General features: G+C 39.9%; 1 protein-coding gene and 1 long non-coding RNA gene across 3 annotated transcripts; one reads left to right on the top strand and one right to left on the bottom strand.

Moving 5' to 3' along the window:
- Positions 1 to 26,386: 26,386 nt before the first annotated feature.
- Positions 26,387 to 41,292, bottom strand: LOC103184277. Of its 2 annotated transcripts, none has more exons than XR_488504.2 (3): positions 41,264 to 41,292; positions 31,672 to 31,744; positions 26,387 to 26,476 (listed from the first exon to the last, which is right to left on the bottom strand). It is a non-coding gene; the product is annotated as an uncharacterized LOC103184277 (long non-coding RNA). The 2 variants fall into 2 exon arrangements; XR_488506.2 differs by lacking the exon at positions 26,387 to 26,476 and adding an exon at positions 29,031 to 29,128.
- A 2,225-nt stretch (positions 41,293 to 43,517) lies between these two features.
- slc36a4 (solute carrier family 36 member 4) lies at positions 43,518 to 114,231 on the top strand. Its single transcript, XM_007902183.2, has 10 exons — positions 43,518 to 43,784; positions 48,452 to 48,575; positions 49,691 to 49,781; positions 52,518 to 52,606; positions 57,336 to 57,431; positions 63,154 to 63,238; positions 73,337 to 73,564; positions 75,388 to 75,486; positions 86,247 to 86,416; positions 113,912 to 114,231. Exons 1-10 carry the CDS (start codon positions 43,763 to 43,765, stop codon positions 114,087 to 114,089), a joined length of 1,182 nt encoding a protein of 393 aa, XP_007900374.1. The 5' UTR covers positions 43,518 to 43,762; the 3' UTR covers positions 114,090 to 114,231.
- The last annotated feature ends 29,948 nt before the right edge of the window (positions 114,232 to 144,179 follow it).

Raw genomic sequence — 144,179 nt, forward strand, 5'->3', positions numbered from 1 at the left:
AAGATTATATTTAATGCAGTGAGACGACAGACAGGAAAGAGGAGAAAATGCATAGCCTCGCCCACAATAAGCTTTGAATTTATTTCTGATACGTTATAGAATTCCTTTATCTATTTTTTTTCTTTTGTTGATGAAAACTGCTCAGATGTCACCAATTCCATTACATTAGTTGAGTAAATTTCACTAGTCTGCAGTGAATTGTCTTCTGTTCGTCACCACTATGCACCCTTGATGAATGTTTACAGTTCAATTTAAGAAAGGTAAAATGGGATTCCTTAAAGGGCCCATTGAGTAGTTATACAGTTCAAGGTCCCAGAACCAATTCCTGTTCTCTGCTGAGTTTCTGTAATGGACTTCACAGCCATGGAGAAGGAGAAAAACAGAGTTTCCCTCCTCATTGCCTCGACTGGAAATGCACGCACATAGATATTGGATGAGGTCCTGATCAGGCTCAGTTGTCATGGCCCTGGGGTAAAATCGCCTCAAAGCTTACACATGAATAATGGCAACTTACACATTTGGATTTTTAATTAACATTGAAGGCAGGGATTCTTCCCATTCAGCTCCTTCAAGCCAAATCCCTAGCGGTATGGGTGATCCTTGCTGGACAAAACAGCAGGAAGCTTGGCAGACTAGCTATGCGGTTTTAGCTGGCTAACCCCCCAACTCACACTTGGGGGTCACCAAGCCTTGGCTCCTTCAACCTACAACTAATACTCTCTGAAATTAGGTAAGCAGGATACATCTCACTGGGGAGTACATTTTCTATTCCAGATAGAGGAATTTTCATGTGCAGGTAGCATGCCTTGAACTCTCACTCTGGTTTAGATATTCTTAAACAAGATTCAATGACCAACTTGCGGCCTACGCATGTATTACGCATGCATAGAATAGTCACATGGGCCACGAGTTGGCTATTTCTGCTCTTAAGCATGGGGATGGGTTTCTGCACGTGTCAGACACCTGGCTAACCAAAAATAAGTTTAATGGCGTCAGGTCATCCAAATAGTGATCGATTTTTCACTGTTTCTAACAGTTACAAACTGAACATGACATTCTCTAAATATTTTTCTACTGATATGTAGATGAAGATATCTTTACAACACCCCAGCTTGCATTTATACCATATGAAAAAAATAATTCCTTGTGTCATGGGGGTACCTTTTTAGAATTGTAATTGTTTTTCAACACTGCACATAGCTTGGGGAAAAAGAAATTGAACTGCAAATTACCTTACAAATCAATTTCAAGATCCTTGCACCCGCCTACAAATCACTTAATGTCCTGGAACCTCCCTGCCTGGCAAATTCCTGCCTGAAAACCTTCCTCTTCGACCGTGCTTACGGCCACCTCCCCCTGGCTCGGAGTCAAGCTCTGCCACTGTTCAGCGCTCTGAGACGCTACCCTGCGTGGAGGGGGCTATATAAGTGCAAGTTGTTGTTCTTGTTGTTGTTACCTCTCCAACATTACACCCCACTCCTATACCCCCTCCCTTCAGTCAGCTGGCTCAGGCCTTCTGCACATCCCTTGTCCCCTCCGCTCCTCCATTGGCAGCTGTGCTCCTAGCCACTATTCTCCGACCCTCTGGAATGTCCTACCACAATCCCACTTGCCCCCTCTTTGTCCATTTTCAGATATTTTTGTCCATTTTCAGATTGCAGAGTCCTGTAGCTCAGTGGTTAGAGTACTCACCTTGCAAGCAAGACACCTGGGTTCAATTCCAGTCAGGGCGAAACCTTGGGCAAGTTTCCTTACTCCATACGCCTAATAATAATCCCTCCAAAGCAAAACAATAATAAATTGGTCATTTTCAATCCACAACTGTTTGTGGGACACTGCTGTGCGCAATTGGCTGCTGCGTTTCGCCCGCAAATATACAGTCAAATTCACTTTACAGTATATTCTGTGAAGCGCTTTGAGACGTCTAGAAGACATGAAAAGTGCTATATCAAATGCAAGGATTATTATTATATTATTATTATCGCACCTGAAGACTATTCTTTAGCCTGCCCCTAATACTCTCCTAATATGTTGCAATTAACTTCATTTGATTTAGACAGCAAATCTGCATTCTTCTTGTAATATTCTCTGATTTCTGAAATAGGACTGGATGTAGCAGGAGATTAATAGCATATATTTACTCACCTTGAGCTACACTTATTGTATCAGCTAATAAAAAAGGGGGCAATTTTCATACTGTAGCAGCTGTGTTCTGCATTACCTGAATCGTGATGCAGCAGATTTCAAATAGGAGTTGTGTAAGTAAACTAGAGTTGTAATATTTACTTGTAAAGAAAGCTTTGGCCTAATGAGAGAACCCATGTGAAACTGGTTGGCCTGTACATCACAGACAAGGGCTTGTTCCAACATAGTGTAAAAAGCAAAGTTAGGGAACAGGAAGCATGTCTTCACTATAAATATGTTGTACTTGACATTACCACAGAGAGGCAGTAGAACCACATTTTATACTAGATATTTTTATAAAAGTTGTTAAATACGCTTTCAATAAGACACTGACTCAATGAAACACTGGTTTCTCTACAATGTACAATCAACTGAGATGAGGTTCCAAGAAGTAATATTCAAGCTGTAGTACATACAGTTCTGGTTACCTTAAAATAAGGGGATCCAGGCAGTCAAGAGATCAATGAGGATGGAAGGATATGGCTCAGAGAGAACTTTATGGAGATACGTATATAAGATTTTAAATGGAATTGATGAAGTAATCTCAAAACAATACTTCTGGGTGCACCCAGTCAGCAGAACAGGTTTAGAGTTGCAAAGGGCAAATTTTAAAACAGACACCAGGAAATATTTATTTTCTCCATACAGCTTACCAAAAAGGATGGTTGAGATCAGGAAGCTACACTCATTCTGGAAGGATAAGATGAAATGGGCTGAAGGGTCTTCTTCATCCAAATATCTCTTGCAATTTTGTGATTTTGTAAGGATGATCTATCTTATTTTATAAAAGCATCAACAACTGATCAGAGTTTAGTACCCCTGGTTTTGGTCAATCTTTCTTCAACACCTCACACTGTCTTTTAACTATGTTCATAGTGGCAGCAAAGTAATTTACTACAACAAAGTGAAACAGACAATAAACTTTAAAGAATAAAAAAGTGATTTTATGAACCACAAGTACAAAATAGCTATTTTGTTCTTTAGTGCAACATCAACTGGATGTGATGCTGTATCAATTTAGCAACTTGGACCCTTCACCGGTGATAGCCTCTTGGACCCTTCACAGGTGATAGCATCTCAGAGCACTTAAATTTAATTACCTCATTTTGATATTAAGTTCAAGTTATTAGTTATACTTTTTTAACCTAAATCCTTCATTATATAAATTGGAAATGAATGGGAACAGAGACTCATTACACCTATTGTTTTGCGACGCTCACCAGTTTAATGTTCTTCTCATTGGTCTCACATTCTGCTCATACATAGACGAACACAAATTGAAAATTTCAAGTGACACACAAAACAGATAAATCCTCCTTTGATTATATGTATCCTATCAATTTTAGCTTTATTGCTAGTTTTCAAGAAGGATCTTCCCTGCCACTAATACCACAGCTTCATTGCATCCTAGTATATTATATCTTACAAGAACTAATTTTTACTATAAATGCAAAGATTTAATTATGATGGTCTAATTGTCTATAACCCCATATTGCAGTTTCAGCTTCTTTGAATCGGGAACTATTGTGTTTACCTATTTTCACGTCAGTTCCCATTGATTTTTATGTCACCTATCTCTTCGACTGAGCCAGTTCAGCAATAAGGAGACCCACTTACCTCATTAGTCACTAGTTGGTCATAGTGCTTATGACATGAAACTAGCCTTAGTGCTATCATCATTTTGTGTCAGCATCTGTTAGAAGGATTTGGAACTCATATAGTCTAAGTTGACACCAATGGGATGCTGGGGGGTGTGCGGCATTGTCGGAGGTTCTCCTTTGGATGAGACATTAAACCGAGGCCGCAACTGCCTGTTGACATGGACTTTTCCACGACACTATTCAAAAAGAAAAGGGACTTTCTCCTGGTGTCCTAGCCAACAATCCCAAAATACTACTGGTCACTCATGTCTTGGTTGTTTGTGGAACATTACTATGCACAAATTCGCTGTTGTGTTCACCCATAAAATACAGTTCCCGATACAATATATCCTGTGAAGTGCTTTGGGACATTCTCCCGACTTGAAATGTGCTAAGCCAAATTTAAGTATTATTATTAGATCAGATCATGTTTTCTGCACTAGCAATGTCAAACACTTTAGCAATGGAAGGCATCAAAGCCAATAAAGACAAGTGATCCTGATCCTCAGCATGTAAGTGTATCCAGACTAACCCATAAGTTCTTAAAACATAGAACTGCTTGCTTTCTGAATCCAAATTATATGTTTTCAACATTCACAAATGAAAATAGTTTGAATTATATTGTTGTGATTTTCTCTAAATGCAATTACAATCAACACTATCCTTATTCTGTTTTATTAGTAATGGGTATGGGCTGAAAAGGCAACTATGCATGGGCTGGTAATAGCCTTTCTGCCTATTTAAGCAAAGCTTATATAACTGACATTAAAACAGGAGTTACTCAGGAAAATATATTTGTTCAAAGTGCTTTATTGGAATAAAAATTCTTTGAAACAAAACTTTTATAATTGGCTGGACAAGTTAATTTACCTTTTCAAGAATGTTGGTTATATATCAGGTAATCTGAACAGATAAAATAACCTGCATGCTCTGAACTATTATGAAGAAAAACATTTTTTTTAATATTATTATACTCAATCAGTTACTGAACTGATTTTATTAGTGTTATGTTTTCTGATCTTTTTATTAGTACACTAAAACCCCAGCTATCCAAAATAATGGGGGGATGGGGGGATTCCAATCCTGGCTGCGTTATCACTACCGAAAATGCACTTACCATCATTTTGAGGCTTTGTTTTTCTTTTGTACGTTAAAAATTGTTATTTTCGGCTCATTCACCAAAGCAGACCTATGCGTGGAAGGCTGGCCACCATGATGGGTAGTAGGGATAATGAGGTGGGAGACTGTGAGTATCATGTGGGCTTCTCAGTGTGATGTTGGCACACGCTAGGAGAGTGGACTGGCAGGAGTCTACACGTGGGCCTGCGGAAATGTGAGAGTTCACGGATATTTTAAAATGATTTCAGTTTCAGATCTGGTCCGGGGAGGTTAAAATTTGGGACACCTGGAATCCGGTAAGCTGATGGTTTACTGTACTGTTTCTATCCAGCAGTCTTCACAGGTGATCCTGTAAGTGGACTTTCCTGTTCCATAAACACTGGCCACAGTGTGCATTTACACTCTGACTTCATGGATAGATAATGGCCAAAGCAAACAATAAACCTGTGGTTTATACTGAAAGAGCATATTCTTTCTACACATCACAAAGTTTTTCCGAAGATGAACATTAAAGCACAGACAGCAGCTTGGTTGTTCAAATAAATAGTAGTTTATTCAAGAAAAAAAGATAGAAATAGTTTTATTTTAGCACCTTATTGAAACATCTCAAACACTCCCCAGGTAATTACTGTCAAGTCTATTGAATATTTTTGAATGCAAATGTGGCAGCAATTTTGCACCTTTCATATTGGTAGCTTATCTTAAAGTGGTTGACATTGTTGTCTGGGCACCCGAACTGAAGGATGGGAATTGAAGGGGGTGGGGAGAGGAAAAGATGCCCAAAAGCATGGTCAAGCAGGTACATCTTGACTCTTCTGATCCAGAAGCAAGAGTGTTACTAACTGAGCCAGACTGAGCTCAGTGGTTAGAGCACTCGCTTTGCAAGCGAGAGACCTGAGTTCAATTCCAGGCAGGGCGAAACCTTGGGCAAGTTTCCTTACTCCACACGCCTAATAATAATCTCTCCAAAAACCAAAAACAATAATAAATTGGTCATTTTCAATCTATGACTGTTTGTGGGACATTGCTGTGCGCAATTGGCTGCCGCGTTCGCCCACAAATATACAGTCAATTCACTTTACAGTGTGTTCTGTGAAGCGCTTTGGGACGTCCTCCCGATGTGAAAAGCGCTACATCAAATGCAAGGATTATTATTATTATTAATACATGTAACGGTCCATAAAATTTAACTCGAGGCACTAGTTATTAGCTCTTAGCTTCAAATCTAAAATTGATCAGATAACCTAATCCATATTCAGCTGGCCTTGTAGAACATAAGTTATTCAAAAACCTTTAGAAAACCCATTTTTTTTACAACTTACTATTTTGCTATGTCCAATAATGTACACCTAAAAATGTGGAACACTTGTTCTGTTAAGCCTAATAAGGCAACTATGACTAATCCAATGCTGAGAGAATGGAACATTGGTGTGCAAATTGCCTGCTGCAGTCACCTACAAAACACACAGTCACTACACTTTACAGTATGTCCAGTGAAGTATTTTGAGATATCCTCCTGAAATAAAAGGTGCTGTATCAAATGTAAGGATCACTATTAGAAGCACTTATCTTGGAACTCTGACTGCTTTTCTATTACCAATAATAAGTCAGTCAAAAAGAGAATCTTTGGTCACATGCTGCGCATCCAAGAATAAACCAAAAAGTGTTCTGTCATTAGTTCAGCTACTGAAACCTTATGTTTCTTATGCTCATGATCCGTTTTTATTCTAATAAGGTTGTTAGGGCAGAATGCAACAACATAGATTATTAATTTCTGATGAAAACAGCCTCAAGCTTTGAAGAAGGTATTGTTTAAAGAAGGTCAGCAAGCTTCACTACCCACACTGAAGAGGGTGATTGAAAAATATTATAAAAGAAACGTGTTTAGGCTTTCTTTATACTTTACAATTTCTCATATGATTTATTTTTCGATGACAAAAAAACAAGGACAAGGCATGAATGAGATTTGAGACATTGGCCTGCATTCAAAAGTAATGAAAGAGAAGTTGGCACAGTGCCACAGCTTGTTGCAGCTTCAGAAGCTGCAGATCATCCAGGACTCTGCAGCTCATGTCTTTTCCTACACCAAGCTCCGAGACCCTATCACCCCCACCCTCTCCCAGCTCCACTGGCTCCCCATTCCCAAGAGCATAGAGTTCAAAATCCTCGTACTCGCCTTCAAAACCCTCCATGGTTTGTGGTTGAGTGATATAAACATTGGAAGCCATGGAGCGAAAAATAACAGTTGATCTGCCGAGTCTCTTAATTCCACAGACTATATACAATCTATGTTATCATTGGCGTTATGTAACTGTTTATTTTCTGAGAATAGAGTCAGCAAAATTGTCTCCCTGCTATCCAACAAATTAGACAAACAAAACTCCAGAATAACTATCCAACATTACATCCTGCATTGTTTATCGTTTACTGGTAACTTTCAGTGGCACAACATGTGAGTTCTGTAGCTCAGTGGTAAGAGCACTTGCTTCACAAATGAGAGACTGGGATTAATTCCCAGCAGGGTGAAATGTTGTGCAAGTTTCCTTACTCCACACACCTTTGTTTACCTAGCAGTAAGTAGGAACCTGGTTGTTCCTACCAGTGGAGTCCTGTAGCTCAGTGGTTAGAGCACTCACCTTGCAAGCGAGACACCTGGGTTCAGTTCCAGGCACGGAGAAACCTTGGGCAAGTTTCCTTACTCCACACGTCTAATAATAATCCCTCCAAAAAACAAAACAATAATAAATTAGTCATTTTCAATCCACGACTGTTTGTGGGACACTGCTGTGCGCAATTGGCTGCTGTGTTTCGCAGCCAATTCACTTTACAGTATATTCTGTGATTCGCTTTGTGATGCCTCGAAGATGTATTAACGCACTATATCAAATGCAATGATTTTTATTATTCCCATGTTCGCTAAAGCTCAGGAACAATTACCTTCCACATAACACTCTTAACTCACAAGATTATACAAGATTACATGTGAAGAAGCAACAAGATATTTGATCTCCCCTTCCAGTAAAGCAGCCCTACCATCTCCCCATCAAACTGTTTCTTAAATGAATCTATCTTCCTGGCCTTAACCACCCTTCCTGGGTGTTCCAGTTATGAATTACTTCCTGGGTAAAGAAATAATTTGTGTTGTCTATCCTGAATCTTTGCCCTCTTTATCAGTTTTATAAGTTCCCTGCTGAGATGCTTCTTTTCAAAGTTGAAGATCCCTAGCTTACCTAATCATTGCTCGCAGCTCATTCCTCTAATACTAGGGACTAGGCTTGTTGCTCTCCTCTGTACTGTCTCTTGTGCCTGGGCAGCCTCGTAATGTCTTGACAACAGAACTGTACTCCAGGTTTGGCCTGACAAGAGCACCGAACATCTTTAACACGTGAGATCTGAACTCAACTGATTTATCAACATAGCCCAGCATCATGTTATCCCAAGTTGTGCTGATTACACTTTATAATTCTGATGCTAACTTGATTTTGTAGTTATTTTACTGCGTTAGGGTTAATATTACTGTAATAATATAGCTATTCCAGAATTCCAGATGTTTGAGTACACTTATTTCTTTTAGTGTAAATACTAAACCTAGTGTTCTTAAGGGTTAAACTTTACAGTGAAGAGTGGACCCACATTGAAGCACATAAAATATTTAATAGTATTACTTCAAAGTAAACCAAAAAATTAGGACCAGAGGACCTTAATGGAAATTATTGACTATCAGAAAAAATACTTTTATTTTCTGATTTACCAAGCAAAGTAACAGAGGCAAAATACCAAGATTCTTCTTGAAAATTTAATCTCTTGTGCATTGTTCATATCCTGATATGCAATTCATTAGGTTAACAACTCAAGCTGTTGATGATATATTTTTAACAACAACAAAATGACATTTATATTGTGCCTTTCACATCGGAAGGACATCCCAAGGTACTAGATACTTAAAGGTTAGCACCCGAGCTGGGTGTTGGAATCAAGAAGGGTGGTGGGTAAGGGGGTGGGGGAAACGATGGCTGAAGGTACGGTCAAAATAAACTCTTTTGTGTAAATTGATTCTCCCAACAAAAGGTTAGGGGAATTCAGGTTTTATTTTCTCATTCTCAAATTTTAATTTTGTAACAGTTTATTTTAGTAATCGCATTATACCATGATCTTACTATGAAGAAAGACCAACAGTAAAAAAGTGAAAGATTTTTGTATACTGTATTATTCTGTGAATTTAATATTTTTCTGAGCATGAGTTTGATTAATGCAACACCAGCAATTTAGATTTCCATTGCTCAGTCTAACAATTAATGGTGTAAAGCCCCATTCACTGTGGAAGATAGAGATCGATTAACCTTTTTCCCAATGGCAACCTTGCAATATCCGTTATTTTGGATGGGGTCAGTTTTGCTGAAAAGGAACATTAGCTTTGTAACCATCCAGATAATCTTAATGAAAAATCATTACTAGAAAGAACAAAAAAGATATGAATTTTTATTCATATAAATGGAATGCAATTATGGAATCGCTGTGGAAGCAAGCAAAACCTAATAAAAATAATCTGTTGGTAAATTAAATATTGTATTGTTGGTCAGAATTCATCATTCACAACAAAGTATTGAGTGTACATTATCCGGCTAAGTTGAAATGAAAAGATTTTCATGTACTTTCTGCTGATTTTCAGAGATGATTGGAAATGAAATTGTGCACTAGAGTTACATTATCTAATGAAACTGTTGGGAAAGGGGATAGATTGAGAGGCAAAATAATACAGACTGTGCAAGTTTTTCTTATAAGATGCAGATTGCAAATGTGTTTCACAGTCGTATAAATTACCTTTTGTAAGCAGGAGTTCACTGGTGAAACATCTGTGGATTCAGATCACTTTTTATCAGGTTGAATGATGAGGGCACAGCAAAATAGTTCTGCTATAATCTCGTAGAACATTTCTGCTCTTACCCTGCTTAAATAAAAGGCCGTTTTAAACATGCCTACCCTCTCCCCTGTTCAGCCCCCCCAACTCCATCTTTATCAAATTCTCTGTAATTAACAACTGGAACAGGTCTCCAGAAAGGGTATGTGAAGCCAACGATACTGAGAGAATGGTAAGAAGGGCCTTCTTCTTCCAAACTGATTTTGTGAAGAAGAGTGTTATATAAATGTAAGTTGGATATTCTAGAAGAATGAGATCAAATGATCAAATCAGGTATCCAAAATATGTGATTTAGTCATTTCTGGCTGATGCTTGTGCTCAAAGTATTTTCTTTCTCTTCGCCTTTCACGCAGGGTTGAGTCTCAGAGCGCTTAACAGAAGCAGAGCCTGGCGCCGAGCTGGTGGGAGGTTTTGAAGAGGAAGATCTTCAGATGTGATCTGAAAATGGGGAAGGAGGGAGCAAGACGGAGAGATTGAGAGAAATGATGACATCACCAAGAGGGAGCATGGAATTAAGGAAAATAAAGGGGCAAAGGATGGAGCCTTGGGGTATGCTGCAGGTCACCAGGCGGGGGCAGAAGAAAAAAAACAGTTGCAGAGATGAAGCAACGGTGGCTGGTTAAGCAGGGCTTGAACCAGGTGAGTGCAGTCCTACTAAGGTGGATGAGGGGGGAGAGGTGATGGAGGATGACAGCTTGATGGACTGTGTCACAGGCATCTCTTAACTTTCCTTTAAAATCTTTAAGAGCTTCGAAATATGTGCCGATGCATCAGACGGGCTGGTCTGCCAGCAGCAGTGCCCTAGAGTGCTGTGGACACGTCTGGTGTAGAAACTGGAGTACCAAGATCATCATAGAGTTTTAACTTAATTCCAACATTCTGTTACCAAGCATGTCACCGTGGAGGCAGCTCAGCTCAAAGAGATTGCATTTACTGCTCCGCAACATTGCCTGGCTCCGCCACTGTCTCACACCGCAGGCCGCTGAGAACCTCATACACGCATTCATAACATCCAAGCTCGATTATGAAAACTCCCTGCTTGTCGGCCTCCTCAACTCCTTCCTCTATAGGCTGCAGATCATCCAGAGCTCTGCAGCCCATGTCCTCTCCCGCACCAGGCTCCGCAACCCTATCATCCCCATCCTCACCTGACTCAACTGGCTTCCCATCATACAGAGGATACAGTTCAAGATCCTGGTCCTCACCTTCAAAGCCCCCCATGGCCTTGCTTCCCCCTACCTCTGCGACCCCCTACCCCTCTACCAACCTGCCCACTCCCTCCGCTCAGTGGGCTCCGGTCTGCTTCATGTCCCCCCACCTCACCCAACCCACCATTGGTGGGTGGACCTTCTGCCACTCTGCCCTCACCCTCTGGAACTCCATCCTACAGTCCCTCCACCTTGCCCCCTTCCTTGTCTCCTTCAAGACCCGTCCCAAGACCCTTCTCTTCAACCGTCCCTTTTGTCACCCTTCTTCCCTCCCTGTTCTCCACCCTCCCCGATCACAACTCCCAGCTTGGGTCCGAAACATTAATTGTCCAGCACCTTGGGACGTCCTCCCGACGTGAAAGGCACTATACAAATGTAATTTTGTTGTTGTTGTTGTTGAATCAGGTAAAAAGAGTCATTCAGTAATATTAACTCTTCTGATGCATTGGTTTGCTGTTAATCTAAATTCTGGAGTGTTGGAAATAACTTCACTATGAGCGTCCAGTGTTGCTTTATATTTAATCATTGAGTTGCTCTCAAAACATAACTAATTTACGACCTAAATTAACAAAAAAAACTAGCTAAAAGTTCATTCCATCAAACCTAGCCAAAATCTGCAAAAGGAAAAAATCCTTCTGATTTGGAATCTTGACCTAGGCTTGTTAATTTTATACTCGTATCTGTAATAAGTACTCACAAAGTACGAGTGTGTTACTCAGTTTATTTAAGTCTTGATCACAATTCGACACACTCCCCATGTCCTTTTATACTTCCTAACCAGTCCACAGTGGTTGTTAACTGATTGTCATTATCCTTAAAGAGATCTCTCCACAGTATCCTAATTCTGTGCTTATTACATTCACTAATGTATGTAATGTATTCCTCTTGACTTATCACAAACCTGGATTGTATCTTATCACTGTCTTTTTGTAATTGAGAGGAAGTACACTTTTGTGAGTCTATCCTCACAACTCATAGCACAGAGTCTTAAAAGTGCTATAGTTTCTGTGTTCTTAAGGTATATTGCTCAAAACAACACGTACAGTACTATTCCAAATTGTGTGTGTGTGGGTGTGTGTGGGTGGGGGGTGGTGGGGTTATACAAGGTCTTGTTCTCAAATACCCTTGTTAACTGCTTCAGATAGACTTGAAACATTCAGTGAATAATAATAATCTTTGCATCTGGTATACTGCCCTGTCACATTGTTGAGAAGTTTCAAAGCGCTTCACAGAATATATTGTGAAGTGGACTGTGTATTTTGTGGGTGAAACGCAGCATCCAAAATGGTTTATAATCATACTCAAATCTTTCTAATTTTACCCTGTATTAATGGAGATGACTTTATCAAGTGGCTATGTCTTATTTTCTACTCTAATGAGCAGCATTTTACATTAAGAACATAAGAACATAAGAATTTGCTAGGTGAAAGAAGGCCAAGTTCCATCTAGGTTGCCTTCCACCATCCTGGCAGTTGCTTGAAATGTTGCTTTCCTAACTATATATTGTACCGTGAGATATTATTTTCGAGCGGAAATATATCTAATTTGTTCTTGAAACAAACAACATTTTCAGATTCCACTGTCTCCCTAGTGAGCCTGTTCCATAAGTTTATAACTCGCTCACTGAAGTAGTGTTTCCGCAGATTTGTTCTGAATTTACCCCCCTTCAATTGCAGGCTGTGTCTGCTTTTATCTGCTTTAAAATCCATCTACCATTCCTTAGTGTTCAGATTCTAATGAATACTAACAGTCTCCCTTACACATCTCGGCTGGCCGCAAGTCGTGAGCAAATGTTATGGTAAGATTCATCTTCTCACTGTTAACAGAATGGATAGAGTGAGCATTAGTAGACTCAGAACAGATCTTAGTGGAATTCCTGTTGTTACTGCACGCAATCATTTTCTACATATTATCAATTAATTTTTTTTACTATGACAATATTCAGTAGGTTTATCTGATGGGTAATTTGCCATTAGTTATTATAGGCTGAATTTTAGTTGATTTTTTGTGTGTGACCTCCTCACTTCAAAGATCCCATGGCATTCTTTCAAATATGAGAAGGAAGTTTTCTGGATATCCTGACAAATTCCTTCTCAACCAGATTTTCCAAAAGCAAATATATTTGGCCATTCTTCATCATTGCTGTTAGTCGGACTTTGGATCACTTCTGATATGCTGCCATGTTTACCTACATACATCCTCTTTACTTAAAATGTGCTATATATATATGTACATTTGTATTGTTGTATTGCATAGAACTTACACTCATTATACTTCATATGGTTTGATGTGATGAGATAGTGTAGTATATCAACTGTAAGCATTATTAATCTCCCAGTTCCTGTACCCAGCATTCAAAATCATAAATAAGTAAAATTAAAATTGTAAAATCAGGTAGTGGAAACACTGCGAGTGGAATTAAGGAACAGCAAAGGTGGTAACACTCTGTTGGGAGTAATCTACAGACCTCCAGAGAGTTGTGATGTAGTGGGGAAATGTATAATACGGAGATCAAGGAAGCATGTAGCAAAAGCAATGTGGTTATAATGGGAGATTTTAATTTTCACATAGACTGGGAGAAGCAGGACACCTTAGGTAGTAAAGGCAATGAATTTCTAGAATGTATTTAGGACAGTGTTTTGGAACAATGTGTTTTAGAACCAACAAGGGAACAAGCCATACTGGATTTGGTGATGAGTAATGAGCCAGAACTAGTTAACAAGCACAAGCACACAACCAAACTCTAGTACAAAACTTTAGTCAGGCAAACCTCAGGGGTATGCTGGCTGAGGTAAGCAATAATAATGTTTACATTTAATATTTTGCCTTTCCGAATGGAGGGACATCTCAAAATGTTTCACAGGATATATGGTAAAGTATATTGACCATACATTATTCTGTGCAAATGTGGCAGGCAATTTGCACATAGCAATGTACCAGGACACTGGGAGAAACTCCCTTCTGTTTTATAGTAGTGCCATGGAATCTTTAACGTCCACCTGAACAGATAGACAGTACTTGGATTTAACATCTCATGTGAAGGACAGCACCTGTAATAATAAAACACCCCTGCCCCTTAACACTGCACTGGAGTGTCGGCATAGACTATATGACATACCCAAGAGCAACAGGTGCAAAATATACAAAAATACTCCAAAATGGATAAACAGTAAAGTAAAAAAAATTAAGAAAATAAGATTTAAAAACTTGTGCTGAGGAAAAAAAGGGCAACCACTGGTACGAATACAAGACTGCACAGAAAGATGTGTGTGTGTAAAAAAAAGCAGTCAAGCAAGACCTGGAGAGGAAAATAGCATGAAATAAAAAATATACCCCCTCCCAAACTCTTTTAATATTATAACATTAAGGGAGTAGTCAGGAAAGAAATTGAAACTCTAGAAGATTAAAAGGGAGTTGTAAAAGAGAATGAAGAGAAGTTAGTGAACATGTGAGGTTTAAACAGAGAGGAGGCAAGCAAATGTGGTTCCCATATTCAAGAAAGGTGACTGAACTATACCTAATAACTACAGACCCATTAGATTGATTTCAGTAATTGGAAAACTGATGGAATCCATCATCAGAAAGAAAATGGAATATTAATTGTATAAAAATAACCCGGTAAATGTCAGCCAGCATGAATTCAGAAGAGATAAATGTTATCTTACCAACCTCATAGCCATTTCTAGAGTAGGTGATATCTCAAATTGACCGTGGAAAGCCAAATGATGTAGTACAGCTCGACTTCCAAAGAACATCTGACAAAGTAGCCCATGAAAGGCTCCTTTACAAACTGTGGTCAATAGGTATCAAAGGTAGGACATGGTCACAAATTCAAATTTGGCTGAAAGAAAGAATGCAAAGGGTAATTGTTAGGGGAGCTTAAGTCAAAATGGGGACAGGATTTCTCAGGGGTTTGTACTGGGATCCCTCTTGTTCCTTGTAATATTAATAACCTGAATTCACAGATCCAGTGTAAGATGATTAAATTTGCAGAATGTACCAAGGTAGGGGAACCTTGGAGTCAGAGTGGGCAGCAGGGAGAGCATGGTAGGATGCCCACACGGGCTATTAATGGGCAAATTAAGTTTGTAACAGACATAGTGGGCTGAATGGCTGGTTTCCATAGCATATCATTCTATGAAACTATGTAAATGCATGTACATAAGAATTGCTAAACAAAAGAAGACCAAGATCCATCCAGTTTGCCTTCACCATCCTGACAGTTGAATATCTCAGGGTACATGTCATGTCCCAAACTATATGCTGTATCCGGAGATATTATTTCCTAACAGAAATATATCTAATTTGTTCTTAAAAGAATTGACACTTTCTGCTTCCACCGTTTCCTGAGGGAGCCTGTTCCATACATTTACTACTCACTCACTGAAGTAGCAGATTTCTTTTGAATTTACCCCCCTTCATTTGCAGGCCATGTCCTCTGCTTCGGTTTAGTACAAGATGAAACATCTTATCGTGGTTTACAGTATCTAGTCCCTTTAGAATCTTAAAGACTGCAATCATATCCCCCCTCAGCCTTCTCTTCTCCAGCGTGAACATGCCTAGTTTAACTAATCGCTCCTCATAGTGCAGTCCCTCCATCCCCTCAATCATTCTGGTTGCCCTCCACTGTATCATCTCAATTGCTGCAATTTCCTTTTTGTATTGCAGTGACCAGAACTGCATATAGTATTCTACATGCGGTCACACCAGTGATTTATAAAGTGGCATGATTGCTCCACTATTTTGGCTCAATATTTCCCTTTTAATGCAGCCCAACATCTGGTTTGCCTAACTCACTGCTACCGACCACTGACGTACTACATATATTTATCATTTCTGAATAAAGAAATATTCCAATCGTAGACCATCCTAGCCAGCCAGGTCAGGAGTCTCAAGATGTATCAATCATTGCAACAAAAAAGTTATAAGTAAAAACAAATTATATTGTTTGAGTTACTGTGTGCTTCTGTATATCTTTTCATGCAATATTCACAATGAAGCTAACATTTGAGGATTACTAGTGAAATAGGTTTGACATTTGTAATGTCAAATCTCTACAAAATGAAATTTCTCATGAATAATAAGAATAAGAATAACTTGTCAGCTCAAATTATTTTACAATAAAGTGATTCTTCTCGTATTTCCAAAAGTCATAGGTTCTGAAAAGAGCTTAACCAACTGAACAGGATTAGCGTTGTTACTTGTCCTTGTACTAACTCTGTGTATAATAGTAACTGAAGATATTTTTCCAGATTCAATTGTTATCTCACGAAAAAAANTCTTAAACATTGCTGTGTAAAAATTGGCTGCTGTGTTCACTAGCAAATTCAGTTACTATAGTCCTGTCTTCCTGTCCAGATGGACATTAAAGACTCCATAGCAGTATTCGCAAAGAGAAGGGAGTTTCTGGCCAAGAATCCCTCAAAATAAAACCGGTCATTCCCTTTATGGCTATGTATGGTACACTTTACAGTTAACTATGTGGAGTGCTTTGAGATGTGTTTATATGATAAGGCACTATATTAAGTGTAAGGATTTATTATTAATAATAATATCAAAAATAATGATCACGTCGTTTAGACATCTTAAAGCGCTTCACATGATATAGTGTACTACTGAGATTATTGCTTATTACTACTTAGATCATTTTCAAATATTTATCTCTCTTACTCTCTTAATAAAAGACAAGGTCCTGCAGATGCTGGAAATCTGGTATAAACACAGAAGTTACTGGGAACACGCAGCAGGTCCAGCAGCATCCATGGAGAGAGGTCTGATGAAAGGTCATAGACCTTAAACGTTAACTCATTTTTATCTCTACATGGATGCTGTCTGACCTGCTGTATGTTCCCAGCGACTTCTGGTGTTTATATCCCTCTTAATATGTCAACATGACCTGATAAATAATAAAATGAGCAGTGCTTTTTGTGCTATTATTGTGTAATCATGTAATTGCCTAGATGTATGGAAATATGGTTATAGTTTATTCTTCTTCGTATTTCAGACCTATTTGGAGTGGTCCAGGCTGGCTCATCATTTTTTTCTTTTGTTAATTTTTTTTCCCCATTGAAAAGAATTCACTATTACTCAGCATGTCCCTGAATAGATGTGATTAAAATTGCACAAATGCTGCACAAGAAATCATATCCATTTTGTTTTTTTACATTGCTTATTTTAATGAAAAACTTGAAAACCTTTTATTTTGACAGCTTCTTGTTCTTCCAAGTTGTTAAATCTGCTGTTATGCAAGATGCATACATCTTGGGTGGAAAGAAAATTGATAAGCTTCACAAGTGAAAGACTAAGAAACTCACAGGAAATAAAAAGAACAGCAGAAATAATTAAATATTAAAATAATGTTGCTCAATTGGAATTTTAGGATGTATGAATGACCTGAAATATAATGGCAAGTGGTTATAGAAAATGGAAAAATCTGTGGAGGGTACACATAATTTACCTTTGTTGCTAGGCATCTGCTTCTGGGCACAGAAAGCAGGATTTTTAAAGACAAATTACAATTACTTCTCACAATCAGTACTGAGCAGACTGAAATCTGAAGTTACAATTGGCTTGATTCATGATTTTAAAATTGCTGAACAGCTGCATTGAGCTTTGGGATGGTTGCTCACCAGTTTCTTTTAAATGATAAAACTACATAAACGGTGCGTAATCTCTCTGCTTTCGGGTCCTGCTGTCAGATGAAACAATAAAGCAGTCTAATGCTAATTACACTGATTAGCATCTATTTGAGAACATCAACAGAGTGGAAATGTTTCACTTGGCATCAACAATTTAATCCAGTGTGTGGCAGCCTTTCAGCAACTCTTTTATTATATATAGATGCATAACTTAGTTTTGTGAAACTGCAAAGTAAACACGACTCGGCGTACAATATGTTTCAGTTTTTCAAACTGAACTATTCACCAAACCTTCTGCCATTAAACATCATGATCACTGAACATATTGCTGGTATCATATAACAATGATCATCTAACATCTGCTGCAGGGTGCATGTGACATTTATTTACTATTCCATAACAATAATAATCCTGACATTTGATACAGTGCCTTTCACGTCAGGACAACATTTTACAACACAGGATATGCTGTAAATCATAGAGACTGTGTATTTTGTAGACAAACGTACTGCAGTTTATAAGTTAAAACCATTCTTTCTTGCTTCTTAATAATAATAATAATTATTCTAAATCCTCACCATACAGGTCTAAAATTATCCTTACACATGCAACCATGTATTGAAACCAAATGCTGCAATCATCAGACTTATGGAGAATACATTTTTGGATTGTTATTTGATATAAAATATTGCAAGTGTGCAGCCGCACACTGTTATCTAACATTAACAAGGTGTGAGCTCCACATACTTTGCTCTTCTCCCCTTTTAACTGATGCAGTGTGCTATCTGACAGTGATCAAGGCAGAAGAACAAGAGAATACTGACTCAGGGTTATAAAGAGCAATTTCAAGGTAAGCAATGGGAAGTATTTATTTACATGTAGGGTAATGGATGAGTGGAACGGGTTCCAGGAAAAATAGTTGAGGCCAGAATCCTGGACTCATTTATAAAACAGCTTGATAGTGGGAAGACAGTGGAGCAGATATTCTAAAGAATGGGATCAAATGGGCCAAAGGATATTCTTTGTCCATTTTTTCCTTGTGATTTTGATTCGTATGTAATTCGACGTAAGACAGAACCTAATATGCAATTTATGAGTACTGTAGTAAGAAAGCCCATGTTGATTCCACATCAACATGATCAGGAAATACCTTTCCTCTACCCTACTCAACGTATTTGGTATCAGCCTGGCTGAATTAGTACTGGTCTCACTTCTCTATCAAAAGAGGTTAAAAACATTCTTTCGGTATGAATGATAATAAACATTTGACAGAATGACTTTCGCATTAGGAGGACATCTCAAAGCACTTCACAGGCCATACTGTAAAGTGTAGTGACTGTTATTTTGGAGCAAACATAGCAGTTAATTTTATGCAGAGCAATGATCGTTCGATTATCTGATTCAGATGGGAACTAGCCATATAATCCAATGCAAACCCATAGCCTGTGCACACTTCTCATTCTCACGAAAGGAGATCAGGTAAGTAAATAAACTGTGTTTATCTTGTTACAGGTTCAACAATTATCCTACTTCAGGCAAATTCTAGTATCAACAAAGTTAACTGAATAGAAGGTTCCATCTTCAGACCCTTTAACTATATCTTGAAAGCTGCTTTTCTATTCTTATCTGGATGATTCATGAGCCACATTTGAAATATTGAATACAGTTTTGAGCCTCTTCTCTTCAAAATCACATTTAATAACTGGAGAGGGTTCAGCCAGTAAGGACCATTATAATAATCTTTTGATTTGTGCATTATAACGATATCAGAACATCTCAAAGAGCTTCATATGATTTTACTGTAAAGTGCCGTTTTTGGGGCAAGTAAACTTCAAGTTTAGTGACGAGACTTTCAGAACTGAATTTGATTCCTAAGAGAAAAGATTCAGGTGATATGATCCAGATCTTTTAAAATGACGAGCGATGTAAGTTGATGCAGATCTGGGCAGGCATTTTAATTTAGACAGAGTGAGCCAAGGTTTTAAAATTAAAAACTTCAAGAGAGTCTGAAGATTGGAATTGTTTACCTCACAGAGCAATGGATATGTGCAATCAACTGCCTCAATCTTTCCAGCTCTCCCCCTCCTTATCTTTAAATCCCACCAGGAGACCTGAATCTTCGATTGTGCTGATGGCCACTTTCTGGAGTCCTGTAGCTCAGTGGTTAGAGCACTCACCTTGCAAGCGAGACACCTGGGTTCAATTCCAGGCAGGGCGAAACCTTGGGCAAATTTCCTCCCTCCACATGCCTAATAATAATCCCTCCAAAAAACAAAACAGTAATAAGTTGGTCATTTTCAATCCACGACTGTTTGTGGGACATTGCTGTGCGCAATTGGCTGCCGCGTTTCGCCCACAAATATACGGTCAATTCACTTTACAGTGTGTTCTGTGAAGCGCTTTGAGACGTCGAGAAGACATGAAAAGTGCTATATCAAATGCAAGGATTATTATTATTATTATTGTTAGTAGATTGATGGATCGCTTTTTCTGGGGTAATAATTCCTTAAAAAAATAATAAATTGGTCACCTCAATCCACGACTGATTGTGGAACACTGCTGTGTGCAATTGGCGACTGCTTTTTGCCCACAAATATACAGTCAATTCACTTTACAGTATATTCTGTGAAGCGCTTTGTAACGTCTCGAAGATCTGATAACGCAGATGCAATGATTTTTATTGTTCCCATGTTCGCTAAAGCTCAGGAACAATTACCTTCCACGTAACACTCTTAACTCACAAGATTATACAAGATTACATGTGAATAAGCAACAAGATATTTGATCTCTCCTTCCAGTAAAGCAGCCCTACCATCTCCCCATTACAGTATCAAACTGTTTCTTAAATTAATCTATCTTCCTGGCCTTAACCACCCTTCCTGTTTGACCTGATTACCTTAGTGGGTCAGGGAGTATCCATTGCAGAACATTTCTCCAGCAGATAATCAATGTTTTCTTATATTCCTATAAACGTTTGATACTGTATTCAAGGACTTCAAAAAAAAGGATCACCTTTTCAGTTAACTTCCAATACTGTATTGAACATCTAGCCCCAACTTGTGCTTTTTATCCCATGGCCTTGGAGATAAAATACTTAACTGTACATGTATACTGTGTGTTCAATCAGATACCTGTATCTATTTCAGGAAAGAATAAATACTCAAACAACAGATTATTGAATATGAATTTATTGAAAAGTTGAACAAAAGATTTAACTGGGTAATTGTACAATGCAGAATCATTTTTTCTGGATTTTAAGACTATTTTAGTGATAACTTTTATAATTGTCATGGGGAGTTACTAGTAACCAGTAACTGGACAGTAGCCAAATAGTGATTAATCACTGATAGTAAATCATTGCCGTGTTTAGAATGCAGACTAATTGAGAACCAATAAAAATTGAAAACTTTTTCAAATTGATGTGGTGGAAGGTCTCAAGGTTTGACCCTGTTTATATTGTGCAATGGAATTTAAGGCGCAGGAAACTCATTCATCTCGTTCAGTGGGAAGGGTTAGTAAACCTATGCTTATCAACCCTGCTAAACCTACATCCATCAACCCTGCTAAACAACAACTGTCTTTATGTAGAGGTGAATGTTAAAGATCCTATGGAGTTATTAAAAATGAGAAGGAAGATTTTCCAGGGTTCTGGCAAACAATTCCCAATAAAGTTGGTCATTCACTTTATGACTCAGGCGCTGACAGCATCAGCATCCAAGGCTGCACTCTCCACCTCTCAAAGCCAGTCAGGAACCTCGGTGTCCTTTTCGACCCTGAGCTGTCCTTTCTTCCCCACATCAGCACCACAACTGGCACCGCCTTCCACCACCTCCGGAACGTCGCCAGACTACGGCACTACCTCACCCCTCACGCTGCTGAAACTCTGGTCCACGCCTTTATCACCTCAAGGCTGGACTATGGGAACTCTCTCCTCGCCGGCGTTCCCGGCACCTCCCTCCACAAGCTGCAGGTCATTCAGAACTCTGCAGCTCGTGTGCTGTCCCGCACCAGGCTTCGCGACCACATCACTCCCACCCTCGCTCGCCTCCACTGGCTCCCATCCCCCAGAGGATCGAATTCAAGATCCTCATCCTCACCTACAAGGCCATTCATGGTCTTGCTCCCTCCTACCTCTCCGACCTACTATTCCCCTACGTACCTGCCCATACCCTCCGTTTCTCTGGCTCCGGTCTGCTCCACAGCCCCCGCCCCAACCGCCCTACCATCGGTGGCCGGACCTTCAGCCTCTCAGCCCCAAGGCTCTGGAACTCCATCCCCCAGTGCCTTCGCCGCCTCCTCCCTTTCCTCCTTCAAGGCCGGTCTCAAGACCTTTCTGTTCAGCCGTGCCTTCAGCTCTCCTCTCGACTCTCTACCCCCTCCTCGCTCCCTCCCTTCCCTCCCCTCACACTGACCATTTCCCCCCTTCTCGGGTCCCGACCCAACTGTCCAGCGCCTTGGGACGTCCTCCCGATGTGAAAGGTGCTCTATAAATGCAATCTTGTTGTTGTTGTATGACTGTTTGTGGGATATTGCTGTGTGCAAATTGGCCGCAGTGTTTGCCTACAAATTCACATTAACTACAATTCATAGTAAAAATCCTGTCGATGCCCTTTGAGATATCTTGATGATGTGATAGGCACTATATCAAATGCGAAGATTATATTACCCTTTTTTATCTAAATTCCAGCAACTTAGGGATCACAGATTATATTAGTAAATGCCTTAAACAATAATCTTTAAAACTGCCTCCTTTTTTTACGAGTTAATCAATGCAGGATTGTAAAAGACTGTAACATTCCATTTGCAAATAAAAGTAATATTACACTATTACTCTAATACCGGTCAACTAAAATCTTTGCCAACTGGTTATCTAACTTCCTCTTGAATTTGTGGATAAAATCCTTTTCCACTATGTCCCTAAACTGTCTATTCTACATATTCACTAGCTGTTCCCTTTGTACCTGCTCTTCTGTGATGAAGAACAATTCGATCACCAGCCTTGTCTTTCAGCTTATTAAATTTGATTGCTTGCCCAATGGTCCCATATCTATATTTAAAATGAAATAACCTTCTTACATTTAAATTCCATGTATTTTCCAACATTTTTGAAACAGAGATCATGCCTCACTTTACTCCAGTGAGAAGAAAAATTCAGTTACCTAATTTTAAGATGATGTTTTATTCAATATTTTGTAGATGGAATTTCTGTCAACCTGATCCATTTAAATATCTGACTTCCTCGTTAAATAGTTCAGTTGCACATTAAAGCTGCTGAAGATCAACTTTAAATAAAATAATCTATACTAGCATTTTTAAACTGTTTGTACATGTTCTACAACTGTCATTCAATGTCATTATCACTGCACATGGAGTAATGTATATTTCTCAGTTCATTCTTTTCAAAATCATTTGATCTTCAGAACATTTCAGTAGTATCAAAATTTCAAATCGCACTGTATACCAAACCAAGAGCAACATAATATGCATATAATTTGCTTTTCATGACTCTTTCCTTTTTTTAGACATTTAATTGTGGAATATATGCAATTTTATACAAAGGAAAGCATAGCAAATTGCCCAAGATCAAACAGAAGATCTAAACATTTTCTAAATAGAACTTTGCTGTCCCCATAAACGAAGAGGCAGAATTTTTTTGGAGTGCTTATTTCTTTCATTCTTACCAATGAATGAGGTCCAATATAATTTGTGGCAATAAATAAACGGAGAGTAGAATCGATTGCACCAAAGGCAATTGACTTAAGTCTGTCATATTGTTACAAATGGTATTTGCAAGCATGGGATTTGTAACAATAAATGACTTGGCATAATCATGGCATTTCAGTCCTTTTTCAAATCTGTGGCTAAACTGCATTAAACGTTAGCAACCTTAACCTCATTAGCTTCATCAGACAGTTTAACCCTTTGATTGCTTCTTTTTACAATAATTATTCTTGATGGTGCAAATAAAGAACAAACGTGAAGTGTATTTTGAAATGCCTGAATTTGAACCATATTGATGTAGAAAAGTGTTTAAAACACCATTCTTCTATGTGTTCATTTCTTTTATTTCTAAAGAGGGTTAAATGAAACATTTTAAATTTGTTTTTAAAGAACATTCTAGTTGGTATTTGTTTTAATGTGATGATGTGTACTTCTTCCTACTTCCAAGCTGTGAAATCCTCTTATGTGCTTTTATACACATTCCACTTGCTGACACTGAAGGCCAGAGAAAATGAATTAATTGAATTCTGGGGGTACCAGACACCAGGAAGTGATTGTTTTGCACTTGGACTTGCCCTGGGTCTGCAATGGAATGTGTACTCTCTCCCTGGAGGGATGTACCCTGCTTACCTAATGCATTAATAATATAATAATCCTTGCTTTTATTATAGTGCCTTTCACAACAGGAGGATGTCCCAAAATATTTCACAGGATATATTGTAATCTGTAGCAAATGTGGTTTTGTGGTTGAACATAACATCCAAGTTTAAATAACAACAACAAGATTACATTTGTATAGCACCTTTCACATTGGGAGGATGTCCCAAGGTGCAGGACAGTGTACAGCATTTCAGACCCGAGCTGGGGTTGGGGGGGGGACAAGGAGGGGAGGGGAAGGGGGGATGGCCAATGGCATGGTTGAAGAGGAGGGTCTTGAGGTGGGACCTGGGAGGCTAAGGAGGGGGCGAAACGGAGTGATTGGAGGATGGAATTCCAGAAGTTGGGGGCAGAGTGCTGAAGGCTCTCCCGCCAATGGTGGGGCGGGTGGGTTGGGGGACGTGGAGCAGGCCAGAGCTGGCTGAGTGGAGGGAGCGGTGGGTTGGCAGGGGTTTAGGAGGTTGCAGAGGTAGGGTGGGGCGAGGCCATGGAGGGCTTTATATGTGAGGACCAGGATTTGAACTGGATCCTCTGAAGGATAGGGAGCCAATGGAGTCGGGCGAGAATGGGGGAGATGGGGTCACAGAGTTTGGTGCGGGAGAGGACACGGGCTGCAGAGTTCTGGATTATGTGCAGCCTGTGCAGGGAGAAATTGGGAAGGCCGACAAGCAGGGCATTTGCATAGTCGAGCCTGGAGGTGATGAAGGCACGAACAAGAGTTTCAGTGGCCTGAGGGGTGAGGTAGTGGTGGAGTCGGGCAATGTTACGGAGGTGAGGGAAGGCAGAGCGGGTCATGGCTTGAATGTGGGGAAGAAAAGACAGTTGAGGGTCGAACAAGACACCTAGGTTCCTGACTGGCTTGGTGAGTGTAGTGTGCAACCATGGAGGTTGATGCTGCCAGAGCCTGAGGTGCTGAGGCGCTGGCGTGAGCCAATCAGGAGGGCCTCAGTCTTGTTCACATTCAACTGTAGGAAATTTGCCCTCATCCAGGACTTGATGTCTGACAGGCAGTCTGTCAGGACAGCAGTGGTCCTGGAGTTGAGGGTGGAGGCAGAAATATAGAGTTGGGTGTTACCTGCATATATATGGAAGTTGACCCCATGTCTGTGGATGATGTCACCAAGGGGGAGCATGTAGATATTAAAGAGGAGAGGGCCAAGGACAGAGCCCTGGGGGACACCAGACGTGACAGTGCGGGGGCTGGAGGAGAAACCGTTAGAGGCAACAAAGTGGAGACGGTGAGAGAGATAGGAATTGAACCAGGCAAGGGCAGATCTGTGAAGATTGAGTAAAGAGGAGAGGCGGTGTATGAGGATAGAATGGTCGACAGTGTCGAAGCCGGCAGAGAGGTTGAGGAGGACAAGGAGTCAGAGGGAGCCCTGATCACAGATGTTCAGAATATCATTAGTGACTTTGACCAGGGCTGTTTCCGTGCTATGGACAGTGCAGAAGCCGGATTGGAGGGGTTCAAAGAGTGAATGGCGAGAAAGAAAGAAGTGGAGCTGGGACGCGATGACTCGTTCCAGGACCTTCGAGAGGAATGGGAGGTTAGAGATGGGGCGGTAGCTGGAGAGAAGGGATGGGTCCAGGGAAGGTTTTTTCAAGATTTCACACAGCAATGTCCCAGCCATGGAGTGAATGACCAATTTGTTTAGCGCCAAAGTTTGGGGATCTCCGAGTATGTGTTGGAGTATAGCTAGAGCTTAACCAGATAAAACCACATAGCTTGCTATTGAGAGCACTGTCTGGCAGGCTTCCCGTTGCTTCTGCAGACATCCGGCTGACCAGCTGGGACCACCCTACGGATTGGGGCGTTGGCTTGCAGGGTTAACGGGAGCTGAATGGGAAAATCCGTACCCTAAGTGACATCACTCTAAAATGGTAGTGCCCAGAACTCTTTAGCCAGTTGAGCATTACCACTATTCAGAAATCAGGTAGTATTTCAAAACTCATCTTAACAATATTCCTTAATTAAGAAATAGACTGTGTTTAGGAATTTGATCCCTTTGTTTATTGTTATATCATTAAACGTCCCCTTAGAAAATTAAAATTTTGGTTTGATTGAACGAGTAGGGGAAATGTTTGTTTTTGAAAAAAGCAAAAGAATATTGACCAGGGTAAAAAATGATTTACTTTAATTTTTGAAAATAGAGTAAATTTCACTGGAATACGTGCAAAAAACTTTTCAAAACTTCAGTACCACAAAACGGTTTCTATCTGAAAATGGTCATCACTAAAGAAGCTTATATAGATAGAAGGAAAAACACATTTTAGATGTAATTTATTTTGTTGGTACTTTCTTTGAGTAATCATGATTGAGATCAGGTAGCATGAGGCTTTGATTATTGACCTCTGTTCTTCACTTTGGTTACTGTCAATCACAGAGCCAAGCTGTTAGGGGAAAAGAAAAGAGGTCAGATCGAGAGCTGCACAAATAGCCCACTGTTCAATTCACTGTCCAACCTCTGATAAGGAACGACCGAATCTGAACAGTTTCAGAAATATTTTTCAAAATGTTTATTTACTTTCGACCCAGATCTTTAATTGTTTTTTGGTAGCTCCATATATAATTCCTGACTGAGAATGGAGACATGTAACCTGCAGCTTGTAATTAAATAGGAAATGTTAAAAGGGCATTTCGTATTAAATTTAATACACACAATGCTGATGAAAATTATACACAGCCCTTCTCCCTCCTGAACATATTTCTTTGAGTAAAAGAAATTCAACGTCATTATACAACAAAAATGTTGAGATTTCAAGATATAATGTATTTCAACTGATCAGCAAGTATTTCATACTTATTCCATAGAATCAGGACATTTGTTTTCTTTACTCAGGGGGTAATTACCGAACAGTCAGAATCACTATGGAACAGATTGCCAGGAAGGGTGGTTGAGACAAGGACAATTAACTCATTTAAAAAGTAGCTCACTTAAAAGATGCTGCAATGGGAGAACAGTGGAGTGGGTGACCTGGCCAACGATGACCCAAATAAAATTGGTAATTCACTTCATTACTGTTTTGTTGGACATTGGTTTGTGTAAATTGTCTGCAGGTATCCCTATAAATACACAGCCACTACACTTTACACTAAATCTGCTCCGCCAGCGCTGCATTGGAGTGTCAGGCAAGACCATGAGCTCCAGGTCCCGAACATGGGGCTTGAACCCACAACATTTTAACTCAGAAGTGGGATTGCTACAAACTGAGCCAAGCGGACACCTCAATGTATTTTAAGATATTAATGCTGGATTAAGGATAAAAATATTTTCTCTTCTGATTTATGTGTGTTGAAGCAATAATAAGATACGGAATGCAAAGTTTGTTTAAACTAGTTGTAATGATAAATAGCATTAAAACTGTTTGCGCTCATAATTCAGCCAACTAACAGAATGATTTACAGATTTCTGTGTTGTAATCAATCCTCTAAATATGAAGTGCAACAGTTATCTTTGGAATGAATTAACAGCGGCCTTGGAAAATAGGATATTTAACATTTTCTAAAAATCACAAATTTAGAAATAATTACACATTACTTTTTATCAATATTAAACAAAATGTTTAACAAGACTCTTCCCTTATGATTTATGCCAAATCCAACCAGCTAATTCCCTTTGTTTTTTTAAAAAAGAAACTTTCTAAAACATATTTGTAAAAATTAATTTTGAACTATATTTCAGTAACACGAAGAGTGAAAGAATTAAAGTAATTATTCATCATTATCAGTGCGGGAAACTGTCTCTGTATTTTCAATAAGTATATTTTTAAATTTGTCCAACTATCAATGCTTTTCAGTTAATTATTATTCACTTTTTTCTTTTCTCTCTCCATTTTAAACAATTTTCCTCATCTCCCAAGATTCCCTACATCATATTATTATCGGACTGAAGTGGTAGACAAGCACATAGCTCACAGGACTTCACTAACCATGGGGATCTCATATGAAGTAAATTTTGGGGCATCTCATGTTTAATTCAGCCATTTTGTAATAGCATCCATTTCTTGGCATCACTTAGCTCGGAAAGAAAAGGGAATTTCTTCCAAAGTCCTGGCCAACAATCCCCCAAATAAAATTGGTCATTTACTTCATTAGCTGTTTGCGGGACACTGTGTGCAATTGGGCTGTCACATGCACCTACAAACATGCAGTCACTACACTTTACAGTACATCCTGTGTAGTGTTTTGAAAGGCTCTTCCTGGTGTGAAAGGCGCTGTTTAAAATGCAATTATTATTATTATAAGCTTGTACCAATACATTATGGGAAAAATACTTTAGCCAATAGAGTTTCATTTCAATCTTATGTTTAGTGTTGCATCAAACAGGATGCTGGGCTATATTGCCAGGTGCCCTGAAAACATACTCAAACTGTATAGGGCTCAGGTCAGACCGCTACATACAATTTTGATTGCTATGAGATAAAGGGTTATCCAGGGCCCAGATCAGAAATTTGTAGTCCATCATCTGAAATTGCTTGTTCTGGTAATTTATAAGGTATAAATATTGACTGCACGTGTTTTGCAATATCATACAATTCAATAGAAATGTGCATTTATTTGGCACCTTTCACATCGGAAGGAAATCCCAAGGTGCTTAACAATACTGACTTGGGAACCAGTGCAAGTCAGCTCTGTTACCGTTGACATAGAGAAGTAGTTCACAATCAAATTAAATTTTAAAAAATCCATTCCAATTAAAGTTACTTAATTTGTTTTTCACAACTCTCTCCTCTCATTGTTGCCTAAGTAAATTTCGGCAAGTTGTTTATCCATGGTGGGCATTACAGGAAATCTAATACTGCAAGATCTGGAGTCCATGTAAAGTGACCATGTTGTCATGCTGATGAGAGCATCTCTTTGAATCTAACAAATAGTCTTTAGGTAAAGAGTTTCCAAAGTCATTTTTTGAGAATTTGACTATTGTATTTCTTTCTTTCTATTGATTTATCACTTAAAACAAAGACTGAGATATTACAGCTATTCATCTTTAATAAAATAGATACAAACACTGGATTACTGAACGTAATGTTGTTCCTCCTTTCCTGCAAAACAAATGGATAAGAATAAATTAAATAACTCTTCTTCACAATTAAGTATAATACGACTGAGGATCAAGTTGCTACAATTTCTATAAATTGTTAAATTCTCATTTACTGAGTCTTTGAGATACATGTGTCATATCATAGATGTATCCTTGAATTCTCATATTGATTGACAATTTAATCCCATCAGTTGATAAATATGATGACTTTCATTGTAAGACAGGCCAGTATAAAATATAAACAAGCAATGTTATAGAGCCCTTTCATAACAAAGCACTTCAGTATTTACTATCAAGCACAGTGACTGCTTTTCTTATTTGGCTTGGATGAAGAAGGCCCTTCACCTCATGATCTCACCTTTCCAAACCACTCACTACACCATCTTTCCATTATAGTACCAAGCTATTTTTAAAATGGGTCCAGTGCACTTACTTTTGCCTTTCTTCCTGCAAGCCATTTGTGCCAGCAAGACCCCGTAAACAGCCATGAGATGAATAATCAAGTAATCTTGAAGATTGTTGGCAAGAGTAACTCCTTTCTCTTTTTGATTAGTGTGACCATAAGAGCAGGCTATGGGACCTCATATTTAAAGTATTGTTATTTGTTCTCCCCTTCTTCTATCCCAAAGGCACCAGATCTCTTTTTCCTCCTCAGGAGTACAGTTCTGCAAGAGCTAGTCACTCTCCAAAAATGAATCCATGGAGCTATTATTCATGGATGAACTTTGGCAATGAATCACGGGATGCTAAAAATTTGGAAGCCTAATCCTTGTCCTCATCTGTGTAGTTGGACCAGGGGTACCGATAGCTCAAAAGGGGAAGCCACGGCTAATTATTTTCACCTTCCTAAAGCACTGAGGCCGATTATAGCATCCCTGCTACCTCTCTGGTTGAGAACATTTAACTTATAGGTAAATAAATTGGGATCAAAACTAGAATCGTTCTAGTCATATGACTCAGCTGTTTGCTGGATCATTGAGAACAAAATTAAAACAATTACATTTGGCCTTTTTTGTTGCCCAAGTTAGCACCAGCAGTGTTTGCATGCTTAACAATAATGGACAAATTCATTCTTAAATATGTTTTTTTCGTACCAAGACCCAACTCCAAAGAAAGTGCTGATATGAAAGAGAGTTTTCATTGAGTGGCTTTACAGACTTGCTGTAGTATCAGTTTCCTCATGAACTGAAGAACTGCCAAAATTGCCTGTCTAAACTTTGCAAAGTTGTTGTAGGACCACTCTCTTAGATTTATATTTTGGTACTGTTATTTGCCCCAATGTCTAATACTGGTATTTGGTATCATAACATTTCCCTACGTCACAATGCTGACTCACTCCCTTGGAATAGCTTCACCTTTTATTCTAAAAGCTATCAATTTTCATCATCATTTTCTTAGGTGAGGTCAGAATGATCAATAGTTGGAAGTTAATTCAGGAAATCTGTCAAGGTAAATCTGTGGAACTGAGATACCAGAGTCTGTCTCCAAAATAACTTTAATCTGCTCTGCGCTGTCAGTTCCAACAAATGACCTTCCCTGGAGTCTGGCAAGGTTTTTCCACACTTATACTTTTTAAAAGAGATTAATAAGAGAGTATGGCTTTACGTTTGAAATGATGTACAAGCAATTAAATGACATTGTCAAATTTAAAAGCATGTCAAATCCTGTAAACTGTTTTAATCTGTTGCTGCTCCACTAAGGCACCATTACAAGTTTGCCATTATTAGCTGTCAGGCAAGAATGAGAATAAAATGAATTCTGATAAATTGATCCCCAAATTGCTAAAATTAAAGCTAACTTCTTAAGCTTTTATTTGAATGATGACACATTACTTTAACTTATAAGTATCATGTTAAAAGACTAAAAGGGCACAAAACAGAGATTGTAGAAATATTAATAATAATTATTGCATTTTATATTGTGCATTTCTTGTCCGTTGAACATCTCAAAGTACTTGATAGGATTTGTGTGAAAAACAGTGAGTGTGCACTTGTGACTGCACAATTTGGGTGGAAAATCCAACTAAAATGCAATTGTAAAAATCTTTGCATTTGATATAGTACTTTGTCATATTGTTGAAATGTAGTATACAATCACTACACTTCACAAGATTTACTGTGAAGTGTAGTGATTGTATTTGCAGGCGGAAACAGCAAATAATTTGCACACAGCAATGTCTCATAAACAGATACGAAGTGAATGACCAATTTTATTTGTGGGATTTTTGGCCTGGGCACCAGGAGAAACTCTTTCCTCTTTTTGAATAATGCTGTGGGGAATTATCAGATTAATGAGAAATCACACCGGCTAGCTGCTTCCTGATGATTTTCAAGTTATTAATGAAAAAAGTAATGTGAACAATAATTTTGTTTGTACAGTTGGCAACGTGAACAGAAACTTTATTTAAAAGTAAGGATGATAAATGAATCATGACAGAGAATATACTTTATGATAGAAACACATAGATTTAATATACAGAATTCTTTAAGCTTTTCTGATATGAAATCTGTAATAGAACAATGGCATAGTGAAATATATATTTACCTCATTTACTGTATGTAGAAACGCAACTTTCTTTAACGTAAAATGATCCATGCGTTGATTGAGTACACAGATGCTTTGGCAATGGAATCAATAAAAACACTGTGTTAAAGGCTTCTTTTGTAAGAAGATTTTCATTTATAGAACAAAATAAAACTAAAATGCACTATGCAAGCAAAGACATTTGAAGTGGGTAATTTACATTTTCAAAATACAATAAAAGGCAACAATAAGTTACAGCATCTAGGACGACAATCAAAATAAATTTTGCCTCATGTTAAGCCTCTTTTAGAATGCATTAAAACAATGTAAATAAATTACCACTTTCAAGTGACGTGTTCAAAATGTGTTTATAACAGTTACTTAGAAAAAATTGATGAAAAATTAATGAAAGTGTATGTTAAAAATATAACCTTTGCATTTGATATAATAATAATAATAATCCTTGCATTTGATATAGCGCTTTTCACGTCGGGAGGACGTCCCAAAGCGCTTCACAGAACACACTGCAAAGTAAACTGACTGCATACTTGTGGGCGAACGCGGCAGCCAATTGCGCACAGCAATGTCCCACAAACAGTCGTATATTGAAAATGACCAATTTATTATTGTTTTTGGTTTTGGAGGGATTATTATTAGGCTCTGTGTGGAGTAAGGAAACTTGCCCAAGGGGATTGAACTCAGGTCTCTCACTTGCAAAGCGAGTGCTCTAACCACTGAGCTACAGGACTCCAAATCCTCGTGAAGCCCTTTGAGACGCCTCAGTGACTTATATAACACCTTATCACATCACTGAAATGTCTCAAAGCGCTTCAGAGGATTTTACTGTAAAATGTAATGACTGTTTATTCGTGAGTGAATACAGCAATCAATTTGCAAATAGCCATGAAACAAGTGACCAGTTTTATCAGGAAGAATGTTTGCCAAGGCACTGGGAGAAACACTTTCACTTGTAAATCAGAACAGTGTGTCATTTCAAACCTAGTTAGCAGACCACCTATCCATTATTTTTGTCAAGGAAGACATTCACCTACAAATGTGTTACTTATAATATATTTACTATATATTATAATTGTTATATTATAATCATATTTTTATAACATATATTTCAAAATATATTTAAAATAGTATTCAACTACAAATGCAATGGTTCAGTAGAAGTTAGACACAGGAAACTAAAAAAAATACACTTTACATGAAAAGGATTAATCAATATTACTTTAAATACAGTTTACGACATGTCTTCAGTGACAAATTACTTTACTCTGACAGACTTGCTCCCCATGTGAAATGCGCTATATAAATGTAGGATTGTATTACATTGTATGTGAACTTTAGGTTAATAATAATAAATAATAAATAATCCCTACATTTGGTGGAGCCCGTTTCATGGCAGGAGCACATCCCAAAGTGCTTCACAGGATATACTGTAAAGTGCAGTGACTGTGTGTTTTGTGGGTGAATGTTTAGTCTAACATCTCAATCAAAGGACAGCACCTCTAATAATTCAGCATTTCATTAAAGCTTAACCTAGACTATAGGACTTCAAAATCCCAAAGTGGGGCTTGAACCCAAAACCTTCTGACCCAGAGGCAAGAGTGCTACCAACTGAGCCAAGCTGACACCTAATTAACTTCTGAAAAAGATAAACTAAATGAAATTTCATCCAGGCAAGCCAAATTCGTCATAAAATAATGATTTTACAAACATTATTCGTAAGTGGAAATGTCCTGGCCTCAAACATCCTTCATGGTAACCCATCCAACTATTAAAGTATAGAAATACTTCCTATTGGGGAAGTCCTCCTTACTTGAAAGGCGCTATACAAATGTAATTTGTTGTTATGTCTGTTCTGTACCTTTCTGCCTGCAACTTTGGTATAACTGAAACTATTGTTCAGGGATCACTTTCATTATTCCACTTGGTATCTTATCTAACTTTATAAAGAGTTCTCTGTGTTGTCTCTTTTTGAAGCTGATCTACTGGCTATATAAATCCAAGTTGTTGTTGTTGGTTTCTTGGAGTTCATTCCTCTAACTTTGACAGAGAGCCTCTTTACACTGTTTCTGGAGGCTGGATTGTGGCAAAGAGAATTGTTTGCAGTATTTCAGGTGCATCTTAACAAGAACCTGTACAACTTGAGCGTGACTTCTGAACTCAACTCAACTGTTATAGTCATGTAGTCCAGTATCCTGTTTGCCATGTTGTTTGCCTGTGTTTGCACATGGTGAGCTACTATTCAACTAACACTCCTGGGTCTCTTTCAACTAAAATTTCTCATTCATTTCATGACTTGTGTGATATTACTGTGCGGAAATTGGCTGCTGCATTCATCTACAAAATACAATAAAAAATCACAATTTATACAATGAATCTGACATGTCATTCCAAAGTAAAAGGCATAATATGAAATATAAGGAAGATTTTATTATTTTAATACAATGCTAGCCAATCTTTCTTTCTCTCCTCCACAGTGCCTGCTCTCTCTCTCCTCCCTAACCCTCACAAACATATAGCCAACTCTGTCTCTCCAACCATGTACTGTACTTGTATCTTAACAACCAAACTCAAAACATTCTATTGCTGTGGTATCCGCTTGCTGTCCATGGAATATGTTTAACTTCTCTTGTTAATTCCTACATGCAGGATTTTACATTTACCTGTATTGAACTTCAAAGATCAGCCCATGTACGTATAACGTCAAACTCTCTTTATAAGATCTTGGCTGTTTTTACTGATTCTACAATTTCTCCATACAGCTGTTGCCATCTGTACATTGAAGTACAGTGCCTTGCACTGAATCAGAAAATCCAGGGGACGTAGGTATTATAATAATAATAATAATCCTTGCATTTGATATTGCGCTTTTCACGTCGGGAGGACGTCCCAAAGCGCTTCACAGAACACACTGTAAAGTGAATTGACTATATATTTGTGGGCGAACGCGGCAGCCAATTGCGCACAGCAATGTCGCAGAAACAGTCGTAGATTGAAAATGACCAATTTATTATTGTTTTTGGTTTTGGAGGGATTATTATTATTATGGGAACAGGAGGGGATCTTGCCGTGAATGTCTGGTACCCGATTACTGACCTACCCACCAAATGAATTAGATTGATATCAGATTATAGGCCAGATTGTACTTGAAGATCTGAGGACTGGAATATTCAGTAAAAACAAATGTTCTGGCAAATTGCATCTATGACCATGAAGTGCTCAGATGAGTTGCTACAAAAAAAAGGAAAATTTGTAGTTGTGATGAATTCTTTAGAATATAATGCTGTAGATTTGTATAAAGAGTCAATATGCTCCTTATTCAAATATAAATGGTTATTTTTAAATGAAATCTATACAAAGTCTTGGGAACACTCAGCAGGTCAGGCAGCATCTATGGAGAAAGGAAAGTGAGTCAACGTTTCGGTCCACGACCCTTTGTCAGAACTGGGGCATGTTGGGAGGGAGAGGCTTTTAAGGGCTAAAAGAGATGGTGGAGGCAGGGCAAGGTAGACACAGGAGAAAATGGGGTAGAGGACAGGGGATGATGGGTCCCCTATTTACAATGGACGTTCAGTCCCTCTACACCTCTATCCCCCACAAGGACGGCCTGCTTCCACCGGGCCAACCGTCTCCATCCACCACCACCCTCCTTCATCTGGCTGAACTTGTTCTGTCATTGGACAACTTCACCTTCAACTCCAATCACTTCCTCCAAGTAAAAGGTGTCACTATGGGAACCTGCATGGGTCCCAGCTACGCCTGCCTGTTTGTTGGCCACCTGGAACACTCTGTTCTGGGCTTACTCAGGTCTGCTCCCTGACCTATTCCTCAGATACATTGACGACTGTGTTGGAGCTGCTTCCTGCTCTCACCAATTCACCAATTTCGCTTCCACCTCTCCATAACATTCATATGGTCCATCTCCGACTCTTCCCTTCTCTTCCTCAACTTCACCATTTCTATCTCGGGTCATAGATTATCAGCAGATATTTTTTACAAGCTCACAAACTCCCACAGTTAGCTGCTTTATATCTCCTCCCACTCCACCTCCTGTAAAGACTCCATTCCCTTTTCCCAGTTCCTCTGCCTCTGCCACATCTGCTCTGATGATGCCACCTTTCACACCTGAGCAGCTGAAATGTCTTCCTTTTTCCTTGACTGAAGATTCCCATCCACTGTGGTAGGCAGGGCCCTTGACCGTGTCTACCTTATTTTCCGCAACTCTGCCCTCACCCTTTCCCACTCGTCCAGAACCATGATAGGATCCCCCTAGACCTCACCTTCCACCCCACCAGACTCAACATCCAACAAATAATTCTCTGCCATTTCCGACACCTCCAGCGTGATCCAACGACTGAGCATATCTTTCCCTCCCCTCCCCACTCAGCATTCCGAAGGGACTGTTCCCTCCGTGACTCCCTGGTTCATTCCTCATCACCATCGACAATTGCTCTCCTCCCCCGGCACCTTCCCATGCCAGTACAGGAGATGCAATACCTGCCTTTTCACCTCCTCTCATACCACTGTCCAGGGTCCCAAACACAGACTTCAAGTGAGACAGTGATTTACGTGTACTACCGCCAGTGTAGTTTACTGCATTCGCTGCTCACGATGTGATCTCCTCCTCATTGGGGAGACGAAACACAGATTGGGTGATCGATTTGCCGAACACCTCCATTCCTTCCGCAAGCACAACCCTGAGCTTTCGGTTTCTTGCCACTTCAACTCCCACTCGAACTCTGACCTCTCCATCCATGGCCTCCTACCCTGTTCCAATGAGCCGCAGCGCAAGCTCAAGAATATCTGCTAGCAACCTTACAGCCCTCTGGCCTCAATATTGATTTCAAATGCAAATGGTTATTCACAGATACACCTTTTCTCTCTCTGGTCTGTCTATTTTGTTGGAATTTCCCGCTCCCTTCCCACACCTTTGTTTTGCATCATTGACATCTCTTTAACCCATTATCCCCTTTCCTCTACCCCATTTTCTCCTTTGTCTTCCTTGCCCTGCTCCCCCCTCTCTGTTAGCCCTTAAAAGCCTCTCCGTCCCAACATGCCCCAGTTCTGATGAAGGGTCGTGGACCCGAAACATTGACTCAATTTCCTTTCTCCATAGATGTTGCCTGACCTGCTGAGTGTTCCCAGCGACTTCTGTTTTTGTTTCAGATTTCCAGCATTTGCAGTATTTTGCATTTTGTCTATACAAAATCTTGTTTAAACATGAAAGGTCTTTCAGGCTGAACCATGCACAATAGTTCTTTTGTCAAGAAACAGAAGTAAATGTGTATTCAAGATTTGAAAAAACATCTTTGATCTAAGAACAGCTGTATCTATTGATGAATTACTGTCTTTCACATTTTCTTCTACATGACACCCATTCAAGTTTATATTCAGGTAGCTCACTCAAAATAACATGTCTCTTTTGTACAGTGCATGTATTAATGTAGCAATTAACCTTTTTGAAACAAGTGAGGCAGTTTTTCATATTCAACTTGAAATTATTTTATAATTTTTTTAATGAACGTTGCTGGCTGAATTGTAAATTGTGAAAAAACTCTGAAGCATTAAAGTTATCTTTTGTATCAGGCTCAAAAGGTGGTGGGCATCAGAGAATGAGGGCAGCTTACTCATGGTAGTGTTTTTTTTAGATGAAAGGGAAGCCTTTATGTACAACTGTACCTGAGATCATTATTTTAGTAAAAGTTGACTTATAAATATATGATACATATTAGAAATACTAAAAAAGTGAATCAACAACATGAGTGGCAGGAAAAATAAGAAACTAGGGCAAAAACAACAACCTAACATACACCATAACAAACTGATGGCGTAAGAAATGCTACACAATGCTTACCATACAATACAAATTTATATTTATATAATGACTTTCACATTGGGAGGACATCTCAAGGAATTGGCCTATAATTATAACTTGCTAACATTTACATTCTGTATGCTCTCATCATTTTAAAGTATCTGATCATATTCCTCCTCAATTTTCCCCTATCACTATAGGGTGATAAACTAGAGCTGGAACATTCTAAATGAATATTTCCATACGACCAAGAAAGATGGATTGCAAGCTTTTTGATCATGATATTTACTTGCTTTCTAATTTTGTGATAGAGTAACCTTGGACAAAGCATTTGTCTGGATTGTTGCAACACTGCACTACCACACAACTGCATATGAATAACAGAAGCAGAAATGACACAATGGCAATAGTATTTTATCCTAAACCCTGGTCCAAGGTAACTTGCGGCATGATGTTCCAGGATGGCATACATCTGGTTACCAGGGCGAATCCCCATTTGTGACTTGGAGTTGTTCGTAAAGAATCCCATTATGAATCATAGTGTTTTTGACCCCAGAATGCTGTAGAACTATGAACAGTTTAGTACTGTTATTATACTGTAAATGACAAGCCATGACTATTAAGCACCTTGGGACATACTCCCCACATGAACAGAGCTATATCAAAGTAAATTTGTATTGTTGACCCCTGATGTGGAGTCCTGTAGCTCAGTGGTTAGAGCACTCGCCTTGCAAGCAAGACACATGGGTTCAATTCCAGGCAGGGCGAAACCTTGGGCAAGTTTCCTTACTCCACACGCCTAATAATAATCCCTCCAAAACAAAACAATAATAAATTGGTCATTTTCAATCCATGTCTATCTGTGGGACACTGCTGTGCGCAATTGACTGCCGCGTTTCGCTTTACAGTCTATTCTGTGAAGCGCTTTGAGACGTCAAGAAGACATGAAAAGCGCTATATCAAATGCAAGGATTATTATTATTATTATTATTATGATGCTCACTTGGAATAAACTGCCCAAACTCATTCCGCAGGTTATCCACAAAGTCCTCTTATTCCTTGTTAGAAAACAGTGATACAAGCCTACGGAAGAGCTGAAACATGCTTTCAGAGATGCATTTCACCTTGTCACTCCATCATGTTATGGAAGATTATCTGCAATGAAAATGATGGCCCTCACACTGATTACTCTGGACAACTAGACTGTTGCAAAATAATTCTTCAGGAGCTGTTAATTATTTATTAATTAGCTAGGAGTTATTAATATATTAGTTGTATAATCAATGTTTTTTCTCTTCAGTTTCTTTGTAATATTTCTAAAAGTTCTGTTGGACACAACCTTTGAATCTGTCTTTTTGTCTCTTGTTCATTGTCAACAGAACTGTAATTTAGTAAAATTCCCATCTGTTTTTCACAAAAGACTCTTATTTCATTGAATAAAAAAATAATGTGCAGTGTTTTAAAGTTGCTGTCTCTGCCATTTTTTCTTATTGTAAGATGCACATCAGGTGAAAGTTCAATAGTGTGAATGGTCTTCTTTCATTTAAAATGATTGGAGTCTGTGCAGAATACCAATTAATACTGCATCCTGTGAATGGTTATATAACCTATACAAGTCTGTCACATACAAACTTCACTACAACACAGAATTCTTTCAAGTTGTTCCAAACGGTCATTAATTTCGGTTCTAGTAAGATAAAAGCATGTAAAATATACATGAATATGAAACACTCAGTTTGGTTTGGGTACACTTAAGTATGGTGCTGTGTTTCTGCATGTGTCAGATACCCAGCTGACCAAAATAATTGAAAGCTTCACAAGATCAAAGAGAGGTCTGGATGGAGACCTTTCAACCCATGTTATCTCATCCTTCCATGATATCAACCCTATGGTCTTTTTATTGAGGCAACGAGTAGTTTGTTAAATGAGTCAGTGCTAGGTAAACAGAGGCATATGGAGTAAGGAAACTTGCCCAACATTTTTCCCTGCCGGGAATCGAACCCAGGTTTCTTGCTTGCCTAACCAATGAGCTACAGAACTCCAAAATCTGAGATCATGAAGTGGAAATGTGAAAACACAAGGTTGAGCTCTGCAAATCCAAGGTGGACATGTGTAAACACAAACTGAAGATGTATAAACACAAGGCAGAGGAAAGCAAACACAAAATGAAGAGTCCATACACAAAATGGAGATCATAGAATGTGATAACACAGAAATGTAGCATTTGGCCTATTATATGTGTGCTGGCATTTTGCTTGACGTGAGCCACCTAACTTAATTCCATTCTCATGCTCACTTTTCACATCCTTTAATATTCTTTTTCTAAGTCTCTATTCTCTTTTAAAATAATTTAGAGATTCTACTTCAATAGAGATGTGAGACAGTGAACAAAAGTTCAATATCACCTCCTTGCCTTGCTATTCTCATGTTCAAACATAAGACTGAGATGTGCAAATACAAGAAGCCATGTAAACACGTGGCAGAGATGTGTAAATGCAAAACTGAGATGTGCAAATAAGGTGAAAATATTTATGTACAAGGTGGCAAGACATCTCCTCCTTCATCTACCTCAGTGGCACAACATTCGCCTGGTTCGAATCCTACTTAACAAATTGCCTTAATTTTGTCTCTGCAAATGGTTTCTCCTCCCACCACTGTCTGTGGTGTACCCCAGAGTTCCATCCTCTTCATCTACATGCTCCCTCTGAGCGATGTCATCTGTAGACACGGGGTAAACGTCCATATGTATGCGGATGACACACAAATCTACTTCTCCTCCAACTGGGACTCCAGAGAGGCTGATGTTATGTAAGCAGAAACTCGGCTGCCAGTTGACTGGCGGATTACCAAGATGGAAGTCATACTCCTTGGCTCCATCAATGTCTCCTCACCTGCTGCTCTGACCTCCTCAACCTATTCTCCCTAGCTCCACTATCCAAAAAATCCAGTTAATCCAAAACTCTGCTGCCCACATATTCACCCCTAAACTCCATACCCCCATCTGGCTCCGTCACCAAACGGATTGCTTTCAAGATCCTCATACTCGTCTTCAAATCCCTTCATGCTCTGGCACCTCCCTATCCCTCCGACCTGCTTACTCCCCAAACCACATTCCATTGCCTATGCTCAACTGCCTCTGGACTCCTGCTTGTCATCCGTGCCCTCTATTCCACCATCGGTGGCTGCACTTTAACAGCAGTATCTCAGATACAGATGCGTAAACACAAGACTGGGATGTACAACCATGGTGGAAATGTATAAATACAAGACTAAGGTGTGTAAACACATGGTGGAGATATGTAAAGACAACAACAACAATTGGATTTATATAGCGCCCTCCACACCGGACGGTGTCTCAGAGCGCTTAAAAGACACGGTGGAGTTGTGTAAATACACCTGTGGGATGTACAAACACAACAACAACAACAAGATTCCATTTATAGAGCGCCTTTCACGTTGGGAGGACGTCCCAAGGCGCTGGACAGTTGGGTCAGGACCCAAGCAGGGGGGAAATGGTCAGGGTGAGGGGAGGGAAGGGAGGGAGCGAAGAGGGGGTAGAGAGTCGAGAGGGGAGCCGAAGGCTCGGTCAAAGAGAAAGGTCTTGAGACCGGCCTTAAAGGAGGAAAGGGAGGAGGCAAGGCGAAGGCACTGGGGGATAGAGGTGGAAATGTATTAACAAGACTGAGATGTGTAAATGCAAGACTGAGGTATGAACACAGAAGGCAGGTATTTCAATACTGGACAATTCTGACAAAAGATCATCGACCTGAAATGTTAACTCACTTTCCTCTCTCCATGAATGCTGCCTGACCTGCTGAGTGTTCTCAGCGACTTCTGCTTTTATTTCAAAACTGGAGTTGGATATAAAAGAACTTCAACACCAACATCTGCAAGAAAGAGAATCAACAAGAAAATACTGGAAGGGAAAGTGGATTTTGCAAAACATTTGCCAGCAGCAAATCATCTTTCACTATTTATTCAGCCCTACTGTATTATCTGTTAACCTTCTCCATTTCAGTTAAAAACAAAGGTGATTTTTGTCCCTGTACTCATAACTACAACCCTTTTTCCCTGGTATCAACCATGTGAACCTATCCTGCATTGTTTCTATGGCACTGATGTTCTTTGTGTTACGTATGCCCAGAACTACACACAATATTCCAACTGCAGCCTAAACAATGTCTTTGCATAAATTTAACATCAACTTCCCAAGTATTAAATTCAGTGCCTCCAAGTGGAAAAGCAAACATCTCAGCTCCCTCTTTATTCCCCATCTGCTGCTTTGTGCATTTTTAACACAACTAAACAAAATGAAGCAGTACATATGCTACAAAATAATAGCATCTCGTCTCACATTGGAACATCTCAATTACTTATACCGTATTACAATAACGTTGTATTTGATAGAATATAGGCCTTCTTACACCGTCAATACCTTTGAAAGTGCTTCATGGGATTCACTGTAACATGTAGTGAATGTATTTGTAGGTGAACGTGGCAGCCAATTTGTGCATAGCAATATCCAATGAACAGCTTGGAGGAGAATGACCATTTTCTATCTGAGGAATTGTTGGTCAGGAAACTTGGATAAACTCCCTTCTTACTGAGTAAAGCCTCATGTGCAGCCATGAGGCGAACAACCAACTTATTTGATCATGACTATCCTACGACTTTTACCTTGGGTCTTTTCATCCCACCATGATTCAGGCTCTCCCAAGTTCACCATAGTTGACATGTGATGAAGCTCCCTTTGCGACTATTTGCTACAATATCTAATTAAATAATAATCTTTGCATTTCAAAGCAATCATTTCATTCGATGGCATATTTATTCAGCCATTATCCGCAGTCAACTGTGAGGCAATAAGTCTAACATGAACATTTTAATTCATAAACTGTTGGGTGTCAAAATTGGAATATGGGCATTTGCAATAATTTAGGGGGTGACATTTCTTTAACACACACATTCCAAAGTTCACGTGGAGTCACCACAATAAGCAAAACCAATCCAGGTTGGGAGCTGGCGAGAAAAAACATTAACGGTAAGTGTCTTCACTCTTAAAACGAAACCGCACATTCCTTTTATTTAAACCACTATTTCCTGCAAATGAAGTAACAACTTCTGCATTTCACCAGAACTCGTGTTGAAACATTGCACACACGTACACAAACATTGCACACACGTGTACAGACATTGCACACACGTGTACAGACATTGCACACACGTGTAGACATTGCACACGTGCAGACATTGCACACACGTGTAGACATTTTACACACGTGTACAGACATTGCACACACCTAGACATTGCACACACGTGTACAGACATTTTACACACGTGTACAGACATTGCACACACCTAGACATTGCACACACGTGTACAGACATTGCACACACGTGTACAGACATTGCACACACGTACACAGACATTGCACACACGTACACAGACATTGCACACACACCCCACCAGGCCAGAGAGCTGCTGGGGGAGCCCTGCCCGGTGACAGCAGGTGGGGACCATCCTGTGTGACAGCGGGAGGCGGGCGGTGGATGAGCCTCTGTGCGCATGTCTCGGCGGTCAGGCCGGACTGCGCATGTACCCCTTGTCCTTTGGGTGCCGTTCCCTGGCAGCGCGGCGCCCTCCTGCCGTGCAGTCCGCCGCCGTGTGTCGGGGCCTCCAATGCCGACAGGCCAGGTCCGTGCCGGGCAACCGCAGCCCTGCGCACAGGGCCACAGTGTAGCGGACAGTGTAGCGGATAGGGCGACAATATAGCGCTCAGGGCCACAGTGTAGCGAATGGGGCGACAGTGTAGCGGCGGCGGCGCTTTGTGCGATCCCCGAACACAGCGGCTACACACACACAGACAGACGGGGACACGGGGCGGACACGGACACGGGGCGGACACGGGGACAGGACGGGGCGGACACGGGGACAGGACGGGGCGGACACGGGGAGTCCGCACTGCCGGGAAGTTGCCTCTCACGGGGGGGGTTCACGTGTCGCGGTGTGTAACCTTACGGCGCGTTTCTCCCTCTCCTCTCTCTGCCGGGACTTTGCGAGAGGCCGCGTTTCCATTTGGGAGGAGGCGGCGGCGGTTTGGTGGGTGAGTGGGTGGGTGGACGGACACGGATGGTGTTGGTGTTTAAACGTGCGTTGTTGTTGTTGTTGTTGTGTTCCCCAGAGATGTTTTGAGGAGAAGCTGCTGTGTCTGTCGGGAGGTGTGTGTGTGTGTGTGTGTAGGAGGAGGAGGAGGAGGAGACGGCCTCTGACGTGGCGCTGACATGGAGCCGAACGAGGAAATAGGTAACTGACCGCAGGAGCTGCGAGAGGCGCTTTCACCGCTGCGGCCCCTCTCCCCCGTGTGGGCACAGCTGTAATGGCGCCAACGCACAAAACCCGCACCACCGACAGAGACATCTGTCCACCTCAGCCTCAGCCTCAGTCCCAGATCCCCAGACCGGTCCTCAAGACGATTGACCCGCGGCTCACTTCCCAGGGATGACCATCCCTTCTCCGCCCCCACCCCCCACCTCAAGAAACGGAACGAAACAGATGATAATGCGGTCGCCCGAGAGCCACGGCTGACCCCCCGCGGACGCCGCGGCGGGCGACCGGCCGCCGCGTCTCGCACCGCGACAATCCGCGCTCCCCCCCGCCCCGCCCCGCGCGGGGGAGCGTCTCGGAGCGCTTCCCGCTGGCGGAGCCCGACTCCGAGCCGGTGGGGAGGGAGGTGGCCTCAAGCGCGGTCGAAGTGGGAAGGTTTTCAGGCGGGACTTGAAAAAGGGGAGAGAGGGGGCACAATCTTTACAGTGTATTCTGTGATGTGCTTTGAGACGTCTCAACAATGTGATAAGGCGTTATGTCAAATGCAAGGATCATTATTATTATCCCCGAGGAAAACTGAACCGCTGCATCGATATAAGCCGTGGTTCAAGTGTGGCCCATGTTAGTAAATGCTGACTGATTGGTTTGCTTAGAAACGAAACAAATAACTTGATTTGGTACTGTACGTAAGATCTGGTTCAAGTGTTGCTCAGGTTTGTTAACTCATGGCTGGTTATTTTGCTTTTTTTAAAAAAAAATCTGTCTTGGTTCGTTGCTGTACACAAGTTGCAGTGACATGCTTTGAAATCATATAATGTAGTGGGTAAAAAAACTTTACTCAATCTCTTTTAAATGTTAAATTGCAAGGGCGGTGGGGGGTGTTTGGCGGTGCTTACATCGTTTAACAGTGTTACCCAGAGTGACATCCGAATTTCATTTTCTTACATATATTCCAAAACATAAGATACCTTTTTTTCTTAAAACACATCTCACCCTTTTTTTCATTTTTTTTGGGGTATGACAAATTAAGTATCCAAAATAATTTTGCCTCCCATTCAGCATTCAATACCTTAAGAGTTTTGTTATACAAGCTGTGATGTTAGTTCAAGTTTGGGGACCTAGATAGAAGCACCTGGTAATAAAGTAAATGCTATAAATATTGTGTGTTGAAACTCCACGTGTGAGGTCACGGACTAATGGAGGCAGAATGAGTACTGCTTTTCTGCTGAACATTATTATAATAATGATATAATAATATAATAATTCTTGGATTTTATATAATAATAATAATCCTTGTATTTGACATAGCACTTTTCATGTCTTCGAGACGTCTCAAAGCGCTTCGCAGAATATACTGTAAAGTGAATTGACTACATTTGTGGGCGAAACGCATTATTGAGACGTCTCAAAGCGCTTTAGAGAATATACTGTAAAGTGGATCATCTGTATTTTGTGGGTGAAGTATTTCATATTACTGGTATTATGACATGAAGAATTATATAATACCCACAGTTCATCAGGGCTGTGACATCCTCTGCAATGGAGTGATGGGATGAGGGATTTTCTTTCTCTCTTCACCCCATTACCAGTGAATTTTCAAAACTTCATGTGGGTTCTAAATGGAGATCAGGTGCTTTCAGAAAGAAGGGCCCAATCTTCCTCGTCCTTTGCCAGGATCCATTGGCTCTCTGTCACAGAACAGATTGAGTTCAAGATTCTCACATTCACTGAGAAATTACTTTGTGCCCAAGCGCCTCCCTGCCTTTTCAACCTGCTCACACACCACTTCTCTAGTCGTTCCCTTGGCTTGGCTGTCTTGGGCCTTCTGTGTATCCCTTGTCCCCTCCACTCAACTGTCGGTGGCATTGCCTTCAGCCATTATTGCCTGAACCTCTGAATTTTCTTGCTTCAGTCAACCGGCTTTGCCCACTCTTTGTCCATCTTGTTCTGTGAAGTGCTTTGAGACGTCTAGAAAGTGTGAAAAGCCCTGTATCAAATGCAAGGATTATTATTATTATCTTCAGACCTTCATCTTCGACCATGCCTATGGTCACCTCCCCTTTCTCCCCAGCTCGGTGTCAAATTATGCTGTTTTAAAGCACTCTTGAGACGCTACCTCAAGTGAAATGCACTATATAAATGCAACCTATTTTTCTAATTCTGCAAATATTTTAATTCTATAGCTTGACTTCTAATTTTAAGGTTTAACATGAATGCATGTGGTTTGCGGTTCATTGCATGATTGAACTGAGTATTCATGTGTATTTCCTGTTTAAACACTGACAAAAAAAAGTGCAGAATTTGAGGTTGAAAAGTCAGTTTAACACTCCAATTCCTAACTCTAAAATTTCAGAGTTAGTAGTTTTGTACAATGATGGTTTAGAAGCCTTGTTCTGTGAATTGGGAAAATTAATTTGTTCCCCGTGGACTTGTTCATTTTTGAACAACAATTATAGAAATATACACACATTTATATATGTGGTAACAAACAATTGTAGAATGCCTATATATTATATGTTCATGTGCCACTTATCTATTGAACCTTAATGTGCATTTGTAGAGGTGGCATCCTGATGCCAGTCACTAATGTATCCAGGTCTCAGAATGGGATTTTGTACTTCAGGATATGCCCAAATTCACCCCTGTGATATATCTTATTAACTTTAACAATGAATGACAACTGAGTAAAGTAACTTTCCTACTGGGAGCCTCTTTTATAATGTCATTAAAATGTTTTGGCTCAACCCAGTACAGCCAACGTTATATATTGTTGCTTTGGTTATATATTGTTCTGTGATTACTTGTGTTATCAATATTGATATTGATCCCTGACTGTCCAGCGCCTTAGGTTGTCCTCCTGACTTCAAAGGCGCTATACAAATGTAATTTGTTGTTGTTGTTGATGCTCTTTAAATTGCCCAAGTGAGCTTTAGATTCACCTTTAGACTTAGTCTGTTCGTGGGACAATGCTGTGTGCAAATTGGCAGTACCTGGGCAGTATTTTCTTTCACTGCCGACCTTTGGCAGAGGCATGGTGAAGTCTCAAAAGAATTTATGCTGAGAAACATATGTTTGGGTGGGTGAAAAAAAATGTTTCCTTCTGAGTTAGAAGGTTGTGGATTCAAGCCCCACGTTGAGACTTGGAACGCATATAGTTTAAGCTGATGCTCCAAAGCAATGCTGGAGGTGTGCTCATTGTTGAAGGTGCTATTGCTTGGATGAGGTGTTACACCTGTTCTGAATGTGTTTTTACTGCTTTTCTCTCTTAACATAAGAATTTGCTTGGCGAAAGAAGATCATGTAGTTCGCCTTCCACCATTTCGGCAGTCGCTTGACATGTCGTGTCCCAAACTATATACAGTATCCCGAGATACTATTTTCTAGCAGAAATCTATTTAATTGTTCTTGAAACAAACAACATTTTCTGCTTCCACTGAATCCATAGGGAGCTGTTCCATAAGTTTACTACTCACTCACAGAAGTGTTGCCGCAGATTTGTTCTAAGTTTACTCCTTTCAATCCGTGTCCAGGCTGTGTCCTCTGGTTCTTCTGTTCAGTACAAGATAAAACAGCTTATCTTGGTCTACATTATCTATATCCTTCAGATTCTTAAAGACCGTAATCATATCTCTCTTCAATTTTCTCTTCTCCAGTGTGAACATGCCCAATTTATCTAATCGATCCTCGTAGTCCATTCCCTCCATCCCCTTAATCATTTTGGTTGCCCTCCTTTGCATTCTCTCAATTATGCAATATCCTTTTTTATATTGGAGTGACTGGAACTGCACACAGTATTCCAAGTGCAATCCCATCAGTGATTTATAAAGTGGCAAGACTACCCCATTATTTCTGCATTGCCTTTTTAATCTCTTCTCTGTGTTCATTATTTTCTTACTGATACTGTTCTACCCCTCTTTAGGTGATTAGAGATTTGGTAGTAAATACTTACAATGTTTGAAGTTGATTATAGTATCTTTAATGTTGAACCATCTCTAAGTGTTTCACAGTTAATTTTGGGGGGCAAATGTGGCAGCTAATTTGCGCTCAGCAATGTACCACAAACAGTCTTGAAGTGAGACCATTTTATCTGGGGAATTGTTCACCAGGACACTGGGAGAAACTCCCTTCTCTTTTCAAACAATGTCATGGTATCTTTAACTCCTAAGTAAATAGACAGGCAGAACTTTGGTTTAGCATATCCGCCAATGTTAAATTGAGTTTGAATCCACAACCTTTTGCCCCAGTGTGGAAATTATAAATCCCAAGGCACATTGAGTGCCCAACTGAGCTAAAATGATTCCTGATGATTTCAATGTCGATTGAGCCAACTTAATGTCAGCCTACTTAGCATTTTCAATGCAGTGGAGCACACGAAGAATATCTTCTGAGAGGTGGTGAAACTAACCTTGTGGTAAAATGGCAATGTAATGGCAATCCAAATCAATCACAATGAAATGGGAGAAAATTTTTAATTTGTTTTAACCTCTCAACCTGAAGACAGTATGTGCAACAATGCAGCAAATGAACTTTGCCTGAGTGTCAGCCTAGACTATGCTAGTTCCATAGGGCTTGAATCCACAAAACTCATGCTTGGAGGTGAGGGTGCTACCAATTGAGCCAGGCTGACTCTTATTTTGGTTTTGCAGATATGGAAGTTATGAAACCTCTTATAGAAGCAACGCATAGTTCCGAAGAAATATCAGATGAAGAACATGAGCCTGATTTAACAGGGATGCATTCACAAGAGTTTGGTGATCAACAGGGCATAACGTAAGTACATGTTATGACCATAAAACTCAATTAGATAAAACTTTCAATGTTAGTTCTTTCTCTTAAACCCAGTGACCTGTGGTGAAATAATTATCCCACTCGCCCTTTTGTACCTTTTCCAAGTGGCAGTTGTTCATCTGTGAGTGTTTGGGAGGGGAGGGTGAGCAGCACAACTGAGCTCGGCTTGATTGCATCTAACATTTTATGCACACAGATTAGGGATTGCGCACTTTCACACGATAATGCTCATGAAGAATTTCTGGCCAATCTTTCCCTATTTAATCAAGGTAGTGCTTCAGGTGTCCTGAGCTGAGATCCATCTGGCACTTCAGTGATCGAGCTTGGGAACATTGTAGGCTGTATAACTCTCAACCACACTATGGTGTATTTTCCCACTAAATCATAGAGAGAATTTTAGAATAGAATTGCATTTATCAGTTTGGATCCCTTACATTTTTAATTTCAGCAGAATTTGTTGTTGACACGATGATCACACTTTATGCTGTCTAAAGTTTGTCTTTCATTGATTTAATTTTTTTTATATATCAGAATGCCACTCTGACTGTTGTTACCGGAAGAAACTAGATTTCTTCTACAAGTTGAGACTGTGGGATGGAATGAAGCACGAGCTGATCTTCGTAGAATTGTGTAAACTGCTCAAGGGAATAATAGAAAGCAAATCCAATATTATTATGTCAAGAGAGCAAGAAATGGCGCTGGGAAGGAAAAGTATACAAAAAAGCCAGAATGTTTATTCTTTATACAGAATAAATAGCATGTGGCTACCAGGAAGGATGTTTGCTGCCAAGTGTTGCACTCAGTTAAACTTGATATTGTAATTAGAACTCAGTAGGTTTGGTGTTCCACGAGGTTGAAATTAAATGGACCAAAGGGCCTGCTTAATCCAAACCTTATGTGATCTCTATTTAGCGACCAATGCTAATTTGTTGTTCCTAGACTTTTTGAGCAATTCATTTCATTTTTCTTAACGAAATCATCTGCAAGAAGGTCATGGATCTTTGATTCAAGTCTGGGAATTTGTACATTGAAAGCAATGCAAAAGTTACTGTTTGAAGCAATTTGCCATGTTGATGTATCCTTTTTATTTATTGCAGGTTTACTCAAACACTTGTTCATTTGTTGAAAGGAAACATTGGCACAGGATTGCTAGGTTTGCCTCTCGCAATCAAAAATGCAGGTCTTGTGGTAAGAACATGTATTTTCTTATTTAAAGGGGCAATGTCAGAGAAAGTGAGCACCAAACGTTTGCTGGGAAAGGGAGAAGAATCCCCAGTGATTTTAGATCCTAGGGTATCTGACACTGCAGAATCATCACAGTTCTTGAGTCTCCAAATCAAACGGAGAGTTCCACATATGTATGATTTGTATTTGTTTGATATGAGGGTGCACTTTCTCCTCGGAGGGACACACATTGCTTATCTAGTGTTGAAGACTTTAGGCATAGGTTGGCAAGAATCAATGTTTGAAGACCCCAGATTAATGTGCACTTGAAATTTCAGCTCACTGTTATTGACATTTACTGATTTATTTCGGCACCAGCTTTTCTCAGTGCTGAAAATTACCTGTAAATGTGATTACTGGCATTGTAATTGCTTGAATCCTGTGAGTAGAAAATAGCGAAGAAGCAATCATCTGCTAGTGGGATTCAAACTGAGTCAAACGTCGATATCCCTGGTCGCTGAAAGCCACCAAACATGGGGAGGTGGGGTGAACAATAGAAGTGGGACTGATGCGAGTCTACACACACCAGTGGATTTGTTTTTTAATTTTGCTGTTTCAAGCCTAGTCTGGCTTGGTCTGAATTCTGGATCCCTGGATCTGGTAAGATATGGGTTTACTGTATTGGGATACTGCTGAAGTTTAATAACAATAATAAACCTTACATTTGATATAGCGCCTTATCACATCTTCAAGATGTCTCAAAGCCCTTCACAGGATATATTGTAAAGTACAGTAACTGTCAATTTTGTGGGCGAAATGTGGCAGCAGTGTTTTTATTCCATCCTTTATTAACAAGGCTACCCCACACCTTGTTTTCCACATTGTCTATCCTTCCTATAAGCTGAAAACCCTGAAATATTTAACTCCTACCCTAGATCTCCCTGGAAACATGTCTCAGTAATGGCTACTAGATCATACCTGTCTGTATCTATCTGTGCCTTTAATTCATCTATTTTATTCCGAACGCTTCGTGCATTCAGATACAGCGATTTTAATTTCTTACCACTTCCCCTACTCTCTTTACTGAGCTTCTTACCCCTCTTTGACCTATTCTGTTTATCTCTCTCACTATTCTGTTCTGCCACCTTTAGTTTTCTTAATATTGCTGGTCTGCGATTACTTCTAATTGTATCTCTCTCCCCCCCCCACCCCCTTTACTAGTTTAAAGCTTTATTTACCTCCCTATGTATTCGGTTTACTAGGACATTTGTCCCAGCCCGATTTAAGTGGAGCCCATTTTTTTAAAATAGACCCCTTTTTCCCCAATACTGGTGCCAGTGGTGTATAAAATGAAACCACTGCGTTCCGCACCACTCCCTCAGCCAAGCACTTAACTCTCTGATTTGCTTATTCCTGTACCAATTTGCACGTCAAAGGCAGCAATGCTGATATCACTACCTTTGATGTTTTTATTTTAATTTAGTTCCCAGCTCCTTGAACTCCCTCCTCAGATCATCACAACTAACCCTACCTATGTCATTGGTACCTATGTGAAGTACCATCAAGTACTCACCCTCATATTTTAGATTCTCCTCCAGCCACGCTGAGACGTCCTTCACCCCGGCCCCAGGAAGGCAACAAAGCCTTCGGGTCTCCTGGTTGCAGCTGCAGATAAGTGTATCTGTCCGCCTGATAGTCTTGTCCCCAATTACTGCAACTTTCTGTTTGTTTCCTCTAATATTGGAATCACGTTTTCCTTCCTCCTCACAGGCTTCCTTGTTCACACAGGTTGCAACGATCTCGAACCTGTTGGCCAAGGTTAAAGCCTGAGGCTTCACAACCACTCTCTCTGGTGTTCCCTCAACCTCCTGCCTGTCAGACACCCTATCCTGTCCTTGACTGATACTATTATCTATACTTTCCCTGAGCCTCAGGTGAGTGACTGGCTCCAGTTGCAGACATTTGCTGCAGGTGTGGTTGCCCGGGCTCAGACTGCCCTCCAGCAACTCCCACATGTTACAGTCCTCACACAACACCTGCCCCGCCATTGTCACCTCTCCCACTCCCACTGTGAATTAAAGCTTTATTTAATTAATTATTATTTTTTAAAAGTTAAATTCTTAATTAATTTTTTTAAATTTATTTTATTTTTAGTGTTGTTAGTTAGTAGTTAGTGTTAGTTTACTGTTAGTTAGTAGTTAGTGTGAGCTGTTAGTTTACTCTTTCAGAATGTTTTGATTGTGACGTCTGTCTGACGTCACTTTTTAACTTTCCCGCTGGTCGCTTGGTTTTTTATCTCTCTCCTGCCTCTGCTCCTGACTGGCTGACTGCTCTCCTCGCTGTGGCTTTTATCCCCATTCCTAGGTCCCGCTCCTGCCTCTGCTCCTGACTGAAACAATGGAAACCTTTCCTCAGTTTGTCCATTCTACCCAATAGGACTTTGGCTTGCAGGGTTAACTGGAGCAAGTGGGAAGAATCCCAGCCTTCAGTGACTGGTTTGCTAAGTTATAATAATGAACCAGGCTACCTGATTTGTCATTAACTGTCTTTTAAGTACTGGATCACTGTCTAGTTCAGGAACCAGACTACTGTCTAATAGGATCAACTTCTATTGCCTGGAGGTGCTATATCAAATGTACAGATTTTTATTAGTATTGTTGATCGTAGACATTCTATTCAAAAGATGAAATTTCTGCTAGCTTACTGAACTTGTGAAAATATATTTTTTTTTAAAATACATTGCATTTGTTTTTGTTACAGCTTGGACCAGTCAGTCTTGTGTTGATGGGCATTGTGGCAGTTCACTGTATGCACATTGTAGTACGCTGTAGTCATCATTTCTGCCAAAGGTAAAATCTTGCCTCTTTCTTTAATCTTCAAGCTATTAACACTAAAGGCAAAGCTCAAGTGATTATCAGTTCCATCTCAACCCAGGGACTTGTTGCAGCCTTGTCAAACAGTCCAGAATATGGTACTCTACATCTCTTGTTGAATTTTTAAAAATCTTTATTAATTTATTTGGAGGAAATGAGTTTTGTTTTATATAGTGTGGTTGTCATGGTGTAAATGTTAATCAGTTGGTAATATTTATTTACATTGGTACCAAATATTTGTGGGTTTAAGCTTCAAAAGATTGTGGATTAAAGTTAGTACCCAACAACAACAACCTGCTCTTGTATAGCACCCTCCACACAGGAGAGCACTTAACAGTGGCAGAGTAGGGGGTGGGGGAGGTAAGCACGGTTGAAAAGGAGATTTTTCAGGCGGGACTTGAAAAAGGGGAGAGAGGGGGCAAGGTGGAGAGATTGAAGGAGAGTTTTCCAGAGTTTCATAGTGGTGCAGCTGAATGCGTGACCTCCAATGATCAAAGGTACTGTATGAATTGAAAGGATTTATTTATAATTGCATGCATGATTCAATTGTAAGGTCAAATTAAAGTGAAATCACATAAGATTTAATGATCTGACCATTGTGCTGCAATATAGTGACCTTTCCACTGAAAGATGACCATTGCACTGCAATATAAATTAAGGTTGTAATGAACAAGAACTATTTATATTACGTGTATCACTTTGGAAGGTTGTCTGATAGCACTTCAGACAGGCTGGCTGGGTAGGAGGAGGTGGACATCTCATCCCTGTAACACTAAAGTGTCGGCCTGGATTATGAGCTCAAGTAATGACTTGAAACTTGAATCCATGAATTAATGTTGCGTGCGCTCAAAATAAATATCCTTTTTAGGTATTTTTTATTTCCCTTTTAAAAGCTAATATGGATTTTTATTAGGATAATAGAATATGTCTCAATGTCCTTCACATAATTCATTGTAAATTGCATTTGCTGTGTATTTTGTTAGACAAATGTAGCAGCCAATTTGTTCACCGCAGAACATAAGAACATAAGAATTAGGAGCAGGAATAGGCCATTCGGCCCCTCGAGCCTGCCCCACCATTCAAAAAGATCATGGCTGATCTTCAGACCTAACTAATTACCTGCCCTATCCCCATATCCCCTAATCCCTCTATTTTTAAAAAATCTATCAGTCTCAGCCTTGAAGATGTTCAAGGACTGAGCATCTACAGCCTTCTGGAATTCACTACCCTCTGCATGAAGAAATGTTTCCTCAACTCTGTTCTAAAAGGCTGACCCTTAATTTTAAAACTGTGACTTCTGGTTATAGGTTCTCCTACCAGGGGAAACAGTCCCTCTGTGTCTACTTTATCCAGCCCTTTAAGAATCTTATATGTTTCAATAAGATCTCCCCTAATTCTTCTGTACTCTAGAGAACATAGCCCTAGTTTATTCAGCCTATCCTCATAGGTCAGTCCCCTCATCCCAGGAACTAACCTAATGAATCTACGCTGCACCCCCTCTAGGGCAAGTATACCCTTTATTAAATAAGGAGACCAAAACTGCACACAATACTCTAGGTGCGGTCTCACCAAGGCCCTATACAGTTGCAGCAAGACTTCCCTACTCTTGTACTCTAAACCTTTTGCAATGAACGCTAACGTGCCGTTCGCCTTCTTAGTTGCTTGCTGCACCTGCCCAAACTAACTTTTTGAGACTTGTGTACGAGGACACCCAAATCCCTCTGAACACTAACACTATCTAATCTCTCCCCCTCCAGAAAATAGTCTGTTTTTCTATTTTTTCTACCTAGGTGAATAACTTCACACTTCCCCACATTAAATTCCACCTGTCACCTACTCGCCCACTCCCCCAGCCTATCTATATCCCGTTGCAATTTTTTTTCATCATCCTCAGAGCTTACTCTCACACCTAGTTTAGTGTCATCCGCGAATTTAGATACATTACATTCAATGTCCTCGTCTAGATCATTGATGTAAATTGTAAATAGCTGAGGCCCAAGCACTGATCCTTGTGGCACTCCACTAGTCACATCCTGCCAATTCGAGAATGACCCGTTTATCCCTACTCTCTGTTTTCTACCCGTTAGCCTCTCTTCAATCCATGCTAATATGTTCCCATTAATCCCGTGGGACTTAACCTTGTGCAATAGCCTTTTGTGTGGCACTTTGTCAAATGCCTTTTTAAAATCTAAATTTACTACATCTACTGGCTCCCCCCTATCTAACCTGCTAGATACATCTTCAAAAAACTCTAAAAGATTAGTTAAGCATGACTTCCCTTTTGTAAAGCTATGTTGACTCTGCCTAATCTTGTTATGGTCTTCCAGGATCCCATAACGACATCTTTAATTAAGGACTCAAGAATTTTCCCTACCACTGATGTCAGACTAACTGGTCTATAGTTCCCCATCTTTTCTCTCCCACCCTTCTTAAATAGTGGTGTTACGTTTGCAATCTTCCAATCAATGGGAACCGTTCCAGAATCCAGAGAATTTTGGAAGATCAAAGACAAGCCATCCACTATCTCAGTAGCCACCTCTTTTAAAACCCTAGGATGTAGGCCATCAGGTCCAGGAGATTTATCAGTTTTAAGACCTGACAATTTACCTAAAACCATTTATTTACTAATATTAATTCCGCCAAGTTGCTCGCTAACATTGTCTTCTTGGTTCCCCTCTATTCTTGGTAGGTTAATACCTTACCAAACAGTCATGAAATAGCAAAGGAGGGAGAGGGAACTGAATTGGGAAGGAGGGGTTAAGAAAATCCCAAGTATTACTGTCAGATGGTAAGACATGAACAGCAATATGGATTATAATTTAAGAAATTGACCATGTATATAATTTGTGAAAGAGCATGAATGAGGATTGGGATTTATTTAGAAGTATGTGTTGACTCATTCCTTTCAGAGAAGCCCATGGTGATGGCTTGGGCTCACAATCTTCTGCCCTAGAGGCTATAAAGTTGACATTTATACTAGAACTGTAAAAAAGATTGATAATGTTGAGCTGCTGCTAGCTTCCAAAATTTTAGAAAGTATTGATTAAAGGGCACGGGTGGGAATTTGAATAAAACATATTTTGAAGGAGAGGGAAAGGTTGCATAGAAACTGAAGGTATTGATTGACAATAAAAGGATAGGGCGCAAGCTTAGAAAACACTTGTCGAGATCAAATGCCTTATTTGAGTTCACAGATCGGTCTATTATACCATCATTGTGGGGGAAAACTGATGTAATTAATTGGTAGAATATAAATGAATTCGCAAAAATCTGTAAATAAGTTTTCTTTAAAAAAATTCTTGCTTTTGATATTGTGCCTTATTGCAATGTCAAATGTCTGGAAGCGTTTTGCAGTATTTACTGTGTGTGTTTTGTAGCCAATTTGAACAGACTAGTGCAGCCATGAATTAAAGTCTGTAAGATTGTTTGCCAAAGCACCTGAAGAAACTGCTTCCTCATTTTGAATAGAGTCATGGGGTCTTTAGCAATAGGGTGGGTGGGGGGAGGTGAAAACAGTTCAATCTCAGATTTTAAAAAAAATGAATAAAAGAGGGAGATGGAATTGGATGGGAGGAAAATAAATACCAGTGGGCTTTATTGCGATCCAGAACTAAATTGGCAGCATTGCTGGGTCATGTTGCAATTTGATTGTGAAGGACAAATTTAAATTACAAAAGTTTTTTTTCTAAAAAAAAGTTTCTTAAATCTTATACATCCTGGGCTCTCCCTCAGACTCACCGAACCAGTTCACAATCTAGGCGTCCGGTTTAACTCCCAGCTGTCCTTCCTCCCTCATATCCAGTTCCTGCTCAGTACCACCTTCTTCCACCTCTACCACATTGCCCGCCTCCGACTGTACCTTATCCCGAATACAGCTGAAATACTTGTGCGTGTGTTTGTCATGAGTTTGTAATCTGCCTGGATATTCAAATGCATTCCTCAATGGTCTCCGCAGCCGCAGCTCCACTATTCAAAAGATCCAGCTCATTCAGAACTCTGCTGCACGCATACTGACCCCGACCAAACTCTGTACCCACTTCTCACCAGTTCTGGCCAGGCTCCACTGGCTCCCCATCACAGAACGGATCGACTTCAAGATCCTCACACTCGTGTTCAAATCCTCCCTACCTCTCCGACCTTCTCACTCCCCAATCCACTAACTGGCGCCCCCGCTCGACTGGCACTGGCCTCCTGCTTGTCCCTCGCACCCTCCATTCCACTGTTGGAGGCTGTGCTTTCAGTCACTACGCCCCCAAACTCTGGAACACTCTCCCTCAATCCCTCGGCCTTGCCCCCTCTCTCCTCTTTTTCAAGTACCACCTGAAAACCTTCCTTTATAACCGTGCTTATGGTCACCTTCCTTGCCCCATCCACTCTGGCTCGGAGTCAGGCTCCGTCACTGTTAAGTGCTCTGAGATGCTCCCTGCATGGAGGGCACTAAATAAGTGCAAGTTGTTGTTGTACACAGCACTGAACTGACTCGGGTGGGAGTGAGAAAAGATGGAATTTGAACAGTGAAACTGGTTGCTTTTATAATTGGGCCATTTCAGCAATCGGAAATCTTATTTTTCCAGTCCTGTCTTTGAAATAAAATGAAAGATTTAAAGTTATAATGTGTAGCAAAATCATGTTGTTGGAAATTCTTTTTAATCTCATTATGCATCACTGTTTGTAAATCTACATTAAACGTGAACTTGTTTTATAGGCTTAAAAAACCAAGCCTGAGTTATGGTGACACAGTGACTTGTGCCATGGAACATGCACCATTCCACACCCTTCGAACCAAGGCTTCATGGGGAAGGTAAGCTGGTGCATTGCACTTCTGGTTTGATTTTCGCTGCTCTGAAGGACTTCCCAGCTCTGCTTCAACACAAATGAGGCATTATTATTCACTAGTTTTTGGAGGAATTGGTGGATAAACACACTTTGGTCATGTATTACTCAGTTGAATTCTGGTCTGTGCTAAGTTTGATCTCAACTTGTCACGATGAACCATTTTTAGTTCCGTCACACAAGTAAGAATATTGCATGGGGGAGGGAATGACGAGTGGAAATTCCAAATTGTCTAGAATGGAATGCGCACTCTCTTCCTGGAGAGAGACATCTTATTTACCTAATTCCAGAAAGTAGTGGGCACAGACAGGTTGGTGAGAGCCCAGACCTGGGTGACCCCAGAGTGTGCATTGGGGTACTCATGGAGTTTAACCAGCTAAAACCACACAGCTTGCAGTTAGCAAACTATTCTTTCAAATTTATGCTGTTAATTTAAATCCAGACCAGAATGATGTTGAAAGCTTTGATTTCTCCTCTCCTGGCTGTATAGTTTCAGCGCTCTGGGACATCCTCCCGACGTGAAAGACACTCTATAAATGTAATTTTGTTGTAGTTGTAGTTCCATCTTGAAATTAGTTCTGGCAATCTTAATCCTAATCATGATTCCACAGTACAACACAGCCCTTAAATTATTGTTTGATTTGCGATCTTATCAGAAAGCAGAGGATGGTGGGTGTAACCACACCCGTGCGATTGGGTTGGTTTATTTTGAGAGTGGCATTAGGGTATAAATACATGGAATTTTATGGTACATTGATTGGACCTATACCAAGGGGCTGCACGATATCGACATTGGGGTGGCAAAAGAAGTAAGTGTTCCATTTTTACAGACCTTGAACACAATTTAAGAAATAACTCACACGTTTTTATTTGTTACCCAATCTGATTCATGTTGTCGATTGTTACCTGAAATTAACATGGTTGACATTCATTTTTTTNAATGTTCATTCAAGGCGAGACCTGAGTTCCTCATTCCCAGGAACACGTGGAGTCCTGTAGCTCAGTGGTTAGAGCACTCGCTTTGCAAGCGAGAGACCTGAGTTCAATTCCAGGCAGAGGGCGAAACCTTGGGCAAGTTTCCTTACTCCACACGCCTAATAATAATCCCTCCAAAAAAAAAACAACAATAATAAATTGGTCATTTTCAATCTACGACTATTTGTGGGACATTGCTGTGCGCAATTGGCTGCTGCGTTCGCCCACAAATATGCAGTCAATTTACTTTACAGTATATTCTGTGAAGCGCTTTGGGAGTCTAGAAGACGTGAAAAGCGCTATATTAAATGCAAGGATTATTAAGGGGATATGTCCCATTGCTATAGTTATTGTTACAACATAGATTCTTTGGGCAAAGAAGATCAAGTGAGTTGAGTGCTAGTGAAAGGAGCCCAAGGAAGAATTGGGAACTAAAATTTTTCGGGTGTTTAAGGAAATTTACACTGCATATCCTACAGTTGATGAATTCAAAAGTGCATAGTTAGTTCATTGAGTGACTACTGAGTCTGTGTATCGACAGTCCACTGAAGTGTATAAAAATACACTGGGGACCAGTGGTTTCTGAGGTTTGGAAGGGTGGGGGAGAACGTAGGCCCACTGTGTGATAGCAGCTGTGACAGCTTAGGTGTGACTCATGGGAATACATAAGATTTGTAATCTGTGGTAAGTGGAACTTTGTATCTCAGTCATTGAGGGAAGTATTTTTCAGGCATTTTGGACTCTAAATCACCCAACCCTATCCACCTGATGCTTCTAAAGTGCCCGTCCCTATCAAAGTCAATGAAACCACCTCCTGATGTGTCCAGTAATGCAGAAGGCAGGCATACTTTTCAAATGCACTCCTTGTTGGACTCCCTTGCTACACCATCCAGAAGCTCCAGCTGATTCAAAACACCATTACCTATACCCTCAACTGCACTAAGCTCTATCTCTGTGTCTATGATCACCTCCCATTCCTTTGCTCAGTGTCTGACCCTGTCATTGTGACCCCCTCTGAGATATTATCCCTCGTGAAAGACACTATACCAATGCAAATTATTTTCTCTGATATTGTGTTGAAGTACAAAAGGTTGCTCATTATACCGAAGTACTATTTTATTAAAAATGGCTGTACTTAAAAAGTACTTTCTGAACATTATCGTTATTTTTTATTTTTATTATGTTACATTAGAATTTTGCCATCCCCAAACAGTCAATTGTGGAGTTCCTCCACCTATGATTTGATTGCCTGTCTGATTGCCTTCAGACATTAAGTCCTGGATCCTATCAGTGCCTTTTTACTTCTGGTGCACGGATGCACACTCCACCTTACTACGCCAGCACAGAACCTCTGTGTCTTGTTTGCTTCCCTAATTGTCTTTTAAACCACATATCCTTGCCTTGATCCAGTCAACTTTTCACCACCGTCACAACATTTCCTGTCTCTGTCACCACCATTCCCCTTTATCTATACTTTTATCACCTCCAGGTTGGACTATGCTAATTCTGCCTGCTGGTCTTCCCAGCTCTTCTCTCCACAAGCTGCGTGCTATTCTGAGTTCTGAAGCTTGTGTCGTCTGCTCACCAGGCTCCGCGAACCTGTCATCCCCATCCTTTCCAACTACATTGGTTCCTCATCCCCCAAAGGATCGAGTTCAAGAACTTTGTCCTTACTTTTAAAGCCTTCCATGGTCTTGCCTCGCCCGATCTTTTTGACCTTCTTAAAAACCTTACTAACCAATACTTTCCCTCCACTCTGCAGGCATTGGCCTGATTCAGGTCCCCTGCCAGTACCACTATTGATGGTTGTGCTTTTAGCCTTTTTGCCCCCACTGTCTGGAATTCCATCCCTGAATCCCTTTGCCTTGCCGCTTCTCTAACTTCCTTCAAGGTCCTTCTCAAGACCTTCCTCTTTGACTGCACTTATGGTCATCTTCCCTTGGACCCCACCATTCTTGAATCCAACCCCTATCTTAAATGCAAACCTTTGATTGTCCAGTGTTTTGGGATGTCCTTATGATGTGAAAGGTGCTACATAAATATGCAATTGGTTGTTTATTTCCCCTTCAGAAAAAATGGTTTAAAATGTTGAATCTTAAGATGTTACACTTGGGAGAATTAAGTGAATCCCACAAAGATAAGTGCTTGGAGCCTTGTTATAATCTGATTAAATAATTGGGATAACAAAACCAACTGTGGAGTCCTGTATCTTAGTGGTTAGAGTGCATTGAGACGTCTCGAAGACGTGATAAGGCAATGTATCAAATGTAAGGATTATTATTATTATTATTCGTACTACCTGGTCAAGTGCAAGGATTATTTATTATGTCCTGATGACTCTAAGGAGCAGTGGAACCCATTGATTTGGGAAAGGATTTAGGTAATTTTAAGGAATTGATCAGACACACAACGAATAAAGTGGGAAAATGACAAATATAGGATATTACATATGGATTGAAAACAATGTAGAATTTAATTTAACAGTGAATTAAATTTAATTTGAACAGGGAGACTTGGAAAAGAACTTGGGAGTAATACTCAGCCGACTGTGCCAAATTTACTTGTAACACCATATTGAGCAGAGGTGCTCAAGCAGGACAAACTGGATGGCAAACCACATTGACTGCTGCTGTGTATTGCAAATTAGAGCTTCAGACCAGATTGCAAGTCATCTCAGGGGTATCTTCTAGACATTTCCTGGGGTTCACTTGAACTGTATCTAATCTTGAAATAACTGGGATGGGAGGAGGATGTTAGCATATAGATTAATTCTTTGTCATACTAACCTTTAACATGAGTTCTGCTATCAAAGAAGTGATTGCTATTTCTGCTTTCTGTATCTAATGATCCATTTTGTCTTTGACATTTTTAATAGCACAATATCTTCAATGCTGGTAGTCGTGCAACATCTTAAATTGATTGCACATTATTGTGGAGCCTTGGTCAAATAGAGCGATAGAGCGGTCAACAGTATCAGCCCTGATACCGTTGACCTTTTATCCTCCTCCATCGGCTCTCCTCTCACCTCACCCTTCATGGTTCCGTTCTTAAGTGGTTCATATATTACCTTTCACACCATCTCCACTTTGTCTTCACAAACTGCTTCACCTCCAGCCCCCACACTGTCTTGTACAGCTTTCCTCAGGGCTTTACCCTTGGTCCTCTCCTCTTTAACTTGTACATGCTCCCTCTTGGTGACATCATCTGCAGACATGGAGTCAAGATCCACATGTATGCGGATGACACCCAACTCTATCTCTCTGCCTCGACCTTCAACTCCAGGACCACTGCTATCCTGACAGAATGTCTGTCAGACACCAAGTTCTGGATGAGAGCTAACTTTCTACAGTTAAACGTCAACAAGACCAAGGCTCTCGTGATTGGCTCCCATTAGCACCTCCACACCTCGGGCACTGACAGCATCACCATCCGTGGATGCACACTCCACCTCACTGAGTCAGTCCAGAACCTTGGTGTCTTGTTTGATCCTCAACTATCGTTTGTACTCCACATTCGTGCCATGACCCTACATCCACAATATTGCCCGGCTCCGCCACTACCTCACCTATCAGGCTGCTGAAACCCTCATCCACACATTTATGACATCTAGGCTCGAATATGCCAACTTCCTGCTTGTCGGCCTTCCCAATTCTTCCCTCCACAAGCTGCAGATCATCCAGAACTCTGCAGCTTGTGTCCTCTCCCGCACCAGGCTCCATAATCCCATCTTCCCCACCCTTTCCCGGCTCCACTGGCTCCCCATCCCCCAGAGTATAGAGTTAAAAATCCTCCTCCTCCTCCTTCAAGGCCCTCCTACCCCTTCCTATCTCTGTGACCTGCTAACTCCATATCAACCTGTCTGCTTAGCAGGCTATAGCCTGCTCCACGTTCACGCGCCCGCCCCACCATCGGCGGTCGGGCATTCAGCCTCTCTGTCCCCACCCTCTGGAACTCCATTTCACACTAATAATAATAATCCTTGCATTTGATATAGTGCTTTTCACGTCTTCTAGATGTTTCAAAGCGCTTCACAGAATAGACTGTAAAGCGAATTGACTGTATATTTGTGGGTGAAATGCGGCAGCCAATTGCGCACAGCAGTATCCCACAAACACAATCCCTTCACCTTGCTCCTTTCCTTGCTTCCCTTCAAGGCACGTCTCAAGACCCTCCTCTTTGACCGCGCCTTTGGCCACCCTCCCTATTCTCCACCCTCTCTGATCTAAACTCCCCTGCCCCCTCCCCTGCTCGGGTCCAAATCCCTGACTGTCCTCCTGATGTGAAAGGCACTATACAAATGTAATTTTGTATTGTACTGGAGCAGTGAAAATTTTATGTGAAATATTTTACCACAGCAAAAATCTTGCATCAAACCTCCTTTGTGATATTGTAACACATTGGGATTGTGTAAAAGGGAGGCAGGCTGGCTGAGGTTGAGAGTGGCCTGAATAAAATATTTTGCAATATTTTATTGTCAGCTGTTCTGAAAGAAGACTGCTGCTTTTTAAGAATCTTCCCCAATGTTTTTGTATTTCAGTGCTTGTCAGTCAAAGTGTGGAGGATACAATCAATTTTAAAAAAAAGGTGGAATTTCAATATTCTTTGCAGTTGAGAAAGTCTAAAAGTACTGGAAAATGTAGCAAAGGTGAATACATTAGTTTTGGTTATTGTTGGATTGAAGTGAGTGCAACTAACATTTTTTTTATTTGCTGCAGGGCAACTGTCGACTTCTTCCTCATTGTTACGCAGCTGGGATTTTGCTCGGTTTATTTTGTGTTTCTCGCTGTTAATATGAAACAGGTAGGTGGTACTTTAGTGGGTTCTCCACAGATTATCTTGCTCATTCGGTATAAACTATTCAGAAAAGAGACTAGTGAGTTTACTCCCTGTGGCCGGTTGATTTTTCATTAACCGCCCACCAACTCCCCCGCTCTGTGTCCAATCCCACCTAAGTGCAGCGCTCGGAGACTGCTGAGTCAAGGGCGCTATCTAAATGCAAGATCTTGTAGGTGAACATGGCATCCAGCTTGTGAATGACCAATTTTATTTGGAGTATTGTTGGTCAAGGCTCCAGGGGAAACCCCTTTCAGGTTAAAGTTTACTGGTTGAAGCTTCAATCACCTCATTTAAGAAGCAAAAATACTACAATGGGAATTCTGGGCATTCAGTGCCTGGCTCAGTTGATAGCACTCTTGTTTATTGTGGGTTCAAGCCCCACATTGGGACTTTGAACTCAAAGTGTAAGCTGACACTCCTCGCAGTTCTCGATGTGTGCTTTAATGTTGTTAAAGGTGTCATCCTTCAGGTGACCAGTTAAACCGAGGTCCTATCTGCTCATCAGGGGGGACGTCATTCACTGGCAGCATCACCATCCATGGATGCGCACCAACTTGCATTGATGTAGCGCTCCTCATACATGGTAGCTTCTGGATGAATAGCCCGCCAATGGGGGAAGGAAGGCACGAGGCAACTCAGGAGGCTGGAGCCTGTCAACCAGAGGCACTGGGGTAGTGGGTTGGGTAGTAAGTAGTCGGAGAGGTAAGGACAGATAGGGGGAGGAAGGACAGTTGGAGGTCAAACCTGATGTCTAGGTTGCGCACCGCTTCGGTGAGTCTGAGGGATAGGCTGGGGAGGTTTTAAGTCAGATCAGCAGGAGAGAAGATATTGATGGGGGTCAACGAGTATGGCTTCTGTCTTGCCTGCCCACCATCGACACAATGACTGCTAATGATGGGGCCTTCAGGGTGGGGGGATGTGAGGAGTTCAGTGCCTGCCGAGTGGAGGGAGCAGGTGGGTTGAATACACTCCAGTGAACTAGAATTTTTCCAAATAGTCCAGACATTAATCCATGTTCTATCTGTCAGAAAGTTTGGTTTGACTTAGCCTCGGATGCCTCTTGGGTGGACACAGAGAAACACAGATTTTAGTGATGCCAAGGATAAAAGTCTGAGTGAAGCTCATGAGAAAAGAACATTGATTTCATTTGAAGATCTTTCTGCATTTTATATGTTCGCAGTCTGGACATTTTATATGTGAGTGATCTGTAATTGTAGTGTAGGCATAGACTGAAGATTTTAGAGGTTTAGAGTTTAAAGGAAAGCTGTGTAATATTCTGGGGAAGGGTTTTGGTTGATTGTGTGTATACAATAGTATTAAAATATTACACAGGGATGAATTACTACTGTAGATTTAATGGGTTGCATCTCTGCATTTAATATAGAGTCCTACCACTTCACAATGTCTGATAGAGCATCAGAGTATTCTGCAAAGTGCAACACTCATCCTCAAATAGTTTCATTCTGGCCATTTCAAAAGAAGCACTTGCCTGTTTCCCATTGAATGGGAAGATCCCTTGCCATTGTTTGCAGAGCAGTGTGTTCTTGCAGCAAACTTGCTAACATTTCCCCTTCATCCAGATTCACTAAAACTGATTTAAGCTATAGCCAGTCCCATTCCCTGAAGTCTGAGGCCTGTGTTGCTTGCAACGTATGTGAATCAAATCTGGCCTCGCGGTCCAGTGCCAGATCTGGTTGGACCACAGCAAACTAGATTTGCTAAATCCACCAGGATCTACTCCCATCATCAACAAACTTCTTCGCCCACCCTCCCACGCTCCTTCCATTCTCACTTTCAACTCCAAATGCAATGTTGGTGGTTTTTCTCAGATCTAAAATAGAGTAGATTTGGTCAGCTGCCTCCACCTCCCCAAACCCTGTCTCCCCTCACCCCACTTTCCACACCTTTGACCCTACCCTGTCTCTCCCTCATCCTCCTTTCTGATCTCCTGCATGTACGTACTTGCTCTCTTGAACCCATTGCCTCCTGACCATCCAGCTTCCCCTCCTCACTCTAACCCTCACCCCCTCCGCCCCTTCCACCCACCCCAGCTCAAGCTCCATGCCAGATGTGCAAAGCTCTTTGAGACGTTCTCTGGATGTGAAAGGTGCTATATAAGTTGTAATTAATGATTATTGCTATTTATTGGATATTGGAGAATGTTGCACTGTTATTCATTTGTATGTGGATTTTATTATGTATTTGGTGAACGAATGCAGAATACAAATGGTTATAAAATAATAATTTAAATGCTTTTTAAATGTAAAACAAATTATATTTGTGTAACTAATGAAAAATGCGTAAGAGTATCTTAGATTATAGTGTCCCCCTGGGGTTGGTATTAGGTCCACTGTTCTTTTTTATGTACATAAATGGCTTGGACTTGGGAATAGAGAGCAACATTTTAAAGTTTGCGGATGACACAAAACTTGGAAACGTAGTAAACTATAAGGAGGTTAGTAGCAGACTGCGGGAGGACATAATCAACAGACTGGTGAAATGGGCAGACATAAGGCAGATGAAGTTTAATGCAGAGAAGTATGAGGTGATAAATTTGGGGAGGAAGAACGAGGAGAGGCAATATACAATAAATGTTAAGTTTGAAAGGGGGTTCAGAAGCAGAGACCTGGGGTGATATTTAATAGAGGTGTTCAAAATTAGATAGGGAGCAACTATTTCCACTGACAGGTGGGTCGGTAACCAGAGGACATATATTCAAGGTAACTGGCAAAAGAACCAGAGGGGAGATGAAGAGAATATTTTTTTACACAGTTGTTGCGGTCTGGAAAGCACTGCCTAAAAAGGTGGTGGAAACAGATTCAATAATAACTTTCAAAAGGGAATTGGATAGGTACTTTAAAAAAAAACCAAGGAAATGGGGAAGGAGAGTGGGACTGATTGGGTAGATCCTCCATAGAGTTGGCACAGGCACGATGGGCTGAATGGCCTCCTTCTGTGCTGTAATATTCTATGATTCTATAACCCAAACAGGATACCATTATTCACCTCATGGCTCTTTGTGGATTTTGCTGCATGCAAAAAATGTTTGCCTCCAAAAAAGACCCTTGACCTAAATTACTGTAACGTGTTTTGAGATGTTTTGATTTGATGAGGCACTATACAGATGCAACTTTTGTTGCAAAAATTGCAAAGTGCATCAACCTGGCTCTCAGCTTAAGGAAGCAAATCAACATTCAACAATTTCAAAATAAGGAACCAAAATGTTTATTTTTGCCTTAAGAAACCATTTTTTATATGGTGAATTACTTAAGTTATCAGTTCAATTGTAAAAAAAATACAATTCTGTGATTCTGAAAATTGTTATCATCTAATAATTCAGTTTGTTACAGGCAGCTGCTTCAGGGATTACTGCTTTACTGCTGATTATACATGAAATTCCTAAAGAAGTTTAGTAATTCCTGGAGTTAAAGTTTGTGTAAATGTCAATTCAGAAATTTACATAATTATTTTTCTTCATGAGATCATAAACCTTAGTTCAGAATTAACATATTCAAGAACCAAAGCTGGGGAGAATGGGAGGAGGAGAAAAAAGTCCAAAGGGCAAAGAATTCAACTGTCTTACTGCAGATGACAAGATGCTGCATTTTACCTGGAGTCTGTATTAAAAATCTACCAGGGATTGTCGATGCCTGGTTTGTGAGATGGAGTTAATAGGGAAATTAGTATAGATGCCGGGCAGTCCAACTTGGAAACATTTGCTAAGTTTGTTGGATGAGTTGCCACCATTGCTAGAAAAGTCAGTTGTACCTTGATGTGAAAATTGGTGTTCAAATAAGTCCTACCTTTATCCCATCACTAATTATTGTCAAGTAACTTTAAGAAATTTTCTTGCATTGAATACAATAATCAGTCACATTTTATTTTAAACTTATTACATTAATAATAATCCTTACATTTGGTAGAGCGCCTTATCAGGTTGGAAGGATGTCTCAAAGTGCTTGACAACATTTGCTGTGAAGTGGAGTGACAGTGTATATGTAGGTAAACGCGGCAACACAATTGCACACACATAAACAAAACAGTGTTTGTTCCAGTGGGGAAATATTATTGGAAGTGCTGTTGGACTACAGATCTAAAAACATTCTACTAGTGCTGCCTGGAATTTAACGTTACTTTTGCTGTCATCTGTTGAGCATTTTATATTCATTGGGCCTTCACTAAAGTCCTCATTCATCCTCAGGTTGTGGGAGAAGATGCTCTGAGAAAATATCCCAGCCACTTTGACATTAATATTGGGCTTGCTGGATTTGTTGGCATTTCAGCATCTGTAAGGAGCTGGTGAAATATCAATGGACAGAACAAGTTGATACTATGCTTCATTGTTTCCTATATACATTTAGGCTAATTATCTCATGGGCGTAAAAGTAGAGTAAACATTTATCTAGTTTTGATCAAGTTACACTGAGTTGCCAATGCTGCTTATTGTGATACACGAAAATGGCTGACTTCTGGGTTACCACAAGCAGTGCACATATGAACTGTGTGCTAGAAATGCTGTTGAAAAGATTGAAAGAGTAAAAATTGGGGGAATCTTTTTTGTAAAAGTATAAATAAAAAGTCAAAAGTAAAATAGATTTTGTCAGTGAAAAATAAGAAACAATACAATATTTTCACCAACCTCAAACATAATGTACGTTTGGATATGTTTCCAACAAAAAAATTATTTCAAGAATCTTGACAAAGTTTCCTTATAATTTCCGAATTCAGTGGAGTACTTGTGATCTTGTTTTTAACATGTCAATCAGGAGGAAACTTATTGACATTTATATAGCTTTGCATGTAAGGAATCTAGATGAACCCTTTTGGTCCCTTTGTTTTATGAAGATGGCATAATAAAAGGTTGAAGCTGAATCCTAGCAGTAGATAAGGTGGATGGTCGAAGGGAAAGATTTTCAGGCAGGACTTGAAAAAGGGGAGAGAGGGGGCAAGACGATGGGATTGAGGGAGAGTGTTCCACAGTTTCGGGGCATAGTGGCTGAAAGCACAACCTCCAATGGTGGAGCGGAGGGAGCGAGGGCTGTGCAGGAGGCCGGTGCCAGACGAGTGGAGGCATCGGGTGGTGGGTTGGGAGTGAAGAGGTTGGAGAGTTGGGGAGGTGCCAGAGAGTGAATGGATTTGAACATGAGTGCGAGGATCTTGGAAGTCAATCCATTCGGTGATGGGGAACCAATGGAGCCTGGACCAGAACTGGTGAGATGTGGGTAGAGAGATTGGTCCGGGTCAGTATGCGGGCGGCAGATTTCTGAATGAGCTGGATCTTTTGAATAGTGGAGCTGAGAAGACCGGCGAGGAGTGCGTTTGAGTAATCCAGGTGGGAGGTGACAAACGCGTGTGCGAGAGTTTCGGCTGCATTTGGGGTAAGGTACGGTCGGAGGCGGGCACTGTGACAGAGGTGGAAAAAGGAGGTCCTGGTCAGGGACCGGATGTGGGGGAGGAAGAACAGCTAGGGGTCAAACAGAACACCTAGACTGTGCACAGAGTGTGAGGGGGAGCCCAGGGAGGTTGAGGAGTTTAGATCCTCAGGGGTAAAGATGTTGACAGGAGCCGAAGGGTATGGCTTCTATCTTGTGCACCTACAGCTGCAGGAAGTTTGTACTTATCCAGGCCTTGATGTCATACATGTGGAAGTTTACCCTGTGTCTGCAGATGACATCGCCTAGAGGGAGCATACAGATAAGGAAAAGAAGAGGGCCAAAGGATGGACCCCTGGGTTACCCCGCAGGTGACGGGGCAGGAGGAGAAACCATTTGCCGAGATGAAATGGAGGTGGTTAGTTGAGTAGGACTGGAACCATGCGAGTGCGGTCCCACTAAGGTGGATGAGGGAGGAAAGGTCGAGGAGGAGGATGGCGTGGTCGATTGTGTTGAATGCAGTAGAGTGATCTGGGAGAACGAGGAGGCAGAGGGAGCCCTGATCACAAATAGAAAGGGTGTCATTTGTTACTTTGAAAAGTACTGTCTCTGTGCTGTGGGCAGGGCAAAAACCAGACTGCAGGGGCTTGAGGAGGGAGTGGAGGGAGAGATGTGACCAAAGTCGACTTGAAACAATGTATTCCATGACTTTGGGGATGGGATGGTAGTGTGAGAGATTCGAGGGATCAAGGGTTTTTTCAGGAGGGGTGTGATAACAATGGGTTTCAGGGGGTGTGGAACAGAGCCTGAGGAGAGAGCCTGGGTTGACTGTCGAGAAGGGGGAGTTGAGATGAAATGCTGAGCAAATATCTGCTGCATAAGGGAAATTAAACCCCGAATTGTGTTGCTTCATCTTTGAGCATCAGATCGTGCATCTTTAAGCATTATGCCTTCTTGAATGAAAAAATGGGAACTTTGAAAGGGAGAGGAATTCTAATTATATAGTATAATGTGAACCTGGGTACTCGCTGAATATATGGACAGGACAAACTGCAATTTCTCTGGATAAACTGCCCTGACTCATGTAGTCAGTACTAAATACACTACATCAGTGGATGCAGTGTATTTGATTTCCAAAAGGCATTCGATAAGATGCCGCATAAAAGGTTGATCCACAAGATTAGGGCCCATGGAGTTAAGGGGAATATATTAGCATGGATTGAAGAATGGCTAATGGGAAGAAAACAAAGAGTAGGGATAAATAGGTCCTTCTCACGTTGGTGGGATGTGACTAGTGGAGTGCCACAAGGATCAGTGCTTGGGCCTCAACTATTTACAATCTACATCAATGATCTAGATGAGGACATCGAACTTAATATATCCAAATTCGCGGATGACACTAAACTAGGAGGGAGAGTAAACACCGAAGATAACATTAAAAAAAAATGCAACGTGATATAGATAAGCTAGATGAGTGGGCAAATAGGTGGCAGATGAAGTATATTGTAGGGAAGTGTGAAGTCATCCACCTAGGTGGCAAAAACAGTAGAGCAGATTATTTTTTAGAAGGGGGGAGACTAGATAGTGTTAGCGTTCAGAGGGACTTGGGTATCCTTGTACACCAGTCACAAAAAGTAAGTTTGCAGGTACAGCAAGCAATTAGGAAGGCTAACGGTATGTTGGCATTTGTTACAAAAGGGTTCAAATATAAGAGTAGGGAAGTCTTGGTGCAACTGTGTAGGGCCCTGGTGAGACCACACCTCGAGTATTGTATGCAGTTTTGGTCTCCTTATTTAAGAAAGGATGTACTCACCTTGGAGGGGGTACAACGTAGATTCACTAGGTTGGTACTTGGGATGAGGGGGATGAATTATGAGGATAGGTTGAGCAATTTAGGCCTATATTCTCTAGAATATAGAAGAATGAGAGGTGATCTTATAGAAACCTATAAGATTATAAAGGGACACGACGGAATAGATAGTGGGAGGCTTTTCCCCCTGGTTGGAGAAACTAAACCCAGGGGTCACAGTCTTAAAATTAGGGGTAAGCCCTTTCACACTTAGCTGAGGAAAAACTTCTTCACTCAGAGGGTAGTGAATTTATGGAATTCTCTACCCCAAAAGGCCGCAGATGCTCAGTCCGTGAACATATTCAAGACTGAGATTCATAGATTTCTTGTGGATTAAGAGATATGGGGATAAGGCGGGTAGGTGGAGTTAGAAAAGATCAGCCATAATCGTATTGAATGGTGGGGTAGGCTCAAGGGGCCGAATGGCCTACTGCTCCTAATTCTTATGCTCTAGTGTGGAGGATAAATGTATAAAGGGTAATTGTTGCTCAATCAAAGTGAGTTAGTTTTTTTGTGTTTGAGAAAAATGAATCTACTGAATAGTTAAAAATGTATCTTAGTAACCAATTAAGACATTTATTATGCGTTTTCCCTGTGTTACCTTCATTGGAGGTTATTTGTGGAAAACATATTCAATCTTAGTTAATAGCAACAAGAATCAATATTGAAATGTATATTCTGTGAAGTGTTTTGAGGCATCTCGAAGACGTGATAAGCCGCTATATCAAATGCTATTATTCTATCCTATTCAGTATTCCTACATCAAGTAGAACTCAGCCACACACAGAGCAAGCCTCTCTACTCTCGGGCAATAAGGTTTCTTAACCTTATTGATGTATAACAAGCACCCTTATCACAACTTTTGGACTTGCTTATTTTTCAACATAGTCATCCTTTTATCAATGTACCTGTGCGGTCGCCAATGTATGGCCAAGATGTGTCCAATTACAAACACTTTTGTCTATGAACTTGGTTGAAACTGTTTCAAAGCTATTTCAGGTAGAAAAAAAATCCTGCAGAGGAGGAAAGAACATTTACTTGTTATCCAAGCATAACAAAAATAGTAATCTTTGCCTTTGATGTAGCGCCTTATCACATTGTCGAAATGTCTCAAAATGTTTCACAGAATATACTATAAAGTGGATTGACTGTTTTGTGGGTGAAATGGTTGTATTCAACAACAACCTGCGTTTATATAATGGGCCTCAGTCAGGGTCGCATACCACAGCACCTGGCAGTGGTGGAGTACGACACCAAACTGGTGGGAGGTGATACAGTCAAAAAGGAAGGTCTTCAGACATGACATAAAGATGATGAAGGATCTCAAAATTGATCAATTTATTGACATGGTGCAAAGGATGTGCTTTCAGGCACATTGAATAATTTAACGTTAATTTACATTCCGTGTAGCATTACGCACGTATGCAGTCTGAATGAAATAGTGGAAAAAATTACAATAGTTTACTATTTTATTTTTGTCCGGAGGCTATGATATGCATTGGGATATCATTTCACAGCAGTGTCATCCCTCTTGTATGTTGTCCTTGTGCTCATTCATGTGAGTATCATTTACAGGTTAGATATTAACTACAGTATTTATAATTTGATGGTTTCAAAACCTGAAAACTTTGTATTTAAAAGTTTCAGTTGCTGCATGTTTACATGAGCTTTTTGAGAGGCATTTTTTTAAAATCAAAAAACTTTCTTTTTAGAGGGCACTGCGGATTTATTTGGTTCCTTACTGAATTCTTAGTAATGTATTGCATATGAACTGAGAATGGTAATACCCAATTTATTCTGTCATGTTTATACTGAATCAATGTGAAAAATTCCATTATTACTGAAGCATGATCATTAAGCAATGTGCATTGGTACCCATCTGTTGACTCACATGTGATCAATTTGGCTGGACTGTAAATGTAGCTGGTGTGATTTGGCCCTTGTTAAAGTTTGGCTCCTTAACCACTGTAGACTTTTAAGAAACTTAATATTCTCGAGTCAGTTGTGCAGTATGTGGAATTACTTTGCATTTTAAGTATATCTTTTTTTAAAGTGCATCAGTCTGGCTCATTTGGTGGAACCTTTTGCTCTAAGTCATTCTCTTCATGGCTGTTTATCTGTGGAGATCACTGACAAATCCACACTCCATCTTATAGTAAAATCGCATGAAGCCCTATAACAGAGTGATAAGGCACTGTATCAAATGCAAGGAGCAATAACACTTTGAGATGTCATCTGAATGTGGAATATGATTAAATTTTATTGTAATATGTCCATAAGCAACAATAGAGCAAACAGGGCTTCATTCTCCATATGATACTTTCCTGTACTTGACCTGTAAATTCTTGATTCTGAAATGGAAGTCCAAAATAGTCACTGGGCACTTCTTTACTTAATAATAATCCTATGGTAAACCTTGCATTTGATATAGCGCCTTATCACGTTGTTGAGACATCTCAAAGTGCTTCACTAAATATACTATAAAGTGATTTGACTATATTTTGTGGGAGAAACGCGTCAGCCAATTGCGGACAGCAGTCTTCCACAAATAGTCATTGATTGAGTGACCAAATTATTCTCTTTTTTTATATCATTTATTGTTGTCTAAATTCTGGTTTGTGATGGCTGAAATTATTTTATTGAATGTTTGATGTTTTATGTGAATATACAAGAAAATAGTATTCACTCACATCTCAGAATCACTATCCTGTTTTATATTAGTTGATCATGTGGACAGTTTACATGTTCTGAGAATATCTAGATGTTTTGATGGTTGACGGATTTGTCTGGTACCCAGAATAAGTTATTTTTAAAAAATAATGTTTATATTTTCTTCCTCAGGTGGTAGAAGGATTTCTGAGGAATCATACGGAGTACAATAACCTCAACAGCACTGAAAATAGACCTGAAGACTGGAATTTTGACTCGAGGATCTATATGCTGTTTTTACTTCCCTTTCTGATCTGCTTTGTGTTCATCCGTGATCTGAAATACCTTGCAGTGTTCTCCTTCCTGGCTAATCTTGCTATGGCAGCCAGCCTCGTCATTATCTATCAATATATTATGTGGGTAAGTTTTGCTTTCATTACATACAAACAAATGGTGAGATGAATTAGTTCTTCATAGCATGGCAGCTCACTGCCTTGCAAACAATTGAACAGTTCTACATTACCAGGATTCAATCTCTTATTTTGCTAATGGTCTGTTCAAATTGGCCCCGAGTGTGTCTGCCCAATATGTTATTTTGAATCTGTCTCTGCCCAATAAGTTTTTTGAATCTCGTGTGATTTTATATCAGAATTTTGGATTTTTAATTGCTTTCCCACTGGACTAAGCTTACCTTTGCTTTGGGGTGTAAGAATAACACTTTTTTTCAGTGCCTGATAGGAAATATGCATATTGCAATCTAAAACTGATTGCAAGTTTCACTTGTAGAAGCATGCTGTGATTAAAAAAAAATAAAGCTTGGATGAAGATAATAGTAGTTAGATTTTAATGCAAAGGGGTTATTTTTAAATCAAAGGCATTGCAGATATCCTAATGTTATATATTTTGAGAATATAGAGACAGGTCCCATCATACAGGATGTTCTGGTGTACTCATCTGGTTATAATGCGGGTGTATTGTGGACCAGCAGTATACCAGAAATGTGGTACACATCTAGCTTCTAGCATTGCATGGCTTGGTTTCTATGCTAAGCACACAGGTGCAGAAAGCTTCCACATATCAGTGTCTGTTGTTACCTTTTGTGAAGTGATATTCAGCAGTTTTGAGAGTAGTGTTTGACTTTATTTCAGATGTGCAGGAGTGTGAGTTCAGTGGCATGGATCAGTTGTGCTATAGTGGCATTTATTGTCAAAACATCTGTTTAACGTGCCACACTTGCAGTAGGTGCATAAATCACACATTTGTAAAAATGAGTGGTTTGTCAAATATCTGCCCAAGCAGAAAAATAGGCTCAGTGCAAAATTGTCAGCATTGGATGAAATTCCAGAAAGGGAACTTTAATGAGAATTTTGTGAATTATAAAATAAATGAGTAAAAATTTTCTTTATTATTTTCCATTTTTTACTGCTTTTTCTTCATCACTTTTTCAAAAGGTTCAATAGATACAATAAAAATTTACATTTATACAACACATTTACGTCAGGAGAACATTCCATGGCCTTAACTGTGTATCTTGTACATTTTCGTGTCTCAAATCCTTTTCAATGCTGAATTGGAAGGAAAATGTGGCTTGAAAATTAAATAATAATCCTTCCATTTGACATGGCGCTTTTCACGTCTTCAGAACGCACTTCACAGAATATACTGTAAAGTGAATTGACTGTATATTTTGTGGGCAAAATGCAGCAGCCAATTGCGCACAGAGTGTCCCACAAACAGTAACTTGTCCAAGGTTTCGCTCTGCTGGGAACTGAATCCAGGTCTCTCTCTTGTGAGGCGAGTTCTCTAGCCACTGAGCTATAGGACTCCAGGCTTTAATCGTTTACGTGCCCTACAATTTTGTTTTGTTTCTGAAATTGTCTGTATCTGTGGCAAGAATATTTTGTTGTTGAATGTAATGGCTTGTGGGTGGTTAAAATTGCAGATTTAAAATGTAACAAAGAAAAATAATAGTTAAGGTTTTGCAAGGAATATTTTGTAAACCTTATGTGCACTGTCATTGTTCTTCTGATGAAGTGGTGAGATGCAACTATAACAGTTTGAAACTGATTTTGGTAGAAACATATGCTACTGAGGTCTGAGGTAAATCTAAGTCCATCACATTTATTGTTGCTAAAGATATGCATTATTGTCAAATTGATTAGTCACTCCAGAGGCTTAAAAAGAGGCTATAACTTGTTTGCTTTTTCTTTTCTCTCCTACTTCCTACCTACTCATCCATTTAGGACATAACTCATTCAGGGAAACTCCCTCTGGTTGCCAGCTGGAAAAAGTACCCACTTTTTTTTGGGTCTGCAATATTTGCTTTTGAAGGAATTGGTTTGGTAAGTGCACTTTTTTTTCTCATATACAGTAATCTTGCTGACTCAGTGTACCAGAATAAATGTCTTGAGCTATATAATGCGTTTTGGATGAGTTACATTGTTTTTACGTTCAAGTTTGTTGAAAACAGTAGTAAAATGCTGACCATAGTATGATTCCAATCTTTGATTTGCTTGCTATCAAAGAAGCGTTCTGACAGTGGAGATATTGCACTGCCAAACAATTAATGCATCTCCCATCGGGCCGTCTTATGAATGGTTTCATCCCGTCCAGGCTAGACTACACCAATTCTCTACTAACCAGGCTTCCCATTCTTCGCTTCACAGACTGCAAACCATTTAGAACTCTGCAGCTTTTGTCCTTTCCTGCTCCCAAGCTACGCAAGCCCATCACCTAGCTTCACAAGGTCCCCATCCCCCAGAGGATCAAGCTCAAGGACGAAGATCTTGAACTTAATCCTCTTCTTCGTCCTCACTTTTAAAGCCCAACATGGTCTTGCTCCACTGTCTTGCCCCGTGACCTACTAAAACTCTATCAATCTGCCTGCTCCCTCTGCTCGGCAGGCACTGGCCTGCTTCATGTCCTCTGCCTTGCCCACCCCACCATTGTTGGCTGGGCTTTCTGCTTCACTTTCTGTAAATCCTGCCTGAAGTCCCTATGCCTCACCCTTTCCCGTGCCTCCTTCAGTGTCTGTCTCAAGACTTTTCTGTTTGACCGCGACATTGGACATCTTCCCCCCCTTCCATGCCAATTGGCCCCCACCTCTCTCGAATCCAATCCCCAAATGGCTGCAAATCCTTGACTGTTCAGCACCTTGGAATATCCTCCTAATGTCAAAGGCGCTACATAAGTGCAATTTGTTGTTGTTAAGAGGCTCAATGTCCTCAAGGAATAATCAGATGGGGTTCTTGTTCTCCAGCACTATTCAACAACTTGCAATACAGAACCCTTCATATCGGGTAATGTCTGAGTGCTTGGTTATTGTTGATCCCAGCTGGAAAAGTCACATCTGCAATTATCAATGCTGACATGATGAGGCTCTTTTGTGATGCCCCTACATCGGAGCAAGCTTTTACCTCTTGCATCTGAAATATGGCCACTTACAGTTACAATATATCACAGGATGCAATTGTATAATTGTATTGTGAATCGTACCTTTAGAAGGCGAACAAAATACAAATTATGAATGTTTCAGTCGATAACCTGTGAAATTTTGAGTTTAAAAATTTACCACACCTCTAGGTTGCAGTTATACTGGGATGGATGTGATACCAGATGAGGGGGGGAGACTATACTGTGAGAGTTGACTCCATAAAACATAGATTTACGTTTCTGACATCTGTATTCTGCCCCAAATGTTGAGAAGGATGTTCTATAAAAGTTATTGTTGATCTAAGCTCTATAGTATTTTGTTGGAAAATATAAAAGAGAGAGGGAAGTAGAAAAGGCTTCAGAGGGAGAGATGGAAGAGAAGTTCTGGGAGGGAGGAGTGGAGAGAAGCTCTCGGGCAAGTTAAAGAGAAGCTCTCAGAAGGAGAGAGGGTTTTAGGGGAGGGAACTTGGGATAGATTAAAAGGTTAGTGTAAGAGAAAGAGATAGTTGGAGAGAAATTGGCAGTGAGAAGGCCTGGTCTAGTGTTGTACTTTAGTGACTGTAGAATTCCTGAATAATGTTCAATGTGCACAATTGTTCTGAAGCCAAATTTGTATTATATGTAATGTCCAATTATCGCAATGTTTGCGTATGGAGCCGATTCCAATTCTGTAGATAATTAGCTCTCTATTGTAGCTTGGTTCAAGCATGGTAGCACAAAATGAGTCTACCTCAGAAGCGTCTTGTTCAATCAGTAAATTGTTATAGAACTTGGTCATGTGGAAGTTATCTTTCGGCCTCTACAGGATGTGTCCCTCCAGGGAGAGAGTCCGCATTCCATTCCAACAATCTATCTCCGGGATTTCCATTGGAAGGTGGGATGCATTGAATTCTCAGTTTGCTTTGGATGTTTTTAAGCATGGTGATGGGTTTCCGCATTTGTAAGACTCCCGGCTGACCAAAAAAAAGACTTTTAATGGATCATGTTCATTCGGAGCTTGCTATCGCAAGTGCAGTGGAAGCTGCTTAAGCCGGACATATCGGGGCTGGCCATTTTGTCCAACTTAAGTGGTGTCCCATTGGATGGGACATGGATCAATTAGCAACGACTCCCAGTTGATGGAAGGCCTGGAGCCACTTGTGAATGGATGGGTGCTCCACTCATTCACAAGTGGCTCTAGCTGTCAATCAATCGCGATTTGAATTCTCACATTCCCTCCCTTTTTCCCTCTTCTTCCGCCGCCCTCACTGATTGGCAGTCCATATCTGCTTGTGAATGGCTGTGGTCTGCTTTACTTCTCCAAGCTCATCATGTTAAATTGTGTCTGACTGCTTTACACAAACATACATGCAAAGCTGTACAAAATTCAACTCATTGTATCAGCAGAATGTCTTTAATAAAGACAGGCTTTCAACTTTCAAACCTGTATTCCCATTACGTGTAATAAAATGAACACTTAATGTTTGAAAAAAAATCTTAAATGTTAAAATTCTAAATCAATATTAATCCAAGTTTTTTCTCTCTTTCATTTATGAAAGAATGGATGGTGAGTTGGTCAGATATGTGACTTTTCATGGCATCACAAGTTCGATCTATGTGTATTCAAGAAATATTGTGCTGAATTGCACAAGATTTTAAAAAATAAATTGCTTGTGGCATAAATTCTGCACCCAATCGTCAAATTCTGAGAAACATATGTCTCTTAACAAAGATCTGTTGATGAGCAGAATCTGTATCATAAGATATGTATAGGAGAATGGGGGTAATGCTCTCATGTGATAAGGTGCTATATCAAATGCAAGGAACATTATTATTATCATTATGTATTTCATGCTGAGTTTGCTGCTCACCAGGAAACTTGCACGGAGTTCCCCAAACCTTTTATTAATTTTGTGAGGTGAAACCTGCATTTGCCAGATAGCAAACAGTCAAACTCGTGGCTAACTTCAAGGGAGGGTGGGAGAAATAGCTGGTCTCATTGGGGCCGAGCTGGCTACAAGGTAACATGCAAGGTAGTGAGTATCATAATTAAGTTAACCTCCTAAGGCAAGTGAGTCGGTAGTACTTGGGGCACTCTTGATGCCAACACAGCCAGTCTGGCTCATTGGCAGGACTTGGAGGGGCAGACCAGTCTCTGGGGGAGGGATTCTTCCCACTTGGCTCCTGTTAACCCTGCAAGCCAAAGCTCTAACAGGTAGGATGATCCTAGCTCGGTAAGCAGCAGGAATCATGTCAGACAGTGCTTCATACAGTGCTGGAAAAAAAATGGGAAGCTTATCAGTGCTCCGAAATATTAGCTATGCAGTTTTAACAATCTTCCCGATAAAATTGGTCACTTCATGCTATTTGAGTGCCCAAATTGTCTACCAACTTAACCTACAAAATACACAGTCGCTACACTACAGTAAATCATGAAATTCTTTAAGACATTTTGACAACATGCTGAGGTGTTTTATCAAATCCAAGGATTATTATCATTACTGCTAATATTTGTACAGTAACATTAGAATGGAATTCTATCTCGGGTTGGTTTACATCTTTATTTTTTCTTGTTTTTGAAAGTGAATATTAGTCTTTTTAATTTTTGTCAGTGCATTCCTGAGTTCTGCTCAAGTGCAAAGGAAGTGATGTTTGTGGCAAGCTGATGACCCCAATTAGCCATTGTTATTGTTTTTTCATATTAAAAATACTTAACAGAAAGTTTATTTTCATCAATTATTGAATATTAAAAAAGGTCAATATCATTGTTTCCTGATTATTTTAGTCAATTTCCAACCAACATAATTGCATCACAATTTCCTGAAATTTTAAATTTAAGCATTAACACTCGATGCACTACAAATTAATTTTCTCATCCCACAAGGTGCAGTTTCTTGCAATTTAAATATTTGATCTGTAATTGACCAAAGCATAAATGATAGATTGAAAGCGTTAATATTGTTTTTTTTCCTTGCTTGAATATTTAACATTCTGATTTCACATTGGAGAATATATATTATATTCATATAATGTATATTCAAGGGAGATACATTATAATGCGGTCCTCTGAGACTAAACCCTCAGAGTCTTTCTTAAAAGCAATGTGTAAGGCCGACTATTAATTGTCGAAGCACTGTTATCAGTTCGGATGAGATGTTAAACCTACGTCCTATCTGCCTGTTCAGATGGTTGTGAAAGGACCCATGATAAGAGGAGGTTCTCCTTTGTCTTGGCTAACAATCCTCCAAATAAAATTAATCATTCACTTCATGGTTGTTTGTGGTCAATGCAGTGCACTATTGTGCTGCCTCATTTACCTACAAATACAGTCATTCCACTTCATGGCAAATCCTATGAAGTGCTTTTTGTCATTTCCTTCTGATGTAAAAGATGCTACACCAAATGCAAGGATGATTATTATTTCGTGCACTACGCACAAATAGTACGGATGATGAAACTTTCTTTGCAAAGTAACTTTGCTGCACTTCTTGTGGAGTCCTGTAGCTCAGTGGTTAGAGCACTCGCTTTGCAAGCGAGAGACCTGAGTTCAATTCCAGGCAGGGCGAAACCTTGGCCAAGTTTCCTTACTCCACACGCCCAATAATAATCCCTCCAAAACCAAAAACAAGAATAAATTGGTCATTTTCAATCTACGACTGTTTGTGGGACATTGCTGTGCGCAATTGGCTGCCGCGTTCGCCCACAAATATACAGTCAATTCACTTTACAGTGTGTTCTGTGAAGCGCTTTGGGACATCTAGAAGACGTGAAAAGTGCTATATCAAATGCAAGGATTATTATTATTATTATTGTGCATAAGGTGGAATGTTTTTTCACAATACTGGAATGTAGCACCAATGGTACAAGACTATTTTCAGTTTCATTGCAGTGCATTTAATTTACTGCATTGAGAGGACAAAATCATACACTTAGGATAAATGTCGATTGAAAGTGAATCCAGAAAATAATTTCTCCACATAAAGAGATGTGAAAATGTACAATGCATTGCCTCAGAACACCAAAAAGGAAGAATCAAATGAGGTGTTTAAAATGAAGATCGAAAGATACTAAGGGTGTTAAGAGATAACCAGACACAACGGTGAAATTGGATTAAAAAGATAAAGAGCTGCTTTGATCTAACAATATAAATGTGTACCAGATCAATGAGCTGAATAGCCTTACTCAGCAACTTGAGGTCAATGAATTGAGCTCTGTACTTCTGTTTCAGCACACATCTACAGAGCTCTTCTGCCTTTTCATCAGTCAACAATAATTAATAGGCAGTGTAACCACAGCTGCCTTTACATTAAATGTGAATTAGGTGTTAGTGACCTTTGTCGAAATGCATAAAATCAAATTAAGGTTTTTTTCAACCCACTGTTTAATTTAACAATAATCATTGAAAACCGGGGTTTAGTTTTCGCACTTCATCAGTTTCTTAATATAAGGACGCATAAAGGCCCAGTGTGTAAAGACATGGTGAGCTGTACCGCTGGATCATACTGGAGATGGCAGATTCAAATTCTAGTTTTGTACTTCTAGGATACTGCCTTTAACTTCAGTGAGCCTGGGGGTAAGGAGAGAGAGAAAATGAACCAGGGATTCTGCTTGGTATTCACAACAGAACACAGTGGTAGAATGGTGGCATATGTGACCCAGCATAATTGGCATATATTCTGATAAATTGCAGATTCTCCACAGTTTGAAGCAAGCTTCATGGACTAATCCAGTGGGTGATTTGTTTGTTACCCATTTATTATGAAATGGAGAGGAAAATGTGTGCCAAATGTATGACTTGCTGCATAATTAATATTGGCAGCAATTTTTTTATTCCCAAAAGCTTTGTTTGTGACAGGTGCATTTGTATAGGATTCAGAGGAAATACAGCTCAGAAATGGGCCATTTGTTCCTGGTGGCACTGCTCTCAATCAGCCATTAATCTCAATCTGGGGGTGAATCTTTTTTGTGTGTCTGTTTGAAGTACCTGATCCATCGCGTATCTGAGCTGGCAGTGCTTGCTACAATTGCTCGATGTTGATGACAACATTAAGTTATTTAATTTCTTTTCATGTGGATTGCATCTAGGAGTACTGAAGTGTTAAAAGTGAAAGAGCTCCGTTACTAAACATTGATGTCCATCACACTGAGCACAAAATGTTCATCCAAGAAGTTGCAAATATTGAGCATGGCTTGTGAAATTAAATTCCTTCCTGCAAGAGCCATTTCGAGAGTGTGTCTGAAGTGCTGTTGAAGGGAATGTAAAATTGACCTGTCAATTGAGGATATATCAGACACAATTAGCAGTTATTACTGTACTGGGTATTTATTGCACATTGCAGGGATAGAGCCTTGCACTTGTTACTAGAACTCAAAGGCTGTCACTGAGTTATTGATGGAGTTTTTAATTTGTTGTCATTTATCATGGGATACTGTGGGGAATCCATTCACCCACAAAATACACAGTCAATTAACTTTCCAGTCTATTCTGTGAAACGCCTTGAGACATCTAGAAGACGTGATGAGGCACTATATCAAATGCAGGGATTATTATCAGCACTGAGCTTTTATGATTTCCTCGTACTCATTTTATCAGTGGGGTTGGTACTTGGATCACATCCTTTGTGGTGTGAGTAAATTGTGGGGTGTGAATGGTAGCAGATAGCAGAGGAGTTGTGGAACACTGAAGGACTTTGCAGTGGTTTGATACCATCAAAAACCCCCAAAATGTTAAGGTAACCCAATGGAACAAAATCCTGAAATTTGAAATGTGGAAAAACTGCACAGTTTTAAATATTTTAATTGGTTTTCTAAAGTTGTACTTGGAATTTTCTTTTGGTGTTCGGTGTTTTTTGTCACCTGTCTCGATGGTGATGATTCCTGCTGGCATGTGTTCTAAAAGTGTCAACAACCCTCAAAAATCTTGTCAAAGTAGCCATTCTTTTTATGGCTAAAAAGGCAAGCCTCAGTGGAATATTTGATCATTAAGAAATGATGTCCACTCAGCAGCACAATAAACTGGAGGTCATTAAAGAATGATTGGGAGAAGGGATTCTGGTTGATTCTCTTTCTTCCCTCACCCTGTTAGTGGGTTCGTTGGAATTATTGTTTCAAAATGTGAGGTTTCATGAATTCAATTATTGGTAAAAATTTGGGTTTAGGTCACGATTGAGAGTAATTGAGATGGCAACAAACATTCTTTTAATTCAATTATTATGAAAAAAAGACTGCTGTGCGTATTGAACATAAATTGCTTTCTTTTAAAATCGACTTAGTTAAAGTAAATTAATTTCATTGCTACTCTGGGCAGTGAAGAAACATCTAGCAATTAATTTTAATTAAATAATCTTCTTGGGATAAATGGGGACTCTGGAAAGTTAAATTGTTCATCTGTAAATTCATATACATGTCTGTCAACTGCTTTGAACTAATGTAACCTAAAAGTCAATTTCCTCTATAAAACGCCATTAAGTCTCTAGGAAAAAAACAATCACAATTTGCTTCCTTTTAGAACATATAAAGAAGCTGACATGAGTGAGTATTGGTAATATCCTGTTAAGAGTATTTGGAAATGCAGTTATTTAATCTTAAAAAGTTAACAATTGGAATAACTGTTGGCCATTTAACATCAGACTTGTCAATGTCTAAATTGAGATAAAGGAAGTGGAAAATATCGGAATTTCTTGTGAGTGTAGAGATTGACCTTAATTGTAGGTTTTATTCTGTTAATTTTTCGCATAAAGGGTTTAGAAATCCAGCAGACCGTCTTTGTTTAAAACATGACTACCTGTGAATGGAGCAGTTTCTCTGAACTCTCAGAGATTAACACAATAAACCTCAACTACCTTAAAATCAATATGGCTAAAGGAAGGGTGAACCAGACAATTCATTCTTGGAACTGTTGAAACTTTCATGAAGCAGGGCATGTACTTGCATGGAATGAACATTCTGAGGAGTTTCTGTGCAGTGTTAGATGAATCTTGTCAATGAAGAAAAGTTTACATATATATTCCCTTGTACTTATCCAGTTCTAGGTAATTGGAGTGAACTTTCACAGGAAGTATTAACTTGGAATTTCTACACGAATTCTTAGAAATGTAGAAATAGGAGTAGGCCATTCTGCACCTCGCGCTTGTTCCTCCATTCTATAAGATCATGGGGGATCTGTACCTCAAGTCCCGAATACGCTGACCTAACAAATATCTATCCAGCTCAGTCTTGAAAATGTGAATGGATCCACAGCCTTTTGGGCGAGAGAGTTCCAGATTTCCATTGCCCTTTGAGTGGAAAAACTGCCTCCTGATGTCACTCCTAAATGGCCCAACTCTATTTTTAAAACTATACTCCCTTGTTTTGGATTCCCCTACCATAAGAAATAGTTTTTTTGTGTTTACCCTATCAAATCCGTTGATGGGAGGGTATGAATTTCCACAATGACTACCTGGATCTTATGTTAGACTCCAGGAATTCCATCCATACTGGTATTGTTTCCCTACAAATACAGTCACTACACTTAAAATTCTGTGAAGTGCTTTGAGGCACTTGAGGCGTCCTCCTGACATGAAAGGCCCTATGCCAGAAACAAGGATGATGCCTCAGGTTACAAGTTCAATTGCTCTAACTATAATTACTTATACATACAAAAGGTTATCTCTTTATATTCAGGGTGTAATGGTAACAGTCTGGACCCTGTACAAAAGAAAGTTTCCTTGTTTTTTCCTTCTAGTGAACATGCATATTAAGATAGACTGATGGGATTTATAATCTCTGGGGTACATTAAAGTTAGTACATTTGAATCTAATGTACTACCTGCCCTTTTATCTATTGTAATAAAATAATATTATTATCTATTGTAGGTGTTTACTGGTGAGACTAGCAATGCAGAAAGTCTGAATCTGTTTTGGATGGTGTGTATTTATCTGCTTAATCCTTTAAATGCGGAGTGCCAATTAATATTTGTAACACCCAATTAAATGTGGTGCTCATGGACACTTAGATATACCGTATTTAATATTCATGGTACTTGCATAGGTTTTTGACTAATGTGCTTGTTTGTAGCTCTGATGTACTGATTCTTCAAACCTGGATAATTACTTTGATAATGGTTGAGTTTCCTCTATTGGAAAAATAAATTAAATCTAAAGTCAACACTTTCATTCTACTATTATTTTGGTTATTGCCACTGTGACACAAAGCAAAATAAATGTGTATTTAACTTTGGATTGAATTTATTTTTCCAATAGAGGAAACTCAACCATTATCAAAAGTAATCATCCAGGGTCTTGTATTTAAAAGAAGTTGACTACTACTCCAGCTTCTTTGTTTTGCAAATAAACTCTTCTATTGTTGATATTGCCATTTTTGTTTTTAAACTCATTTATTACAACTAACAATACATTTGGGATGATAACATCCAGTTTAACATCACTTTCAAAGGAAGGCACCTCTGATCAATACAGCTATCTCTCGGCACTGCACTGGAGTGTCAACTCGAGTATGAGCTCAAAGTGGCTCGGAGGCGAGAATGCTGTTGCAGGGTGCAGTTCGATTGCTCCAAACAATTCATTTGGGCATCTAAGTGTCCCATAGTGCAGTTAAGTTCCACAGGTGCCAATCATCTTCCAGCAACTTGCTCAAGTGTCTGTTCTTGGAATGTGGCAGTAAGTTTAGGCGCAGGTAGCTTCGCGAATGAGGCCCAATTGCTCATTTGTGAATGATGTATTTATATCTGTATATAGATATTGTGCTTAATTCTTCTTCCTTCCTCTTCATGGAGCAAACATCTCAATAATAATATAAAATCCAAATGATAGGAGCAGAGGAACAAGAGTAGGTTATTCAGCTATTGAGCCTGTTATGCCATATGATGGCAGATATTTTAATCAAAATTCCTCATTTTCTCCTATATTAGAATACATTAGAATATACAGGACAGAAACAGGCCATTCGGCCGAACTGGTCTATGCCGGTGTTAGTATTCTCCACATGAGCCTCCTCCTGCCCTTCCTCAACTAAACCTTCAAGCATAACCTTCTATTCCTTTCTCCCTCATGTACCTATCCAGCTTCCCCTTAAATACATCTATGCTATTTGCCTCAACAACTCCTTGTGGTAGCATGTTCCACATTCCCACTAGTCTCTGTGTGAATAAATTTCTTCTAACTTCCCTATTTGATCTATTTGTACATCTCTAGACATCAGTTTTATCTCAGTGTTCAGGTGATAATACTTCACGAGCAAAGGTCTGCTGATATCTGATGCTCTGTGACCTTTCATTGCTGTTTTTTCTGTTTACCTTGGTATCCATTAGACTCTATATCATACAATTAATTGTATCTATACAGAATAATTTTTCAAAAGTTGTTTTGCTGACCTCCAGCTGGGACTCTAGGTCCAGGGATGTTCTGTCAGCTTGTTTGTCAGACATCAAGGCTTGGATGAGCACAAATTTCCTGCAGCTGAGTGTTGGCAAGGCTGAAGCCATACTCCTTGGCTCTGGTCAACATCTCCTCTCCTGTAACTCTGACCACCTCAACCTCCCCAGCCTATCCTTAATACAGGTCCTTGCAGTTTCTTTCTCTAGCCGTTAGTTAATTTAGACACAATCGCGTCCTATGCGGTGTTTCACATTCAGAGTTATACATCTTTTTAATTTTAATTCTAATTCTCTTTTAAATGTTCTCTTTTGCACAGGTGCTTCCTTTAGAAAATAAGATGAAGCAACGGAAACAATTCCCACAAGCACTGAACATTGGCATGTTCATCGTCCTTACTTTGTATGTTTCTTTGGGAACCATTGGGTACATGCATTTTGGTGATGACGTTCAGGGCAGTATTACGTTAAATCTTCCACAGCACATATGGTAAGATAATTTTGTCACATTTTATTAGAAATGCACTCCTTAAAATCTGACATATTACTTGACTTTAGGAATGTTTTGTAATTACCATATGGTCACTTCTTTACTGTATATTAATGATTTTGATTTCATCATTTTTGATCAAAACCGTGCTCGATTTATTCACTGCAGACTACCGTTGAGCTTCTGTGTCTCTAAATTGCTTTGTTTATTTGTAATCAGGATGCCACTTGCCATCTTTTCGGTCAGCGATTGCAATGTTGTGAATAATAATAATCTTTGCATTTGATAAATCGCCTTATCACGTCTTCAAGACGTCTCAAACCGCTTCACAGAATATACTGTAAAGCGAATTGACTCTATTTTGTGGGCGAAACACAGCAGTCAATTGTACACAGCAGTGTCCCACAACCAGTCATGGATCGGAGTGACCAATTTATTATTGTTATTCTTTTGGAATTTTTTTTAAAATTATTATCCCCGGAAAAGCGATCCGCCAATCGAACTAACAACCGGGACCTGTAGGAGGATGGCCGAGGGCGCGGACGATATGGAGCGTTTTGAGGTGTGCCTTTAAGGAGGCGAGGGAGGGAGCAAGGCGAATGGAATGTGGGATGGAGTTCCAAAGGGTGGGGGACAGAAAAGCTGAAGGCCCAACCGGCAATGGTGTGGCCGGCCCGGCGGTGGATGTGGAGCAGGCCACAGCCTGCTGAGTGGAGGGAGCGGACACATTGATATGGGGGTCAGCATGAACGTGATGAAAGCATGGATAAGGTCTTGGTGGCCTAGTGGAGAAGTGTTGCAGAGGCAGGCAATGTGTGTAGGCATGGGAAAAGCAAAATGGGTCGGAACACAAATGTGTGGTCTGAAGGACAGTTGAGATTTGGACAGGATATTGAGGTTCCATATGGGCTGTGTAGATTGATGCTATGAGCGCTTGAAGTGAGAAGGTGTTGATGGGAGCCAAGCAGGAGAGCCTCTGTCTTGTCGACATTCAACTGGAGAAAGTTAGTTTTCATCCAGGACTTTCATCCAGGACTCTGACAGGCAATTGGTCAGATCAGCAGTGATCCTGGATCCCGGAATTGAGGGTGGAATATCTTTATCTCATTTCTCAGTCTTCTCTATATCCTGATTTCCCCAATATCTGTCCAACTGCCTTTTATTCATCCCAATTGATTCTGTATCTACCGCTTTCTAGGGTTGTGCATTCTGCAAACTCCGACTACTTTGCTTTGATTTAAATACCGTGTGGTCTAAAATGTGTGATTTTGAACAGGGTTCCTTTGATGATGAAATGTCACATTCCCTTTGACACAATCTACTTTGAGTTCCTGTGAATTGGCATGATATAGCTTGGTTAAGTAAGGAATCCTTTTGAAATTACCATGTTTTAGACAAATATGTCCCCTTGTTTTGGATCCCGTTCTCAGAGAGAAGAGTTCTCTATTACGATCATCCATCCCTTTATCATTTAAAATGGCACAATCAAGCCACTCCTTAATCTCTTTTGCTCTATGGAGTATAATGCAAGTTTCCAGCCTCTCATTATTTTAAACCCCTTCACCCCAAGTATTATTTGTGTGAATTGTTGCTGGTTGCTCTCCAGACAAGTATATTCTTCCTAAGACTGGGTTCTCAAAACTGAATCTAATCCTGCAACATGAGGTTTGACAGTTTGTTCTACATGGCTCCAGCAACATGCTTTTATGCTTGCTGCCAATTACAGCTCAGATTAAAGCTGCACAAATTCCTGTTTGAAGGAAGAAGAATACTTAGGGAATCAGGCAGTAGGTAGAAGATATGAGTATTAGCTTCAGTAAGAATTTCTGTGAGGAATTTTACAGGCCACATTTTCATATTTATGAAGCATTGAAGCACTTCAAGGGACGTGTGTGTCTGTGTGTGTGTGTGTGTATATATATATATATACACACAAAATTGATAAACGGTTGTAAGAGTAGAATCATTAACCTATAAAGTGGTATTACTTTCATATATTGAAAGTCCGCAAATATATTTTTTATTTTTACAACACTAAAAACAAATGTAACTTTTAATTACACAATTAAGTGAGGATTGCAGTATATATGATTTAGTGATAAATTTGTGAATGACTGGACAATTATATTGGTCCCACAAACTGCCTTGAAACTGAACAATTGAATCCAGGTAGTCTCCAAATTGCCTCTGTTAACGCGTGGGGTGATATTTCTTCCATGCAGTTCTGTTCCAATTGTAAACTCTGTTCTGTATTCCATTCGCATTCAAGTATGTCAGTTGGAATTGAAAAAGTGTTGGTTAAATGACAAAAAACATGCTGTGCGAATTGCTCATCATTTACAGCAGCGTAGTGATAAATTTTGGTTTCCACAATGCTGTAATGCATTATTTAACGATTGAGGCTTTGTTTGACTTGTTCATAATATTGAAAGGTACTCAGCTGCATCGGTTGTACATCTAGAAACACATTTTGGTCCATTATGATATACAGTGCAATCTTGATTATCAGTAACCCTCATTTTTCCATTGCAATTTGTGGATAAGTGGAACCCCCAACTCAGGTCCATTTGAGTGTGCTTCACTGTCTCAGCTATTGCTTCAGTTGCAACATCTACAGCTTATTTAAGTCTATTTAGTGTCTCAGCCCTTAGCAAAGATTCTTTGCAGAATCTTAAACAAATGAGGTAGAGTTTATGGAGATGTAGTATGATGTTATTTTTTATTTTATTTTTCTCTATCCTTATTTTGTTTAGCTTGTGTTATATCTGGCCTTAGGTTAGTCTGTTTTGCACCACTTACAGCTATTTACAGAACAGTTTATTGTTTGCAACCTTTATAAAATATATATATTTTTAAAAGCAAAAGATGATGGAGCTTTGTTAAGATGAGTTTAACTTCTGTTCAACAAGCTCTGCTTTGTTACATCACAAGTAATTTAGTGGAGTTGTGTTTATTCACCAATTTCTATTGTGTACTGGAGAGCCTTACATTATGCTGAATAATAGTGGTTCCAGTGTAGCACAAATATTGTTCATATGTATTATTGTATTACTAATAATACTAATAAAATAATATTATGCAAGATATAATATTGATACTTGGTGTTTTCTTAACTCGCAGTAATTGTACAATGTGTTCAACAGAATCTTACCATAAGACGTAGGAGCAGGAGTAGGCCATTTGGGCCCTCGAGCCTGCCCCGCCATTTAATAAGATCATGGCTGATCTTCTAACCTAATTCCATTTACCCACCCTATCGCCATATCCCTTAATCCCTCTATCCTTTAGAAATCTATCAACCTCAGTTTTGAATATGTTTAAGGACTGAGCATCCATAGCCTTCTGGGGTAGAGAATTCCACAAATTCACTACCCTCTGAGTGAAGAAATGTTTCCTCAACTCAGTTCATAATCTTGAGGCTATGACCTCTCGTGTTAGATTTTCCAACCAGGGAAACATTCTCAAGGCATCTGCCCTGTCAAGATCCTTAAGAATCGTATAGGTTTCTATAAGATCACCTGTAATTCTTCTATATTCTAGAGAATATAGGCCTAGTTTGCTCAACCTATCCTCATAGGTCAACCCCCTCATCCCAGTAACCAACCTAGTGAATCTGCACTGCATCCCCTCTAAGGCGAGTATGTCCTTTCTTAAATAAGGAGACCAATACTGCACACAATATTCTAGGTGTACAAGGACACCCAAATCCCTCTGAACACTAACACTACCTAGTCTCTCCCTTCTAGAAAATAATCCGCTTTTCTATTTTTACTACCTGGGTGAATAACTTCCCCACGTTATACTCCATCTGCCACCTTCTTGCCCACTCACCTAGCCTGTCTATTTCCCTTTGCATTCTTCTTGTGTCATCCTCACAGTTTACTCTCCCACTTAGCTTTGTAAAATTACCATAATTTTCTGCTTCTGCAAATCAAACTGTCTTAACAAACTGATTGAAATACATGAAATCTGAAGTAAAACAGAGAAGCCTGGAAATTCATAGTAAATTCTTCAGCATTTGAAAAAGAATAGTTTTTATCTCATGGGCTATATTTTTGGTCAGCTGGGTGTTTGATTTGTTTGGAAACCCATCAGTGTACTTAAATGTCCAGAATGAGAGTCCCACATAATAATAATGATTTAATAATAATAATCATTGATGATAACAGACAGGCGGCCTGTGCTGAAACTTGTTGACAATTATTTTTGCGGTTGTCACGACTGACATAACTGTTGTGGAGGTTGAATGTCAGATATTGTGTTTCCGGACTTTTTTTNCCTGATTCTGCAGTATTTACAGGAAAAAAATATTAAAGGTACATGTGCAATGCATATCATGTAACTCACTATATCATTTACACAATATCATGTTAACCGAACATGAACACATGCACACCACACTCCATTTCTACAACTTTCCATTTTGGAGATGGAGTCAATGCATTGTGGAGGCAGCAACTTATCTGTCTCTGATTTAGGCAAGTTTGACATCGGGAAATTTGGCTTCATTATTCATTTCAAATTTCCTAAATTACCGAATTCATCTGAAATACTGGATACTAGTATAATACCATTTAATAATAGCCTTCGTATTTGAGTTAAACCACTTTGCAAGATATTCTTTAAAGTGGATTGACTGTATTTTATGGGCGAAACGCGGTAGCCAGTTTGTGTACAGCAATGTCCCACAATTAGCCATGGAATGAGTGACCAATTTTTTTTTATTTGGGGGATTGTTGGCCAGTATGTCGGCAGAAACTGAGATCTTTAACCTGAACATGCAGATGGCACCTAAGTTTAACATCTCATCTGAAGGATGGCATCTCTGACAATGCTTCACATTCCCACCAGAACTGCATTAGAGTGTCAGCTTAGACTATGTGATTCAAAGTCCTGAACCTTCTGTCTCAGAAGCGAGAAATCTACCAGTGAGCCAGTCTGACACACAATTTATTATAAACTATCTGCTTCACTCAGAGCAAATTTTTGGCTGTTATGTAGTTTTCATTGGAGACATTTCATTGTGAACACACTTCAGATTATGAGCCGAACACAATAATACCAACCACATTTTGTATATCTCCTTTTACGTCGGGAGGACGTCCCACAACAATAACTACATTGGATTGTAATCATTATCCTTAAAGAATCGGTCTCAATTTCTTTGCCTAAAGTTAAAATTACTGAATGTTGAATCAGTTCTATCTTTTTATATCTCAAATGTAGTTCAAAGATCATTTCTCATCCGAGAATTGCTTTCAATAATGTTTTCATTTGTAAAACAAAGTGAGCCAGTGCTTCAGTCACATTTCACATCCAAATTTTGTTGAAAGTTTGGCAATCTGACAAAATCGTGTCCTGTTTGAATGACTATCCTTACCATTGACACATATAATATTTTATGAAAAAAGCTATGCACATCGATGCATTTATTTAGAAGCTGGTGAATGACAAAATGAGAAACAAATGTCAAATTTCTTCTTATACCCTAACGAAGATTCTACTTTTAGGAGATAATTTCAAAGTGGTAATTCTAGTCTTCTCTAGTAGTCACAGAAAACTTATGTGATGGGTTTGTTATCATGTTGTGGGACATTTTGTCCCTGTAATGTTTAGTCTGGGTGACCTTTGAATTGCACTAGTAGGGATTGTGGATCGGAAAACAGTGCAGGTTTTGGGTGCACAAAATCTTGAAAATCTTATGTACATTCAATTGACCAATAAAATGTAATAACTCACTTTCACTTTCTTGCTCTGATGGTATTGAATTCAAGACTTGCAATTTATTTCAGCGACAACAGTTTTGACAGAGCAATTTGACATTGTGAAGAAAAAAAATGTTAGCTGTTGCAACAGTGCGTTCCATTCAAAAGTTTAAGTTTACATTTCATTGTCGAATAAAATAAAGTAGTAGAGTGAAAATTGTATCACTAAAGTCACAAATCATGTTTACAAAATTGCAGTGCACCAACTTAAATTGATATAATACAAAGATGACAAAATAAGAAATCAGGGCCATAAATGTAACTTAACTATAGACTATCAACAGATATAATAATCGATAGGACATTATGGCTGGTGATTGTAGCTATCACCAGCAAATACTACTTTTCACTGGGAATAAGCTTTGAACAGTTTTTGTTGTCATTGTATTCTGCCTTCACTTTTGATTTAGGAATTCCTTTGTTAGAAATACACATCAGTGGAAAACTATGAGAAAACTCGTGAAACAGCTGAACATGAAACATTTTGAATTCTCCAACAAATCGTTGCTGAAATTTTCAGTAAATCCTGTGAAGTTCTTTGATATTTTGATGGTGTGATAAGACCTATATCAAATGAAGGAATTATCATTTGAAAAAGACTGGATTTCAGAAGAGCTTTTGACCAACATTTGACCAATTTTACCGATCTATTTACTGATTGAGTGTATAGCCATGTGTTGACATGTTGAGTTGCCATTCAAATTGATATTTTTCCATTGACTCGTAGATCTGTTTGAAGCAGAATTCTTGTGCTTTGGTGTGGCATGCTTCTGGGTACACAGGGGGGTTCCCCATTTCTGTGACTGATTACTTATTAAGCAATTCAGTTGAGAAACATTGCAAATTAGTTGTCTACAACTGGTAAGAAATGTCAATATTCAGCAAAATATGTAACAGTGTTTTTAATTAGATCTGAGAATCTTAAACTGTGATGGCTAACATGCCTTGATTCAGTGTTACTTTTGCACCGACAAGTCTTTCTTTGGCAAACAACGTTTTCAAATTAACTTCAGGAGATATGAAAGACAAAGTAAGATTGAGATAGTTTAAGATAATGAAGTAATGTCTCTTTTTGAACTATTTTTGATGGTGCTTATCGACAGTTTTCAAAATCCTATCGAACCCCTGCATTGGTTAGTGTGCAGCCATTTTGCAAAGTTTCATATCTACTTCAAATTAATTTAAGTGGAAGTTTTCCAAATGTATGGATACTTTCAGTTGACTTTGCCAGTGGGATCCAATTTCTAATACTGACTAATGTATTCCTCTAACTAACTGTGTGATGAGTCTCATCAACATCTCAGTGTGAAGTCTTCTACGACAAGGAAACCACATTGATTTGCCCAGGGGTAAGGGATGCTTGAGCTGCAAAGCTATGAAGGAGATGTTCACCAGTTATTCATGCCAGTTGTAAGTGCCAAAGATTATAATTTTTTATCTGCTTTGGCAGCAGGATGAAAAGAGTTATGGAATTGATCCATTTCCGAGTTAGCATTCTGACTCTCCAACTTAATGAGTACAGAAAGGAGTGCCTGTTATTCAGACTAATTCAGACTCACCCAATTATGGAAATAGTGCAGACAAAGGATCATTTCAAAATACAAATTGGCTGCAATTCTAAACACTTTCGTTCTGTTGTCTCTCTTTTTAGTTATAACCCTTATACTGTACATTTTTAAAAAATACTGAATGCTGAAAAGTGAAAATAGAATATTTTCAGTGAACATTTGGCATATTGTGACATTTTTAGGAGAAAAATGTGAGCTAAATAATGTGTCCATTGTCATTGATTAAAATGTGTATGTACCCCATATTTAACAAATCACCATAGTACAAAATCCATAGTATGTGTAGATTACAGAAGTTATTAATATTTATAATTTTGTACAAACAAAACATCCCGTTTAAACAAATATATTTGTAATCTCACATGAAGGAAGCAATTTTCATATTATTCTTGTTTTGAGCTGATAGAACATTTTAGACAATTGCTGCAGGTTTGTTTACCCTTGTAGTTTTCTTGATTAGAAGATATCCTTTTAATTATTTTAACAGCGAGAAACAATTTTAAGCTGTAGTATTATGTTTTCAGATGAACATTGGTGCCCTGGTTCCAAGTGATAAATGAGCTCATTTGGTTCTTTCTTCAGGCTGTCTATTTTGAATGCAGTTGTTCAAAACATTACTGCTTGGTCGATTTTTAGCCAGGAGGATTTTATTTGGAAACAAAAATCCCTAATATCTCGGAGCACAGAAGCTCTGAACTGCCAGAAATGAACGAGCATCTGTGCTTATGCTGTTGTTCACCCACATGAAAGCTGTCTGCAATAATGTGTACAATGTCATGTAGGTAATAGATAAGAAAGTGACTTTGGGTTGGGATGTGTATGACATTTGTAGCTTAAGGAATGTGGTGATAAATAATTTTTGTAATGAAATTTTGACGGCTTTTCTTGTGCTTTTCAGAGGGTCTGCTTATTAATTGCATTTGTGGTAATCTAAATCGAGTAATGTCATCAGCCAGCTGTACTTGATCCTTTTTCGGTGTTCATGTTACAGCAGCGTGTGGAGTGAATACACTTGTGAAATTTGATTTATTTTCTAACAAGCCATGAGGGGAACAGGCATCGTCTGGATATCCGTTATTACTTTGCTTATTTAGGTAAGACATTTGCTAGAAAAGCTGGGAAAGTTTGGGCCAAGAACTCAATACTGAAGACACTGGGTTGATAGAATGCTTGTTTAAATAAGTGGCAATGAAAACGGCATCCCAATCTCGGAAAAAGTGCCCTACAACATGGATAACAACAACTTCCCTCATGCAGGGTAGCACCCCAGAGCGCTTGACAGTGGCAGAGCACGACGCTGAGCCTTCGCAGTGGGGGGGATGATCCCAACAACAACAAAATTGCACTTTGTAAAGCGCCTTTCACATTAGGAGGACGTCCCAAGGCGCTGAATAGTCAGTGATCAGGACCCGAGAGTGGGGGGGTGATTGGGATTAGGAATGGCAGAGAGGTAAGAGGGCGGCTGAAGGCACGATCGAAAAGGAGGGTCTTGAGTCATGCGTTGGAAGGAGGCAAGGGAGGGAGCAAGACGAAGGGATAACAACAACAACAATCTGGATTTATATAGTGCCCTCCACGCTGGAAGGGGTCTCAGAGCGCTTCACAGTAACGGATCCCTGGGGCAAGCCAGGGAAAGGGGGAGGAAGATGACCAAAAACACGATCGAAAAGAAAGGTCTTCAGCCGAGACCTGAAAATAGCAGCAGCAACAACAACAACTTTATACAGCGCCCTCCACGCCAGACGGCATCTTAGAGCGCTTAAATTAGGAAAATAGGAAGAGAGGGGGGCGAGGCGAAGGGAGTGAGGAAGGGAGTTCCAGATCTTCGGGACGCAGTGGTTGAAGGCACGGCTGCTGATGGTGGAAGCGGAGGATTTGGGGGAGAAGGAAGAGACCAGACCCGGGGAACGAAGGCAACGGGCACTGTTGTGAGGAGAGAGGAGGTCAGAGAGGTAGGGGGGTGCAGAGGAGTGGAGGGATTTGAAAACAAGGGTGAGGATCTTGAAGTCGATCCTCTCTGGGACAGGAAGCCAGTGCAGTCTGGCAAGGAATGGGGTAATCGGGGAGTGGAGTTTGGTGCGGGTAAGAAGATGGGCGGCAGAGTTTTGGATGACCTGGATTTTATGAATAGTAGTGGAGGGGAGACCGGCGAGTAGGGCGTTTGAATAGTCCAGCCGAGAGGTGCCAAAGGCATGGACCAGGGTTTCAGTGGCTTTTGGAGTGAGGTATTGGCGGAGACGTCAGAGGTGGACGAAAGCGGTGCTGGTGAGGGACTGGATGTGGGGAGGAAGGATAATTGGGGGTTGAACCTGATGCCTAGGTTGCATTAGGGTTCCGAGAGTTTTAGTGGGAGGTCGGGTAGGTGGAGGAGGTGAGAACCATGTGAATTTAGACATTGACAAGAGTCAAAGAGTATAGCTTCCATCTTGTCAACGTTCAGCTAAAGGAAATTCGCGCTCATCCAGCTCCTGATGTCTGACAGGCAGGCTGACAGAACATCAGGGCACTGGGGGTTGCAAAGTGAGGTGGAAAAATAGAGTTGGATGTCGTCCGCATACATGTGGAAGTGTACCTCATGTCTGCGGATGACAGCCCCAAGAGGGCGCATATAGATCAAAAAGAGGAGGGGGCCAAAGATGGATCCTTGGGGTACCCTGCAGGTAACCGGGTGAGAGCGGGAGGAAAAGCCGTTTGTGCAGATGTACCGCTGGCGGTTTGTGAGGTAGGACTCGAACCAAACGAGTGCGGTCCCACTGAGGTGGATGACGGAGGAAAGATGGATGGGGATGGCGTGATCGACTGCGTCGAACCCGGCGGAGAGGTCCAGGAGGACAAGGAGGCAGAGGGAACCCTGGTCACAGATAGAGAGGGTGTCATTTGAGACTTTCAGAAGCGCAGTCTCTACTGTGGGCAGGGCGGAAACCAGACTGGAGGGATTTGAAGTTGGTTGGCAACTTAGACTTTAGGACTTTTGTGAGATAGGGCAAGTTTGAAATAGGGCGGTAGTGGCTGGGGTTTGAGGGATCTAGGGAAGGTTGTTTGAGGAGGGGGGGTGATAACAGCAGTTTTGAGGGGCGCAGGGACTGATTAGGAGACGAGGGACTGGTTGGTGACATCAGCCAGTAGTGGGCAGGGCGGGGGGGAGCTGGGTGACCAGCAAGTTAGTGGGGAGGGGGTCGAGGCAGTAGGTGGTGGGTTTCACTGAGGTGATGGTGGGTGAGAGGGAGGAGGGAGAGATGGGGAGGAAGGAAGTAAAAAGGGGGGTCGTGGTAGGAACTGATGATGGGGAGGGTGAGGGGGAATGGAGAGAGCATAGTGGTGAGTGACAAGAGGCAGGTGGATGAGGCTGCCTGCCAGATATTATGCATTTTAGATGAAAAGAAGTCCATGACCTCCTCGGACTTGGCATTGGATGTGAAGATTGAGGAGGCCTGAGGGGGCACACAGATGAGGTAGTGGGTGGTGGAAAAAAGGACTTTGGGATTGTTTTTAGCCTCCAAGATGATGTTGGAGTAGAAGGCCGTTTTCGCACGCGTCAAAGAACGGCGGTAGCTGTGGAGATGCTCGAGCCTCAGTTGGTGGTGGACTGTTAGGCCAGTTTTCTGCCATCAGCGCTTGAGCAGCCAGGTTTGGGTTTTTAGGGAGCAGAGATGATTGTTATACCAGGGGGATCGGGTGGGTTTGGAAATGGTCCTGGATTTCAGGGGGTTGAGGGAGTTGAAGGTGGAGGAGAGGCAATCATGGAGCAGCTAGACGGCTGCTTCAGGATCTCTGCGGGTGGAAGGCCAGAGGGATAGGATATTTGAGGATGTGAGGGTTTCAGGGGTAGCCTTTTCCACAGGTGGTAGAGAATGGTTGAGAGCTTGGTGGAGGAGAGAGGGATGTGAGAGGAGAAGGAGATGAGCAATTGGTCCGAGATGGCCTTGTCCACTATGCTAAGGTTGGAAATGTCAAGGCCATGGATAGAGTTCTAAGGGGTGGGGGCAGAGAGGCTGAAAGCACATGGAGCAGGCTAGAGCCTGCTGAACAGAGGGAACGACAGGTTGATAGGGGGTCAGCAGGTCAGAGATGTAGGAGGGGGCAAAGCTGTGGAGAGCCTTGAAAATGAGGACGAGGATTTTTAATTCTATCCTCTGGGGAATGGGGAGGGAGTTTCCGTAGTTGAACCTTGAGGTGACGAATGTGTATATGAGGATTTTGGCGGCCTGAAGGGTGAGGCAGTGGCATAGTCGGACAATATTGCGGAGGTGAGGGAAGGCAGAGCGGGTCATGGCACGGATATGGGGAAAGAGGGCAGTTGAGGGTCGAACAAGATGCCCAGGTTCCTGACTGACCTGGTGAGGTGGAGGGTGCAACTGTGGATGCTGATGTTGCCAGTGCCTGAGGTGTGGAGGCACTGGTGTGAGCCAATCAGAAGGGCCTTGGTCTTGCTGACATTCAGCTGTAGAAAGTTAGCTCTCATTCAGGACTTATGTCTGACAGTCTTTCAGGACAGCAGTTATCCAGCAATCGAGGGTGGAGGCAGAGAGATAGAGTTGGGTGTTACACGTATACATGTGGAAGTTGTCCCCATTTCTGTGGACAATGTCACCAAGAGGGAGGTTGAAGAGGAGGGACTGAGGACAGAGTCGTGAGGAACACCACATGAGACTGTGCAGGGGCTGGAAGAGAAACCGTTGGTCGAGACAAATTGCAGACAGTGTGAGGTATACGACCTGAACCAGGACAGAACCTCTAACATCAACCTTCAAGAACCTTGAAGGTTGATGTTAGAGGAGATTTGGTGGAGGAGGATGGAGTGGTCCACGCCCTCGAAGGCAGCAGAGAGGTTGAGGAGGCAGAGGGAACCCTGGTCACAGATGGGCAAAATGTCGTTTGTGACCAGAGCAGTGTGACTGCTCACAGCACGGAAACCCGATTGGAGGGACTCGTGAAGGGAGTGGTAGGAGAGGAAGGAGCGAAGCTGGGAAACAACGACTCTTTCAAGGACCTTGGAAAGAAAAGTGAGGTTGGAGATGGGCCGGTAGTTAGAAAGCAGGGATGGGTCCAGGGATGTTTTTTTCAGGATGGGCGTGATTATAGCTGTTTTTAGAGGGATGGAAATGGTGCCAAATGATAGGGAGAGGTTGATGGTCTAAGCATGGTCGGAGAGGAAGTTATTCAGGCATGACCTGAAGATGGAAAAGGAAGGGGCAAATTGGAGGGAGAGTGTTCTATTGAATGTTAGTTTGGCTCAATGCGCAGCGCTCTCTGATCTGGATTAGCAGGTTGCTGATTCAGATGCAATGCTTGCAGCTCAGCTTCCTTCCAGGTTACTGTTTGAGTGCTGTATGTGCAGAACTATGAAAAGTTAAACTTAGGTCTTGTCTGTTTGTTCAGATGATTGTTAATGACTGCATTATTTAAAGGATTTTCTTCCTGTGTCCTGGCTAACAGTCCTGCAAATAAATGAAGAATAATAATTGCATTTGATATAGCGCCTTGTATTGTTCAGACGTGTTTCATAGGATTTACTGTCCGCTATAGGGACTATATTTTGTAGTTGAACGTGGCAGCTAATTTGTACACAGTAATGTCCCACATGTAGCCATGAAGTGAATGACCAATTTTATCTGGTGAATTGTTGGCCAGGATGCTGGGAGAAACTCCTTTCTCTTTTCAAGAAATGCCATGGAATCTTTAATATCCACTTGAACAGGCAAATTACACCTCCAACAATACAGCACACCCCCAACAATCAACTGGATTGGAGTTTCTAGTCCCAATGTGGACCTTGAACCCCCAACTTTCTGACACAGAGCTGAGGGTGCTTCCAACTGAGCCAGGCTGACACAAAATATTGTAATCCAAATATATAAATAAATTGGATCTAGAGGATAATTATTAATTACATTGTGCTCATAAACAACTTTAGATTGTGGATAGCAAGCAGCAATTTATATTGGTATGAATTACCCCTGGGGTCCAGCTCACACAAGAAATAAAAGTGAAAATAAGATCATAAGAGTTTGAGCCATAAGTCATCTCAAACTTACCTGGACCAAATGCAATACCTACATCTCACCAGTTCTGGCCAGGTTTCACTGGCCCCCATCACTGAACGGATCGACTTCAAGATCCTTACACTCGTGTTCAAATCCATTCACTCCCTGGCACCTCCGTATCTCTCCGACCTCCTTACTCCCCAATCCACCACCCGGTGCCTCCGCTCGACTAGCACTGGCCTCCTGATTGTCCCTCACACCCTCCGCCCCACCATTGGAGGTCATGCTTTCAACCACGACCCCCAAAAACTCTGGAACACTCTCCCTTAATCTCTTCACCTTGCCCCCTCTTTCCCCTCTTTCTAGTCCCGCCTGAAAACCTTCCTTTTCGACTGTGTTTGTGAGACATTGCTGTGTGCAAATTGACTTCTGCATTCACCTATAAAATATACAGTTCCAACACCTGACAGTAAATCCTTTGAAGTGCTTTCAGACGTCTTCCTGATTTGAAAGACTCTATATCAAATGTGAGTATTATTATCATTTGCAATCATAAAAAATGTTACAATTTTTTTTACCCTGCATTACTTATTTGTGATAGGAAGATCTGCTTATTTTATTTTAAAATACAAAGGAAAGCTACAGAAGTAGTTGTGGAACTTTTTAAAAATATAGATTCACTGCATCCAGTTATTGGACCAGCACATGCTTCTCTGCTCATGATTCGGTCTCCTCTTGCTGAAGTGCAGTTCCACGGTACTGATTGCCCTCTGATACCCCACGCAAATCTGAATGGCTCAGTTGGTAGCACTCTTGCCTCCGAATCAGAGGATTATGGCTTCAAGCCCCAGGTCGGGATTTTAAATTCACAAACTGGGCTTGCTCCAAAGCAGTACTCGGGGATCACCACATTGTCATGCCATCTTTCATTTATGATGTTAAATTGAGATCTTGTCTGCTTGTTTAGGTGGGCATTAAATCCTATGAAACGCTTTAAGATGTCTCAGTTATATAAGGCCATTATTCCTCTTCTTACTATTATTACCCTTATAGACCACTCAAATGTAGAGGGTGTCAAAGCCGAGCCTCAACTTATCCGGTTACACCCCATGACTAAAGACCAGAATCCCTGACTGTTTTTCTCTAATGCTGGGGAGGTCAAGGCCAGGGCACCAGAGAGAAAAGAGCTCGGCATGGCTCCGGATTCAATACACTATCGTCTTATCCACTATACCTTCAGGGGTTCCCCTGAACTGGATAATTTTAATGGATTTAACTGGAAAAAAAATTGGATAAAATTCTTAATTTCCTGTCATGCTTGCTTTGCCTTTTCAGTTAATGAGAAGGAATCTGTAAAGTGCTACTTCTAATGCAAAATCTTGAATTACACCCTTTGAAATAATTTTTTTATTTATAGAGAGACTTGCTTATATCTTCAATAACATTGTTCATATTTGAAGATAAAAGTGTTAACAATTTTTTGAGGTCTGGAAGAACTTTAATGTAAAATTTTCCTTGCCCATTGTGTGTATCATTTTTCTTATTCAGGTTATCAACGACAGCAACATTTCATTATCGTGCTTATCCTCTAAAGAGTTTGATTATAGTCAGACCAGAGTGCTGACAAGCCCCATCTTACCCTATAGCAAAACCTCTTTAAGTTGTTTAAACACACTTACAATGCATTGGTTATGACTTGTAGTGCTGCTAGCTGCTTGAATTTTTGGTCAACTGGATGTCTGACACATGCAGAAACCCTTCACCATGCTTAACAGTATCCAAACCAAACAGAGTTTCATGCATTCCACCTATACATGGAAATTCCCAAGATATTTATTGGAGTGGAATTCACATTCTCTCCCTGGAGGGACACATTCATAATTAGCCATTGAAAGCATTCTCTGGCAAGCTTTCCCGCAGCTTGTCCAACTAGGACCACTCTTGAGATAGATTGCTAGACTGAGATGCTCTTCAGTTTTCTTATCTTTTATTTTCTTTGGGAGAAAGATATAAGTTTACCATACTTGCCCTTTCAGAAAATGAGTGCTTTTGGTTTGGATTTAGGAATGTTTTTTGTAGAGCGCCTTTTACGTTGGGAGGACATCCCAAAGCGCTGAACAGTCAGGGGTCGGGACCTGAGCATGGGGGAGGGATGGTGTAGGGGTGAGGGAAGACAGAGAGGTGGGAGGGCGACTGAAAGCATGATCGAAGAGAAGGGTCTTGAGACCGGCCTTGAAGAGGCAAGGGAGGAAGTGAGGCGAAGTGACTGTGGGATGGAGTTCCAGAGTGTGGGGGCAGGGAGGCTGAAAGCCCGGCCACCGATGGTAGAGCGGGTCGGGTGGGAAACATGGAGCAGACCGGATTATTCTATAATATTAATATGATAATCTTTGCATTTGATATAGATGTCTCAATGCACTTCACAGAACAGACTGTAAAGTGTAGTGACTGTTTTGTGGGCGAAACATGGCATCCAATTACGCACAGCAGTGTCTCACAAACAGTCATGAGTGACCAAATTATTATTATTATATTTTGGGAGGGATTTCTACCTCTGGAAAAGCGATCCGCCAATCAACTAACAGCTGGGTTCCTACTTACTGCTAGGTAAACAGGAGTGTGTGGAGTAAGGGAACTTGCCTAAGGTTTCGCCCTTATTTGAATCTGCCACAGACAGATGAAGTGAAGCAATCTCATTTGTACCTTACTTCTGTTTGTTCATTAATATACAGCAGGGCAGCAATCTGGAAGCCATTTGGAATCTAATTAACACCAAATTGATTGTGGCTTGCAACAATAGCATTACATTTAAATAGTAGTTGTTTTTCAAATTACATCTCAAAGCGCTTGACAGGTATAGTGGTGAACACTGTAGGTTTTAAAGAATTACATAGATTGTAGAGCACAGAAACAGGCCATTCGGCCAAAGTAATCTGCTAATATTTATACTCAAAGTGAGTCTCTTCCCTTCTATTCCCTTCTCCCTCGTGGATATATTTAGTTTCCTCTTTAAATGCATTTATACTATCTTATTCAATCACTGCTTTGCGCAGCGAGTTCCACATTTTCATTACCTTCTTCATGAAGTAGTTCCTCTTAAATTCTCTTTTTGATTCCCTCACTCACTATCTTATATAGTTGAGAAATTTGAGATAAGCCAGAAATTTAAAGATGTTGTTTAAAGTCTTGGTTGAAGAGGGATGTTTTTTGAAGGGATTTGGAGACAGGGATAAGGTTCTGATATGTAAGGCTTCCACCTTTAGTAATCCAATAATATTCAGTAGAACTGTGTATTATATATAATATTTTCAACAAATACACTACCTCAGTTCTACAAGTTAACGTATAAATAGTTGCAATATCAATAAGAGTCCTGATATGTACCAAAAAAGTTGTGATACCATTATAATGTCTAATAAGTCTTAAATAAATGATTTTTTTTAGATAATAGGTTAGATATCATTACTTTTTAGATAATAGGTTAGATATCATTACTCTGTATATGTGTATAAAAGAGAGAAGTGAGCGATTGACGAAAGTAGATAGATTGATTATCTTGATGGGGTAGTCTTCACTTTTACTATCTGCCACACATTGATTTAAATTAGCTTTTGTTTCTTTTGTTTGAAAAACGTCATTAGGAATGACACTTCGATGGTGGATCAAAGACTTTGGAATGTAAAGTGTGAATCCTGCAACTAATCTCAAGTATGCAAGACTGATTGGCAGGAACTCTTCTCTGACTGAAATCACGTCAAGGTTGAGCTCTTGGTTCTCTTCAGGAGTCTCACTTCATGCTCTGAAGTTCTTTTTCTGACGTTGAAGTATCATTTCTCCTGCTATTTTTCCGACGAACACTTTTGTTTTGTAAACCAGAAAACAAACATTAATGGCAACATGCCAAGTGAGAATCTTTTTTGATAATAATAATAATCCTTGCATTTGGTATAGCATCTTTTACATCTGGAGGATGTCGCAAGATGTTTCATCCGACTTACTATAAAGCGACTGTGTTTTGTGGGTGAACGCAGCAACCAATTTGTATGCAGCAATATCCCACAAATAGCCATGATGTGAATGAACAATTTTACATGGGGGATTGTTGGCCAGGACAATGGGAGAAACTGAACAGGCACACAGAACCTCAATTTAACATCTCAACAGAAAGACAGCACCTCCAACAATGCAACACATCCCCAGCACTGCGTTGGAGTGCCAGCTTAGACTTTGTGAGTTCAATTCCCAACTTAGGGACGAGGCGAGAGTGCTACCACTGAGCTAGGCTGACAAGACAATACCCTGAGTCCTTGGGGTATCCTTGTCTTTTTGCTGTCTCAAAGCAAATCTGTGTGTGTGTGTATGTGTGTGTATGTTTATACTTATTTTGTGTGTGTGGGGTGAAGGGACAACTCCTGACCCGTGCGGCTGATGTGTCCCTTCATGTTTTCCAGGTGCAGTGAGGGACGACGTCATCCTTTTGTGAAATGGCCTTTGGAGGATCCAGCAATTGAGATGACGTGTTCCTGGCTGTGTTTTGCCTCTTGGATGTTGGTGCCAGTGGTGTCCAACCCCTCCCCCTCTTCCTCTGCTTCTTCCTCCTCATCTTCAATCTTCTCCTCAGAAAAGATGATGGTGCCTTCTTCAGAGATATCATCTGTGGATTGGGAAGGATCTCTGTAGATCTTATTTATTAATACCACTTTAGAATGGCGGCACTGTAGTGCACACTAGTCTTGTGCGAAGACTAGTGTGCATAAAATATTGAACAGAACTTTCAGAGCTGTGGATTGTTGAATTTTCTACAAACACTTGTACTAGATAACTCTATTGGCATTTTTGTTACATTTGCTTATGCTGTGTCTTATTTTATACTCTGTACATTATACCATATGTCAATTGGAGAGACGAGGGGGAGAATTACAGTACTTTCTGTAGTCTTGAGTTGGTGAATGTGCTTCTTTCCTCGCTCACAGGTTGGAAAGTGTGACTACTTTTCTTCCTTCATCAGTCAATGATTGATTATTTAAGTGACCCAGTTATCATTACTTCACAGATCTTTATTAAAGGTTGTATTTGACCTTACCCCATTTTGTGGGTATTTTGCAGTTCTCTGCATCCCTCCAGATTAGGTTTTTGAGCTATGTCTCGGCAAAGAATTTTCTTGACACCTGAGCTGTTGGTAACCACTTTTCTGTTTTTCTGAATGAAGTGCCTACTCTCTGAAACGTGGCTTACACATTGATCTGATTTCCTGTTCAATGCTGTTGTAGTTTTACATTGTAGACATGGTTTCACATTACATGTTATTCCCTCAATATTGTTGAGATGTTGAGTTTAATTTTCATTCACTTCCCACCTTCAATTTTCTCCTTGCTTACCCTGAAGGTGCTTCTATGGGTGCTGGTCACCCTCCCGTGTTTAACTCAGAAATTCATATGGGCTTTCTTCATGCAAGAGTCAAAGCAGTTCAGCACCTGAACTCTGATCAGCCTCTCCAGCAGGTTGCCTTTGTTTATGGAATGAAAAGTCACTGCACTGGAGCACCAGGACACAATGACAATGCACATGTGCTGTTGGCTTGATGTTGCTGTGTAAATGGTGCGATCAAATAGTGTTCAAACCCTTTGAAAGTTTATTTTTTGGATTGCATTGACTGAAGTAGCAGTAGTGGGAATGGGGGCAAAGGACCAGGAACAAAGTGGCCTGATATTCCATCATATCTCCCGATCTTTGCTACTCTGTGTTCAGTTATAGTGATGATGAATGTGAAAGTAAACTAACAGACAGGTACGTGTGGCAGATTTGCATGATGAGGCATGCATCATGGTACTTGCATCACATTGCAAGATTTCTTAAAGTGCAGTGTTAAACTAAGCACATTTTGGCACCATGGGATGGATAATATACAGTGCACAGTGGGTTGGGGTGAAAAAAGTCTTGTGGCTTTGTATTTCATATCCTCTATAATCAAAGGTTAGATTAACAAAATAGATGGTTTCACCCTTACCTCCAGTGCATCAAAACATAAGCAACCTACTGTTGAGGTAGAAGTGGCCTCTGGGCGTCTGAAATGCTTTTCATTTGTCATGATTGAAATCAGATATGTTTCGTTGATGTTTGCCTGTGTACAACCAGAGGAAGGTAACACTGAAATAATATAATAAAATAATAATAATCCTTGCTTTTGATATAGCGCTTTTCACGTCTTCACGACGTCTCAAAGTGCTTCACAGAATAGATTGTAAAGTAAATTGACCGTATATTTGTGGGCGAAACCCGGCAGCCAATTGCACACAGCAGTGTCCCACAAACAGTCTTGGATTGAAAATGACCAATTTATTATTGGTTTGTTTTGGAGGGATTATTATTAGGCGTGTGGAGTAAGGAAACTTGCCCAAGGTTTCGCCCTGACTGGAATTGAACCCAGGTGTCTCGCTTGCAAGGCACGTGCTCTAACCACTGAGTTACAGAATTCCACAACTTTAAAACAACTTTAAGCAACTTTAAAACAACTGTGCAATCCTCCCCATGACCTGCTCAAATATAGCAGCAAATTCCAGGCTACTTCCTACCCTTGGTCACTGTGCCGTGACCCTGTTTAACATAAAGCCACCCATCAAAGATCAACCTCAAACCTACTGATATGTTGCCTAACTGTAGACATCTTTCTGTGTTGGTGTCTATTTTTATAATGCGATGTAAAGTACTTATACCTAGCTGGTCTGGATATATTTGAATATTTGAATATTAAATTTTACTGTGAATGGCATCCATTTATGTACAATGTATGTGTATGAATTCTGTGTAATTTTATAGGTAAGCACAACTTCTACAGCTATGTGAACTTTGCAGATGACAATAAAATTATATTTTTTCAAAAAAATTCATGGAGCTTCTGAAATTGGTTCAAGTAAGGGTAGTGTTATCTTGGAAAAAATACAAATGTGATCACTATGTGGGTGTGTTGTTACACGGGGGGAATGGAAGGAAAAGTGATTGACATTTACACATTATAGCCTATTGGTACTCTGCTGTAATCTGTTGTTATTGCAGGTCAAATTTGAAATGGAATGGGTGCTTCACCCTGAATTATGATAATACCACTTGGTTTGGCTAGGGATTGTGTTTAAATAGAAGTTAATTTGCAACTCTGGTCATGATGTGGATTTAGAATGATATGGATGCAGCCTGAAATCTGTAAATGATATGCGAACCTCTGACTAATTATTCTAGAATATGATTTACCACATTGCAGATTGGCAAATCCTGTAGAAATATAATCTTAGGAGATCACAAAGCTGAATACAAGGAACATTCATGAATGCACATTTCATTTCATTTCAACAAGCCTTCCAACCTCAAAGGCTTTATAGTGCCCTCCACGCAGGGTAGTGTCTCAGAGCCTTTTAGTGGCAGAGCCTGACTCCGAGCCGGTGGATGGGGACGTGTCGGGGTGTATGGTGGCTGTAAGCACAGTCAAAGAGGAAGATTTTCAGGAGGGACTTGAAAAAGGGGATAGAAGGGGCAAGGCGGAGGGTTTGAGGAGATTGTTCCAGAGATACGGGGTGTAGTGGCTGAAAGAGCGACGGCTGATGGTGGGGTGCGTGAAGGACGAGCAAGAGGCTCAATAAAGTTGAATGTGAAATATTAAAGCTCAATGGGATCCAAGGATAATATTTTCTCCATTGCTTGCTGAGGGTAAATGGATTTGTAGATTTGTTCTGTTAGTGGAAGGATAGATTTTGATATTATTCCTCAAATTTGATGCCAGCTTCTTTATATTCAGCTGAGTTATGAAGATTGTATTATGTGCAAATAACACCAACTCTGTTGTGTGAGGCAACCCACTGAGTAATTGTGAAAGCTAATCTGATGTAGTCATTTGATTGTGTCTTCAAGCTAGTCTCCATTTTCTTATTCTTCCTTTCTACTCCCTTGCCATAAATAACCCATGCCATAACCATTCAAATATTAGCCCAGCTGGGTGACTATTGGTACCCTCGTGGCCAAAAGGACTGAGAATTGCACCCTGTCTTACAATGGTTCTCTATTCTGGCTACTGATCTTTTCCAGTACCGGACTGGAGGTGCAGAGAGAAACAGAGGTAGAGATTGGAGGTTGACCCAAAAACTGATGGGAAAGAGAAAAGTAGATGGCATACTGAGATACAATGCTTCAGCCATTTGATCCAATAGATCCTTGCTGGTATTTATGCTCCACACGAGTCTCTTACCTTCTTAGCCTTCTCCTATACTCTATTCCCTTCTTCCCATGTATGCATCAAATTTCCTCTTAAATATTTTGATGCTTTCTGCTTCAACCACAGCTCCCAGCAGTGAGCTCCATATTTTCACCACCCTCCTTGTAAATAAGTTCCTTTTAATCTCTCACACATGTTGAGATGGACATAAAGGCAGAAAGAGAATATGTACCGAGGAAAGAGAAACATGATTAAGTTGATCAGATCATTGCACCTGTTTTGCCATTTTATGAGATTGTGCCAGATCCCATTCTGCTGTCTTCTCATTATCACTTATTACACTTATTTCCCAACTACTGTATGTAACTTCCATTTTAAACATTCCTACAAATTCTGTGTCCAAGGTCTTCCTATGCAGTACAAACTACAACTATTTAAATGTATATAAGTTCCTTTCATGTTGGGATATCTCACACAGCTGCCTAGGAGCCTGAACTGAGGCAGGAGGATGAGCTGAAGGTTGCTGAAAGAGCCATTGAAGAGATCTGTTTTAGGGCGGCGAGAGAGGATAGGTGGAAGAATTATGGGAAGGAGTTGAAGAGAGCAGAAGCAAAATGTCTGTTAGCTCACCCATGGATTGTGGGGTAAATCATGAAAAGGGATATTGTTTGCTGAGCACTGGGAGAGGCCTGGGCAGGACGGTTACAGGAAGCTTGCAGGAAGTTACAGAGATATGGGGGTGGGTTTCAGCTAGAGAGAGTTACCCATGCATAAACAGAGTGATTATCAGCACAGAATGAGATTAAAGAAGAAAATGGATTTCTTAGGACCCTCAGAGAGGATTAGAGAAACAAGACCTTGTGCCCCGGATACATAAGCATTACGAAGATATATAGGGGAAAGATGACATCCTTACAGAAACATCCAACAAGAATTGTACGTAATAGCACAGAATATTTTCCCTAAAATAATTATAGAATGAGAAAGTTGAAAGGAAATGACATTGGTGTCGCATGTAGGCCAAATTTCACAGTACATCTTATTATATTAAAACCTGTTCAAGCACTTTACCTTCAATGGAAATTAAACCAATGACAGAATCCCAGCACATCACATCAGATCAGAAAGAACTAATGTAGAACTGTAACTCATGTTTCACTGAAAGAACTGTAACTCATGTTCTTTCTGATGTGAAGTTCTTTCACATCAGAAAGAACATGAGTTACAGTTAACAAAAACAAGTCACTGGGAACATTCAGCAGATTAGACAACATCTACCTGAGTGTTCCCAGCGACTTCTGTTTATGTTTCAGATTTCCAGCATCTGGAGTATTTTGCATTTTGAGTTACAGTTAAAATCATTAAAGAAAACCTAGTTTGATTATTACTCCGGCCCCAGGATCCGTTACTGTGAAGTTGTCTGAGACGCCGTCCGGCGTGGATGGCGCTATATAAATCCAAGTTGTCGTAAATCCAAGTTGTTTTTTGATATGTAGAAATTGTGTCAAGACTTTTCAACTTGCTGTATCCAGATTTCCTCACCTTCTCAGGGTGTTTCAGTCAGAATTCCTCATTCAACTGCCTCTTTTAATTGTCTCCTGCGCAAGAACATCCCTGTGTGATAAAGTGTTAATTACTTTTAATTAACTGTAATTAACTGTTAATTAACTGTTGTAATTGAAGCAGTGCTAATGAACTTGTCTTAAGTACAGTGTTGATGCTTTATTTTGGATCAGTTCACTGTGAATTATAAGTCTGTGCAAGTCTTTTGTTGCATTTTTCTTCTGTTTTTTTCTTGAGCTGAAGTTTCCTTCTTTGTCTATTTAGGGATATATTCTTGGGCAATTTGATGTGTTTTCTTGCATTAACAAAATAACCAAATTTAATAAGTTTTTGTCCTTTTTTATATTATTTTAGTGTAAGCCTTTTCATAAAATATATTAAAATTTGACTGAAAGTAAGAATTTGCATAGGGCTGAATTTCTGTATTGATCATTCTTCAAAGTAATATATTATTTGGCTTCACTAAGTACTCTTCTGTGTCACCCGATGATAATGTACAATCTTACCATCATTTGCTTTGAGAACTCTTCGCGACAAAATGTCATCAAAGCAAATATACTTTCTTGGTGCATTTGGGGGAAGGAGACAGAGAAACCAGTTTTGTGGCACAGTATCATTTGTATTCCATTCTGGGAAACCAATACCAAGTTTATAAATGTACTGTTCTGTCAATTTGTTATGGAAAATGTACCAAAGTAATGTGAACAAAAACTGTTAATGTTTTTTTGGAATTGCAATCTGAGATGATTTCATCAGGTCAGTGCTTCACACTTTCGCAGGATAACTGGAAATGGTGCCAATTAATTTCACCTCCTGCTCAAAAGTAATCCCTTAAAATGCTCCTGTAGTGCAGAAGATCACCCAAGAACTCTTAATGGACCATTTTAATGTTAAAGATCTGGTTGCGAATCTGACTTAGTTCTTCAGTAACTTTCACAAATAATTCGACTTAACCATTTAGAACCAGTTGGTGGAGCTCTGCACTGGTGATTTGTTACAAAGCTTTCATCAGCCCCATGGACAATGCAATGTAGAGCGGGAAATATAAATCTGACATTGCTCTCCAAATTGCTTGGAGCTGTACTAAAAAGGAACAATACTGCATTGTTGGTGCTAGAACTAATGTACACCCAATAATGTGTTACCATTGTAACCCCCTTAGTGTTGCATTCTCTTTCAGATAGACAGTTATTAGAAATATGAGATCTTACACAAGTTAAATGATAGTGTTACGAATGTGGTCTGGTTCACCCTATTATTTTTTGCAAAATAAAAGCATATATAAGAAATTGCTTATCAATCTTCGTTTCTATCTATCCTACCAATGTTAGTGTGTGTCAACAATCACAGTTTATTTTTGTAATAGTTATCTCTAAAAATAATAAACTTGGTCATTCACTTCATAGCTGATTGTGGAGCACTGCTGGGTGTAAATTGCTTCCATATTTGTCTACAAATACACAGGGACTTCACAGTAAAATCATGTGAAGCCCTTTGAGACATCTCAAAGGGGTGATGAGGAGCTTTGTCAAATGCAAAGATTCTATGCCAGGCTGGTTCAATTGGTAGTAGGCTCAGTCTGACTACAGGCTTGTGGATTGAATCCTCACACTGACTTGGAAATCATACATAATCTAAAGATGACACTCCAATGCAATGCTAGGGGTGTGCTGCATGGCTGGAGCTGCCGTCCTTCTGACGAAATGTTAAATTGAGGTCCCGACTGCCTGTTCAGGTTGACGTTGAAGATCTAATGGCATTGTCAGAGGTGCTGTCCTTCGCATGAGAGGTTTCATCGAGTTCCATTCTCCTGTTCAGGTGGAGGTTCAAGATCCCATGACACTATTCGAAAAGAGAAGGGAGTTTCTCTCGGTGTCCTGGCCAACAATCCCCCAAATAAAATTGGTCATTCACTCCATGGCTGTTTGTGGGAATTCGCTGTGTGCAAATTGGCTGACGTGTTTACGACAAATACTCAGTCACTATACTTCACAGTAAAATACTGTGAAGCACTTCGAGTTGTCTCTACAGTGATAAGGCTCTATGCCAAATGCAAGGATTCTAAACTTCCCAATCGAATGCTGTTTAAACATGTTACAACACTCCGCTGGATTGTGAAGCGAGCCTGATGGCAGTGGTTTGCAGATTTGAGCATTCATTGAAGAACAGAGATTCTTGTATTTTCAACAGTATCTGAACTTGAGGAATATTATTATTCTAATATTAAAAGTTACCCTGCAGTTTGGACTTCAGACTCATCTCTGCAATGCTTTTTTTTTATTGGAATGAGGAAAACAAAATAAGTGGGTTGAACTAGATTACACAATAATATTGTTATGTTCTGTTTTTGTGTTTAACTGAGGCTGTCATGTTAGGTTAAGCAAGTTCTATACGTGCATTTATATTTCTTTGACACGTTTAAGGTTGAATTTGAGGGAATGAAGGACAAGACTATCCTTGTGTGAATGCTATTTTATATATCCCTGTAAAACAGCTCAGCAATATAATAAGCAAGTGAAAAAGCTTTGTGGCATTCACCATTTGATGAGTTCACTGAGGCTCGCATGTGTGCAGTTCTGTTTCGACTGTTTGCAGCCACTTTGTGAGTCATCAGAAGTGTGCACCTATCACCCAACTGAGCAAACCTCAGCATTTGCTGTGAAAATCATAACCTGCTTGTTCTGTTTAGTGCAACTGTTGGAGTGACTTTCAGCAGGTTCCACTGCTGAGCATAGACAGATGAAGGCATGCATGTGGTAAAAAGACATTGTTGCGATTACAGCAGGAGGGTAGAAAGTAAAATCATTCATGTTGTGCAATGTTATCCATAAGGATTTAGGTCCCGTCTGCCTGTTCAAATGGACACTAAAGATCTCATGGCTCTGTTCAAAAAAAAAAGGGAATTTCTTCGGGTGTCCTAGCCAACAATCCTCCAGATAAATTGGTTATTCACTTCACAGCTGAATTTGTAAAGTGCTGCTTTATGGTAGGACTTTACATTTGGATATTGCTGCTGTGTTTGCCAAAAAAAAGCAGTGGAACACTTTGAGATATTGTCATGTTTCAATGGCTATAAAAATGCAAATTTTTATTTGTTTCTAAACAAATGCAGCACTGTAGTGTTTTTCATGAGGTGTTGCTAGTACTCAATTTGATGAGGTAAAGCTGTGTTGTTGATGATACTGTATTGCTCATGTGTACTGTGTACACGTTGTAGTGGGTTTATGCTAACTGTTTGCAAGGTGGAAGACTGTTGAGCAGAATATGCTTTGTTCAACATTCAGCTTCTTGCCCCCAACCCACACACTGAGAACAGATCAGCTCTCCATATGAAATAATAGACATAATAGTTCCTGGCTTAATGTTTTATTTATTGTAGTGACTGACATTCAAATAAACTGGTTGGAAGGATTATATTGTTCCAATTTGTTTATTAGTACATAAACAAACGTGAAGTATTATAATAATAATAATCCTTGCATTTTTGATATAGTGCTTTTCACGTCTTCTAGACGTCCCAAAGCGCTTCACAGAATATACTGTAAAGTGAATTGACTATATATTTGTGGGCGAGCACGGAGGCCAATTGCGCACAGCAGTGTCCCACAAACAGTCATGGATTGAAAATGACCAATTTATTATTGTTTTGTTTTTTGGAGGGATTATTATTAGGCGTGTGGAGTAAGGAAACTTGCCCAAGGTTTCGCCCCGCCTGGAATTCTGAGAAATATAGTCAATTCACTTTACAGTATATTCTGTGAAGCTCTTTGAAAAGTCTCAAAGACATGATAGACGATATATTAAATATAAGGATTGTTGTTATTATTAAATAAGAGAGTTTGTGCTAAAGAGCCTTCATTAAGAACAACTCCTTATGGTTACCATGTGACTCCTTATTTATTCCTGTTAAGAAATATTAGACTCTTGTAATCAAACTGCAAGAGGAACAAGGTAATTTGAAGTGGCAGTTTCACCAGAGAACTAATCCTGATTATTTATATTGCCACTTATTATTTGAGGGAACCTGGGTTTAGGGTTGATGAAGCTGTAATGCATCAAACACAAGATTTGGTTGGAGAGAATTTTTCTGCATTGAAATGACTTGCACAATTAGTAGACAGAAATTCCACCTAGCTCTAGATTTAGTCTATTTTCTTAGCATTTCAGATTTCTTTTTGGATTTCTTAAAAATAAACAAAAAAGTCTCAATATCAAGATTGTGTTTAAGAATTTGCCTAATTATAGACTCTCTGAAATGCTACGTAATTGGGTTATTCTAGGTTCAGGCGAAATTTCTCCCCTGAGATGTCATCTCATCTGCCAAGCTACTTGAACCATACCAGGAATGTTGGATTAATGTTTTTAGTAACAGACATGATGTTCCCTTGTGATATGTGATTAATTCCTCCCTCCAGGTTATACCAGCTGGTGAAAATCCTCTACTCCTTCGGGATCTTGGTGACGTACACAGTCCAGTATTACGTACCAGCGGAAATCATCATTCCAATTGTCTCTGCACGAGTAAGCGAGAGACGGAAACTACTTTGGGATTTTGTGGTCCGAGCTCTTATTGTTTGCCTAACCTGTGAGTAAACTTCCACGCATTTTGATGATTAAAACAACACACTTTCCTTGGGCTGCAGAAAAAATCCTAATGCACTGCAGTGAGCTGAATTTGCTACTGGAACATTTTGTTCTGATATTCTAGATTATTGGTAAGAATGCACATAAAACCACATAAAGAGGAAAACAACTACACAATATATTACTGTTTGCTGGCTTGTTGAGAATTTAAGTTCATTCCATATATAAAGGTATAATTGGTCTTAACTCCATTTTCTTTCTTGGCAAAACCATTTTAATAGTTTCTCTAAGTTCCAGATTGATTATGTTGTAACTGTTATTTGGATATTTGAAGGTGACTGAAGACTAAGGTATTTAAACATTCTATATATATAAGTGAATATTGAACCAGGTGAACTTGTGTTTTTTTTCTACATACATATTATCATCCAGCTTACTAAAAATTACATAGATCTTTTTAAAACAGTGAATTTTACATCAACTGCAGCGAATTCTGTATTCATTTAATAAGTCTACTGGTACTAAGCATCTCTCTCCTCAATCTCACTGATATACGTGAGTGATTAACAAAGAACTTCCACACAACTGTGTATGACTGCATTGATCGGAAGACTGTTTGCACAATAAGGGATGTGTGGGAGTGATCATAATATATGGGGTTCATAAAGTGCTCAAATGACTTTTTTGTTGCTTAACTGGTGGAATATTAACTGCAAGTTACGTCATAAGTTTTGTGCAGGGAAATCTCTATGCTGCATTGATTCATAAGACTTTGGCTCCAGCCTGGTACTTCCTTGGAGTTGGACTTTCGGGACAAAACTCAGTATTAAATCGCGGGTGCTTTTTATGGTGGATTTGCTGCATGAGCACTTTTGGAACTCTAGTAACCTCGACAAAATGTTTCTGATGACATTGACAAATTGTGAAATGTCATCGTCATGCCAGTGTAAGATTACAATCTTGTAACTATGTCATAAACCCATTATTTATTGTAGAATATATGCAATGGGTTTTACTAGTGCAATTTTATTGTGTTTTGAAGGTTTCTCTTCTTTTGCCTGCATACGGAAGTTCACCGTAAGGCTTTAAAAAATGTGATGCAAAACCTGATGAGTTTCTCTAAGGATGCATACCTCAGAATACCAAAACATAGCACTGTCAGCCTATATTGTAAAGGGAATTCGAGGGAAAATGGGGACGATTGAGATAAACTAATATTATAGTGTGTCCAAATGACATGTAGTGTTTAGACCTGTTCAATTTAAAACCAGAAGGTCTGCTTTAGAGTAGGAGAGATATAACCATAGAAAGGTATGAAATACTAGTTCAGACCATTTTTGTGTAACTATTTGTTGGAAAATTAACCATAACTTACTCCATAGGTTTTTCCAAGAAGCCACCTATTCTAGTACCAATAGCCTGCACTTTCCCTGTACCCTTTAATATTCTTTCTCTGCATGTGCTTGCCCAAATAATTTAAAAATTCTTTATTATGAATCTTCATGCATTTTCCATTTCTTTTTTAAATGAGGATGAAAATGACATTATTAAAGCAGCTTTATATAAAAAAAACTGCAGTGGATTTCTGGTCAATTCTACTATGAAATAATTAAAATATGTGTTTAACACTATCAAAAAACACCATCAAAAAGCATTGCAACTGAATGCCTTTCATACATCTTCTGAACAGTTGTTAGCCCAAAACTCTTGCACACAACCTCCACATCAAAGTGAAGTTACTGTTATCTTTGCCTATATACTACATATCTTCGAGCAAGAATCTTTATGGGGCTGAATCATTGATGCTAATAGTGAAAATTACCAATTATTTTGTTGGTGGATGCTTTGTGTGGACATCTTCTGTGCACACCTCTGTTTGTACGCATGTTGACTATGTGTTTAAGAAGGGGAGACATTGGATGGCTGCACATTAAAAGATCCATGTTGGCAGATCCACTTTGACTTGTCCAGTTGACAGGTCCGCATTGACAGGCCTACGTTAGTGGCGGATTGCTCACTGTTTCGTGTTTACTCAGGTTCTTGAATTGGTGGTAGAATGTATCAGGTATTAATAAAAATCCCCACTGATGTGCACACACCAGCAGCACAATCTTCCTGTTTATTTTTGTAAGATCAATAAAATGTTTCATGTGCACACGATTCACATTAGAGAAGGCCATGTTAACCGGGTCAGAACTAATTGGAGTTTTTCAACCAGTGTTTTTTTTACGAAAACTGAACAAATCACATTTGATAGAAAAGTTGAAAGTTAGAGAGTTTAGAGTTTGAAATACATAATTTAAAATGCTGTTTGCTGATGATGAAAGGTGCTATACAAATGTAATTTTGTTGTTGTCTTTGCTGTGGATGTACACAGTGGCATTTAGTAGATGCTCTACCTACACAGCCATTAGGTGGGCTACTGGAAAAAGCAAACCACATGTTCTCCAATGAATCCTTGGGAGTTTATTTTCTTCCTGGATTTTCTCTTCCAAACAATCCAGCTTTCAAGACCCAGCTTGTCTTCATTTCACATTATCATGGTTCTCATCAAAAATACCATAATGTGAACTAATGTGAGCACTGCTCTCCGTTTTCCAAGAACATAATGAAAATATATAAATTTTCAGTTTGGTATCTTCATCCGTATTGATTCAAAATCGTGTTATAAGAGCATTTTACATTATTGTTTTGCACAATACTGTTTTTGTGTTTTTTTAATTGGCTGGAGGCTACTTTGACTAGTCACAACTTGTCTTAATGCACAGATCGCAACACACTCTTGCGTTTTGCAATTGGGGCTACTTTGATTGGATAATTTCTCTGTGGGGTTTCTTTTTGATGTAGTGGTAAAAGGCAATATCGGCACTCATTTAGTTCAACACTACTGAAAACAGAAGAAATTATATATGTGACATTTTAAGCACTTTGATTAGCCAGTATTGCAGGGAGCAACCAATAAAGTTAAGCATTATTCTTGTGTCTTGGCTCCTTTTACATTAGATTAGTTCAAGAGACACAATTGGTAACTTTATTACATTTATTTTTGAATCGCAACTGTTTAGTTTTAAACTTGATGAATTGCTTTATTCTCCTCATTAATGGGATTCTTTACGCAGTGTTTTCAACTGTGTGTAGACCAATCCTCAAATAAGGTAGGCTCCGCTGCACCATCACAATGGAGTTGGCTGTTTATCTCCTGTATCACATATTATGTGTTGACTTCATTAAGTTTAGGTTGGTTTCTCTTTTTGAAACTGTCCAATTTGAGATACGTTACTCAGTGTGTGGAAGTAAAAATAATACTCCCCGTCAGATTCTGTACCTTACATTGGCATGTAGTAGAGTTTTTAATAAGAAAATGAGCGTAGAGCAAAATCAACAGACAACAAAGGCAAAAAATCTGCTCTCGAGGTTAAATGCTGCGATTCTCGACAGCACTGTAGTACATTATTCAAAGCCAAGGCAATTACATAGTTATGTTGGGAGCGAACTATTCGCACATACAATTATTAAAAAAAGTCTTTCTTTATTAAATATTGCAATAAAGAACATCATAAATATTGCATATTATAAACATCTGTTTTAAATGCAAAAGTTCTTGCAGTTTATCAGGGAATGGCAGCACATGTATACCAGAAAGGCAAATGAGGAGCTTTTGAAGGAAATGCCTTATCCTCTTGAATTGATGTTTGGGCAGTGTATTATATAATTATCTTTTGAAGGATTAAAATATATAAAATCTACCTTGGATTAAAATCTGTTTTCTGCTTTAATATGTTTTCATAGCTGCAGAATCCTTATTTTCAAGATGATTGTTTAGGGTGAGCATTCTCAGATGAGTGCTCAAAGCTTACATGGTAATCGGAGAGCCAGACAGATCCGCAGCACTCCAGGACACTGCTGATGTCAGCCTAGCTCATTGGTAGGGCTTGGAGGAGCAGACCAGTCACTGGGAGGAAGGATTTTTCTAACCCAGATTTTGTTAGTCCTGAAAGCCAAAGTCATAACTGGTAGGGTGATCTGAGTTGGATAAACAGAACTCTCAATGGCAAGCTATGTGGTTTTAGCTAGTTGAACTAAAGCAGTAGTCCAACACAAAAAGTCTGGGATTTTGCCAACCTATTATTCACCAGAATTAGGTAAAAAGGATGCACATTCTATTCCACTTTGTGATATTCCAGCTTTGATAGAGTGCCTTGACGATAATAGAATGGCAAAATCTGATACAGAGATTTCAAACAATATGGAAAACCCGAAACGATAAACAAAAGATATTGGGGTCTAATTTGTGATATTTTGCAACTTGAAATTGGATGGGAAACGCTAATTTGAGCCTCTACATTTGGCCTGAATGGCCAGGTTGGGGTCAGTGATTTCTGAAAAATAGCTGGAGGGCAAATCAAATGGATGTGGGAGATGACACTTTGCTCCCTGGACTTTTTTTTGCCAATATCACACATTATACAATATTTTACCAATCACAGTTGGTGCTTTCCGAAAAAAGTCCTTTAGTGGCCAATACCACTGGAGGCAATGGGGGTAACATTCATAGAATTTCATGCTGTGGATTTTTTATCCTTCTGTGGAAATTACTACCTTTTTCATCAATGTCCTTGAACAAGAATTTTAATAAACTAATTTTGTTTAATATAAAAGTGTAACTGTTTTGTGACTATTTTTAAGACTGAGCAGAACAGCAAAATTATAATGCGATTGTTCTGATTGATGGAACATTATGTTCATCAGGAGCAATAACAAATCTAAGTGCTTGATAACTTCAGCAGAATAATTCCCCAATGGTAATTTTTTTCTCCTGCTGAGAATATCTACGGGGAGTGCCGAACAAGAATGAGCTTTCTGTAGCTGGTTTGTTGCTGTGAGGGATCATGATCACATCACATTACTACAGGGAAGCTGAGTTGGCAGGGAAGCGTTGAAGGGATCCTGAGGTCCTATATATTGTGGGAGCTATCACGGCTCATCGGTTTAACCTCAACACCTGAGCAATAAATGGATATTCTTTACTTGATTTTAAAGTATGAAATGATTATGTATTTAATTTCACTTCTACACAGTGCTGCTGGCAAGTCTTCCTTATCGTATTGAAAAAGCACTTACTAGGAAAATAGCAGAGTGAATGATGTCTTGTTTTGGAAAAGCACCTTGGGATATACAATAGCCTCCAAATAATTCCATGCATGTCATGAGAACTTCTGATCCACTTTAGGCATTTTGGAGAATGAATCTAGCCCCTCCCGCAGACTATTCCAGCTTGGGTGCCCAGTCAGCGGTGTAAAATGCTTTAAGATGTCCTCCTGATGTGGAAGGCTCCACTGTATGTAAATTTGTATTGTATTAAATTTGATAAATATAGCATATTGTCTTTGGAATGAATGTGTTCCCTGTCATTAAATTGAGGTTAAGTGAATTGATGTAAAGTGTAAATTTCCAAATTATGCTATTTAAAAGATGCTATTTAAAACCTTTTTAAAGAATACCAAATTATCCAAAAGAAATAAAATTAGATTAAATGCTAAATTAGAGAAATAAATTAGGGAGAAAGTTGTTTAAGAAAGCTAACCTATTCACCTAAATCAGGCATGGAACTGTTTAATATCCATGGAATGTTAACTTGTTGGCAGCTATTTCCAATTGACTGTCACAACATTGCAAGGTATATTCCTCTGATTAATTGCAATGAATTATGAATGTTTATAGATAATTACACAGATATGCATACTGAATAATGTTGCAACAATAAGGTCTAAATTGGGTAATTTATAATGAATGATGGAAACTCCTATTATTAGCTGAAAGAAGTAGTTTTTTGTCTGTAGCCCTCATGCTGCTTTAAGAGTATCTATAAAATTGGAAAAGGTCTGGCAGCCAATTGTGCAGAAAATGATATGATGTTTGCTATCATTCAAAATTGTGCTTTGTCTATTTTCTTGGCTTCATTTGTCAGCAATTTAGAAAAAAAAAGTTTAACACAAAATTGTTGCTTTGAAACAAAGCAATTCCGTGCTTAGGAATATTGGAATGGTTGGAATTTTAGATATTAACCCTTAAACTGTTGCATCTCAATTTTTACTGGATTTACAAATATATTTTCAGCGGGCTAATGGTTAACACAAAGCATTCATCTCTCAGAGTGAGGATATATCATTTTGGCCTTTCTAAGCTATTTAAATGCAAACAGTAATATTGTTATTGTTGTTTATGCCTTCAGAACCATTCAGTGCAAGATTTCCAGCTTGGATTGGATCCTTTACATACATCATTTTATAATTTTATCTGTAACTTAAAATATAAATGGTGTAAACTGTGACTGATAATGAATCTGTAGCATGCAGGCGATCATTAGCGCACAGAAGGTTGTGAGTTCAAGTTCCATGTTGGGACTTTGAGCTCATAGTCTGGGCTGATACCCAGTGCAGTGTTAGGGGATCACTGCATTGTCATAAGTGCCGTCCTTTGGATAAGACACTAAACCAAGGTGATAGGAACATAGGAACAGGTAGGCCATTCAACCCCTTGAGCCATGTTCTGCCATTTTATTAGATCATGGCTGATCTGTATCTCAATTCCAATTACCCATATCCCTTGCTACCCTTACCTAACAAAAATCTATCCACTTCAGTCTTGAAAATTTTAATGGATCCAGCATCCACAGCTATTTGGTGGAGGGTGTTCCAGATTTCCACTAACCTTTGTGAAAAAAATCTTCCTGATTTCACTCCTAAATGGCCTAGCTCTATTGTTAAGATGATGCCCACTCATTCTGGATCAAAAATAGTTTCTCTGTAGCTACCCTGTCAAATCCCTTGATCAATTTAAACACCTCAATTAGATCATCCCTTAACCTTCTAAACTCGAGGGAATACAAACCAAAGTCCCATCTGCCTGTTGAGGTTAGAAGAGTTCTGGTCAACAATTCTCCAGATAAAATTGGTCATTCATTTCATGGTTGTTGTGGGATATTGCTGAGTGCAAATTGGCAATCCAGTGTGAGAAAAGAGTTGAGAGAATTGTCCTGAAATATTATCTTAACCGTAACAAATTAATTCTGTAAAACAGCTACAGCCGAAACGCATTTTACTGCTGTAAGGGAATCTGTGTTAGAATGAAAAGTGTTGTCATGCAGTTTCTACCGTGGTCAGTTAAGTCTGCAGCACAATGTAATAGGGCTCCCGGTCATCTGAAGACTTTGCTGCTGCAAGAAACAGAAGAGCTAACATTTTTAGCAAAAAGAGTTTATCAATACACTACAACAATGTTGAATCCGAGTATTCTAACAACAGTGGTAAAGCCAGAATTTAGAATAGTTCGCTGCTTCATCATGGTTTGAATCATTACTGATGACAATATGACAAGAACAGTATATGCTTTTTTCAGGTGGGGTGCTTTTTCTTTGTCTGCATGTACATACCTTGGCAAATATAATGTTGCATGCAGGGTAACAATTATGGAATTTCTCTAAGTATTTCATGCTCTACTGTGAAACCATCTGTGCATGATGACTGTTCGTACCAGTGCCACTTGAAGAGAAGCACTTTATCTGTTCCTCTTTGGCAGTGACTGATGTGTTCTCATATTTGTGAACTGAGATAAGATTCCCTTGTCCTATAGTTTTTTTATTGAGCACAACGGAATATTTATCTCTGTTCAACAGATAGGTTTATCCGGTATGGGTTGCTTGCCGGACTGGGGGGAATCTAGAATAGTTTGTTGTAAATATCAAAGAATCTTGAGATGAGTTCAGAGAAAAGTGGTTGTTTTGTTAATACGGTATGCTGGACCCAAACCAGTATGGTAAGCAAAGCATCTGTGACAGTGGGAATTAGACTGGTGCAACGGACCAAAAAATGCATCCAACATGAAGCTATACTCAGCGGACTATCCTCAAACACATTAAAGCTGCAAGTTTATTAGAAATTCCCTTCACAACCTTCCCTGTGTGTATAATCTAGAGTTGAGTTTCTTTTATGTGGCAGCCATTGATTTTTGCTATGGAAGTGCTTTCAGAAATTACTACTGCCTGGCTACTGTTATTTCATTTAAAGCTTTGGCTTAGTAACAGGATGTGTATTATGATTTAAGATAAAACATACACCTTTATAGAATCATAGAATCGTACTATGTACTCTTGTACTCTATGCCCCTATTCATAAAGCCTAGAATCCCATATGCCCCTTTTCCAGCTTTATCTACCTGTCCTGCCACCTTCAAGGATTAATTTACCTGCACCCCCAGGTCTCTCTGTTCTTTTACCCCCTTAAGATTGTATTACCAGCCTATATTCCCTCCCCTCGTTCTTTCTACCAAAATGCATTACTCGCATTTCTCCACATTGAAACTCATCTGCCACATGTCTGTCCATTTTACCATTCTGTCTATGTCTTCCTGCGGTTGGCTCCTATCCTTCTCACTGTTTACCACCCCACCTAACTTTGTGTCGTCCACAAACTTGGAAATTGTGCTTGCTATACCCAAGTCCAGATCATTTATGTATATTAAGAGCAGTGGTCCTAATACCGATCCCTGGGAGACGCCACTTCCCTCCAGTCAGAAAAGCAACCGTTCACCACAACTCTGCTTTCTGTCTCCCAGACAGTTCTGGATCCATGCTGCCACTGTCCCTTATATACCATGGGCTTCTATCTTTCTTACAAGTCTTTCATGTGGCAGTTTGTCAAATGCCTTTTTGAAAGTCCATATAAACTACATCAACTGCACTACCTTTATCCACCCTCTCCGTTACCTCATTGAAAAATTCTATTAGATTTGTTAGACAAGATTTGCCTTTAACAAATTCATCCACTTCTTTTGTTGGGCTGGAAACGTACTGATCAAGAAAGTTGTCCTTAATGCATTTTAGGAATATTTCCTCCTCTTTGCCCTTTGCGCTGTTGTTTTGCCAGTCTATGTTGGGATAATTAAAGTCCCCCATTATCACAACTCTATTGGCCTTGCAGCTGTCTGAGATCTGCTTGCCGATCTGCTTATCTATTTTCTTTCCACTATTTGGTAGTCTATAGTATACCCCTATCAGCGTAACAGCTCCTTTTTTGTTCCTTAACTCTAAGGAAACCATGCTTTAACCATGCTTTCAGTCGTCTTTTGCTTCCCCAACCCTCATAGTTCCTACCTCCAGGTCTGTTACCCATACAAAGCACTTACCAGAATTCATAAGTGTTTTGGAATGTCCTCCTGACTTGAAATATGCTGTATAAATATAAATTGTATCTTAAGAGGTAAATGGTGCAGTGCTGGCTCAACTGGTATTATAAGCATCTTCGAAAATTAATGAGGCATTATTTGCAAATAAAATAGTTTAGAATGTTTGCAATTGATTTTGCGAGGGAATATTACTGTTTTAATCTTTCAACTTCATAATAGTTGCTGCATTTTAATTTGAAAAAATGAGCTTAAGCAACAGTAGCTGTGACAATAATCATTGCACTTGGCGATGTGTAGAAACTTGGGCGATGTGTAGAAACTTAAATTAGTTTATTGCTATAAATGCTTGGGAGTTTTGCATTGCTTTAGATTATCACTTGTACAGTTTCAGAAAATTTGGGGCAAGATAGTTGCTAAATCTGGTAATTGGGACAAAACCTGCAACAACATTAAAGTCATCAACAACTTGCATTTATATAGCACCCTGATAATAATTCATTATGATACTGTAATTCAAAGCTGAACATATATTGATTGACTGCCACAATATTGTATAGTCATGCTGATTTATAGATGTGATTTCTACAATAAGCATAACATCCTCCTAGTCATGCAGTTCGGCCTCCTGATGGTATCTAGGCAGGTAAAGAATTAACCACCTAGAACCATAGAAATTTACAACACAGAAGAAGACCATTTGGCCCATTGTGTCCATGCTGGTATATATAATCTGCTGAGTACAACTGCCCAAAAAATGTTTAAGTCGCTTCCCTGTGCCACTAATTCTCATTTCATACCCCCAACATAAAGTATCATCTCTTTGACATAACCAAGGGGTTCCTTCTCTAATGATCACTTGTTTGCAATAATGAATCACATTAATATAGGTAGGACATCCTCTACACTCGTCAATGTAAGGTTGAGCTCAAAAATAAATCATCATAAACTTCAAACTTTGCAACCTTTCTAACATCACCATTGTAAGACAAGCAACAGCGTTGAAAGGTTCTTGCCATTCTGATTTGTTTAGGATGATTTTTTTTCTGTCCTGAACTCTCCTTCTGTCAAATATGTCTAAAAATAACCAATCATTTTGAAACAACATATTGTGATGGGAAAATATCACAGACTTATTAATTTGTACATAATGTATTTTAACTGAGGATAGTGATTAGAAGAGCGTGAAATTAAGATGTGCTATACCTCAGTTTAATTCTAGTTTGTTTGGAAAGCAAAATGACTACAAGAAACTTTATACAAAAAAAAAATCTGACATGAGAGTTTAAATAGATCGTTAGACATTTCAATATTTTCCAACTTTTAAGTAACATGCATGAACTGTTTGAACATCCATCACTTAATACAACACATTGGGCTGTACATATCAAGGACTGAATGTATGAACTATCAATGAGTTAGTATCTATGCTATAATATAATAATAATAATAATCCTTGCATTTGATAGAGCGCTTTTCACGTCGGGAGGACGTCCCAAAGCGCTTCACAGAATACACTGTAAAGTGAATTGACTGTATATTTGTGGGCGAACGCGGCAGCCAATTGCGCACAGCAATGTCCCACAAACAATCGTAGATTGAAAATGATCAATTTATTATTGTTTTGGTTTTTGGAGGGATTATTATTAGGCTCTGTGTGGAGTAAGGAAACTTGCCCAAGGTTTCGCCCTGACTGGAATTGAACTCAGGTCTCTCGCACGCAAAGCGAGTGCTCTAACCACTGAGCTACAGGACTACAGGACTCCTTCAATTGGATATAGTGCCTTATCACATCATCAAAACATCTTCTAAATTAAGACTGAATAAGCACTCTGAGGCGCTACCCTGTGTGGAGGTCGCTATATAAGTGCAAACTGTTGTTGTTGCCTCAAAATGCTTCACAGGATAAACTGTAAACTAAGTATTGTAACTATGTGTATTTTGTGGGCGAATGTTGTGTGTAGTACCTGATATATCTGATATTTTCTATCCTTCTTGGATAGGAGGCGAGCAGGATCCCCTTGGAGCTTAGATGGTTCATTCCAGGGTATTGTGCTTTGCAAAAGATTTTTGTAGCGGAATCAATCTGTTGTGGCAGTCTCTGTAGTCCTATTCCTGAGCCATAGTAATTCAGGGCACTGCTGATGATAGGCCAGCCAGCCTGGCTCATCGGTAGGACTTGGAGAGGCAGCCCAGTCACTTGGAAAAGGAACTCTTCTCAATCAACTCACTTTTATCCATACAAGCTCAAACCCTAACAGATAGGATGGTTCAAGCTGGACAGGCAGTGGAAAGCTTGCCAGACAGTGGTAAAGGCAAGCTATGTATGTGTTTTAGCTGATTAAAACTACAGCAGTGCCCTTATACATACTCTGGGTTCACGAGCCTTGGCTCTTACCAACCTGCACATAATACTCTCTGAAATTAGGTAACTAGGATCTCCCTCCAGGGAGAGAATGTTCATTCCTTTCTAAACTCGGGGAAATTTTGTATGCATTGGTGGCATATCTATTTGAAGTCTAGTCTGGTGTGGATGCCTTAAACATGGTGATGGGTTTCTATATAAATCTGACATCTTGGTTATCAAAAATCTGATATTTCCCAGTGAGCTTCTCAAACATGGTTTCACTTCTATTGTGATCTTAAACAGCGGTGAATCTGGGCAATAGGGTCTAATTTGGATTATTTCCTTACAGGATTCCACACTGAAAGTATGTTCCTCTAGAAACTCCTTTTGAACATAACCAGTTTCCTGAGTTGCAGTGTAAAGGTCCCATTAAAAAACAATTGCAAATTAGATTATAATCTTAAAAGGACTGAATGTCTCTGAATTTCCACTGAATTGAGTTGCGAGGATTATTTAGCTGCATGGAAGGCTTTGGGGCTTGATGCGATATATTGTATAAAACGCCCTGAAGCTATTTTCCTTCAACAACTGCCAACTATTTGAGAACTGTACAGAGCTGTATCATGTCTGTAGGAGCTCACTGTGCATGCATCACGCCTCATCACACAGTGGTGCACTGAATAGTAATTCAGAATAGCAATTTACAACCAAGTTATACAGCATAGAAACATTTATTATGTATAATGTGTGATGAATAATGAATGAAGTAGAAACTGACATGGTTTAAATGATTTTGGCAAATGTTTTACTTCAGAATGCTATGAATCAGTCAGCTAAGAAATAGCCCTACTTGATTTATAAAGGACGTTTGAATTCGGCAACATACAGTGTATTCTTTTAAAAAAACAAGAGCGAGATTGATAGAAAAACCTAATCCAAGATGTTAAATCAGGAATGTAACTGGGGGCGTGTGTAAGATTTTATGCACCACAAGGATACAAGATGCAAAAACATCATCGTAAACTCAGGTGTCGCTGTTGTGTACTTATGTAGTCACTCTCCCCTGCTTACACCCCATTCCTCTACACGCCTCCTTTTCTTTGTTCCATGGATAAATCACATTTATCCTCCTGCAGGTCCCTCGTCTCTGCTCCACCATCGGCGGCCATACTTCCAGTCACTACACCAAGATTCGAGAACTCTGTCTCAATCCCTTCGCCTTGCCTCTTGCTCGTCCATCCTTAGATTGCACTTGAAGATCCTCTTTGGCTATATCTGCAGTCACCTTTCCTCTCTCTCTGGCTCGGCATCAAACTCCTCCACTGTAAGCGTTCCCAGACGCTTCCCGGTGTGAGGGCATTATATAAATGCAAATTGTTGCTGTTGTTATTGTCTTATGGATGGATTCTTACCTTGTGTAGTGAATGGAAATTTGATCAGAAGGTTTAAGGACATACTTTAATTCCCTCTTTCCTATTGTCCACACCTATTATTGCTATAATTAAAATACTTGTCCCCTGTCTGATAAGGATGTAGCCTCAGTTTACTTATTTTCTGCCTGAAGAACTTAGTTCATGTGTTTGCTTGCAGTCATGTTTCTTTGATGACATAGGTTACAGATTGATAACCTGATTGAAGGGTGCTTTATAGATGCAAGTTGTTGTTGTTTCAGTTTCCTATCAAAAACACTTAGACTTCTATCCATTACTTGAATTAATCATCTGCTAACTCATAACGCCTTTCTCCTTCCCTCCATTACTCCTGCACTTACCTGGTGGCTTGAATCGTGCGTAATGACGTTCTGACCTGTCGACATATGTGCATTTAGTGGCTGGCTATATTGAACTGCAGGAAACGTAGTTTTGATCCGTCAATGCATGTGCAGATTCCAACACTTGCCAATAAGTACGCATGGGGTGATGGGTCAAGACCCATTGAATCGCAGGAAATGTAGTCTTGACCCACCATTGCATCACATTTGTGAGCTGCAATGATGAAGCATCAAATGCGTACTTATCAGTTGCACTAAATTACGCATGTTCAGTGTAGATTATCAATTAAACTGGATTTTCTATGACTAGTACAGTTTGTCTGCAACTCTGACTTTGCGTAAGTCATATTAAATGTTATGGTCCTGACTGATATCGACTTATGTGAGTTTTACTGTATATTTTGCACACGTATCAATCATCTGCCATCATTGACTTGGTGTCACAATGTCAGATGTGCTGCATGTCCAATAGTTTTGCAATCACAGCTGCCAAAGTGATAGCAGAGCTGCACATGAATATCAGACTACTTTGCTCTCAGCCATTTTTTAATTAAACTTCTAAGGTTTCTGGCGAGTGCACAGCATATTTGACCATCGTGCCATTGACATATATAATAATAATAATAATAATCCTTACGTATTATGTCTTCGAGACGTCTCAAAGCACTTCTGGTACACTATTGTAGAGATACAGATACGCACTGTACAGACAACAGCATACTTGTATAGTGCCTTTCATATAGGTGAATGTCTCAAAGCGCTTCATCAGTTGGAGTGGGAGCCTGAATTGGGTGGGAGATTGGAGGTGGGGTGGGGGGAGGAAGGTGACCCAAGGCACAGTCAAAAGCATCAGGAGGTCTGTCTGATTCCAAAATGATTTTGGAAATGCTGCACTGTTCAATTTGGATATTTTATTATTTAGGATCAGGATCAAGTGATTACCTAATCCTTTATAAATGCTGCAATTTATTCATCTCCCACAGCCACTTGCGATAGCATGCATTATATCTGGGTTACCCCGTTGTAAATAAAAACACTTTTCTCATATACAACAACATCTGTTCCAGTCGTCTTATGGCATTGTTGGATTTCTTTAACATTGTGGCTTATTCTAAAGTGTTATGAAGAACAGTAGTTGTTACAGGACCAATGGCATTTTCTTTGTTGCATGGATAAATCCTGTTTATCTTCTATCTGAAAGCTCCAAGTTCATTGCAGTTTTTAATATTTAGGTTGATATTCTCTGAGAAAGGACAGGTACCTCATTTATTTAGGTGATTCCAGGTCTGAACCTTTGAAAGACTGATCGTGATCTCCTCATTTACCAATTTTTTAAAAATCCTATCAAATAAAAACAAAAAGCATGTGTGTTTCGGTTGATCGTGCTGCTTGCTTTTCTTTCAATTTAATTTAGTTATTCCAAGCATGGTAACAGCATATTTGAGGTAAAGAAAAGCAGTGTGCAAAAAATAAATAGATGTAACACAATGAATGTTTCCAATTATCTCTCCTTTATAAGAACCTGTATCGATTAATTTTGTTTCAGTGGTTTAAGCAGTAACCCTAATTAAGGCAAAAGCAATATATGGTATTGGCATTTACTAGGCTGCCTCATGGTCCGTGCCTTGGGAGACATTTGGTCTGAATTTGTCAAAAAAACGTAACACACTCAGCACATTTTCACTGCAAATTCTCAAGATACTTTGCATTAATCGTTTATAATAATAATAATAATAATAATAATAATAATAATAATCCTTGCATTTGATATAGAGCTATTCACGTCGGTAGGACGTCCCAATGCGCCTCACAGAATACACTGTAAAGTGAATTGACTGTATATTTGTGGGCAAACGCGGCAGCCAATTGCGCACAGCAATGTCCCACAAACAGTCATAGATTGAAAATGACCAATTTATTATTGTTTTTGGTTTTGGAGGGATTATTATTAGGCGTGTGGAGTAAGGAAACTTGCCTAAGATTTCGCCCTGTCTGGAATTGAACTCAGGTCTCTCGCTTGCAAAGCAAGTGCTCTAACCACTGAACTACAGGTCTCCACTTAAAGGGTGTAATATGTTCTTGGAAGCTGTGCTTAGTGACTGGTTCTGAAATATCCAAGCACAGATCGCCAACCAGCCGTGTGAAGCACATTGAAATGGCCTCCGCACGTGAAAGGTGCTATATAAATGTAAATTGTATTGTAAAATCCAAGTCGTTACATTAACCGATTATTCACCCTAACCTCCTTACAAAATGGTTTATTCTGCTTTTGTTTCGGCAGCAAAATCTTTTTTCCCATTTATTATTTTGGAAAACTGCTAATTGCCGTGGTTTCTTTCGCTTATCCATCTGAGTAGGGGCAGCGAACCAAATGGACCATGTTCTACCGCATGATTTGTTCCTCATTGGCTCCTCTCTGGTGAGAAAACAGAAGGTGTTGTTTGAAGGATAACCATATGCTCACAGTTCAGTGTTCTAGGGCTGCCTTTCATTTAAAGTATAGCCATATGCTCACAGTTCAAATTCCAGGGGTGTCATCACTTCTCAGTTTTCAGCAGATGCTGTAATGTGAGGAGAAGGGAGGAGGATAATCTGATAACAGCCTCTTCCTAGTTCCAGATTGGTATTAATGTTGTATCATCACCTGTTATCTTTTCTGTACTCCTGGTTGTAAGTCTAGAGCAGGCAGGAAAGTGGTTATTTCTCAAAATGCAAAATACTACAGATGCTAGAAATCTGAAACAAAAAACAGAAGTCCCTGGGAACACTCAGCAGGTCAGGCAGCATCTATGGAGAAAGCAAAGTGAGTCAACGTTTCGGGTCCACGACCCTTCATCAGAACTGGTGCATATTAGGAGGGAGAGGCTTTTAAGGGCTTATAGAGAGGGGGGAGCAGGGCAAGGAAGAAAAAGGAAAAAATAGAAATAGGGTAGCGGACAAGGGATGATGGGTTAAAGAGGTGTTAATGATGCAAACAAGGGGGGGGGGAATTGCAACAAAGCAGGGGAATAGAGGTGTTAATAATGTAAAACAAAGTGGAATTGGGAAAGAATGCAACAAAATAGACAGATCAGAGAGAGAAAAGGCGTGTCTAGGACCAAGATGATGTGGTAAAGGGCACAGAAGGTGAGCTGTTATGGTCTGAAATTGTTAAAATCAATATTGAGGCCAGAGGGCTGTAAGGTTCCTAGTAGATAAATGAGGTGCTGTTCCTCGAGCTTGCGCTGTGGCTCATTGGAACAGTGTAGGAGACCGTGGATGGAGAGGTCAGAGTGCGAGTGGGAGGGAGAGTTGAAGTGGTAAGAAACCGGAAGCTCAGGGTTGTGCAGCTGTGTGCTGAATGTGTACATAATGGAATGTCTTAAACCTAGTCATCGTTTGTTTAGAATAACAACAATACTCTGCCTCGGTCAGCACCGGCACAGTGGAAACTCAATGCATTAGGACCATAACAACTGGAAAAAAATAACCACATGACATAAATATGACCAGAAAATAACTTGCTCGATTTAAGACAGAAGGAAACTGGTTCTTACAATGAACAGCATGGGGAACAGCAGTTATTGATTGTCACAAGTGTTATGGAAAGAACTGTTTACCAACTCGGTATAACTCTATTTGTAATTACCATGAGATTTTAAAGAACTCCCTTCGCTAATACAGCCACAGACCGTAGTAAAACATTTATTCTAAATCAAAATATTTAAAATTTGTGCATTTTAACTGAGTTTCCCATTACTCACCTGCAATTTATTTAAATAATTGGTAAAACAGTTGAGTTCAATTTGTGATGCACTGGAATCTCACTGATAATTTTCGCCACATTAGTGGGTTACCATCACTCATGCCCCATGACTTAAAGAAGCTATCCAAAACTATCCGGTTGTTACTCGATTGGCGGATCACTTTTATGGGAGTAATAATTCCTTCAAAACAAAATAATAATAATAAATTGGTCACGTCAATCCACGACTGTATGTGTGCAATTGGCTGCTGCGTTTCGCCCACAAAATATAGTCAATTGACTTTACAGTATATTCTGTGAAGCGCTTTGAGATGTCTTGAAGACGTGATAAGGCGCTATATCAAATGCAAGAATTATTATTATTGAAACAACACAAACTATTGTACAAACAACATTTGATTATTGCCATCATGTCCATATGTTGTGTACATTAGCACTAATAGGAACTATCCAAATCAATACAAAAGCTTGCACTTAACACCTTTCAAAAAGGGAAACATCTTAAAGTGCTTTAAAAAGATATTTTACAAATTACATACAGGGACAGTATTTTTTCATTGCCATTATGTCCTAAGCATTAATGGTTTGTGGCTGCAGGTCTAGTCTTTTTTGGGGTTAGCCAGGTGTCTGGTACATGTGGAAACCCATCACGATGCTTAACTATCCAAATCAAACAGAATTTTCCACATCCGGGTGGCCGAAGGCACGGTCAAAGAGGAAGGTCTTTAGATGGGGCTTTAAGTAGGCAAGAGAGCAGATGAGGTGGAGGGATTGCAGGAGAGTTTCTGAGAATGAGGGCAGAGATGCTGAATGCCCAACTGCCAATGATGGGGCGGGAAGTGCGATGGACCTGAAGCAGGCCGGTGTCTGCCGAGCAGAGGGAGTAGACAGGTTGATATAGAGTTAGGAGATCGGAGAGGTAGGGGGAACAAGACAATGGAAGGCTTTGCAGGTGAGAATGAGGGTTTTGTACTCAATTCTCTGAAGGATGGGGAGCCAGTGAAGTCAGACAAGAACGGGATTGATTGGTTCGCGGAGCCTGGTTTGGGAGAGGACACAATATAGTATATATTATATAGTTGAGGTGCAGTACCTCAACTGTATACTGTATTGTCAAATTCCGCAGTTTTTTTTCTTTTACCAGCCATCTTTGGCACTGGCAGTCCTCCAGTGCTTCATGAAAACAGATTTCAGATTGCAATCAAATGGCACAAAACGCTTGTAAGCCTAGCACAGATGGCTGTTTTGACTGCCGATTGATGACTGTAGTGAGTTGGCCATGTGATTCAGGTTGTATTATGCTGAAGTGAAAACATGGGAAAAAATGGGCAGATCTCAAAATTGACCGCACAATTGCAGTGACCACAACAGCAATAAATTACATTTGTATAGAGCCTTTCACTTCGGGAGGACTTCCTGAGGCACTGGACAGTCAGGGATTTGGGGTTGGCATCAGGAGGGGTGGAGGGCAGGCAGGGTAGGGGTTGGTAAGTGCAGTTGAAGAGGAGGGTCTTAAGACAAGCATTGAAGGAGGCAAAGGAGGGAGCAAGGCGAAGGGAATGTGGGATGGAGTTCCAAAGGGTGCAGGCTGAGAGGCTGAAGGCCCAACGGCTGATGGTGGGGCTGACGGGAGGGGGACGTAGAGCAGACCGGAGCCTGCTGAGCGGAAAAAGTGGACAGGTCAATATGGAGTTATCAGGTTGCTATGGGGCTAGCAGATCACAGAGATAGGGAGAGACAAACGGATTACTCATTAAAACCAATAGTGGAAAAATAAATAATTTACCATCTGTTGCTCCAGGTTGTTGTATATAATTGTAAATTTCAAATATGGGTCCAAAAGTTTTACTGGAACTCTTTCTCTTCTGTCAGGCAGATGTGATTATTTTGAGTATTTTTTTATTTCCCAGTTTAGTGGGAAATAGCAGGAATACCAAGACTAGCATTATCAAACAGTGAAATGGGTTGCGAGCAGAGGTACAGACAGAAAAATCTGGAAAAGGAAAACAACTCTCCAGAGAGTGAATGCTTAAAGTAAAAAAGAAGAAAGGTTTAGTAAGACAAAAGCAGAATGTGAATGCTCTGCCTCCCTCCCTCGCTAATTTATTAATTCACTTTTATCCATTCTGTACATTTTGCATTCAAGAGGATGGGAAACCTGCTGGCTGCCCACCTGCTCTCTTGGCTGGCAATTGGAATGCAGTTCACATAAAGAAAATAAAAATAGAATGAAAAATGTGGAAACATTAAAAAGTGTAATTGGTTTTAACTCCCTGCTGAGTGTGGGTACTGGAAGCCAAAATGCAAGATTGTTGATCTTATTGGTCCTCAGTTACTTTTTAATATGGTCATCTCTATCTGCATGTCTTTTAGGATTGCCATGATAAAAAAAAGGCATAGTAATTGGGCAGCAACGTGATGCTTTTACTGGTGTGCTAGATTGGCAAAGTAGGCAAGCTCCGGGTTATAAAAATATTGTTTTACCTCCTGTGTGTAGTCACTGCACTCTACAGTAAATCATTTGAAGTGCTTTGAGATATTTCGATGACGTGATAAGGCTCTATATCGAATGCAAGGATTATTATTATCATAAATAAATAGTTTTCCAATTAAAATAAAATGTCTAGCATTTAAAAAATGTTGATGTCTGAAAATGCATGTGTTTTAATATTATATTTGTTGTGGAATTTAATCACCATTTGTATTTTACAGTATCACAGATATTCCCAGCAGTTTTAGATCAGTTTTAACAAGAAAACAATTTGCATTTATATAGTGCTTTTCACACTGAATGAACGTCTTCATGTGCTTAAAAGTACAAATGATGTAAGCACGTTTGAGGCTAGAACGACTTTCCTGTGATCAGATTGCATTCGCTGTAAATGCAGGAATTTGAACAAAATCAAGATTATGGGAGTGGCTTTAAATTCCTCCGTAAACCTGGTGCCAATTTTGAATTTAGGAAGATTTTTAAATAGTTTTGAACATATACCAGATTGCAAATTGATAGAAAATTGTTGTCAGGTAGCATTGCTTTCATTGGTGGCTTGTGTTGGACCAATTTCACTATTTTGCTGAAGTAACCGAAACATATAACTGATAATTCTCTTTTGGAGTTGAAATTAATTAATGCTTTGTTTTCATTTAAAACAAAGCATCAATGGCATTCTTTGATTATACACTTGTCCACTTCTCCCATATGCCTAGAATTGGAGTGTTTCCTCTTATGAGGATACTAGTCAGATACTAGTTTTGGGCCACTAATGGAAGTAAGCAGGAACTCAGGTTTTATTAAGATTGTTCTCAAATGCAACTTGTGCCTAGTCTTACAGGAACAACTTTTGAACAAGATGGCAGTCCAATCCTTTTCTCAGTCTTGTCTTTCAAACATAATACATGCCAAATGCAGAGCCAAATTTTAGAAGTTTCTTAGGTACGAATCTTGAATTAAGGAGTAATTCTGTCACTGACAGAATTAATTCGTTTTTGAAACAATATCTAAGGCTAAAGCAGAGCTATTGTAAGTTATTTTCTAATGCCAATAACAAACACTTAAAGCTACATAGTCCATCTCAAACAAAATGCAAAATATTGCAGATGCTGGAAATCTGAAACAAAACAAAAGCCACTGGGAACACTCAGCGGGTCAGGCAGCATATGACGAAGGGTCGTGGACCCAAAACGTTGATTCACTTTCCTTTCTCTATAGATGCTGCCTGTCCTGCTGAGTGTTCCCAGCGACTTCTAGTCCATCTCAAAGCTTTGTTTATCCTGCAGTTTCTTTTAAAATTTTGCTTTTTTATACATAGTTTATCATAAAACTGCAGGATTACAGCCCAGTGAGTGAGTGAAATAATTTCTGAGGCAAGTTGTATTTATATGCTTTTATTATCCTCTTTAGGGAATGGCCAAATGGAGTCATTCAGCCCACTGTGTCTGAGCTGGCTCGCTTGAAAAAAGGTTTAATGAATAACACTTTCAGAGAGTCAGCTGGGCTGAATCCCTCTACCTCTGTTGAAAAAAACACGGTGTTTTGGAAGAAGTGCTCTGAATCGATTCCAAGGAGACATGCTTACAAAGCCACTCAGGCCTAAATTAACTCATGGTATACATTTTAAAAGTTTGAATGATATTCTGACTTGGAGGCTAAAACTGTATGTGCTCGCAAGCCAAATCCTCAAGGGGTAGACCATAGAATCATAGAATCGTACAGCACAAAAAGAGGCCATTCGGCCCATCGAGTTTGTGCCGGCTCTTTGAATAGAGCAATTAATGTCAATCCCACTCCCCAGGCCTTTCCCCATAACCCTGCAAACCCGTCCTCCTCAAATACCCGTCCACCGCGTTTTTAAAAGTAGTTATCGATACGGCCTCGACCACCCTTTCAGGCAATGCGTTCCAGATTCGAACAACTCGCTGCGTGAAAAAATTTCTTCTCACCTTCCCTCTGCTTCTTTTAGAGACCATTTTGAATCTGTGACCTCGAGTCACCGACACATCCACCAGTGGAAACAGTTTTTCCCTTTCTAACCTATCAAATCCCCTCATGATTTTGAAGACCTCTATTAGGTCTCCTCGTAACCTTCTCTGCTCCAATGAGAATAATCCCAGCCTCTCTAGCCTTTCCTCATAATCAAGGTCCCTCATTCCTGGTACCATCCTCGTAAATCTCCTCTGCACCCTTTCCAATGCCTTAACATCCTTTCTATAGTGTGGTGCCCAGAACTGGGCACAGTATTCCAACTGAGGCCTAACCAGTGTTTTATATAGGTTAATCATAACCTCCTGACTCTTGTACTCTACGCCCCTATTTATAAAGCCTAGTATCCCATATGCCCTTTTTACAGCTTTATCTACCTGTCCTGCCACCTTCAAGGATTCATTTACCTGCACCCCAGATCTCTAAGTTCTTTTACCCCCCTTAAGATTGTATTACCAGCTTATATTGTCTTCCCTCATTCTTTCGACTAAAATGCATTACTTCGCATTTCTCTGCATTGAAACTCATCTGCCATGTCTCTGCCCATTTTACCATTCTGTCTATGACTTCCTGCAGTTGGCTGCTATCCTTCTCACTGTTTACTACCCTACCTAACTTTGTGTTGTCCGCACACTTGGAAATTGTGCTTGCTATACCCAAGCCCAGATCATTTATGTATATTAAGAGCAGTGGTCCTAATACCGATCCCTGGGGGACTCACTGCACACTTCCCTCCAGTCAGAAAAGCAGCCGTTCACCACCACTCTCTGCTTTCTGTCTCCCAGCCAGTTCTAGATCCATGTTGCCACTTTTCCTTTTATACCATGGGCTTCTATCTTTCTTACAAGTCTTTCATGTGGCAGTTTGTCAAATGCCTTTTGAAAGTCCATATAAACTACATCAACTGCACTACCATTATCCAGCCTCTCCGTTACCTCATCGAAAAATTCTATTAGATTTGTTGGACAAGATTTGCCTTTGACAAATCCATGTTGGCTGTCCCTAATTAACCCATATTCTTCTAAGTGAAGATTTATTCTGTCCCGGATTATAGTCTCCAGGAATTTCCCCACTACTGATGTTAGGCTAACTGGCCTGTAGTTCTCAAGTTTATCCTTCTGTCCCTTTTTGTACAGGGGAGTCACATTGGCCACTCTCCAGTCCTCTGGCACCACTCCTGTGTCCAACGAAGATTGAAAAATTGTAGCCAAAGCCTCCGCTATTTGTACCCGTGCCTCCCATAGTAATCTTTTTTGCATCCCGTCCGGACCGGGCGAGTTATCTACTTTCATTGCAGTCAACCTTATCAGTACTTCCTCTCTGTTTTATACTTATCCTATCCATTTAGGGAGTCCTGTAGCTCAGTGGTTAGAGCACTCGCTTTGCAAGCGAGAGACCTGAGTTCAATTCCAGGCAGGGTGAAACCATGGGCAAGTTTCCTTACTCCACACCCCTAATAATAATCCCTCCCAAACAAAAAACAATAATAAATTGGTCATTGTCAATCTACGACTGTTTGTGGGACACTGCCGTGCGCAATTGGCTGCCGCGTTCGCCCACAAATATACAGTCAATTCACTTTACAGTATATTCTGTGAAGTGCTTTGGGATATCTAGAAGACGTGAAAAGCGCTATATCAAATGCAAGGATTACTATTATTAATATTTCCTCTACCCTCTCCTCCGATACTGCGGCATTTGGTGCATCCACTTCTTTTATGAAGACAGATGCAAAGTACTCATTCAGCACATCAGCCACGCCATCTGCCTCCACAATAAGATTTCCTCCTTGGTCCTTAATTGGCCCCACCCTACGTTTGACTAGCCTTTTTTTCTTGATATGTTTGTAAAATATTTTAGAATTCCCTTTAACCAGATCTAGCTGGAGAAATCAGGTGCTGTAAAGTGGCAATTGTGCATTCATTTTAATGTGTCTGGGTTTTGAAAAAAAATCTTCTCATGAGTGCTATTTGATAACATTAAGAACTTATTTTAATTTAGAGTGGCTCTGCACATTTGCTTCATTGCACATGTGCACAGCTCTCCTCAGCCCATGGTGAGAGCGATTGACAGTTGTGAATTGCTCCACTGCAAAAAGCAGTATTGCAGCCGTATAAACCAGGCATGAATGAGAAAGCCAAGCTAATACTTTGGTGATCATTCAAATACAGATTGACCTACTGTGGATATTTATAGTTTTTTATCTTTATTCTTATATGTAACAACAATACAAGTGACAGCCAGAAAAAAATGGCACTTGACAACTGTTTACATCAAGAATGTTATTTTATTCAAGGTATTTTCACAGTATCTCAGTTCCTGGAGGTCATGTGAAATCTGGATTATTGCACTTATTAATCTTTTCCTTTATTGCCACTATTCTGTCAAAAAAGCAGCAATTGCATCCTAGTTTACAATACAAAATTATATTTGTATAGCGCCTTTCACATCGGGAGGATGTCCCAAGGCGCTGGACAGTCTACACCCAAGCAAGGGGGTTGGGATCAAGGAGGATGTGGGCAGAGAGGGTAGGAGGGTGGCTGAAGGCCGGGTCGAAGAGGAGGGTCTTGAGATGTGCCTTGAATCAGGCAAGGGAGGGAGCGATGTGAAGGGAATGTGGGATGGAGTTCCAAAGGGTAGGGCCAGAGAGGCTGAAGGCCCGACCACCGATGGTGGACCCACCTGGGGAGTTGGAGCAGGCCACGGTCTGCTGAGCGGAGGGAGTGGACAGTTTTATATGTCGTAAGCCAGATTTTACAGCATGCATGTTTTATTGAGGTGTTAATGTCTGTTTGACATTATGAAGAGGAGACCCATCAAATTCAAGATCCTCTTCCTCACCTCACATTCAAGCCCCCCCCTCCATTGCCTTGGTCCACCCTACCTCTGTGATCTCCTACAACCCTATTGGCCTGGTCACTCCCTTTGCTCAGCGAACACTAGCCTGCTTCATGTCCTCCATCCTATTTACTCCACCATCGGCAAGCGAGCTTTCAATAATTTTGTCTTGCCTCTCTGGAACTTCCCACGTTCATAGCTTGCCTCAGAACTTATCTCATTGACCAGTTTCGTTTATCAGTATCAGTTTATTAAGAGGTATGAGCTATGAATTTACTATGTGGCAGGTAGTTTGATAATAGCAGGGGTTAACATATGTATGAAGTTTCATTAGAATCTTAGTTTTGCAATCTCCGTTACCCAAATCATGGTAACAGAACTGGGAAAAAAAGATGGGAACAAAGTTGCTCTCAGCCTCCACTTCTGCTATTTAGATAGCAGTGATCAATTTGTACAGAGAGTACATTTTGTGCCTGCTCCCAACATTTAATGTCATTGTTCTACGTATTGGATGATATCACAGATTTTGCATTTCCAAAATATAATTTTGCCACAAATTGACAGAAGTATGGAAACGATTCAAAAACAGTGGAAGGGTGATATTTGCAAACACTGCTAGTTTGACACTGCTTTTTAAATTGCTGAAGGTATAAGATTAAAGCAGCATAAAATGGGCTTATTATGGAAGATGCTCAGATAGGACTTGGTTTCATTAGTAGACCACTAGCACTTGTCTCAAACTAAATATGAAATGTACTCAATGAAACATACCCACAAGTGCCATACTGTGGAGCAATAGGAATGACATCACCTGTCAGAGAAGATGTATTTTCAAACGGAATTTCATTCAATTGACAACAGAAGTACCAACTGCTTTAACTCCCACAAAATATTTTTAGTTCATGTAAAAAAAATTATCTTGCAAAACTCCCTCAAAAACAATTTTGAAAAGTGGCAAATGCAATAATTTTTTTTCAATTATTGGCAATTATTTCAATTATTCGTCTGGCAAGCGAGACACGTGGGTTCAATTCCCGGCAGGTCAGGGCGAAACCTTGGGCAGATTTCCTTACTCCACAGGCCTAATAATAATCCCTCAAAAACAAAAAACAATAATAAATTGTTCATTTTAATCCACAACTGTTTATGGGACACTGCTGTGCGCAATTGGCTGCCGCGTTTCGCCCACAAATATACAGTCAATTCACTTTACAGTCTATGTGAAGCGCTTTGAGATGTCAAGAAGGTGTGAAAAGTGCTACATCAAATACATATAATCTGTGTCTTTCTAACTGCTCCCCCTCTTCCCCCCATTTTTTGCCTCATCTCCAGTGACCATGATGAAAGCTTATTCCCTATCCCCAGCTTCCACAAGAGATCTGAATCACAAAGTAGGTGTTGGAGATTTGCAGTGCTGAATTTTGACACACTTATAACCTGTCCTGTGGGGAAGTGCCTGTCCTCTCAGGCATCCCAACAAGGAGTAGCACCTTTCTGCCTTATATATAGCTTTAATAAGCAAATCGATCCAATCGATTGTTTATATGTGATTAGTGGTCAAAGCACTCACCTCGCAACCGGGAGAACCTGGTTTTGATTCCTGGGCAGGGCGAAACATTGGGCAAGTTTCCTTACGCCACACACCTCTGTTTACCTAGCAGCAAGTAGGAACCCGGTTGTTAGTCGATTGGCGGATCTAAAGGATAGAGGGATTAAGGGATATGGGGATAGAGCAGATAAATGGAATTACGTTAGAAGATCAGCTATGATCTTATTAAATGGCGGGGCAGGCTCAAGTGGCCGAATGGCCTGCTCCTACGTCTTATGGTCTTATGGTCTAATTGCCGTTTGAGACTTTTTGATGTGATGAATATTACAAAGTTCTCAGTTCTTTTCTTTAAATTTACAACTGAAATTCCAATTGTCTGGATAGGTAATCCTCCACCTGGCTGGTATTATTACTTTAACATTCCATATCTGCAACCACAACAGTTATTTACAATTATATTGCTGTACTTTCTGTGTCAGTTTAAGTGGCAAGACATGATGGGTCTTGGCTTTTGGTTTGCACAGTTAACAAAACTGAGTGGGGGAAAAAGGCTTTGTTCCCAGTGAATGGTCTGCCCCTCCAACCCCTGCTAATGGCACAAGAGTTGCCAGCTTAGCTACAAGGAGATGTCACTTACTTCCCCCAGATATAGTAACTTGACATCTGACAAGAACATGTTTGAGCTTTTATTAGGCGGATGTCAGGTACGAGGACCTCTGAATTGGATAAATATTGCGGAGGAAGAATTTAAAAGGGTACAGCGAATGAGATTCAAGTACTTGAGGTCCAGTGTATGTGATATATTTGGGGTAAGATTAAAAAATAATTCAGGTCCTGTAATGCCAACCAAATGAAAAACAGAATGGCTTTTTCTGTGATTTTTGCATTGAAACTGTTTTTGATTTTAAGGCTAATTTGGGGGCTATTCGGGTAACCATTTAAGCAACCTGAGAAGGACCAATCTGCTCCAACCCCAACCATAGTCAGCCCACAGCAGTATGTTTAAAAGGATGTTAGTGCAGTGAAGGTGTATGCTTGCTGGCATATGTCTGTGTGATGCTTTTGTGAATTCTGCAAGTCCTCACTATAATATAAATTGATCCAAATTTATGTGTTAGTAAGTGTGTTAGTAAGTGTCTTTATTTGTCAATCCAATCACTCATAAATCCACCACTTTAAACCACATGCATTGTCCTACTCCCAGTGTCTTTTTGTACTTCCTGCCCTTCTTCTTATTGGCCTTTTTGTTAATTGTCAATTTACTCCTAAAAGAGATCAAACACTCAGCTATTCACATCCACACTGTAAACTTCTTGATTCCCTTTTGTAAACAGACATTGTAGGATGACCAACACAATGCCCTGAATGCAAGCATTAACTGATGAGTTGTTGTCTGTGTTACTATTTGATTTTGCAAATCAACGTTGTGGAATTGTGTTTGCTGCATGAATAAAATACAATCTGGTGATGGAACTGGCTTGATTGGGTACTGCATTATTATAATAATAACTCCTTGCATTTGATGTAGGACCTTTTGTGTTGGGAGGACGTTCTCTTAAGTTTTAAGAGAATTGCCTTCAGGCAAAGATGCAGTGGAATTTTTGGGACTTAAGTTTCCGAGCAGAGCTTTTGAAAATATGTGGGAGTTGTGAGGGGCATTTGACTGTGCTGTGAAGAGTAGACCTTTGGCAGGAATTTGCTTGGTGATTTCCTGAGCACCCTGGAGCATGAGCCACTTGAGTAGTACTTATTTTTCACATTTCTGATCTCATCATCTTCTGTCCTTCTTCTAAACATGTTTCCATGGATGCTGCCTGACCTGCTGAGTGTTTCCAGCGACTTCTGTATGTATACCAGATTTCCAGCATCTGCAGTACATTGCCTTTTGTTTTTAGTAGTTATTCTTGTTTGAACAGTCCAGAAGAATGCTCAAAATTGTCTATCTAATTCTCCCTTTGTTCTTAAGAGATGCATCTGCGTAGGTGAACAATTTTAGACTGAATTTTCACACTGAAACAATCTAATGAAGCATCTATTCAGTTCCTCAAATTTGTGGGAAGGCACCATAACTATGGCCAATGGTTGAAGTAGCTTAATTTACTCTCAGCTGCACCTCTTAGGATAGTGGATTAATCTATCATTCAAGGTCAGAGCAAAGAGTCTTTAAAGAGATTGGGTAATTAACCTGTATGAATTATCTTGCACCAGAGATGATATGAATACGTAGGTCTTCTAATCGCTTCAGGACCATGCAAGGAAAGAAAAGAAAGAACTGTATTATATAGCTCTTGGTCGTATCAAAATGTCTCAAAGCCCTTCACAAGTCATTGTTGTCAAATGCAGTGACTGTATTTGTAGGCACATTTAGCAACCATTTACATCAGCAATATCCCTCTAGCACTCGTGATTTGAATGATCAACTAATCTGGATTAGTTGTTATAACATTCCTCTGACCCAGAGGCCAAACTGATTATATTTACTTGGAGATCAGTCATTAGAGGCATATATATATAAGTTTTGGGAATGATTTGCTAAACCAAGCAGGTAGCAAGTATATTAAGAATGAAAAAACCTTTATCATATACAAACATCTCAAAACACTTCACAGGTATCTACTGTGAGATATTGACTGTTTATGGAGGCGAGCACAGCAACCAATTTACAGGCAATGTCTTAAAAATAAACGCTTTGACCCCGTTTTGGTCATCTTATCCCTCCAGCTTGGGTGCCTAGCACTGTGTCAAGCACTTTGAGACGTCCTCTCTACGTGAAAGGTGCTATATAACTGTAAATTGTTCTGTATTGAATAAACGGCCATATGTGATTGACAAATTTACCTGAAGGATTATTAACAACGTCTTGAGTGCAGCCAATTAGATCTCTAATTGCATTTCTGTATCAATATGGAAATGTTTTATCATAGATTAAAGTAATAAAAAAACAGTATTGCAGATAAACCAAACTATCAATTCTTTATGCTTGTAATCCAGTTGTACCCTCTGTATTGACATCAGATACAATTTTGGAGAGTTGGGTTTCTAAGAGCACAAAAAACTGCACTTTATTTTTTCGTATATTCTTTTGTCTTGAATCTCTTACGATGACTCTGAGTGGCTTTCTCCCTTTCTGCAGAAGAACAAAAGCCAGATATTCTCTCATAATGGACAAGCAGATTTAAATGTTTCACAAAAGTGATGATTGCCACATGTACAAAAAGTAAACCAGGCATTGTGGTTGGAATTTCTTATAATGTTTGTAATTTTAGAAGATAATAATAATCCTTTCATTTGGTTATTATTTGCCTTATCACGTAGTTGAGAAGTCTCAAAGTGCTTCACAGAATATATTGATTGTATACTTTGATGTTTCTGTGAAATTAACATTGTTCTCTTCCTCAAACAACACAATCTTCTGCACACCCTCGTTGAATCGATGGGCATTGAGGTTTGAAACAGAAAGCAGAACAAAATACTCTGCTTCCAAAAATAGGTTAAACTAACCCAGTTTATCATGTGAACTACGTAGGCAACATTCCACCAATGTGACCTGATAGCAATCAACAACACTTTCCAAATTCTGATACACGAACAATTCCTTCCAGTGTCTCAAAATCAATGTCGCTACTGTCAGTGCAGTTGAAAAAAAAATCTCATGTGAGAAATAACAAAGCAGACCAGTGTGAAAAATTCTTTCATATGCCCGACAACATGACTTTGCATTAGCAATGCCCTGAATCTACAGAGAATAACAATACAACATTTATTGTAAACTCCACAAGGCCGGTGATGTAACATTTTCTTGAAAAGAAGTGAGGCCTTGAAGAGGAAAAAGAAATGGGCAATGAAGGAAAGATTAAACTCTTGCAGTGGCAGGCTGTTTCATTTGTGTATCATCCAATGAACTCAACACAGCCATCGAGTCTTCAACAAGTACTATCATCTCATTGGCTTGTAGGAGCTATGGTAATAGTTTGGTGGTAGCACTGATTTGTGTTCAGTACATCAAGTGTAGTACAGGTAGGGCTTATTGATGGTGGCTTAGCTATCTCTTGGACGTTGATCATGTCATCTATCTCAACCGTCTCTCTCCCCTCACCCACCTTAGTGGGACTGCACTCTCTTTGTTCAAGTCCTATTTCATCCACCACCATCACTACACTGCAAATGTTTTTTCCTCCCACCCCTGCCA

The sequence above is a fragment of the Callorhinchus milii genome, unplaced genomic scaffold (genome assembly GCF_018977255.1).
Source record: "Callorhinchus milii isolate IMCB2004 unplaced genomic scaffold, IMCB_Cmil_1.0 Scaffold4, whole genome shotgun sequence".
Classification (NCBI taxonomy): domain Eukaryota; kingdom Metazoa; phylum Chordata; class Chondrichthyes; order Chimaeriformes; family Callorhinchidae; genus Callorhinchus; species Callorhinchus milii.

Bases quoted from the DNA above. Each gene is read 5' to 3' on its own strand.
- slc36a4 (XM_007902183.2), top strand. From the start codon at position 43,763: ATGGAGCCGAACGAGGAAATAG. The intron at 49,782-52,517 runs GTAAGAACATGT...TTTTTGTTACAG, and splicing joins TCAAAAATGCAGGTCTTGTG to CTTGGACCAGTCAGTCTTGT. The intron at 73,565-75,387 runs GTAAGTTTTGCT...TCATCCATTTAG, and splicing joins TCTATCAATATATTATGTGG to GACATAACTCATTCAGGGAA.